At 48.8% G+C, this 105,623-nt stretch overlaps 1 protein-coding gene across 2 annotated transcripts; it reads left to right on the top strand.

Moving 5' to 3' along the window:
• The first annotated feature begins 31,489 nt into the window (after nt 1-31,489).
• On the top strand, nt 31,490-94,047 carry PKNOX1 (PBX/knotted 1 homeobox 1). 2 transcript variants are annotated; one of them, XM_069472244.1, is made up of 11 exons: nt 31,490-31,544; nt 62,910-63,015; nt 65,786-65,913; nt 70,553-70,724; nt 72,612-72,782; nt 77,419-77,518; nt 78,398-78,495; nt 84,409-84,537; nt 88,173-88,249; nt 91,122-91,294; nt 93,586-94,047. In XM_069472244.1, the coding sequence occupies exons 2-11, from the start codon at nt 62,965-62,967 to the stop codon at nt 93,795-93,797; spliced, it is 1,311 nt and encodes a 436-aa protein (XP_069328345.1). In that variant the 5' UTR covers nt 31,490-31,544; nt 62,910-62,964; the 3' UTR covers nt 93,798-94,047. The 2 variants fall into 2 exon arrangements, with proteins under 2 accessions (XP_069328345.1, XP_069328346.1); XM_069472245.1 differs by lacking the exon at nt 31,490-31,544 and adding an exon at nt 32,057-32,251.
• The last annotated feature ends 11,576 nt before the right edge of the window (nt 94,048-105,623 follow it).

The following is a 105,623-nucleotide window of genomic DNA, read 5'->3' as shown; positions in this document are numbered from 1 at the left end:
ATTGATTCGTTCTGTTGAAGCAGGGGTGGCAAACTTTCTATAAGGGGCTGGATAGTAAATATGCAGGCCACATATGCTACACAGTTTTTTTTAATAACCCTTTCAAAATGTAAAAACTGCTAGCTTACACAAAGGGGCAGGGAGCAGGGTTGGTCTGTGGGGCTGTAGTTTGTCAACCCTAGTATTAAAGGGGCCACCATAGGTGATTTTAATTTAATAGAAGGGCTGGCCAGAGGTAAGATTAAAATGAGTGGGTGTGTTAGGTGCCCGGCACCCTCGGTCCCACCGCCGTCTCTCCCTGACTCCTCCCCCACCCGGTGCCTTTACTCTAGAAGGGATCTGAAACACTGGGGTACACAGAATTAACAGCTAAAGCAGTGTTCCTTCTAGTGATTTTCACTCTTGGAAGCCTGTAGTAGACATTACTATAAATGCCTACTGTGTGCGGGGCCCTGTGGCTGGGCCGTGGCTTCAGAGAAGATGCAGGCAGGAGGCACAAGAAAGGCACTGGACGGTGACGTGCAAGGGAAGGGAAGTGGAGGCTGAGAGGTGAGCTGCTGGGGAAGAGATGAAGGTGGGTATTTATCAGAGCAGCCTGTCTGGAACCTAATGCCTAACCCGGATGTCACCAGGAGCACGATGGGTGGAGAGAGCCCTGGAGGATGGTCCTCAGGCGTTTTCAGGAAGCTGCTATCCCTTGACGTTGCGGGGGCCGTGGTTTGAGAGCAGACCCAGCCTGAGTAAGTAGCTGGAGCTGCACCTGGAGTGGTGGGCCCCCACCCTAGGAGAAGGACTAGCTATCATGTTAGCATTTTTTTTTTTTTTTTTTTTTTTTTTGAGACAGAGTCTCGCTTTGTTGCCTGGGCTAGAGTGAGTGCCGTGGCGTCAGCCTAGCTCACAGCAACCTCAAACTCCTGGGCTTAAGCGATCCTACTGCCTCAGCCTCCCGAGTAGCTGGGACTACAGGCATGCGCCACCATGCCCGGCTAATTTTTTCTATATATATTTTAGTTGGCCAGATAATTTCTTTCTATTTTTAGTGGAGACGGGGGTCTTGCTCTTGCTCAGGCTGATCTCGAACTCCTGAGCGATCCACCTGCCTCGGCCTCCCAGAGTGCTAGGATTACAGGCGTGAGCCACCGTGCCCGGCCGTTAGCATGTTTTATTTAAAAAACAAACTATAATTTGTCCGAAAAACTCCAAAAAAAGGAAAAAAAGGTGGGAGGGTGCAGCAGCAGAGATGAAAAAAGAACGGAAAATATCAGTAATTGCTGACGCTGGTGCACGTGGGAGTTCATACTTCCCTCTAAGTGTTTGGGAACTTTTGTAATAGAAAGAACTTTAATAATCCTGCTGGTAATATGGAGAACGGAATAGGAAAGGAAAAGGCGTGAGGCAGAGAGGGGAATGGGACGCTGTGATTTCCCCCAGGCAAGAAGTGGCACCTCCCTGGTGCCCAGGTAACTCAGAGCTTCTGACGGTCTAGCCAAACTGTCACTCTGAAAAGCTGATTCCATTCATAACCTTTCCGAGAGTTTATGAACACAGCTGTCCCCTCACACCCTCGCCAGCAGGCGGTGGCATCAGTCTCATATTTGCTCATCTGATACTTTACCCACCCTTATGTGGATGAGCGTTATTTTCTTCAGCCTTAGAGGCATAAAAAGCAAGTTGCTTTGATAATAACTGTGTCCCTGAGTATTGTTCAATGTGCTCTTTCAATTACTTGGTACAATTCTTCCTTCATTTTGAACAAATTTTCCTATAGTATATCTCTACATACATTTTCTTCTGTATTTTTTTTCCATTTGCTTGCACGTTTAACCTTTGGTGATCCCATTTTTGTCTATCCTCCGTACATACCACCTTCTCACTGCCTTTATGCAGAGAACTTATCACCTACGCAAGCCCTTTGTGGGAGGAAAACTAAACAATGAAATCCAGCCAACCAATAAATGAATTCACATTGAAAACTCAAGAATTGAAGTCTACTCTAAGAGGACTGGGGCCAACCCTCAAGCCCTTTCGCACGTACGATTAAGACTAAACCAGGGAGACTGTGATGCAAGACAGGAGGAAACTTACAAACCCTAACAAAGTGAAAACCATATGCACCAAGACGGGAGGACGGACGAGGGGCTGGGGAGGCGCCTGGCAGAGCTGCCCAGCTGCCTTCAGAGCAGGGTGGTCAGTACTGTCTATGGTGGCCGCCTGGGGACAAAAACAGACTCCCAGCTCTTAATGGTTCCTACAGTCTGTTTCTCAGTCTTAGCAGGATTTATGAGGAACCTCCTGAAAAAACATTTATCTGAAGTTTAGCAGTTCCTTCATTTTACTTCTATTTCTTCTCTGTTAAATTTAATAATGTACAATGCTTTTTAAATTAATTAATTTTAAATTGACAAAAATTGTATATATTTGTCATGTACATGCGGTTTTAAAATATTAATACATCGTGGAGTGGCTAAATTGAGCTAATTACCATGTATGACCTCATGCACTTTTTTTTTGTGATGAGACTTAAAATCTACTCTGTTAGCAATTTTCAAGAATACAACATGTTGTTATTAACTGTGGTCACCATGTTGCACAATAGATCTCTTGCACTCACTCCTCTCGTCTCGCTGAGACTTTTTACGCTTTGACCGACATCTCCACGATCCCTCCCCATCCCAGACTCTCGTAACCACCGTCCCACTCTCTCCTTCCAGAAGTTTAACTTTTTTAGCTTCCACATATAAGTGAGATCATGTGATACTTGTCTCTCTGTGCCTGGCTTATTTCACTTAGCATACTGTCCTTCAGGTTCACTCGTGTTGTCACAAATGACAAGATTTTCGTTTTTAAGCCTTCATGGTATCCCATGGTATGTACAGATCTCTTCTTCCGTATGCATTCACTCCTTGAGGGGCGTTCAGGTTGGTTCAGAACCTTGGCTGTTGTGAACAGCGCCGCAGTGAACACGGGAGTGCAGACAGCCCTGTGACATACTGACTTCAGCTCCTTTGGATGCATACCCAGTAGTGGGACTGCTGGATCATATGCTAGTTCTAATTTTAATTTTCTGAGGAACATGCGTACTGTTGTCTACAATGGCTGTACTAATTTGCATTCCCACCAACAGTGTACAAGGGTTCCCTTTTCTCCACACCCTCACCAACACTTACCATCTTTCATCTTTTTGGTAGTAGCCATTCTAGCAAGTGTGAGGTAATAACGAATTGTGGTTTTAATTTGCATTTCTCCGATGATTAGTGATGTTGAAAATATCTTCATATATGTGTTGGCCATTTGTATGTTTTCTTTTGAGACATGTATATTCAGGCCCTTTGTCCATTTTTAAATCAGGTTATTTGTTTTCTTGTTATTGACTACTTTGAGTTCTTTATATAGTGTGGATATTAACCCTTTATCAGATGTATGGTTTTTACAAATATTTTCTCCCAGCCCATGGGTTATCTCTTCACTATGTTATTTAATTGTTTCCTTTGCTGTACCCGGAAGCTGTTTAGTTTGAAGCAATCCCATTTGTCTATTTTTACTTTTGTTGTCTGTGCTTTTGGGGTCATATTCAAAAAATCATTGTCCAGAGTCCAGACCAATGTCACAGAACTTTTCCTCTGGTTGTTTCATAGTTTCGGGTCTTATATTTATGTCTTTAATCCATTTTGAGTTGATTTTTATATATGGGGAGAAAATAAGCATCTAGTTTCATTTGTCTGCACCGTTTATTATATTAAAAAGGCTGTTCTTTCCCCGTTATGTGTTCTTGGCACCTTTGTCAAAACTACATTGACCATAAATGTGTGGATTTATTTCTAGGCACCTTTTAGTAGTATATTCAAAATATACTACAAAGCTATAGTAACCAAAACAGCATGGTACTGGCATAAAAAGACACATGGGGCCGGGCGCGGTGGCTCACGCCTGTAATCCTAGCACTCTGGGAGGCCGAGGTGGGCGGATCGTTTGAGCTCAGGAGTTCGAGACCAGCCTGAGCAAGAGCGAGACCCCATCTCTACTAAAAAAATAGAAAGAAATTATATGGACAGCTAAAAATATATATACAGAAAAAATTAGCCGGGCATGGTGGTGCATGCCTGTAGTCCCAGCTACTCGGGAGGCTGAGACAGAAGGATCGCTTGAGCCCAGGAGTTTGAGGTTGCTGTGAGCTAGGCTGACGCCACGGCACTCACTCTAGCCTGCAACAGAGTGAGACTCTGTCTCAAAAAAAAAAAAAAAAAAAAAAAAAAAGACACATGGACCAATGAAACAGAATAGAGAGCCCAGAAATAATGCTTTTTATTTTTAAAAAGTGTTGAATGAGTTCTTTAATGGATGAGAGCAGATTCTTGTACAGAAAACACTGTGTAGGTCTTTAAAAAAATTAATATCCAATCTTATTAAAAACCTATTTTTTTCTTAAAGATTTAAGTTTATAAATCTTACAAACCTATTTATGATTATAGTCAAATTTTAATAAACAGTTTATACTTAAGGTTTTATTGAACATGCATCTCTTAATGAGGTGGATTAGAACTTTTTTCTCAATTACTTCATATATCCATAAATAAATATTGCTTAGGGCTATAACAAGTTCAATGAAAATTATAGCATTTGGGGAGCTCTCTTTAATAAATATAATACAGAATGATGAATTCAAAATTAGGTATGAAAGTAAATAGTATCCAAATGAGAAAAATACCTTACAAATTTTATAAGCCGATAGGTACCATAAACATCACAAAATCCTCCAAAATAACATTTTTTTTATATCAACTGCCTGACACGCCTCTCTATGTTTCAGGCAGTTGATAAAAATAATTTCTGGCTACAGACTTTTTGATTGCTTCTTCACATGACAATTTCATAAAACTATTTCACTAGAATATAAAGATAATTCAGTCTTTCCTCCTGCACAGTTGATCAAAACTTGTTTTTTGATAGTTTGGAGACATACAAGATGTGACGTCACACACAGATGCCCTCACTTCAAACACAGGAATTCTGATAAATTTTATTGCACGTGGCTTCCAGCAAAGTAGGAAAAGCAAGGCAGATACTTCGTTGTATATGCTGCAGTTACGGAGTCCGTTCCTCACCGGAGAGAAATTCCATTTGTCTGAATACGGACGGGAACAAAATCCTCTGCACAGAATTTTCATGATTGAAAGAATTTTCCACCAACTGGCTTCTGGCTCAGTGCGTTTCAAAATGTCCTTCTCCTTCCCCGACCCCCCCCCCCGCCCCGCTAACAGGCCCTGGAGGACGTGGTCATGTCACGTCCATGTTCATGTCGCAGTACACGCTCTGGTACCGCCGTCACGTCAGGGCGCGGGGCGGGTGGCTCAGTGGGAAGCAGAAGTACCCCGACGCCATCCCCTCACCAGACAGCTCTCACAGCTGAGCCGTACAGGGACGTCAGTGAGAACCCATGCAGACAGCCCATGAAGCCCACGCTAAGTGTCCCCCTGCCGTGGTCTGAATGTTCGTGTCCCCCACATTCATGTGTTGAAATCCCAATTCCCAAGGTGGTGGTGTTAGGAGGTGGGGGGGGGCCTTTGGGAGGTGATTCGGTCCTGAAGATCCGTAAGAGGCCCCAGAGAGCTGCCGGCCCCTTCTGCCAAGTGAGGACACGGTGACAAGGACCGTGTCCATCTATCAACCAGAGTTACGGAGCTTTGAGATGATTCCAAACACATAGTTTGCTACGTGAGTGACATGTTCCTTGCTGTGATAAAAACCTGAAATATACTCCCCTCCTCTGGAGAATGTTACGTCACACGTCGTCCAAGCCCATGTGGGAACTGCCGAGTCCAACGCACACCCAGACCTGAGGGCCAGAGACTCTCCGCGGGCCCGGGTGGCGGGTGGCGCTCTGTTGACCTTTGTGCCACCCTGGAAGCCTTGCCAACACCGGCACTGCCCTCTAGCGATGAGGGACCTTACGTGTCCTTGAGGGTCTCTGCTGTCTTGTTGGTCACGCCAATCTCTCTGAGAACCTCTCGAATCAAGGTACACCTCAAACTTGACTTAGACTTTGCTTTCCACAGCAGCCCGCCCCCATCCTGGAACTGGTCTTTGATAATCTTGGAACTCACTCACTCACTAGTATCTAACGTACCTCATCTATCAACTGTTCCGTGTGAGGGCGTCCTCGTTACTCTCCCTCTCTGTAAGGACTGTGAACAAAAAGAAAAAACTCTCTTTGCATGGTTAAACTGTGTGGTTTTTGAAATCATACTGTGATCGTGTTTTGTTTTTTTTTTTTGAGACAGGGTCTCGCTTTGTTTCCCAGGCTGGAATGCAGTGGTGCGATCATAGCTCACAGCTACCTCAAACTCCTGGGCTCAGGTGATCCTCCTGCCTCAGCCTCCCGAGTAGCTGGGACTATAGACGTGCACCACCGTGTCCAGATAATTTTTCTATTTTTAGTAGAGATGGGGTCTCACTATGTTTCTCAGGCTGGTCTTGAGCTCCTAACTTCAAGTGGTCCTCCCACCTCAGCCTCCCAAAGTGCTGGGATTACAGGCGTGAGCCACCACGCCCAGTCCATCTCCTTATTTTAACCATACAAAACAACCAGGAAACAGACCTCACCAGCCACCAGATCTGCCAGCACCTGGATCTTGGACTTCCCAGCCTCCAGAACTATGAGAAACAATCATTTCTGTTGCTTATGTGCCACGCAGCTTGTGGTCTTTTGTTACAGCAGCTTGAACAGACCAAGACAACTCCCACTCACCTTCCCCTCCGCCAGGTCCCAATGTGCCCACCGCCACCCGGGCAGCAGACAGAGGACAATGTGACTGAGGCGGGTGGAGTGGGAAGGTCCATGCCAACAGTCTGTGGTAAAATAGCTGACCTTTGCCGATCTGACAACAGCACGCGACTGTGGGAGCCACTGCTGGGCCCCACCCCTGCCCCAGCAGCTACGTGGGAAGCCCACTGCCGAACCCCACACTGTGCGTCCACAGCGGTCCAACGCCGTGTTGGCGTTAAGAGCCTCAGCACTTCCCCGTCAAGCTCATCTAAATCAGCCTGTGCGTGGCAGGGATGAGTGACAGCAGGGAAGACGGCCCCAGCAAGGAGACGAGTGTGGATTTAGTGTCCAAGTGTCTTCCGGCACAAATCAGTGCCGTGTTCTTCCCATGAACCTGAAGGAAACACAAAACACTCATTATCTCTGTTTCTTTGACTTGAGGACATCGCATTGGTCCATTGGAAATAAACACACGCTCTTTCCCTGTCTCCTTGAAGTCATGCAAAATGTGCAGCCGAGATCCGCTGACAGGTCACACCCAAGCGCGTCCTCGTGGGAGAGACACAGCAACACCCCTCGGCTGGCATCCCAGCTGTGCGTTTTGCAAAGATCGAATATTCAAGTTCTGCGGTAGACATCCAGGTGAGGTGTCGGATTTGCCAAAAGCTGCTCCTGGGGTGAGCCGAGTCACCCTTCAGCACTTCCCACTTTATCTCTGCTGTGGGGTCCTAGGACTCTTCCTCATTCTCTCTCAGGAGGGGGAGGAGGCGCAGTTACAGTCACCACCGTCCTCACTCCCGCCTTCTACCTGCGACAGGCACATCCAAACACCCAGCCTCTCAACACAGGCCAAAATACCCCGTGTCTACCACCACATTTGGTTGTTAACAGATACATAAGACCAGGGAATCCCAACACAAAGCAGTGTTAAATGTTTGAGGTGATGGCTATGCTAATTGCCCTGGTTTGATCATTACACGTTGTGTACGTGTGTCAAAATATCACAGTGTGCCCCATAAATGTGTACAATTATTATGTATCTAGTGACAATAATAATAAAAGAAAACAGAAGACCAGGGAAGACATAGCCATGCGACGTGGACATCGCAAAGCCTCCAGGAAAGGCGGCTTCGCCCGGCGTTTTACATTGTGTCTTTGCTTGGTGCCCAAGAGATGTTTACATGCCTGGGACGATGCCCCCAGAGTGAGCTTGCCGATGGGGGAAGCGAGCCTGTCATCGGTGAAGGGGGCACAGGGTGCTGTTGACAGAGGAGGTGGGTGAGCAGCCAGCCACCCAGCAGGAACGCCCGCTGTTGGGAAGAGCACACCTGGACAGGGAGGGTGAGGCTGCAAACTCATCCCTCCAAACGACCCAGGCCGGGCCCCGCGAGGTCTCTGTGTACCTTTGGAGACTGCTGCTCTGCAGCGTATTAAAAATACCTTTCATTTGCACAGGGCTTCACCACTTGCAAAGCAGATATCAACCTAAGTGGTGTTGGGGATGAAACGGGAAAACTCGGTGGACCTCCGGCCAGGGGGCGGCTGGGAAAATGGGCAGAAAATGACAGAGGAAGTGGGCTGTTTGGCTCCAATCAAGAAGCAAGTCTTTGTACCAAAAGAGGTTGAAAATGTCTGTTGTGTTGTCCTGCTGAATCCTAAGCCTAGCAGGGAAGATATCAGGCAGGACAGATCCGGGAGAAGCAGAGCCAGCAACAGCTATTCGCAGTCCGACAGCTCAAACAGGCAACCGGCATCTTGCAAACCTGGGAAGAAAGTGGCCGGCGGGAGGGAAGCTTCGTTGCACTTGCCTAGTTAGCTGGCTTCCCGGGGAGGAGCCTCCTAGATCCCAGGGGCCACAGAGCACCTTCCCGGGCTGGTCCACTCTGTCCCGGGAGTGGGAGCGATGCTGCAAGGGGTGAGGTCCCACTGCTCGGCGTGGGCACCCGCTAGCTAGTCTTTTTTTTTTTTTTCCTTCCCTCTTTCAAGCACTGGCTTTGAAATCTTATGAAATCTAAACAGATGGGGGCCCAGGTAAACAAGCCTGTCTTGATGTTTTTAGTTCATCAGAACCCTTGCCAAGGGTTTTATTTTATTTATTTATTTATTTATTTATTTTTGAGACAGAGTCTCGCTCTGTCACCCAGGCTAGAGTGCCATGGGGTCAGCCTAGCTCACAGCAACCTCAAACTCCTGGGCTCAAGCTATCCTCCCGCCTCGGCCTCCCAGAGTGCTAGGATTACAGGCGTCAGCCACCGTGCCTGGCCAAGGGTTTTATTTTTAAAAGTAGAGCTTAAGATATATTATTCTCAGCTCTGAGCCAAGCAGAGGAAGGCGAAATAAAACACTGTCTCCTGCAGGACACGCGGAAAGTGGCTGCCGCGCGGCGAGGGAGAAGGTGCGCTGCAGAGGATGTCCTGGCGCTGGAGCAAAACTCGCGCCGACAAACGCCGTCTTCCAGAAGACAAGTTTTAAACTATGGAGTTTATGGAAGAAAGAAAGAAAGAAAGAGGAACGGGCCTTCCTGCAAACTGGCCTAAGCCCTGGGGAGTGAAAGTTCCTGAGACACCTATGAGGACAGACAGGGGAGGGGCAGGAGGAGGGGCTCTTACATCTGCCCGGGGAGCCCCTGCCACGCTGTGGCCTGCGGGGACTTAGCTTAAGACCTTTGGTTTCTACCCGTTCTCCTTTTCACTGAGCCACCAGGTCCTTGCAAAGATCCTCATTGTACAGCCAGACACAGAGTTGCAAACTGACGTCATCTGAGTCCAGGGGACATCCTGAGAGAGCCTATGGTGCTTGGAATATTTTTAAGGTTTATTTTTCAGCATCTTTCCATGTTCTCTGTACACGTTTTGATTCCTTCATCTAAAACATACAATTCTCTTTCCATACTTGTAATATTCTTGGGGTTTCCCCTTCTCTTTTCTCCTCTCAATGTATTTTATATTTATTGTTTTTATTATCAAAGATTTGACAACGGGATAGAAAATTTTATGTAGTGTTACTGGATATTCAAAGTTTGGGATTTTGAATTTATTGTTGGAGTTAGGGTGTCATTAGAGGAAAATATAACAAAAAGGGACGGTGCAATCGTGCAGTATTAGGTAATATATAATGTACAAGTCTGTGTAATGGAGAGTTTTTATCCATCATAAAATTTTCAAATGACTCGCAGATGTGTGGCCCTTGCAGCTGTTCCTCCCTTGCTAATGGCGTTAGGCTGTGACTCAGAGAGGAATTTTGTGCCAAGGAATTCTGGCCGTGTCTATGGCTCTTGTGGTATTCCCAGCGAGGAAATCATTCACCGTCGCAGGGGGTGACGGCCGGGAGGGCGGCTGGTGAAGGAGGAAGACCGGCGTGGGCGTGTTAAGAGGGACATATCAGCCTCAGAATTCTTACCATTGACTTACGTGAATCTTCTGTTTATGAGGCCTGTTTCTTCCGGGGCAAATCCGAGTGGCCTGTGAGCAGAAGGTGGGGACAGAACTGCAACTAGGAGAGCGAACGCTCCCGCCAGGCTTCCAAGATGCCAGCGCCTGCTCACGCAGAACGCGGTGTTTGAGGTTCCCTGTGCAGCCTTGTGACGTCCCCTGATAGTCCTGGCCCCCCGTGGGGCTCAAGCTGGACTCAGCTCGGGAACCACCCCAGGGTGCCAGCTGAAATGCCCATTTCTGATTTAGAAGGCCTGGGGTGGGGGCTTTCAAATACAAGTAAGGAAACTGATTGTATTCAGGCAACTGCAACAGGGAGAAGCCCCAGGATGGAAAATCCAGGTCTTGGCCAGGTGGTTGCACCTTAGCCTTGTGTAGGGCAGACCAGACAAGTCATAGGTAGAGCATCTCCAGTGGTGGTTTGTTTTGCAGTCCAGGGAGGTCTCAGGTGAACAGCATGTCTGTGTCTCGCTGGTCTTGTAACAGGGGGAATGGCCTGGAAAAAATGGCAAAAATATTTTCTGTCTCTAAAGCTGCATCCTGGCCTCAGGCCGGCGGCTGGGAGGGGCAGGGTGAGTCTTGTGTTATTGGTGGGACAGGAGATGGCCCAGCCTGGCCCGGTAAGGGGAGGTCCTGGGCGGTCGTGAGATTGTCTTCAGCAGAGATGGGGTGATCAGAATTATCAGCTGTAATTGCTCGAAGCTGAGAACCCATCCTGTAAAAGCTCTGTATTTCTGTGAATATTCAGGAAAATTTGGGTTTTTTAGACGAGAAGGTCTGCCATCTTTCCTCCTTTGCCAGCAAAGTAAACTCCCTTTCCTTCCTCCTCCAACCGCTTGTCCTCGTTCTTCTTTGGCCTCGTGGACAAGTGCTGAGGTTCAAGAGACAAAGACCGGGAAGGTGGAGGGCCTGGCTCTGGCCCTGTCCAGGAGTCTTAGGGAGCGGACCAAGGAGCGGGGTGAGCCTTATCTAAGCCAGGCGGGAGGGACGGGGCTGGAGGGAGGGTGCTTCTCCAGGTGGCTGTTCCCGGGAGCCCAGGCCCAGGTGGCCCCTCACAGGCAGTGCCAAGAGTCTGCGCTTTGGGTGACTCAGGACAGGCGGGCCTGCGCCACCCTGCGAGAGACTCCGCTCAGCGCCGCAGAGGGGTGCGGGCACTGCCCGGGGTGCCTGGGGAGCACTGTTGGCACCTCGTGGTCCATGTTTGCAGTTGTGATAACCTGAGCCGCCAGGCAGGGCTTGGGAGAGGCCGGGACGTCCAGGAGCCACCTGGCTTCCCCCCAGCCTTGCTGGAACTTCTGCTCACCAGGAGGATTTGTAAACTCTGTGGCCCTCGGGCCTGCGTGTTCCCCATGTTGATGTCACACAGAGCGTCCCCAGCATGGATGGCCTGCCTGGCGGGGGAGCCGCGGCCTCTGCCTCCTCTCCTGGGCGACCTTCACTGGCCCCGCCCCCTTTCTCAGGACGTCTTTGTGACAACTGTTAATTAGTGCCGGGCAGGTGACTACTGGTTAGTGAGTGCTGAGCAGTCACCTGCCCCAGGCCGCCACCTCCCTCATCCCCGTGCGCCCCTCGGGGCCCAGTGGGATACCACACGCACACACAGACCCCCTCGATCCGAGGACACTTTGTTTTTTTTTTTTTTTTTTTTGAGACAGAGTCTCACTCTGTTGCCCAGGCTAGAGTGAGTGCCGTGGCGTCAGCCTAGCTCACAGCAACCTCAAACTCCTAGGCTTCAAGTGATCCTCCTGTCTCAGCCTCCCGAGTAGCTGGGACTACAGGCATGTGCCACCATGCCCGGCTAATTTTTTCTATATATATATTTTTTTTAGCTGTCCATATAATTTCTTTCTATTTTTAGTAGAGATGGGGTCTCGCTCTTGCTCAGGCTGGTCTCGAACTCCTGAGCTCAAACGATCCGCCCACCTCGGCCTCCCAGAGTGCTAGGATTACAGGCGTGAGCCACCGCGCCCGGCCGATCCGAGGACACTTTGGCAACACACTGTGCCCAAGCTGTGGCTAAGGGGTGCCGCGGTGTCCCTGGGGCCAGCGGGAGCTGGGAGCCCACCAACTGAAGGCCAGGGGAGCAGCTACCAGAACCCCGGGGGGCAGGGGGCGGGGGCACGTGAGGTGGCGGAGGGACGCTGCTCCAGGGGAGCCCCGCACAGAGCCCTGACCTCACCTTCCTCGAGCCTCTGACTGCTGGCAGGTGCCTCCCACAGGCCCAGGGTCACTAGATGCCAGAAGGGGAGGGAGCCCAGGGAAGAGCCCGTGTGGGTGGTCCCTGAGGGCACAGAGCAGGGGGACACTGAAGACACTGAGGGCCCCAGCATTGGCTTCCCTGTGGGGACCAGGCCAGCCTGTGCCCTGCCCCTCAAAACGGTGGGCACTTCTTGGAGAGAGTGGATGGGAACACTCGGGGGACCCCTCTCCAGGGGGAACCCCTCTGGTGGGGGTTGCCCCAGGGGATGCTGAGGGTATTTTTGTCCATTGCCTGGTCTTTCTTGTCTTTCTTTCTTTCCTTCCTTTTATTTCCTTTCCTTTCTTTGTTTTTTTTTTTGTTGTTGTTGTTGTTGTTGTTGTTGTTTTGAGACACAGTCTCACTCTGTTGCCTGGGCTAGAGTGCCGTGGCATCATCACAGCTCACAGCAACCTCAAACTCCTGGGCTCAAGTGATCCTCCTGCCTCAGCCTCCCGTGTAGCTGGGACTACAGGCTTGCGCCACCATGCCCGGCTAAGTTTTCTATTTTTAGGAGAGACAGGTCTCGCTCTTGCTCAGGCTGGTCTTGAACTCCTGAGCTCAAACGATCCGCCCGCCTCGGCCTCCCAGAGTGCTAGGATTACAGGCGTGAGAGCCACCGCGCCCGGCCAGTTTTTCTTTATATTCTTTGTTAAAATACGTTTAGCCTAAAGCTGTCTCCCTGCATATTTTAAGTTCTATCTAAGGGTTTCCGTGTGCATAGCGCACTGTTCCCTAGACCGAATGTGTAAACAGACTGTGACCTACTCTTGCAACAAGAGGCCGGCCTCGGCCAAGCACAGGCAGCCACCTGCTCAGACCCCCAGCTGCCATCCGAGCAGCTGTTTCTGAACCTCACTTCCGCTTTCTGTCCGTCACTTTCCTTCCGTCCCTAATGCTACCGAGCCGCGGCCCTGCAGTCCTCTGACCCTGTCCTGGTTCGGGGCTGCCCCTCCCGAATCGCTCTCCGCTCAGTTACACTCTCAGTGTGGATTGTCTGAAGTTGTCTCTTAACAGCTTCTACAGTTGAACCTCGAACAATGTGTGTTGTTCCATAAAATCTAACACAACTGTTTTAAAACATAAGCCAATAAAAGTGCGACCACAGGGAGACACGGCAGAGCTGCCGACAGCTGTCCCCAGCTCAGGGAGAGCCTCCCCACGACCCCCTGAAAGGGTGGCCTGGGACTGATTGGCCTGGGGGCCAAGAAGAGAGGACTTAGGACCCTGGACACTGCGGTGGGACCTGGGGTGGCTGGAGGACTGACGGTGACCAGGTAACTATGGAATGTGGTCGTGTCGGGCTGGCGTCTACTCTCAGTTCTTGGTGTGCTCTTGGCCGGAGAGTGACCAGACACGGAGAGCAGAGCCTGCACGAAACAAAGTTTATCGAGGAAGAGCGAGACGGGTTTACAGAGCAAGAGCAAGACACGCTCACCACAGACAAGGAGCAGGCCCTGTCGTAACAAGAGGCTCTGGTTACGGTCTGGGGTCCTGTTTCACACTGTCCGGACTGGGCCCTCCCCGGGCTCAGACGTCACCATGGAACCACTCTGATGGACAGTTAGTGACATGACAATTAGCCTTAGGTTACTCCAGGTCACTTTCCAGATCCCTCTGTGCCCGGGCTGCCCGGCCTCGGCTGGGGGAGCCCCTGCGTTCCTTAGCAGGTGGGCAGCGCTTCCTCCTTCCCCAGGGGAGGCAACTGCTCAGGGCAGCACCACGGTGGAGTGGCTGCTTTTGTCCCTAGGAAAGCCGGGGGTCCCTCACTGTCCACCTAATAGTCACGCACCGGGAAGCTCCCGTGGGAGCTGTCACGTTTCTCGGGGGCTTGTTCTGTAGGCATGAAGGATGGGCCGTGGGCCCCCTCCCGGGGGTGGGAGGTCAGCCTGACACCTTGGAGCACAAAGTTCCAACCCTCCAAAGGCACGGCTGCTCCTTCCCGCAGGACAGGCCTCTTCCTGAACCGAGGTTCCACCGTGAGTCACCTCGTGGGCATCAACTCAGGTGTGGTCCGAGGTGCTCCCAGGAACACGAAGACATTCCTATCACTTGCAAAATCCGAGGACTTAGAGGCTCCCTCCCAGGAATCGGGACAAAGACCAGCCAAACCCTTTGTTACAGGACAGCTTCCCAGGGGCACTGCAGGGGACAAAAGATGGCCCCCAAGTCAGCCTTCCCTCCTCAGGGCCCCCTGGCAGTCACGCTCCTGCAGAGGCGTCCGGCAGCACCAGTGGTGCCAGGCCGAGACTGCTCAGGAGAAGCCCCGGGCAGGGGAGGCAGCAGGTGGGGCGGCAGGTGGGGCGGCACGTGGGGCGGCAGGTGGGGCGGCAGGTGGGGCGGCAGGTGAGGCGGCAGGTGGGGCGGCAGGTGGGCGGCAGGTGGGGCGGCAGGTGGGGCGGCAGGTGGGGCGGCAGGTGGGCGGCAGGTGGGGCGGCAGGTGGGGCGGCAGGTGGGCGGCAGGTGGGGCAGCCCAGCGAGAGCCCAGCGTTCTCACAGGCGCGGCTCTGCTGCAGACGGAACAGCAACAGTGACTGCAAGTATTTTTAGAGCTGCAGCTGATCCAGCGATCACGCATTTATTCTTTATGACTCCTTCTGTTTGGATTTTAAATAACATTCTTATGAGTAAATGTAACTTTGGGGATTTAGCTTCCTATTTATTCTTTAAAAGGACTCTGGTTTTGAGTTTCAGGAAGTGAGCTCTTAATTTATTTAAATACTTATGGACTGAAACAGATGAATTTTTCTAATTAATCCGTTTGAGTGTCATTGCCACGACTGGGCTTTTGCAGTAAGTGACAGGCTTTCCGGTGTAACTGAGTCGCCATGTCCGTGCACACATCTAAGTCCGTGCTCGGTGGGACGCTCGGTGTGACACGAGCACCGAGGGAGGGGAACCGCTCTCGGTATTGACCTTCTCCACAGACTCTGTGTCATTGTGGATGAAATCCTGAACGTTTCAGGGCCTCTATTTCCCCGTAAAATGTTATAAATAATACTTGCCCCTACCGCAGTAAAATAACATGATGTCTGGGATTTGCTTTAATGTACTGAAGGGGAAAAAAGGATGGGAAATACATGAAATAGGATTGGCACGATGTTAGCAATTTTACAGCTGAATGCTGGCCGTGCGGAGTTCATTATACTCTTCTACCTTCATGTATGTGGAAATTTCCAAAATAAAAAGCAAAAGAAAATAACAACACCCGGCCCTGCCTGACACACAAGGACACCATGACTTCAAGCATTGTCCTCAGGGCACCTTTGCTCCTCGGAGAAGGATGCCACACACGTGTGAGATCAAGCTGTTATTCTGTGGCCCCAACATCATTGCATCACGCTTTGAGGTACTGTTGACAAGGAGACAGAAAACAGATTAGAACCCATGGGAAGAAGGGCGGTGAGAGACGATAAACTCTCAAAGCAGGGGATGCCACTTGGGGGGTTTCATCTCAGCGTGAAGAACGGGAAGCCCATCTGGGCAAACTGAGGGCGTAGGAAATAAATTCACAATGCATCCAAAACATGCTGCCCCGCAGCTGGCAGTTTACGTCCAGAGTTCCTCCTGTGTCGCATTTCCAGTGCCGCAAATGAGAACTAATGCATTTTTATTTATAAATCACTGGTTCCCAAAGGCAGCTGAGCACACAGGGTAAAAAACAAGCTCTTGCAAAAGCTGGTTAATTTCCACCACCCCAACTCATGGTAACGTGTTATGGTTTGTCGAGTTTAGGGAATTAGTGAGATGATGCGAGAACCCAATAAATCAAGGAAACTGTGCTAACACAACACAAACTCCATATTGGGAAAAGTGCAGTGTGGGTTATAGGATAGAGCGTGTAAGTATGTTTCGTAATGGTGTGCATGTTATTAAGAATCAGTAACAGCCAGGCACCGTGGCGTGTGTCTGCGGTAGCCAGGAGTTCGAGACCAGCCTGGGCCACATAGTGAGACCCTCCGTCTCAAGAAAAAACAAAATTAGTAACACAAACCTTGTCCCTACTTGGAAAGATGGGTATTTGTTTTGTTTCATTTTGCTTTGTTTTTATGTTCTCTCATTCAGTTGAAGAAAGATGTATATTTGAAAATAAATTATTGTTGGTGTTTTCAATCTGCTGATCTTTCTATTATACAGTGGTATAAAGAGAATTATTTAAACACTAGTAATAAATCTATGGCAAAACACCCAGGAAATGAATGTCTTGTTAATGTAAAAAACCCAAATTCTGTAAAGTAATTCAAAGAGGTTTACTATGAACCTAGTATGTGTGACCACTGGGCCCGGGGGTCCACAATCCAAGAAGCCTGGAGCAAGAGGTCCCGAGCTGCGGGGTCACAGTTTGGTTTTATACATTTAGGGAGACAGGACTTGCAGGTGAAATCATAAATCAATACATGGAAGGTGTAATTGGTTTGGCTGAAAAGGCGGGACCCCTCGAAGGCTGGGTGAGGCCTCACAGGTTATAGGTGGGCTCAAAGATTTTCCATTTGGAATTAGTTAAAGAAATAAAGCTTTGTCTAAAGGCTTGGAATCTGTAGAAAGGAGTGTTTCAACACAAGGAAGCGTGTTAATCCGGGAGCAAGCTACAACATACTGACTCCAAGTGTTTTGTAAGCAAATTGGTGGCCTGCAGGCAGGGCTTACCCTTTGCCTGGCAGGGCCTTGGGTTCTGTCAATAATTTAGTGCGTTATTACCCAAAAAAAGCTCTGTTTTTTCAGTCTTAGGGTCTCTGTTTTAACAGTAATGCTGGTCAGTTGTTACGTCTGAACTCCAAAAGGGAGAGTATAACAGGCACGTGAGGCGTGTTGGACTTCCCTCCCCTTCAGGTCCGGGAATTCAGTTTTGAGGTTTGTCTGAGGTCCCCGTGGCCAAGAGGGAATCCGTGCAGTCCGTGGGTGGCTTAGGACTTTATTTTCATTTACAGCCGCATCATCCTGCCAGCACGGTTCCCTCCCAGACCCGGATGCGTCTGGGCGGCACTCACGCAGCACCTGCTGAGGGGTGCCAGGCCAGTGCCCGCGCCTCCTCAAGGCCTCCAGGACTCCCCGCTGTCTCGAGAGAGCATAACCATGAAGAATTATTTTGAGAACCAGCAGACTTGGGAAAAGCTCTAAAAGCAGAGAGGAAGGTACCTTGTTGTCAGGAAAATTTACATTTATAAAGGAAGTCTCCATGGCAAGCGTGTTTCCCTCTCTATGTCAGAAACAGCAGGACGACTACACATGGGCTGGGGCAGGCGGCTCACGCCTTCCATCCCACACTCCGGGAGGCCACGGCGGAGGATCACATGAGGCCAGGGGTTCTAGACCAGCCTGGGCAACACAGTGAGACACTGTCTCTACCAAAAAATTAGCTGGGCATGTTACGGAAAGTTCGGCACTTGTCCACAAGGCCTCATCAGAAGAACAAGGAAAGTGGTTTGAGGAGAAGGAAACGGAAGTTTATTAATTTGCCAGCAAATGAGGAGAACGGCAGACTCTCATCTCAAAGGACCGTTTTCCTAACCATAAGCAGAAGTACAGAGCTTTTAAACAGGGTTTTCAGCTTCAGGCGATTGCTGTTGACCTATAGTTGTTGGTTCTGATCTGTCCCATCTCTGGCAAGGACAATTCCGTTGAGCCATCTCCTGTGGTACATTGCCCTGCCCCTCCGATCACTCGATCACTCACGTCAGGCACGAATGCAGGTTTTAATTCTCAGAAAGAGTGGGGGAGGTTTTAAAGAGACAGCCTGTAAAACATTTTGTTTCCCTTTTTCAGGCCACCCCCTCTGTTCCAGGCATGGTAGCATGTTCCTGCAGTCCCAGCTACTACGGAGGCTGAGGCAGGAGGATCACTTGAGCCCAGCAGTTCCAGGTTATGATCATGAGCTATGATCGTGCCACTGCACTGAAGCCTGGGCAACAGAGGAAGACCCCATCTGTACAAAAAAATAAATAAGGGCCGGGCATGGTGATTCACACCTGTAGTCCTAGCACTCTGGGAGGACAAGGCAGCAGGATCGCTTGAGGTCAGGAGTTCGAGACCTGCCTGAGCAACAGCAAGACCCCATCTCTATCAAAAATTAAAAAATTATGTTAGGCAGACAGCAAGCGATTCTGGGTCTCCTAGGGATGAAAGTGGGTGCTGCAATTCACCCCCCACGAAGGGCTGTCAGAGAGGCTCATGGGAGATCCACATGCGCAGTAAGACTCAGGTCATGCAGCTCCCAACTGGCCAAACACACTGGTTCCATGGCGACCTCAGAGCCATGAGGGAGGTCCAATCCGGGCACTATAAAACAAGATGCGGAACATAACCAAGGCCCTTTTTTTTTTTTGCGCCCTTCCTTTTGCTCTCTCTTTGCTGCGACAGCGGATCCAGTCGTCATCCGTGGCGTATGTATCTCGCCCTGTAAACCTCTATCTTGCTCTTGCCCTATAATCCTACCTTCCTCTCCTCAATAAACCTCATTTTCATGCTTGTCTTACTTTGGTGTGTCTGGTCATTCTTCAGCCATGAGCACACGAAGAACCGACATTTTCACACTGAAACCTGACAATTAGCCAGGCGTGGTGGCACATGCCTGTAGTCCCAGCTACTCGGGAGGCTGAGGCAGGAGGATCACTCGAGCCCAGGAGCTTGAGGCTGCAGTGAGCTGTGATGACACCAAGGCACTCTAGCCTGGGTGAGAGAGCGAGACCCTGTCTCTAAAAATAAATCAAATACATAAACAAATAAATGAATCACCAGGCATACTGTGCTTAGCCAGCCTTACCCTTGCTCACCATACTTGCCTCATTTGGGTCACCGTCCATAACCTGCCTCCCCACACCCTTCCTCCTTTGTTTTAGCTGAAGACGATATTTAAGCCCAAATTCCAATCCACGTCTTTAAGTTTACTCACTCCTGACTTTCTCCCATGTATACATGACAGATACATGTTAATAAACTTCTGTTTGTTTTTCCCTTGTCCATCTGTCTTTTGTAACAGGGGCCCCAGCAAAGGAAAAGATTTTTCCTCCTTACACAGTAAGCGTGAAGAGCAGTGACCAGGACGAGGACCAGGACCTGGGGCTGGTCTTGAACTTGCCCAACACTTTTCTCCCATGTAAAAGTACCTGGAGAAGCTCCCTCCAGCTCCAGAATTCCGGGAGTGCATTCCCTTTCCTGTTAACGATTCTATTCTTTAATCTTTCCACTGATCCTGACTGATATTCTCACACACACACAGGTGCATTTATTCGTAGGTGTGTAATCTCTGTGCAAGCAGTGATGGTTGCCCGGGCTAGAGTGCCGTGGCATCAGCCTAGCTCACTGCAGCCTCAAACTCCTGGGCTCAAGCGACCCTCCTGTCTCAGCCTCCGAAGTATCTGGGACTACAGGTATGCACCACAATACCTGGTTAATTTTCCTATTTTTGATAGAGACGGGGTCTCGCTCTTGCTCAGGCTGATCTCAAATTCCTGACCTCAAGTGATCCTCCTGCCTCGGCCTCCCAGAATGCTGGGATTACAGGCCTGAGCCACTGCGCCCAGCCTGCTTCATTCTTTTTTATCCTCATTGAAAGTATGTTGCAGAAACAGAAACTATGTTCTCAGATGTCTCAAGGGATGGTAAACATTCATTTCAGCACCATTAGGAAAACAGCCAGGAATGTGGGGCTTAAGAAGAAAAAGAAGAATTTTTCCAGACTGATGCTCCTTTTTGTGCTAACCGTGGTGTCCACACCGGAGGGTGGTGTGCCACCCCCGCCTCCCTGTGCCTTTGGTCATTCAGCTTCAGCCTCCCCAGCTGGCCCTCAGGGAGATGGGTGGCGGCCAGGCCACTGTGCTCCTTCCCACCCTCCCCCTCCTCTCCATGCCCCCACTCCTCCTCAGCCAGGCTGTGGGGGGCCAGAGCCCCTCCAGGTGAGAGTGCCCGAGAACTTGGGGGCCTCTGCGGGCAGGAGGACAACCTGCACAAGTGGCCCTGCTGTGGGCACATACAGTTAACCATCGCAGGGACGAGAGCTCTGGAAATATCCTGTCCCATTGCAGCTGAGACCATACGCAGTGCCCACAGGAGCAGGCGTGGTGTGTCACGGCTCTCGCATATTGAGCGACCGTTCACCTGTCTGAGCACACCTGCCTCAGGGCGAGTCCGCTGCCTGTGAGGGACCCCAGGCCTTGTTGGGCTTTGTCCCTCCATCTCGCCCGGGCTTTCCTCTCCTCCATTGCAGACTCGCTCTGTCAGCTGTCGGTTATCACTTTCAGACTGTTCATCTGCTCACTGACCTCGTCATCTTCGAGGAATTGGCCTTTATCGCATCATACACTTGAGTCATTTGGAGAATGATTGAAGCACATATTAACTTATAATGTTGGAGCAGTTCTGCCGTGCGGTGTGTGAGAACTTGGAGGGGCGTGTGAGAATTCACGTCCCCCGAAGACAAAAGCTGGTAATTGGGCCCTTAACATTTAGCACCCAGCCTGGGACCTGGCACCTCGTCGGCTCTCAATTTCAAATTCATAAGCAGGTGAAAGACACACAGGCGGAATAGAGAACTCCGAAAAGAGCTTCTGCCGAATAACTAATTAGAAACCAGTTCAAAGAAGTTTGTTCTTCTGTGTAACGTTAAAGTCTAACTGGCCAGTCTCGAGAGTGGATCATGGGCCCCGAGGGTCCCCAAGACCTGTTCAGGGAGGCTGCACGGCCAAAATCATTTTTACAACAATATTAAGACGTCACTCGCCTCTTCCCCAGTGACATGGACAACGATGGCACAAAAGGAACGGTGGGTAAAGTGGTGGGACCCTCAGCACGGACCAAGGCAGCGGCGAAAAGCTGCTGGTTGACACCATGCTCTTCCTTGCCACACCCGCACCGTAAAAAACTGACAGTCTCACGAAGGCAGTCCTTGATGAAACAGTAGAATTTATTCATTTTATGAAATGCTCAACTTTTCAGTATCCTGGGCGAGGAAATGGGACGTGCACAGAGGCTCTGCCTGCAGGAGACTCTGCCTGGAGGAAAGGCGCCCGCTCCACCGTTGGAACCGCGAGCTCGGTGCGGCTGGTTTTTCATGGAGCACCGTTTGGAATTGAAGGAACAACTGACCTACACACTTTTGGTTCTTTAACACTTGGGTATCAGGTAGACACTTTCTTAAAAATGAGCAAAGCAAGCTTGTCACTTCAAGGAAGCCAGTGGACACTATTTGCTATCAATGATAAAATTTGAACTCTTAAGCAAAAATCAGAATTCTGGAAAACTTGGATCTGTCACTGTGAGCATGACCACTTCCCAATGCCTAATGACTTTTCTGCTGAAGCAGGTGGTGATATTAACAACTATGATTTTTGATATTGTCTAGCAAAATGGGTCAACATTTGGAAGATTTGCATAATTCAGTGAATTAATATTTTCCAAGTGGCGATGTTGCAAAATCACATGCAGGTAATAGATCCTTTCCAAGTGCCAGAAAGACTTACGGCTTTTACCCTAACTGAGCATGAGAAGTTCATTGCTGTAGTGTTGGAGTCCGCATCACAACAGACCTTTAAGAAACATCTACATGTTGAGTTTCGGCAGAGTATCACATTATCTGAAAAGGCTATAAAAATACTCCTCCATTTTCCAACTACAAATCTTCACATATTTCAAATTTTCTTCAAATACATCAAGCAAAACAATAGATCACAGACTGAATGCAGAAGCAGCTACAAGAATCCAGCCGTCTTCTATTAAAAAGATTTGCACCAGGTGCAGTGGCTTGTGCTTGTAATCCTCGCTACCCAGGAGGCTAAGGCAGGAGGATGGCTTGAGCCCAGGAGTTCAAGACCAGCCTAGGCAATATAGCAAGACACCCCCCACCAACTGTAAAAAAAAAAAAAAAAAAAAGATTTGCAAAAATGTAAAACAATGCTGCTCTTCTCACTGGTAATTTTTGATTTGGAATATATTTGTTTTTCATTAGTTACTCATGTATCATAAGGTAACATGGAATAGGTTTCATATTGTTAATATAATTCTAAATAAATTAACAAAAAACCTTTTAAAACAATTTCTCACTTTTAATTCCTAATGCCATTTGCTTTCATGAGCGTGGCTTTGGGCCCATGTGTTGGCATCACCGTCTCTGGCCAGGGTGGTATAAGCAGAACTCATACAACAGCTCTGGGAAATTTAAGTCTAACCTTCCCGATTCCTTATATTTAGGAAATGTCTTATCATAAACTTAACTTCTTGAGTATTTCAGGAGGTCAACGGGGCAAAGAGAGAGCGAGCTAAGAAGCTGGGGACCAAAGGGATCTAGGACTCGCTGACACCACCTCACACCCGTTGGGATGGCTATTATCAAAAGGCCCAGGAGATAGCAAGTGTTGGCAGGTATGCGGAGAAATCAGAGCCCTCGTACACTCTGCTGGGAAGGCAAGAGGTGCAGCTGCTATGGGAAGCAGTCTGGGAGTTCCTCAAAAAATTAAACAAAACTACCTTATGATCCAGCAATCCCACTTCTGGATATATGCCCTCCGTGGTTGAAAACAGGGACTCAGAGATATTTGCACCCTCACGTTCATATCAGCCTTATTCACAATGGCGAAAACGTGGAAGCAACACAAGTGTCCACTGGTGGGTGAATGGGTAAAACGTGGTCCCGACGGCGGTGCGATGGAATATTGCTCAGCTTTAAAAAGGAAGGAAATCCTGCCACAGGCCACAACATGGGTGAACCTTGGGGACATCACTCTAAGCAAAATAAGCCTTTGAGAAATGTGTAAAATGCATCACTCTCCACAGCAAATGACAAAGAGAAGCCCAACTCTGCTTTCTGTTCCATTTTGTGGGCCAGAAAGCAGGGCACAGCCAGGCTGGCAGCTCCAGGCAGAGGGGACTTTGTCTATCCAGCCTCCTGGCCCCTGTGCTGGGCAGCAGGAGGTAGAACCAAGACTGCTCAGCCCTGCAAAGGCTTTTGTGGTTAGTTCTGAAACTTCAGTGGCAAAAAGGTTTTTACAAGAATGACATCCAGACAACCTGCCCTGACTGTTAATCTAATTTAGAAACTGGCCCATCTTAAAGGAAATTGAATCAGCAGTTCATTTCAGAACGTTGCTTTTGAGAAAGCAGGTGGCCACGCTGCTGCTCACGGCCTGGGCAGGCGGCTCTGGCCTGGCCCAGGAGGAGCACCCTGCTTTCCTCAGGGCAGCGTGGGTGTCTCCGGCCAGCTTCAGGGGCTGCCGTCTAACTAAGGTTTGGACAGCCATCGTATGACCCTGTGGCTGGGACCAGGAAGATACGGAGGATCAGAGAAGCTTCCTATCAGCACAGCTGTTCTGGGGTGGGTGGTCAGGACAAAGGATTTTCCACCCGGATAGTTGTCCGAAGCCTTGTGCAGTCAGGTAAGCCAGGAGCCAGGGAAGCCAGACCCCCGTGGAGTCTGAATTGCTGGTTATAATTCCAGGTAAACACTCCTTGCCAGCAGGTAAGCACAGGCGACCAGGGCCGCCACGGCCTCCTCCCCAAAGTGGACCCTTAGTAAACACTTCACTGATGAGTGGATTAAAGTTACCCACCGAGAGATGCCCAGTGCGAGCTGTACCAGTTGGGTGCCAGGGTCAGAGAACACCGCTTGGAGAGCCCTTGGCACGGATAGTTGTGGACGGATGGTGGCAGTCATGGCATGGACGTCAGGACCATGTGGCTCTATCAACAACAGGAAGGGACACCAGGAGAATCCTTACTCAGCAAGGACACGAGGCTGTTTGATGCTGTGCCTCGAGCTCAGGCCCCAGACAGCCTCCCTTTCCGCCCCCTTACAATTCCGCCTGTCGGGCTGTGTTTCCAGGTGGGGATGTCCTCGACCAGTAGACGCAGGTTTCCAAATGGTATGGGTTGAATTTGTAGGGATAAAACCCAACACAAAACCCTTCTGTGACCTCAGATGTGTGGATTTTTCCCCTCGCACCAATGCTCCGGCAGACACCAACTGGGAGTCCTATGCTCTAACCCAGTTCCCACCCTGTCTGCCCAGAGACAGCGTCAGATCCCGCAGGTTAAGGGCTCAGCCCCACAGAGCTGTATGGCGGCGACTAACACCTGATGTCCTGCCCCACTGCAGGTGCCAGTCCCGAGTCCTGGTGGTGACCTGGGATTCCGACTGATTCGCTATAAATCGCAAGTTCCACGACCGCTTCTCCCCTCGGGTTTGCTCATTTGCTAGGACAGCTCACAGAACTAGGGAAACACTCGGCTTACTTGCACCCATTTGTCATAAAAGGGTACAACTCTGGAGCGCCTGAGGGGAGACCCCCAGCATGCTATGGGGAGGGTGCCCCACCCTCCGCAGGTCCCGCTACCTGGAAGCTCCGAATCCGACCCCACAGTTCCGGGGTTTTCATGGAGACTTCATCACCTAGGGATGGTTGTTAACCCAACCGGCCCCATGTCCTTCCTGGCAGCCGTGGGGGCGAAGCTGAGAGAACAAAGCTTCTAATCCTGGCGTGCCTGGTCTTTCAGGGGAGTGGCCGTCCTCCTGGAGCCCAGCAAGGGCCCCTCCTGGAAGGACAGACGCTCCTATGACCTGGGAAGTCCCCAGGGGTTAGGGGCTCCATGCCAGGGACTGGGGTCATAGACCGAATACGAGACCAAACATTCCCCCAGCACACGTGTTGCTCAGGAGATTCCAAAGGTTTAGCAGTTCTGTGCCACAGACCAATACACATCGCAACTGTGTCCCCGCAAACTCATTAGTTGCTGTCCCAACCCCCATTACCTCAGAATGTGACCTTATTTGGAGATAGGGTCTTTACCAAGCTAAAATGAGGTCATTAGGGTGGGCCCCGCCCCACCTGACTGTCGTCCTTAAAGGGGAAATTTGGACACAGACACACACAGACACACAGACACACACACAGACAGACACACACACACAGACACACACACACACACACACACATTGAGCACACCCTGTGAACATGCAGGGACGCCGGAAGTTGCCAGCAAACCACCAGAGGCTGCACTGAGCCCAGGACAGACTTTCACAGACCCCAGAGGAACCGAACCGCCAACACTTGCAGCTCAGACTTCTGGCCTCTAGAACTCAGAGGCAGTAAGTCTCTGTTGCTTGAGCCACTCGGTTTGTGGCACTTTGTTCAGGCAGCTCCTAGGGAACCAAGACAGCTGGTGTAAGGAGCTTGGAATAAGCAAAAACTGAATGGGACACTGTGCTTCCTTCTCAGCTCACTCCTGGTTAAGTGATTCTGGCTTTTCACTGCCTTGGCGCTATTTTGCCATCCAGGCTGCAGAGGATGGGTGAGGATGCAAATGACTTTTGTCTGTGGACATGCAGATGAATTCTGGGAGCTGGAGGGACAACCCCATGCCCCCCAACCCTCCGGCCCAAGAGCCAGTTTTGTGCGATTTGCATTTGTGAGCTCATTCCAATACCGCTGCTCCTTAAACTCATCCATGCTTCCCGTTCTCCCTTGATCAGTCTGGTGGTAACATCTTACCCGTCCCTCGCAGAGTTAGGGACTTCAGTAAGACACTTGCCACATGTTCGTGGCACATCGGTATGAGAGTCATAGCTTTTTTCTTTCTTTGGCCGAAATTACTTTCTAACATTGGTAAGTGTGGGGGTGAGGGGAAGTTTCCCCTTTGCCCAGAAGGTTCACTGAAAGGTCGACTCACAGTAAGGCAGATTAATAGGAGAGAGAGATTTATTTACCCTGCACATGCGGAGAACCACAGAAAGATGACCCAGTGGCTCCGTGGGGGCCAGAAGTTCATTTTAGAGGGGCGGGTAGAGGAGGAATATAGGTAATTCTGGTTGGGGTAGTCAGTGGTTACTAGGGAGGGTGAGTAGATACTTGGGAGAAGGAACGGATGGAGGGAAACAGACGGACTTGTAAATGATTCTCTTTGGAAATCAAATTAACCCGAGAGACAGGCGTTGTGTTTAAAATGATCCGAGCCAGGTCTGGCTGCATTCTTGATCTTCTTTCCTGCGATAGTAGAGATAACAGGGAGGGGAAGGGAACTCAGTTGTTCTTTTTGATGAGTCTGGTTTTCTACAAAGAAAGAGGGAAAGCCCCTTCCAAGGCCTGTTGGTTTCTAAGGGCCTTGAATTCAAAATACTCTTTACATCAAAGAGTCATATTTTGGGGTGAAATTTCCTGGGCACCTTCATAAGCTTTGTCTCTGGCTGTGGCTCCCTGCCACGTTTTGCCGGGATCTTGGTGGGGGGAAGCATAGCTGGTGGGGGCAGCACCCCCACCTGGTCTCTTTAGGGGCGTCATTGTAGCACTGTTTCCTGAGCGAGCCTGAGGCTGCAGACTGAGGAGCTGTATCCTTGCTGCAGCCGAGCCGCTTCCTCCGTTCTCAGCTCGGGCCTACCGAGCACAGGTGCTTTCCCTACGAAAGCGCGTCCCCTCCTCTGTGTAATTCCCTGAGAGATGTCCTACCCATCGTCCCCCTTGCGGATGGAGGGGACCGGCTCCCAGGGGGAGACGGCCTTGTTCAAGCTCACATGCAGAGTGACAAAGCCAGGCTTCACACGCAGGAGCACAAGCCAGGGACTCTTCTACCTGCACCACAGCCTCCTCTGTAACACAGGAAAAGAAAACACATGTGGGCAGGCTCCACGGTGGTCCCCAGCGACCCTCTCCTCCTGGTCCTCATATCCTCCCCTCGAGTGTGGGCAGAGCCTGTGACTGGCTTCTGGCCGATGGCATATGCCCAAGGGGACGGGGTGGGGGGGTCATAACTTCCATCTTCCCAGCAGATTGTCTTCCTTCTTGGCTTCAATGAAGCGAGCTGCCATGTTGGGGGCTTCCTACGGGGAGGTCCCGGTGGCCAGAACCTGAGGGCGACCTCTAGCCAGCAAGGCACTGGGGCCCTCAGACCATCTGCTCTCGGGGAACTGAAGTCTGTCAACACCCGTGTGAGCTTGGAAACAGATCCTTCCCCAGCTGAGCCTTCAGATAAGACCCCCACCCGTGCTGACACATGGACTGTAGTTTCAGGAGAGTTCCTGGAGCAAGGACCTGCTCAGCCAGGCCCAGACTCCTGATTCACAGAAACCAGGGTCATAAATATGTGTTGTTTTAAGTCCTGAAGTTTGGGATAATTTCTCATGCAGCAATAGATAACTTAAAAACACTCATTCAGGCATTCAACAAATATTTATTTGCCAGGTACTAGTTCAGGTGCTTGGCACACAGCAGTAAACAAAAACAAAATAGAGTAAAATTCCTGCTCTCGTGGAGTGTAAATTCTAGTGTTTACGGGGTTGGGGTGGGAGATGAAGTGTGTGTTGTATGGTAGACTAAGAAATGAGTTACATAGTGTCTCAGTCCGGGCTGCTATAGCAGAATACCACAGACTGGGTGGCTTAAACAACAGCCATTCATTTCTCACAGTTCCGGAGGCTGGAGTCTGAGATCAGAGTGCCGGCAGGGTCAGGTTCTTGGCGAGGGCCCTCCTCAGGCGCACAGGTGGTGGCTCTCTCTCTGTGTCCTCACACGGTAGGGAGAGAAAGCTCTGGTCCCTTCTTCCCCTTATAAGGACACTAATTGTTGAAACTGCAAGGGGGTTTCCATCTAGGTCCAGGTGCTCATCACACAAAAATCCAATTATTGAGACAAGGAGGATTGCCAAGGAAGAAAGGAATTTTTAATATGACGAACATCTTGGCAGGAGAACGGGAGAAGCTGTGTCAAATCCATCTCTCTGACTAAAGGAGGTCATGGGCTTTTTCAGGAGGAGCCATGTGCTTTGGGGCAGGTCATGGTGTGATGGACAAGGGTATAGGCATGGGGCAGGCCATAGCGGATGGCGATTCCCACCTGCACCATGCCCCGTCCAGGGTGTACCATGCATCGCTACCCCCATGCACCGCTAGCCCCATGCACCGACGGCGGGTTCTGCCAGGCGGGGTCCACGTCCTGCTTTCCTCTCGTGTCCCCACCAGCCTGAGCCGGGCCAGGCACACAGCGCTGCTTGTCAGTCTGGCTGCACTTGGCAAAGACTTCTGTCTTTCCCGTGGCTGCCCTTGACCTCCTCCCCCCAGCCACTTCTTTTCCTGATGGGACGGTCCCCAGACTATGCTCATCACTGGCCTCCTCTATTTCATCTTCCGGACTCATGTACTCCGTCATTGTGAGTAGAAAAACACAAACTGCTCGCACACCACAACAACAATCAATGCAGACCTCTGTGACCAAATGTGTCGTGCGTTGGGTTTCTCCCCACCACCAAGCGAACGATCAGTTCTGCAGTGGACACAGCTGATTCACTTCTGACACTGTCTATCTGGAGACAGCATCAGATCCCACCGGTTCAGGGCTCAGTCCCCAAGGCTGCCCCACTTCAGACACGAGTCTCAAGTCCAGGCCTCTGGAACCTCTGACGACCGGCTTCAAGTTGGGGTTCCCATGGCCCTCTCTTTGGATTTGAGTGATTTGCTGGAGTGGCTCACAGAACTCAGGGACGCACGGTCACTGGTTTATTATAAAGGATATTACAACGGATACAGATGAAAAGCTGCACGGGGCGAGGTATGGGAGACGGGACTCAGCTTCTTCACTCTCCCTGGGCCCACATGTACCACCCTCCAGGAACCTGCATGTGTTCGGCTGCCCGGAAGCTCTCTGAACCTCGTTCTTTTGGAGTTTTATGGAGGCTGCATTAAAGTAGGCATTGTCAATGGAAAAGAACCCAACTCTGTAAAATATTTCAAAGAGGTTTATCCTGAGCCAAATATATGTGACCATGGCCTGAGGGAGAGCCACACTCAAGAAGCCATGAACAAGTGGTCCTGCCCTAGTTAGGTTACAGTTTGGTTCTATACATTTTAGGGAGACAGGAATTACACATAAAATCATAAATCAATCTTGGAAGGCATACATTGGTTTAGTCCCAAAAGGCAGGACATCTCAAAGCAGAGGGGGCTCACAGTGTATATAGGTGGGTTTAAAGATTTGTAGTTGGTTACAGAAATGAAGCTTTGTCTAAAGGCCTGGAATGTTTTAAGATAAGGAAGCTTGTTAATTAGAGACAAGCCACTGGACATATACACAGACTCAAGTGATCTGTTAAGTACATTGATGACCTGCAGGTAAGGTTTAAGCTTTGCCTTGTATGGCCTTAGGCATGTTAATTATTTAGAGAGAATAACGAGGTGTGTCTCAAGTTCTGCAATTCGGCTTTAAGGTTTTGCTGGGGCCAAGAGGGAATACATTCAGTTGGCTGGGGATCTTAAGATTTCATTTTAGTTCATAGCATGATTGATTAAACCATTGGCTGTTGGTGATCAACTTAACCTTCAGCCCCTGTCCCCTCTCCAGAGGTTGGGGGTGATGCTGGAAGTCCCAACCTTCTAGTCCTGCCTTGATCTTTCCTCTGACCAGCCCCCATCCTGAAGCTACCTACAGGCTGCCAGCCACCAATCATTGGCATACAAAAGACATCGCTTAGGATATTCTAAGGAGTTTAGGTGTTGTATGTCAGGACATGGGGGTCAAAGACCAAAGTTTCCCAGTATCACAGACAAGAGCCAGCACACCGGGCTAATTTTTCAATCTTTTCTAGAGATGGGGATCTCACTGTGTTGCCCAGGCTGGTTTGGAACTCCAGGCCTCGAACGATCCTCCTCTGGTCTCGGCCTCCCAGAGTGCTGGGATTACAGGCATGAGCCATCATATTGTGCCAATGTCTTGAAATCCTTAATACTGTAACTTTTGAACAAGGGACCTTGCATCTCCACCTTGTACTAGGCCCTACAAATTATGCAAGGACCTTGATTATCGAGCTTTTTGTGTCCCCTTGAATTTTCTGCCTGACACTTGTGTCTCACTGGCCTCCCCCTAGGGACCCTGCTACAAGGCCTTCTTCCTGAAAAAGTAGGCTCTGCAGCGCCACATTCACTTTGCCACGGCCCATAGTGTTTGTGGAGCCCTGGACATAGGGGGAGGTCCTCTCCACCTATTCCGACTGGACCTAGCACAGGCACCCTCCAGCAGTTTCCGTCCTGGGCCTGCGTTTCTTCCTGGGGGAGCATGAGGGCCCGCAGAGCTGCCCTTCTTCACGCTGCGCGTGGACTCAATGCATTGGTTGCACTCGGTGGGCCACTGCGCAAATGAATGTTTCTGCAACAGCGAACGGCCCTAGGATCAGGGACCTGTTGCTCTCTCCCTAGTCGAGAAGAGGAGAGCCACCCGGGACTGACGGGTGCACTGCTCGGTTAAGGCGGTCTTTCAAAGCTCAGCAGGGATGCAGCCACCCTGGTCCTCGTGCCCCTGAGGGAGGCCACTTGACCTGGAGCTGGGCCCGCTGGGGTCACCTGGGCCGGAAGGTGTGCTCCAGGGGGGCCAGAGGCCGGCGGAAGCACGACTGTCCGCCAAGCGAACCGCGATTAAGTGGCACATGGAGCCTGGGATCAGCCGGGCCCTGGCCAGGGGACTCAGGTGCCCCGCGCACCCGCCGCCTGCGCTGGGGCGCATGTATACATCCACCCTACCCCGCCGGCCCGCGCCCGCCTGGGCTCCGGAGCCTGGGAGGAGGCGGCGAGACTGCCAGGGTCTGCACCCAAAAGGGATGCGACGGCGGGGGTTCGGCCAGGACGCCCTGGGGCTGGCCCCGGATGGTACGGCCCACCCTCCCCGCTTGAGCGCAGCGGATGGTTTCGCCCGGCTCTGCAAACCTCTCCGCGGCGGCAGAGCGCGCGTGGGCGTGGCAACGCTCGGGCCCCGCCCCCTACTGCATAGTCATGAGGCAGGAAGCTCGGCCTTCGGGGCGGGACAGGCCCCTCCCCACGCCCGGGCGCGGCCGACCGGGGGCGGAGCTTGGCTCCGGGCGCGAGGCGGGGGCGGGGGCGTGGCCGGCCCCCGCCCGGCCCCCGGCCTCGCTCTCCGCCCCCGACGCGCAGGCCCCACCCCACGCCCGCCGCCGCGCAGGGAGGGGCGGGGCCCGGCCCCGCCAGGCCCCGCCTCCTGCCTGAATATTGATGCGGTGCGCGTCGGCGTCGCCCTCCTCCCATTGAGCGAGGCTGTGTCGCGTGGCCCGGCGTCGGCGTGACGGTTGGACGCGGGCGCGGCACTGCGGGTCCCGATTGCTGCAGCCGCTTGTCAGTGTGATGAAGATTGGCACCCAGGTAAGCTGTCACTCAACCGCTCCGCCGCCGCCGCCGCCGCTCTCGCGGCCGCCGTCCCTATCAATCACACCGGCCCGCGGCCGCCACCGCCGCCGCCGCTGCTGCCCGGGCCGGCGGCGCCCCGAGGCCCGCACTTGACCCGCCGCCCGGGGCAGGGGGCGGGGAGGGGCACTGGTGGGGGAGGGGAGCGCGCGGGGCGGGGGAGGGGGCGCCTTCCGCCCGGCCGGCCGGGGGCGCGCCCCGCTTGTTCTTCCCGGTGGGTTTAGGGATGCGGAAATTTCTGGAAGGCGCCGCCGCAGCCGCGTTGGGCCCGCTCGAGGCGCGTGCTCCTAACCGTCCCTTTCGGAGCGCGGCGCGCGCCCCTGGCGGGGCGGGGGCGGGGGCGCGGACGGGGGGCCGGGGGCGCGCGGGCGACGCGGGGGCGCGCGGCGGGGCGGGGCCGGGCGCGCGGCGGGCTTGGGGGCGGGGCCGCCGAGTGGACCGCGCGGGCGGAGGCGCGAAGATGGCGGCTGCCGACCCCGGCCCCCCGGGCCTTTGCGCTGGGGGCCGCGCCGGCGCGGCGGGCCTGGGAGCGAGCGGTGGGCCCCGGCGCGCGCCGACTCGCGGGACCCCGGGTGCTCGGACGGGCTGTGCTTCGGCGCCCCGCCGGGGGCTCGCGGTCCAGTTCTCCCGGAGTTCGCGGCGCGGCGGTACTTAGCAGACGACAGGTGACAGGAAGTGTTTGGGGGGGTTGCCGCTCGATGGATTTGCACGTTCCTTTCGAGGAAATCCTATCACTTAAGAGAAATGAAGGAAAAGTGAGTCCGCTTTATTTCGTCCCAGGGGCTCTCCAAGTGCCTCGTTCGCGCGGTGGCTCTGCCAGCTGGTGGCGGGGCCCTGCGGAGGTGGGGGCAGGAGTCGCAGACCCGCCTGGGCTGGGCGGGGCCGTCCCTGCCCGAGAAGCGGAGTTGCAGCAATTCAGGACGTGTTTGACATACGTAAGGGGGTTCTAACTAGTTTGCTTAAGAGTTAGCTTTTTATGAAAGTAAGCGGTTTTTCCGTAGGAAGCGGTTACTTTCCACTTCAGGGTGAAAAAAGCCCCCAGCTTTGGTGAGGTATAATTTCATGATTTTTCTTGGCAAGTTGAAAGGGGGTCTTTCTTTAAATATCATAAGGAATAATTACAGTTATGGGTGATTTTGGCATCTAGTCATAATACATTGATTTGGAAGATGGCAGACTGACTCAAATTTGCCTTTCATCACTTTTACCTTAATTAGCTTGGAGAGTAACCTGTGAATCCTCTCACTGCAATACAGGCATGTCTCAGAGACTGGGAGGTGGGTTCTAGACCACCGCAGCAGAGCAAATATGTTAAACAAGTGAGATGAATTTTTTGGTTTCCCAGTGTATAGAAAAGTTGTATTTGCGCTATACTGTAGCCTATTAAGTGTGCAGTAGCATTATGTCTAAAATAATGTACATACCTTAATTAGAAAATAGTTTAGGGCTTAAGCTAATGATGGACCTGCATGGTGGCTCCAGCCTGTAATCTCAGCACTTTGGAGGCCAAGGCAGGAGGATCACTTGAGCCCAGGAGTTTGAGACCTGCCTGAGCAACATAGTGAGATCTCATCTCTACAAAAAATAGAAAAAATTAGCCAGGTGTGGTGGCTTGCACCTGTAGTCCCAACTCCTGCAGAGGCTGAGGCAGGAGGATCACTTGAGCCCAGGAGTTTGAGGTTGCCATGAGCTATTAGCCAGGGCAACAGAGGGAGACTGTCTAAAACAACAACATGCTAATGCTCATCTGAGCCTTTTTGCTGGTGGGGGAGCTTGCCTCGATGTTGATGGTGAGGTGGTGTTTGCTGAAGGTTGAGATGGCTGTGGCAATTTCTTAAAATAAGACAACAGTGAAGTTTGCTGTATCAGTTGACTTCCCTTCATGAAAAATTTCTCTGTAGCATGAGATGTTGTTTGATAGCATTTTACCCACAGTAGGACTTACTACAAAATTGAAATCAGTCCTCTCAAACTGCTGCTGCTTGATCAACTAAGTTTACGTGATAGTCTAGATCCTTTGTTATTCAACAATGTTCACAGCATTTTCACCAGGAGTAGATTCCGTCTCAAGAAACCACTTGTTTTTTGTTTTGTTTTTTTGAGACAGGGTCTCACTCTGTCACCCTTGGCTAGAGTACAGCAGTTTCGTCATAGCTTGCTGCAACCTCAAACTCCTGGGCTTGAGCTATCCTCCTGTCTGAGCCTCCCTAGTAGCTAGGATTACCGGCACATGCCACTATGCTCAGCTAATTTTTCTATTTTTTGTAAAGACAAGATCTCGTTCTTGCTCAGGCTGGTCTTGATCCTCCCACCTTGGCCTCCCAAAATGCTAGGGTTATAGGGGTGAGCCGCTGGGCTCAGCCAAGCAACCACTTGTTTTGCTCATCCATAAAAAGCAACTCCTCATTCATTATTTCCATCATATCTACATTTACTTCCTTCTCTGAAGTCTTGAACCCCTCAAAATCATCTGTGAGTGTTGGAATCAACTTCTCCCAAACTCCTGTTAATGTTGACATTTTGGCCTCTTCCATGAATCACAAATGTTCTTGGCTGGGTGCAGTGGCTCACGCCTGTAATTCTAGCATTCTGGGAGGTCGAGGTGGGAGGATCGCATAAGGTCAGGATTTGGAGACCAGCCTGAGCAAGAGTGAGACCCCATCTCTACTAAAAATAGAAAAAAAATTAGCTGTGCGTTGTGGCGTGTGCCTGTAGTCTCAGCTACTTTGGAGGCTGAGGCAGGAGGATCACTTGAGCTCACGAGTTTGAGGTTGCTGTGAGCGAGGCTGATGCCACTGCACTCTAGCCTGGGTGACAGAGTGGGACCTTGTCTCAAAAAAAAAAAGGCATCTCTAATGGTGAATCCCTTTCAGAAGGTTTTCAATTTACTGTCCTTAGAACCATGAAAGGAATCACTGGCTATGCAAGCCATAGCCTTGTGGAATGTATTTCTTAAATAACAAGACTTGAAAGTTGAAATTATTCCTTGATCATAGGCTGCAAAATGGAGGTTCGTTAGGAGGCATGAAAACAACATTCATCTTTTTGTACATCTCGGTCAGATCTCTTGGGTGACCAGGTGCATTCTCAATGAGCAGTGATATTTTGAAATGAATCTTTTTTTTTTTTTATGCAATAGAGCTCAACAGTGGGCTTAAAATATTCAATAAACCATGCTGTAAACAGATATGCTGTCATGCAGGCTTTGTTGTTCCACTTCTAGAGCACAGGCAAAGTAGATTTAGCATAATTCTTAAATGCTCTAGCATTTTCAGAATGGCAGACGAGCATTGGTTTCAACTTAAAGTCAGCAGCTGCATTAGCCCCTAACAAGAGAGTCAACTTGTTCTCTGTAGCTTTCAAGCTGGCCATTGACTCTTCCTCTCTTGCTATGAAAGTCCTAGAAGGCATCTTCCAATAGAAGGCTGTCTGACTGCATTGAAAATCTGTTGTTTAGTGTAGCTACTTTCATCAATGATCTCAGCTAGATCTTCTGGATAACTTGCTGTAGTTTCTACATCAGCACTTGCTACTTCACCTTGCACTTTTATATTATGGAAACAATTTCTTTCCTTCCACCTCATGAACCAACCTCTGCTAGCTTCTAACTTTTCTTCTGCAGCTTCCTCACCTCCCTCAGCTTCACAGAATTGAAGACAGGCCCTTGCTGTGAATTAGGCCTTGGCTTAAGGGAATGCTGTGGGTGGTTTGATCTTCTATCCAGACCACTCAAACTTCCTCCGTATCAACAATAAGACTGTTTCACTTTCTTATTCATGTGTTCACTGGAGCACCACTTTTAATTTCTTTTAAGAACTTTTCTTTTGTATTCACAACTTGGCTAAGTGTGCAAGAGGCCTCACTTTCAGCCTGTCTTGGCTTTCAACATGCCTTTCTCACTAAGCTTAATCATTTCTAGCTTTTGATTTAAAATGAGAGACGTTCAACTCTTCCTTTCACTTGAACACTTAGAGACCACTGTAGGGTTATTAATTGGCCTAATTTCAATATTGGTGTGTCTCAGGGAATCGAGAGGCCCGAGAGGAGGGGGAGAGACAGGAGAATGGCCAGTCAGTAGAGTGGTCAGAACATACAGCATATTTATCGATTAAGCTCACCATCTTCTATAGGGTGCAATTTGTGGTGCCCTAAAACAATCAAAATAGTAATACCAGAGCTCACTAAGCACAGATCACCATAACTTATAATAATAAGAAAGTTGTAAATATTGTGGGAATTACCAAAATACGACACAGAGACATGAAATGAGCACATGCTGTTGGAAAGTAGCACCAACAGACTTGCTGGATGCAGGGTTGCCAGGAACCTTCAGTTTGCAGGGGAGGGGGAAGGCAATAAAGTGAAGAATCAAAATAAGGTCTACATGTAGTTCATTGAATCTAAAATGAACCATTTTATTATATACCACTAAAAAATGCTCACAATACCTACTGACACAGTGCTGTCTTACCACAGTTACAGGATGCTTCCCACTTCATAGGTTTAAAAGTGTGCTTTAGAATTGATGAAACGTGGTCATCAAAGTATGACTTGTTTCAAAGATTAACATTCTGTGCTTAATGATTTAAGCGTCAGCAGGTTATGTGGTTAATGATACTGGGTATGACGGTATTTTGTTGGGATTCCTGAATATATATTTACCTTTCTGTGACAGTGTATTGTAACTTTAGCAAAGTCGTGCTTGTGAATAGTAGAAATAGAAAAGTACTAGGTATGAGAAGTAACATTTTATTTGCAACTTTGTTGCAAATTTTTAAACTATTTGAAACTGTAGCTGCTAAAGTGATGCAAAGTATAGACTTGGGTGGGGCTGGCCACCTCCTAACAATGTGTTAAAATAAAATTGATCAAGAGGAGAACCAGTTATGTTGGAATACAGTTATCTAAATATTGTATTGAACCAAACTAGTGAGAGAGTCCCATTTATTAGCTCACCAAGTAACCAGATCCAGCCTTGGCTCTGGTAATATTTCTGTAACAACTCAGTGCTTTGTGAAAATACCTGGCACTGGTCCTGCTAAAACTCCAGGCTTTGTAATTGAAAGACTGCTAAATTTCAGCTGGAATATTGCAAATAAAGATCTGACTTACGCTGATTAACTCTCAGCCTCTCCGTTAGTAGGAGTGTGTGTGTGTCCTGTTTTCCCTTCCTCAATTGATGGCAGTGGTGACAAGGAAATAACGGCAGTGCAGCAGTGTGGGGTCATCGTGGGGTGAGGATGTAGCCGTAGCCACTTGGGGAGTGCTGTCTTGCCCCAGTCGTTATGGCTCCGAATGGATGAGTGGCAGTTGTGTCTTGTGTATGCTGTTTAAGAAGGTGTGGGAAATGGGAATACCGTGTGGCAAAAGTTCAGTCTGGACACTGTTAGAATCGACATGTAAGGGCTGGGGGCACTTGGTGGAAAGAGCCAACAGGCCTGCGAGGCTGAGCATGGGGCTGTGACCCTGCTGGGTCCTGCTGGCGGGGCCCCTGTCCTGGCCTGCTGTCTGCCCTCGGTGGACAGTAGCCCTTTGCTTCCCTTTGTCAGACCCTGCAGGTTTAGTTGTGGTTTCTGGAAAGTTCACACAGAAGGCAGTGTGATACTACAGTGAATGTGTTGTCTGACTTGTGATTTAAAACTCTGGGTGCTCTAAAGCTATGGGGTTCTGAGGACACGTGTCAGGGAAGGGACAGAGCAGCTTCTTAATTCTGCCTAAGGTTTCTCTGGGAAGAGGGCCTGCTAGCTACCAGGTTGAGAGACTGAGGGTCTGTGAGTTAGTAAAAATTTCAGATTCATTTTATTGTCTTGGGTCTCTATGTAAGATGATACGGTGCTGTCATCCCGACAGGTCGGGTGACCGGGCCCTGCCTTCCCGCTCAGGGCGAGCTGCTCAGTGTGGGTTGCAGGTGCTCCTGTCTGAGGGAGATGACTGCTGCTCAGGGCCATCCCATCACCCAGAGGCCTTGTTACTTGCACACCTCCCGCTCCACCAGCAGAGTAAGCCATCGGTGGACTTTACTCTGCGAGTCTGCACAGGATAACTGGAAATGTGTATTGGAAATGCTGATTTTACTGTTGGCCACCTGGACTGATGTGGGAATACCTGGCTGTTTTAGCCAGGTTCTCAGGATGGCAGGGAGCAGGCTGACTTCAAGTATGGGGGTTTAGGATCTCACAGGAATAAAGAAAGTGGGAATGTGGTCGGATCCGTGGGACCACCGTATTGCTGGGGCTGTGGACAGTGGAACCACACTTTGGGCTGTGGCGGGATCCTGCTGCCCACTGGGTGTCTTGGCTTTCCCCACTGCGTGAGACTGGTGCTTTCTACTGTCTGCTCCTTCCTGCGTGCCGTCTCCCTGGCAGCTTGGCCCCCACCCAGCTCTCCCTGTCCTGCCCACTTCCTTTTTCTCAGTGGGCACCTCTGGGAGAGAGTGACTGAGCTCTCTTTCCCTGCCCATCACCTACCAGGCACTGACCCCAGGGCTGGGGGCTGCACGGCTGCCTGGTCCCAGCAGTGGTGCCTGGGCAGGGGTAGGCTTCTGCCATCTGCACAAGGCCACCTTTCAACTGGGCCTGCAAGTGGGCTTGGGTCACTCAGAAGGGGCTGTGGATTGGTAGGTTCTGTGATTGCAGTTTCCAGAAGAGTGGTGCAATAGTATCGCCTGTATGAGAGCTTGGTAAGCTCTTAATATATTTTGTTGTATGTTGTCTGAGACATTTTATGAAGATCTGCATTTTTTTTTTTTTTGCGTTAAAGAAATTAGGAATTTAACTTTGCAGGACAAAGGAATGTAATAAACACTAAATTGCCAGACTTTATATTCTTTTAAATTCTGTTATGTGTTTATGTACTTTTTTGCAATTTTTTTTTTTTTTTCCCTGAGACAGAATCTTGCTCTGTTGCCCCTGGCTAAAGTGCAGTGGCATCATCATAGCTCATTGCAACCTCAAACTCCTGGGCTCAAGTGACCCTCCTGCCTCAGCCTCCTGAGTAGCTGGCACTATAGGTGCATACCACCACACCTGGCTAAGTTTGTTTATTTTTATTTTTTGGTAAAGACAGGGTCTTGCTCTTGCTCCAGCTGGTCTGGAACTACTAAACTCAAGTGATCCTCCCACCTCAGTCTCCTAGAGTGCTAGGATTACAGGCGTGAGCCACTGTGCCCAGCCTCCAATTTTTTTTATTGTGGTTAAATACACATAACAAAATGTGTGTTCTGTCTTAACCATTTTTCAGTGTACAGCAGAGTGGTATTAAGCTCATTCATGTTGTGCAACCATCACCACCATCCATCTCCAGAACTCTTTTCATCCTGTAAAACTGAAACCCCAACCCATTAAATACCAACTCCCCATTCACCCTCCTCCCAGCCCTGGCAACCTCTGTTCTGCTTCCTGTCTCTATGAATTTGACTACTGTAGGGACCTCGTGCAAGTGGAATTATACAGTATTTGTCATTTTGTAACTGTCTTAGTTCACTTACCATAATGTCCTCATGGTGATTGTGTCAGAATTTCCTTCCTTTTTAAGGCTGAGTAATATTCCATTGAATGTCTATACCACATTTTGCTTATCTTCCTGTCAATGTACATTTGAGTTTCTTCCACCCTTTGGATATTGTGAATAATGCTGCTATGAGTATAAGTGTACAAACATTTCTTCAAGACCCTGCTCCCAGTCCTTTTGGGTGCAGACCCAGAAGTAGAATTGCTGGGTCATATGGGAATTCTATTTTTAACGGTTTGAGGAAGCACCATCCTGTTTTCTACACCAGCTGCACCATTTTACTCCCACCAGCCTGCACAGAGGTTCCAGTTTCTCCACATCCTCACCAACACTTTTTTTTTAATAATAGCCACCTTAATGGATGTGAAGTAGTATCTCATGATAGTTTTGATTTGCATTTTCCTAGTGATTCGTTATGTTAAGCATCTTTTCACATGTTCATTGGCCATTTGTATGTCTTTGGAGAAATGTCTATTCAAGTCCTTTGCCCATTTTTGAATTGGGTTGTTTACATGTATACATTTTTACATAGTAACTATGAAGCTAGTTTGTTATATTTTTAGTTGGCTTTTTTTTTACACATATTTGCATAATCTGCCATTTCTTATTTTAAAAATTTAAAATCTCACACACTTGTGTGATTCTGGTTTTTTGTATTGTTCTATGGCCATGCCTGGTATTTCAGAGCCTTTAGAGCATTTAGATTTTGATACCGTGTTTTGCCATCTTAGAGCTGGCACTTTAAGATGCCTCTGACCCACTGAGCTCTGTGGGAACGGGGCCCTTGCCTCAGAGGGTTAGTGTTCTTATTTTTCATAAGACATATTCATCCTTAATGACAAGTACATTATGAAAGGTTTGAGTGTCAGTTTTTAATGATGCCAATGATAGTCTTTGATATGAATTTAAATTTACCATCTGTAAGAGGCCATCCAGCTCAAAGTCTACTAAAACAAATTGTAAAACCATTAAAATGCCTTTGTTAATAAAATTTTGCTTTGTGAACAGATGTGGACACGTGGACCCTTGGGTCAGAAATCCTTTTTTGTACAGATTTTGTTTTACAGGATTTAATATCTGTAAATTTTCTTTGAATATTGAACTTTAAATGGCATCTCCCCAAACCTTGTTTGAAAAATAAAGTGATTTCTTGACAAATGTTTTCCTCGGAATGACTAATTTATTGACTGTACAGCTCTCTGGGATGGGGGTGTGAAGGCCAGCGTTGAAGAGAATGGACAAGCTGGCTTGTGGTTTCTGAGCCACAATTGCCTAAACTTTTCACACACAAAATGAAAACCCACTGAACCATAGGGATATACAGGTTCACTAACTGTACCTAAAGGGGATCTCGTAGAAGCTATCTTTTTTGAATGTAGAATTTTGGCAGTTTTCTTGGATACCTTGACAGCTTTCGTAGGTGTGTTTAGTTTGGAAAGGATCATCACCTAAATGTTTTTGGGAAGATTGGTAACAAACAAAAAAGTCTAGAGATACAGCGTGTCATCTCCAGCCCCTTTCTGGAGTCTCCAGGTTACCTTTTGCCCTGTGCAGATACTAGAACTCAGGAGACCCTAGAATTTCCCGAATTTCGATGGTGGTGGCGTTGTGGTGCTCACTCGTTCACTCTGCTTTGGAGAGCAGCTGGGTGGCTGCTCTGCAGGAGGCAATCCTTGGAGGGGGACAGGCTGCTTGGACTCATCACACAGGCAGTGCATGGACAGTGTCACCAAATGAGCACATTTTAGATGGATTAAAGTATAGTTAGATTTTTAAAAAAAATATAGCATCTCTTTCGAAAGCTATAATTTAGGCCAGGGGTTGGCAAACCACAGGTCTATGGGCCAAATCCACTGTGGCCTGTTTTTGTATGGTGCTAGGGCTAAGAATGGTATATACATTTTTATTTTTTAAAAGAGCTGTAAAGCAAGAGTAAGAAGAATATGTAATAAGACTATGTGGCCCCAAAACCTAAGATGTTTACTATCTGGCCCTTTACAGAAAAATTTGCTGGTCAACCCCCATCTGGAACCCCCAGTTCTTTTTTTTTTTTTTTTTTTTTAAGACAGACTCTCACTGTTTTGCCTGGGGCTAGAGTGCCGTGGCGTCAGCCTAGCTCACAGCAACCTCAAACTCCTGGGCTCAAGCGATCCTCCTGCCTCAGCCTCCCGAGTAGCTGGGACCACAGGTATACACCACCATGCCTGGCTAATTTTTTCTATATATTTTTAGTTGTCCAGCTAATTTCTTTTCTACTTTTAGTAGAGATGGGGGTCTCACTCTTGCTCAGGCTGGTCTCGAACTCCTGAGCTCAAACAATCCTCCAGCCTCAGCCTCCCAGAGTGCTAGGATTAAAGGCGTGAGCCACCGCGCCTGGCCCCCAGTTCTTAATTGAAACAAATCAAAGTTGATCTGGATCTAAATGGAATGAAGTAGCATAACAGTTGGGGAAATATGAACAACAGATGGATACTAGGTAAGATACTTTTCCTCAATCACACCTTGCTGTGATTGGTGTCCTGTGTTGTCTATGTAAAAATAATCCCTGAAGAGATGGCTCTTAAATCATCAGCAGAATTGTAAAGGAATACTTATGAATAAATGCTAAAAGCTTAAACCTAGAAGTCTGCTTTAGTGCCTGGTTCCTGCTGAGTGTTGGGAAGCCTGTTCTGTGGCGAAGGGTCACGTTCTTCCGTGTGGCTCCTGGACCTCACCCCGAGCAGGCACGCTGAGCTCCCCCTGCCCCTGGGAAGCAGGGTGGCTCCTGGGTCAGGGCTGGCTCCGGAGGGGCTGGTCAGTGCCTGGGGGCTGGGGGCTGGGGGCTGGGGGCGCTGGGGGCGCTGGGTGAGGGCCGGGGGTGCTGGGTGAGGGCCTCTCTGGCTTCTCAGGGCTTCTTTCTTTGTAGAATCCCCCTCCCCCCTTATTTTTTGTTCGATGTCTCTTTTAGAGTTTCTTCTGTGAAAGGAATGAAAAAAAAAAAAGGAGCCTGAATAATCCCCAACTCTTTTTCTCAGTGCTTTTGTGATAGTTTCTCATGGACCTTTTCACTGGTCAGGATAATGTTTAGTTAGCTTGCCTGAGGATGTCCTTTACTTATTTAAACGTATGTTTCTGCTTCAGTTTTGATGTTAGTCCACTGTATCGTAAGAATATCGTCAGTATCTATTTTAGACTTTAAAAGTCTCTCCAATTTTATGTATTTTTCCTTATTTAAGAAAATTATTCTATGTGAATTTTGTTCCAAGTAGAGAATTCAGTTGTTGGATTTGTTTTTATGGAATAGAATACATATTACGGGATCTTCCCAGTACCTCTCCCTTCAAAACTTAAAATGTAGCTCTAATGTAATTTTCTCATATAATATTAAATAATATTGAAAGTGACAATTATAGTACAAACAAAACATTTTAATATTTTCTCTTTTTAACTCTATTCCTGATAGAGTATCATTAAAATTATCTGAATTCTTAACTAGTCCAAATAATCGGATGCTCAAAAATATTTACAGTGTGTAAGATGCTTCGCTAAGTTTGATATGGTCCCCACTAAAAGAAGGCATCACAGTACTGTGTTAGTGAACACGGATAGTATGAAATGTGTATGTGTATGTATTGTGTTATACAAGTTATATGGCATCCATTGGGAATGAAACATGACAGCTAAGTGAACCCCACCGATAATAAAGTTTAACCTTTAAATGCCCTGAAATTCATTTTAAGGGTTTGAAAAGTGTTTCTGAAATGATCCCACATGTGTTTGCCTTCCCCAAGTGTTATGTACTCACAGTTAGCGCTGAGAATAAGATGAATAAGTCATAGTCTCTGTTGCCAAAGAGTGCTAATTCAAATCTTGAAGTTTAATGAACGTAACTTTATATTTAATGATACAAGGATTGTTCTAGAAACCAGTTGAAATATAGGTGTTAAGTGTTGATTTTAGGTAGCATGAGGATAACCACTGATGACTGAAGACAGGCTGTGTAACTCCCAAAGCACCAGCGGGGAAAGTGGAATAAAGAAAAACTGTACCATTTCAGCAAAAGGGAGTTAAGGAGAATGAAAAAAACAAGGACATTTGCATGGTATATTAGCAACAACAGCAAATTGCATGAATGAGCCCAAATCTATTTTAAAAACAAACAAACAAAAAAACCCCAAAACTAAAATGGCATGAATAAGTCCATAAATATCAGGAACCACAGTTAATGTGAAAGGATTAAATCTTCCGGGTGATAAAACTTCAAATTTAGTAGAAAAATGACATCTAGCTAAATGCTCTACATAAGTGATATGTGTAAAACTAACCCAAGTTGGTGTAAAACAAAGGGATGGAAAACTATTAAAAGCTACCAGTCCTTACAGAAGCAGGTTTAAAATGTCAGACAAGCTAAATGCAAAGTGAAAGTATTAAATAGAGAGATATTAACATATTACTCAGCGGCATAGTTAATAACTGTGTACCTAAAAATAAAACTTATAAGGTTGACGGAAATAGGAGGAATTAACAGTTACAAACACAGAGGGAGAGACTTTAACATGACTCTCAGTAATCCATAAACCAAGTATGTCAGAAAGAAGTCAGGATAGAGGCCAGGAGTTCTCAACCTGGCACTGGTGACGTTTGGGCCGGATCATTCTTTGCTGGGGAGCTGCCCTGTGCACTGTCAGATATTTAGTCGCATCGCTGGCCTCTGCTCATTAGATGCCGATGGTTACCCCCTCCCTCACTGTGATAGCCAGAAATGTTTCCAGACATCACCAAATTCCCCCTGGGGGCCAAAATTGTCTCTAGGTGAGAACCACTGATATATGGCTGATATGTTGGCGCTATTGGATAGGTACATAAATTTGTACGCAACAATCAAAATATAGATTCTCTTTAATCGTACAACGTTTAACAAAAACTGGCCATATGTTAGGCCACAAAGAAAAATCTCAAGTTTCAAAAAGTAAATCCTATAGGCCAGAATCTTAGATCACAGTGATGTCACTTATTTGGAACCTAAGGATAGCTAAAAATATGTATCTGGACATTTTAAGTCCCCCTTTTGTATATCATTTGGGCTAAAGAGGAGATCAAATTGCTGTGAGCTAGGTTGACGCCATAGCACTCTAGCCCGGGCAACAGCCAGACCCTGTCTCAAAAAAAAAAAACCAACTTTCAGACTGTGTGTGTCTGAATGACAGTAGGAGAGCGCCGCTTCGTAACCCATGGATGAGGAAGGAAGTGTATACATAGCCTTAAGTGTGTTTGTTAGAGAACAAGAAAAATAAATGAATTCAGCTTTCAACTTAAGCTAAAAAAATAAATCCAAAGAAGATAGAGGCAAATCTCAGCCAGGCGTGGTGGCTCACACCTATAATCCTGGCCTCTGGGAGGCCAAGGAGGGGGAGGATCGCTTGAGGTCAGGAGTTCCAGACAAGCCTCAGCAAGAGTGAGACCCTGTCTCTGTAAAAATAGAAACAAAAAACTAGCCAGTCATCGTGGCCTGTCCCTGTAGTCTGAGGCAGGAGGCTGAGGCAGGAGGATCACTTGAGCCCAGCAATTTGAGGTTGCAGTGAGCTAGGCTGATGCCACGACACTCTAGCCCGGGCAACACAGTGAGAGTCTGTCTCAAAAAAAAAAGGAAAGAAAATAGAGGCAAATCTGGTTTGCTCTTAACAAATCTGATTCAGAAGAAATGAGAATATGATATTTTTAAAAAGGTTGTAAATACAGATATGAAGATTTGTATGCTGTGTACAACCTGATGGCAACCAACTGGAGGAGCGGTGGGTGTTTTATGTGAAGAGGAGACAAATGGCAGAATTGATCTTTGGGGTGGAAATCCTGTGCAGACCAGAAACTTTGGATGAAATGGAGAAGGTAGTCAAAGATTTATCTTTAAAAAGGCACTAGGCACAGATGAATCAGTTAGATCAAAGTCTTGTGGGACAGGTAAGTCCTGTGTGGTACAAATTATAGCAAACATTTCCTAAACAGAAAATCGAGCGCCTATTGTGTACCAGTTACTGTGGCCATGGCTGAGAATACAGTGGTGAACAGAATCAGATAGAGTTCCTGCCTACCAGGAAGTTAATCGAAGACTCACCTACATAAATGACGGGGTGGGGTTGGGAGGGAAGAGGAGAAGGCGAGGGCCCCAGACTAACTGGCTACGTTAAGAATTACGATCTTTATCTGGCAGCCAATAGAACTCCCCCAAAGGGTTTTAGGTATATCATGACCAGATTGAGGTTTCCAGAAGCTCTCTTTAAAGATCTGGAAACACGCCAGGGAACTGGTCAGTCTACATAATAGAGTACAGGGTAGTGTTAAACAGGAGTGAAAGGGCTCTCGACCCTGCTGGGAAGCATCTTTAACACATGGGAAGTGAAAAAAGACTCAGAACTGTGTGTAGCATATGGCCTTTTATCTAGGAAAGGCTGATGAATATTGGCTTATGAGTTTAAAAAAAAAAAAAAAAGCTAACCCCAGCATGGGGTTCTCTGTGGATGAGGGAGAGGGCAGGGTTATAAGTTGGATTTCTCACTATATCTTCTGTAGTTTGTTTATTTTATTTATTTATTTTTTCAACAGGGTTTTGCTGTTGGAGCTCTACCAGGCTAGAGTACAGTGGCATGATCATAGCTCATTGCAACCTCAAACTCCTGTGCTCAAGCGACCCCCCTGCCTCAGTCTCCCAAGTAGCTGGGATTACAGGTGCATGCCACTACGCGTGGATAATTTTTTTGTAAAGAGATGGGGTCTCGATATGTTGCCCAGACTGGTCTCAAACTCCTGGCCTCAAGTGATCCTCCTGCCTCGGCCTCCCAAAGTGCTGGGATTATAGGCATGAGCCACTACACCCAGCCTGTAGTTTTGATCATGCAACTGTAAGGGTGGAAAAATATGCTTTCCTTCTCCTCATCGTGGGTTCATTGACTGGGAACCCTATGACAAAAAACAGATTAACAAGAGAAAGGCACACAAATTTATTTAATACAGATTTTAGATGACGTGGGAACCTTTATAAGCAAATGACCCGAGGAAGTGGTTAAGCCTGAGTGTTTTGTGCTAGGTTTGATGAACAGTGAAAAGTCAGAGGAAGTATGATTGGACAAAGGGAATGTGAGCTACATGTAATGAACTGGGGGAAATTTAGCAAGGCCTGTTCAGATTTCTCTCTGCGTCCTTTCTTCTTTGGAGGTAAGCATGTTGCCTTCCCCCAGATGTAGGCAGGGCACCTCTCACATGAGAGTCTTATGACCTGCTTCAGGGGACAAGGATCGGGAAATGTCAGCAAGACCTTCCTGCACATGCTGTTTCTTTCAGAGTAAAATATTCAGTATGCCAAGGTGCCATATTTGGGGATAGTATCATATGTCCTGAACTTTGTCAAAACTATATGAATGTTTTTGTATAGTTTTAAAATAAAACTAAATCAAAATAGAGGGGGAGGAAGTAGTCTCCAAAAACTGTGAAAGCAAAATGAGTCAAAAGAACCTAACAAGGAATTGAGTTGGTGGCTTAACTATACAGGGAAGAATTATTTCAAGTGACTTCAAAAGAAATTGTATTGTACACCTTAGCAGGGTAAATCCTAAAGACAAAATATCTACAAAGAAACCCTAGGCAGTTTTTAGCACGTACATTATTAGCAATAATATTCATATTGTTATTGTGAAATATATATATATCATATGATAAATAAGTCATCTTTTTTACTATTGTTAGGAAACAAGACTTCTAGGGTAAGAGAAAAGATATACACTTAATTTTAGCCAAAGACTGAGAAGTAAATATGAAAGCAACCTTGTAATCCCAAGTTTGAATTGGAGATACCAGTGTTAACTTTTTTCTTTTGAGACAGGGTCTCACTCTGTTGCCCTGGCTGGAGTGCAGTGGCATCATCACAGCTCACTGCAGCCTTGAACTCCTTTGGCTCAAGCGATCCTCCTGCCTCAGCCTCCCAAGTAGTTGGGACTACAGGTGCATGCCATCACACCCAGCTAATTTTTTCTATTTTTGGTAGAGATGAGATCTTGCTCTTGCTCAGGCTGGTCTCGAACTCCTGAGTTCAAGTGATCCTCTTGCCTCTGCCTCCGAAGTAACTGGAACTGCAGGCATGTACCACCACACCCAGCTAATCTTTTTATTTTTTGTAGAGACAGCATCTCGCTATGTTGCCCTGCTGGTCTTAAACTTCTGGGCTCAAGCAGTTCTCCTGCCTTGGCCTCCCAAAGTGCTAGGATTACAGGTGTGAGCCACTGTGCCTAGCCAGTGTTAACTTATTTTTAAAAAATTTTTATGAGAAAATATTTCCTATCTCCATTCACTGAAAAGGCCTAGAAACAATGACCAACCGGTAGCAGTGAGCACACATGGCACCTAGAGTGTGGTCTCTAAATATCCCCACTGCGAGGAATCAGAGCCCCTTGGACAGAGGGCAGAGTCCAGCTTTAGCACAGAAAATGAACAAAATGAGCCTGGAATATCTTGTTTTACCTGAAAGCAAGAAAGCTATCAAGAATTACTGGGGTTGCGTTAAAGCCTGTGGGAGCTAACAGAAGGGGCTTGCATTGGCCAAAGATGGGATAATTTGGAGCATCATAAAATATGCATATATGTAAAAAACCTCATTTTAAAAATGTAACCATGAGATTTTAATGTGCTGAAAATAGCCTTACTGGGCACTATTGGGAGAACACTAGAGAACCAGCACATTATTCTGAAAACTGACAGCCAAAGGGAGAGAAGCAGGTGTTTAAAATCCCATCATGGGGGCGACAGTGTAGGGAATGGCTTTGGGGGTGTGGGTGGGCAGAGTGGTGTAAGAGCAAGGTCCAGGGGCCGTTGCTGGGGACTCAGCATGGAGACATGATGGGGGCGCTTCGCCCATTCTTCAGTGAGGCAATCGAGTGTTTCTGAAAACTTGGTGGTTAAGGCTAGATGACTCTTCTCCAGAGTGAAATTCTGGAAAATAATCTTCATGATTGCAGTCAGGGTCTTTGTTACCCAGCATTTTAACCCTTATATACTCATGTTGGTGTCAAGAGTCCTTCATATGCATGTATGTTACAAAGCATATGTGCTTGCTACCTCATATATTTATCATGTGTGTTGATGGGGCATGGAGGAAGAGTGTTCCTTTCCTTGTCAGTAATTAGTGTTACCGTATTTTAGAGATGCTTGACCTCCAGACCTTCACTGTTATTGGGAGATGCTGATTCAACAAATAGGCCATCATTTTTTAGAGTCTCAGTGTTTACAGAGCAGGAATAACCATGTGCAGCATTGAACGATATATCCTCATCATGATTGAAAGTCATTCATGAGGGTGTTTCTTTGTTTTGTTTTGTGTGTGGGGGTGTGTGCGTGTGTGTGTTTTTAGAGGTGGAGTCTCATTGTTGCCTAGGGCCTAGGCTGGAGTGCAGGCTGCGATCAGAGCTCAGTGCGGTCTCAGACTCCGGGGCTCGAGCCAGCCTCTCACTCAGCCTCCTGAGTAGCTGGGACTGCAGGAGCATACTGCCACGCCCGGCTAATTTTTAAAATTTTTTGTAGAGATGGGGTCTCCTTATGTTGCCTAGGCTGGTCTTGAATTCCTGGCCTCAAGCGATCCTCCCGCCTTGGCCCATTCATGTGTTCAGTGATGGACCCCTCCATCAGCTCACTTAAGTCGTGCCTCATGTTTTGAATGACACCGTAATTCAGAGATTGAATTGAGGTAATTAACTTTTGTCAACTCCAGAGTTGTGCAGATTCTTAACTACTGCCCTAATTTCTTTGTGAGTTCTATGTTATCTTAGAAGAAAATTATTTTATTCTCGGAGATAATGTCTCTGGGTAGGGCTTTAGAGCCAGACAGACTGACCTCAGACAGTTGCTTAACCTCTTGGTACATCTGTGTCTTCATCAGTGAAATGAGGACAGTGGCCTCATCCGTGTTAGCAAGCATCTGCTAGCGTGTCTGGTTACTACCCGTGTGAACCACAGGGCATAAAACCTTTACCGTGTGCACACATCCTGTGGGCCAGGGATTTGGAAAGGGTGCAGGGGACGTGGCCCATCTCTTCTCCAGGACGTTTGGGTCCTCAGCTGGGAAGACTCAGAGGCCGGGGGTGGCTTGATGGCTGACGGATGGAGTCTTTGGGGAAGCTTTTCCTCAAATCTGGAAGTTGGTGGCTGTTAGCTGGGACATAAGCTGGGGAGGTTGACCAGAGCACCTGCGTGTGGACTCTTCATGTGACCTGGCCTTCCTCGTGGCATGGCGGGGGTAGGGAGGCGGTCTTCACCGCACTGGGGGGCTTCCTCAGCATGGGGGGGACACCATACCTGGCTAATTTTTTTTTTTTTTTTTTTTAGAGACAGGGTCTCACTATGTTGCCCAGGTTGGTCTCAAACTCCTGGCCTCAAGTGATCCTCCTGCCTAGGCCCCCAAAGTGCTGCTAGGATTATAGGCTGGTGCCACTGTGCTCAGGCTGGTATTTCTTTTCTTTTGTTTTTTTTTTAGCTTAAAATAATTTATTTTTAATTATTATGGATACATCATAGTTGTATACCTTTATAGGGTACGTGTGATGTTTTGATACAAGCCTACAATGTGAATTAATCAAATCAGGGTAATTGGGGTATCCATCACCTCAGGCGTTTGTCATTTTCTTGTGTTAGAAACATTCTGAATCCATGATATTTCTTTTTTAAGGGTAATTTAAAGCTATTCATGGACCTTTTTCCATTTACATTTGAGAGCAGTTTTCTTGAGTTTCTCAAAAACAACAGTATTTTTATTGGGATGGCATCTGCATGACTTTAGATAAATGACGTCTATGGAAAAAAACCAGTATCATTTCCATAAAGCTTTAGAACCAGAAGGTCTGGCAGAGTTGCGAGGGACAAGGTCAGTTTGCACAAACAGTGACGTTTCCTCTACCAGCAGCCCACCAGAAAGGATAATTGCCATGAGATAGTCGTGACGGTAGCAGGAGAAACCACACAGCGGGAATCACTCCAACCAGGAACAATCTAACCGAGGAGACGTCCACAGAGACGTGGGGCTCAGCGCTGGGCAGAGGCGAGGGTCTGAAAAACAAAGCCCGGCGCTCTTGGGCGGGACGGCCTGTGAAGATGGCTCTTCTCCCCAGATAAGTCCGGAAATACATTGTAAAAGTTGTTTCTGGACAGCAGGGACTTTGTGATGTTTGGTGCTCTATTCCCAACACTTAGAGCAGAGCCCGGCACAGAGAAAACCTTCAGTGGATATTCGTGGAATGAAAGAACGGCTCAGTCAGAGACTTGTAAAATTGCGTGCGCTGCCGTTTCACTTGACGCGTCCTGAGCGCTCTTGTCCGCGCTGCCTCGCGCCAAAGACCCTGTGATGGACGATCGCAAGTGACCTCCCTGTTCCCCTATTGAAGGACATGTAGGTTTGATTCCAGTTTTTATTATTGTGGGTAAAAAACGTCTTTAGCATCTAGCTTTCTGGCCATGAGTTTTGAATGCCCTTTGAAATGAGGCTTTTGCGCACAGAAACAATTACTCGAGGTTACTTTAAAATCAACATTTATTAATGCTACAAAGTTAAAGACCTGGTTTTTCTCTTCTCTTTCATGTAGAATTTATGAATTTATTATTCTTTTTATAAATTCAGTAAGTTTTAACTTTCACCTTTAAGATAACCTTTGAACAACTAAGTTGATGAGACCAAATATACCATTTTTAGTGATCGGTTCCATTTACAACATAAACTCCCTTACACATAATTTAAAATTGTACATACGGTGAACACCACGTGCTCAGACTTTGCTCTCGGATGCAGGGTCAGGACCTGGTTCTGCTCACTGCAGAGTGCCCAGTGCCAAGAAGAGTGCCTGGCGTCCACGCACTGATTAAACGAGGGCACCTTCACAGTCTTAGTAAATTTCTCTCTTTTACCTTTTAAGTAAAAAAGAAATCAGTAACTCAGTTACACATTTTATTTTATTTTATTTATTTTTTTATTTTATTATTTTATTTTATTTCTTTTTATTTATTTATTTATTTATTTTATTTTTATTTATTTATTTTTTTTGAGACAGAGTCTCGCTTTGTTGCCCGGGCTAGAGTGAGTGCCGTGGCGTCAGCCTAGCTCACAGCAACCTCAAACTCCTGAGCTCAAGTGATCCTCCTGCCTCAGCCTCCCGAGTAGCTGGGACTACAGGCATGTGCCACCGTGCCCGGCTAATTTTTTTTCTATATATATATTTTTAGTTGGCCAGATAATTCTCTTTCTATTTTTAGTAGAGACGGAGGGGTCTCGCTCTTGCTCAGGCTGGTCTCGAACTCCTAACCTTGAGCGATCCACCCACCTCGGCCTCCCAGAGTGCTAGGATTACAGGCGTGAGCCACCGCGCCCGGCCCTGTTACACATTTTAAATTAGAATCAAGGCTAGAATCTAAGATTAACTTGCCAAATTTTCTTAACTACTACAAATGCCTTTAATGCCAAGTACATAGATTATTCTGGAGCTAAACACAAAATGTTAAAATTTACATGGTCAGTGGGGGTTAAAGGCACCACTAAGGCGATAAGTACGTCATCTCAGGCAAGTAGGGGTCCCCCCTGGGCTCCGTGGGCAGGAGATTTGTGGCTGGGATGAGAGGGAGTGCCCCCGGCCCTGCACGTCCCCCCAGCCTCTTGGGGCCACACCGCCAGCCCTATTCCCAGACTTAGTCCTCTGATCTGAGCAAAGGGAAGACTTCACCACCCCTCGCGATTCAACTAATCTGTTAACGTCAGGTCTTTTTGTAAAACAGCTTTCCCTATTCCACCGATGACACAGACTAGAATGCTTAAAAATATTAAAATGCCAGCCTGTTAGAGTCTGCCTATATTTCATGTTTTTGCCTCCTTTTAAAGTCACAACACTAAAGCTATATTATTCAGTTGATTCTGAGACAAGTGTAACATTTTTTTATGGCTAAAGTACATATGGTCAAAAGCGTGTACTATACCAGGTGTGACTCGCAGGACTGACTCCTACAGAGTTCCAGATTTTTACTTCATCTCTGCTGGCAAAGTGTATTACTGTTGTTTTAAATTTAATAATTGCTAGATGGAAAAGGATATATTATTTTAAAATTCTTATTCCTTCAATTACTAGTGAGTTTTAATATTTGTGTACATGAAGGTTGGAAAGTTGTGTCATCTTCATTATTAGTCTGAATAGAGCCTTTTTTTTTGAGACAGAGTCTCACTCTGTTGCCCCGGCTAGAGTGCAGTGGCATCATCATGGCTCACTGCAACCTCAAACTCCTGGGCTCAAGGGATCCTTGGCCTCCTGAGTAGCTGGGACTACAGATGCACGCCACCATGCCTGCTAATTTTTTTAAATTTTTGATAGAGATCTGGTCTTGCTCTTGCTCAGGCTGGTCTCGAACTCCTGACCTCAAGTGATCCTCCTATTTCTGCCTCCCAGAGAGCTAGGATTACAGGCATGAGCCACTGTGCTTGGCCTGGATGGAGCTCTTGAAAGGGTACCAAAGTGACAAAGAAGTTCAATGAATTATGTGTCCTTCTTTATTGGATGAAACTGTAGAAATAAACAAAAACTGTGTCTAACCTTTAAACACCGTGGTATTGTAGCAGTGGTCCCCAGCCTTTTTGGCACCAGGGACTGGTTTCATGGAAGATAATTTTTCCATGGACAGGAGTTAGGGGGATGGTTTTGGGATGAATCAAGGGCACTTCATTTATTGGGCAGTCAAACCTCTCTGCTAATGATAATCTGTATTTGCAGCCGATTCCCAGCTCCCATCACCGCCTCAGCTCCACCGCAGATCATCAGGCATTAGGTTCTCGTAAGGAGCGAGCGACCCAGATCCCTCGCACATGCAGTTTACAGTGTGGCCCATGCTCCTATGAGAATCTCAGGCTGCTGCTGATGTGACAGGCAGAGCTCAGGCGCTGATGCCAGCGATGGGGAGCGGCTGTAAACACAGATGAAGCTTTGCTGCCCATCCGCCTCTCGCCTCCTGCTGTGTGTTAGTCATAAAGAGTTGCCTTTTTTCCTTTTAATTCCTTGCGTGGTGTTTTGTTGTAGGGAGAGCACATATTTTTAGGGCTTTTGATGCAAATTTCAAGTTTTTCTTTTAGAGTGGTTATACCTATATATCAGATAATAGAAGTTTTAACCAGTTTTGGTAGAGAGGAGGACTGCAAATCTATAAGTTTTGAAATGAAATTCTGATTTTTTTGCAATATTTATTATGAACATTGTGAAACAAAAAAGTTGAAAACGTAGAATCATAATCACCTGCCACCTAACTAAGCTCAATAGTTGTTGACTATTGGCCCCAATTTGTTTAGTTCTGTGTGTATCTTTGTTGATCCATTTGAAACTAAGTTGTGGATATCACGATCGTATACCTAAAGCAATTTAGCATATACTCCTCAAAATGCAGATATTCATGCTATGAACATATAGCATTATCGTACCATCAAAATCACATGTTCTCAAATGTTATGTAATATTTTATCTTCTCATCTCCCCAAATGTCCTTAAGTTGTCTTTTACAACATTTGTTTTTGAAACCAGGATCACATACTGCATTTGGTTGTTGTTTCTTTTTCTTTTTCTTTTGAGACAATGTCTTGCTCTGTTGCCTGGGCTAGAGTGGCATCATCACAGCTCACTGCAGCCTCAAACTTCTGGGCTCAAGCAACCCTCCTGCCTCAGCCTCCCAAGTAGCTGGGACTACAGGTGCATGCCTGGGTAATTTTTGTATTTTTTGTGGAGATGGGGTCTTGCTGTGTTGCCCAGGCTGGTCTTAAACTCCTGGGCTCAAGGAATCCTCCCGCCCAGGCCTCCCAAAGTGCTAGGATTACAGATGTGAAACCACTATGCCTGGTCACGGTGGCTGTTTCTTTAGTCTTTTTTAACCCAGAGCAGTTCCCTCACATTTATTATAATTCTTAAAATTTTAAACTTTAAATTTAAAGCATTTTATAAAAAGCTTTAAGTTTCAGAAGTATAGAGAAGTTGCAAAAATTGTACAAAGACTTCCCATATGCCTTCCCCAAATGTTAACATTTTACCAAACTTGCTGTATTGTGCTCCCTCTCTCCCTCTCTCCTTTTCTCTCTGTATGATATATATGTGTATTTAATATATACACACACATATTTTTAAACATTTGAGAAAGTAAGTTGCAGATATGGCACCTTTCCAGCTACATACTCGAGCATTTCAAAATAAGGATCTTCTCAATTAACCATAGCATGGCTGTGAAAGTCAGGAAAGCAACATTGATGCAATACTATCATATACTCTGACTGTATTCAAATTTTGCCATTTGTCTCACTAATGAGTTTTATAGCAAAGAAAAACATTTTTTAGGGTCTCAGACCCAATGCAGAATCACACATTGTTTACCTGTCATTTCTCTCCAGCCTGGAGGAGGTCCTTCAGCCTGTCTTTCATGATCCCGACATCTCTAAAGACCATTGGCCATAGTTCGTGGAATGCCCTCAGTTTGGGTCTGTGCGTGCATCCGGGAGTTAGACTCTGGGCTCGAGTTCCGGCAGCGCTGCACAGAGGCCCAGTGCCCTGTCCTCCTCAGTGCATCGTGTCAGGAGGCCCATGATGTAATTTCCACCCTTTTAACACCTTAACCAGGTGTTTTTTGCCAGGTCTCTCCACTGTAAGGTTGCTGTTTTTCCCTCTGTCATGAGCAAGCATCTTGTAGCAGGTGTCCTGAGATTGCGCGCCTTTCCCGGTTCTCACCATACTCCACGGCTGGTGCTGGCACCCATGGGTGGTTTCCACCTGAAGCAGCGATCACCGCTGGCTGCCAGGTGGTGATGTTTGCACGCAGTTGTCCTTCTCTACACATTAGAGAACTACTGGAATTTAGAGATTTTCCTTCCCCCTGTTTATTCATTTATGTATGTATATTACTAAAGAAAAGGTTACTCTGACCCTTGTTAAAGATGGTAAGGCAGACTTTATCAGGACTGTCGCGGTAGGTGGAGGGACCACTGCAGTGGGGCTTTGCAGTAGGGGGGAGAGATTGGGCTCGACTCTGAACACAAGGACAAGTGGGGATTGATAGCCAAGGAGCAGGCTTGCAGGGGGTCTGCGGGTGGAAACTTACTGAGAGGAAACACTAGGGGTTGGGAGGTTCTTGCTGAACTGGCCTAACAGAATTCTTGCTGAAGGCAGGCAAGGATGCTCAGACATCACTTGAGGGATGGCAGGGGATGAGGAGTTTGATTATATATTGATGGTGTTCAGATATCAAGGATGGGAGGTTTTGGCTAAAATGACCTGATGCAGGTTTCTTGCTAAAACAGGCAATACAAAGACGAACACGGAAGTCTCAAAGTCGACGCCTAGTTGGGAAGAAGATTCAGAGGAGCCTGACTAGAGTTAGCCTAGGATAGACTCTTTGTCAATATCAGTGTGGACTCCTGGATTCTGATTTTAGTTCCAGTTACAGCCATATTTTTGCTCAAATTGTTTCAGATTTGTCTGGTGAGAGCTCTTGCAAGATGGTTTGTCCCTCCCTTTGACATGTCTCCATAATTTTTTGAGCCCAACAAATTCTAGGCTCATCTTGTACTTTTCCTGTCCCAGCTCTGGAATTGAATCAGCCTTTTCTCTAGGGAGACTTGGTTCCGTTTATTGGAAAATTGACGTCACACCCAAAATGTAGGTGCCGAATGTTCATTACTACTGGGATATCATTACTTCTAGGCCCTCTCAGTGGACAGAGCTGGGCAATTGGGTGCGCATGTTTTCACACATGTATGTGTACATGCCTATATATATGTGATATACACATGTCTGTATCTATTTTTTTTGTTTTAAGAGATAGTATCTCTGTTGCCTAGGCTGGAGTGCAGTGGCACAATCATAGCTCACTACGACCTTGAACTCCTGGGCTCAGGTGATCCTCCTGCCTCAGCCTCCTGAGTATCTGGGACTACAGATGCGTGCCACCACACCCAGCTAATTTTTAAAATGTTTTTGTAGAGTCTTGCCATATTGCCCCTGTTGGTCTTGAATTTCTGGGCCCAGGCGATCCTCCCACCTCACCGTCCCAGTGCTGGGGTTACAGGTGTGAGCCACGCACTTGGCTGTCTGTATCTATTTCTATTTCACTCTCTATTAAAAGCCCTGAACTCACATGGAACTCACATGGGAACTCTGTTTCCATCCCAGCACCACAGGGTGCAGCCTGGCCTCTCCACTCCGTCTTTGTCACTCCCTCCTCTGTCACTGAGAACCCTGGCTCTCAGTGTGCACCGTATATTTATAGTCTTTTCAAACTAGAACAGCTTTCCCAATCTTAAAAAAAACTCCTGCGTGTTTAACCTTTAACAAAAAAAAAAAAAAAAAGCAGAACCCAAGGAGGTATATTTTTTACATCTAAGAGTCACTTGATTATTCTTTGTTGGTGTAGGTGTAGCTCTTTGTAGGTGCTCCTACCAGAGTGTTCTGTCTGTGGGACATGTTTGTGACTTACTACCTAAGTGAAGTGATAGCCCGTTGTCACTGGCAGGAATCATGATTTCAGAGTTGACTGCTCTGTGCGTGTTGGGCGAGCAATGCAGAAATGCAGTGGTGCCACCTCTGTGCTTTTCCTGTGCAGGTGAGCGCTGCATCTACTTCCCGGGCAGGGAATACACACATGGCACGTGTGCGTGCACACACGTGTGTGTGGTGTGTGCATGTTCTTACAGGAGACGCAGGGTCTCTGGGTCAGCTTTTTCCCTCCCACCCCAACTCCCTGCAGGGTGATATGATGAAAACCAGATGTTCACCCCAGGAGAGAAATCCCCAAATTATGAGACTGAACTCCTAGGGTGCCTGAACATGGACCCGTCCTGCCCATTGTCGAAGGAAGAGCAAGTGTGTGTGTGTGTGTGTGTGTGTGTGTGTGTATACGCATGAGAGCCCTTCACTCAGGATGTGAGTAGGGCAGGGGTCCCTAGCGTCACTGCTCTGGAACGTAAAGAGGTGGGAGTCTGGTCTCTCCTGAGCGATGCACTTGACCCCACCTTCCCAGGCGTGTTTGTTGGTCCATCATCCTTTCACCAAGTTTGCTCAGAAAGCCTGGATGGTGAGACTAGAACATATTCATGGAGAAATGTCTCGCAACAAAGTGGCTGACTGCACTGTGGCTCTGGCTGCCCCAGATGCTCATGCTGGACGTCTGTTTAGCTGCAGCTGTTTGGAAGCTGGCACAACGGCGTGGGAACCAGTAAATGAGCAGAGATGTTGGCTTTCTGGCACCGCTGATTCTAGACTGACGTGACTTTTGACGTAGAACTGCCTACCATAGGGTCTGACTTAGGTTTGGTCACATCCTGGGAGATGGTCATTGGTGACCTTGACAACGCAAGCTCACTCATCACTTGGACTCTGTTTACCCAGCATGGCCAGGGAAGGGACGCAGCCACATCAGGGAGTTCAGTGTCTTTTTCTTTTCTGTGGCTATTTTTGAATGGAAGTGTTAGAAGTAGTGCTCATTTCCATCTTGATGAGGCTGAGACTTTCGGAGATTTGCACCTCCATGTGGCTGACGGCTGGAAACCTCCTCTTCTCAGGTTCCGTGTTGGCTCCCTCATTTCTGGGCACAGCTGCCCAGCTTCGGCTGCCGTCTCTGGAAGGTGGAGTTCACACCTCCCCCCTCCACGTGTACGATCAAATAAAATAGACACGTGATGGATCCTCCTGGCATGGGGGTGCTGAGGAAACAGACATTCGTTTTCCTTCCTTGTGCCCTTTGTTTCTCTTTCTCCAGTAGATTGTCCCGCAAGCCCTCTCCTGACCGTTGTCCAGCAGCTGTCTACTGGCCTCGTGCTGCGAGCCGGTGGCTGCCTTCTCTGTGGAGGTGGAGGTGACGCAGACACAGAGCCTGGCCTCCACAGTCTTACGCTCCAGGAACCACTGAAATAACAGTAAAGGTTAACACTGGCCAAAGGGGAACAAGGAGACACGGGATCAAGGCAAGCAGAGCTGTTGTAAATTATGTGTCAGCTCATTAATTAGTTTCAGGTTAAGCTTATGATTCATTCTTCTAGAAACGTTTTTATTTAGTACCTACTGCACATCAGAGACTGGGCTAGTTGTGATGCAGCGAGACAGGGCTCTTGGCCCTGGAGGAGCGCGCAGTCTCCATCAGCAACAGGAATTCTGCAGGCCGAGCAGAGGCTGCTATGTGCAGGCCCCGACGCTAGGGGGGAGCGACTCACTGGCGACTCTGGAGAGGGTGACGTGGGTGCTGCAGCGCGGTCAGAGGAGGGGTGTGTGGGCAGAGCTGCCAGACTGAGGCGGACCTGGGTGGGAGGGGGCATGGCATGTGGAGACTGTTCACACAATTCCTGGGGCAGGGAAGGGCCGGTGGGGGGTGCTGATGCCTGAGGGTGGGGGTTGGGCAGAGGCGATTTTAAGCAGGCCAGTCACATGATCAGACTTGCAGTTTAGAAAGCTTGGAGGGGCCGGGCGTGGTGGCTCTCGCCTATAATCCTAGCACTCTAGGAGGCCGAGGCTGGAGGATCACGTGAGATCAGGAGTGGGAGACCGGCCTGAGCAAGAGCAAGAGCGAGACCCTGTCTCTACTAAAAAAATGGAAAGAAATTAGCTGGACAACTAAAAATATATAGAAAAAATTAGGCAGGCATGGTGGCGCATGCCTGTAGTTCCAGCTACTCGGGAGGCTGAGGCAGTAGGATCGCTTGAGCCCAGGAGTTTGTGGTTGCTGTGAGCCTGGCTGACACCATGGCACTCTAGCCTGGGCAACAGAGCAAGACTGTCTCAAAAAAAAAAAAAAAAAAAAAAAAACAAGCTTGGCGGATGGACTGGAGGAAGGCAGGACTAGAGGCTCACACACCCGGCAGGAGGCCGTCTCGGCGATCGCGGTGTGGCTGCGGGGTGACGGTGCCATGCAGGAGCCACTGCACTGGGCAGGGCAGCAGGTGGAAGTGAAGCTGGAGGTCAGGGCTTTGGAGCAGAGCCAGGTGTGGGTCAAGGCAAGGCCATTAGGAGATGTGCAGTGACAAGTTCTCAGATATGTGGGGTCTCGGGGAGTAGAGGACAACTTCGACGATGATTCTACAGTTCGTGAAGAGTTTCTTCACATTTTCTAATTGCAGATACTCCATTTCCTGGGTGGCCATTACCCAGTGTACCAGGCTTCTGTTGAAAGTGGTTTCCAGCCTTTGCTGCTACGAGTGGCTATTGTGTCGTGTCGATAGGATCACCCCGGCACTGGCACTGGGACGGCTCAGTCACGGCCCTTTCCCCCCACCAGCCATGCTCGGCCCTCAGCCGTCCTTCACGTGGCTGGCACTCCCACCTGCTGGTCTCCCTCCACGAGGTTTCAGGGGCTCCACGTGGTTCCACTCGTGGCCCACTGGCCGCTGCTCCTCATCCCATGCTGCGACCTCCCACCCTCCAGGCCATCTGCTCTGCCTCCTGTCTCTTCCTGGGTGGCCTCACCCAGCTTAGGGCTTTACACACCGTGTTCATTTGCTAGGGCTGCTGTGACAAATTAACACACATTGGGTAGATGAAACACAGAAATTTATTCTCTCACGGTCTGGAGGGCAGAAATCTGAGACCGAGGTGTCAGCAGGGCTGTGTTCCCTCTGAAGGCTTCAGAGGAGGCTCCTTCCTGCCTCTTCGAGCTTCTGGTGGCCCCAGCGATCCTCAGCCTTCCGTGGCTTGCGGACTCATCTTCACATGGTGCCCCCTCTGTGTACCTCAAGTCTTCCTCTCCCGTCTCTTACAAGGACCAGTCACTGGGACCTGAAATCTGAGGTGGTCTCACCTCGAGAGCCTTAACATAATTCCATCTGTGAAGACCCTGTTTCTAAATAAGGTCCCACTCACAGGTGCTGGGAGTTAGGGCCTGGACATACCTTTTTGGAGGACGCAGTTCAGCCCTGCACATACCGGCCGTGCTCTGATGATGCCCAGGTTTGTGCTTCTAGCTTAGACCCCCTTGCTTGGATTTTCCACATGGGCGTCTGAGGAGCGTCTCAGATCTGTGTCCCACCTCCCTCTCCCCTCTCAGGCCACAGACTGCTCCTGCCCTGCCTGCTGCGACTCGGGACGTGCGGCTCTGCTCTCCCTGGTGCTCGGTGGGGACCCTCCAACCCACCCCTGCCCCCACCCTGCCCCAGTCCGTCTGCAGGCCCTGAGCTCCCCCCACCCGCCTGCTTTGCCAGTGCCCACAGCCTCTGCCCCAACCGTGGCCACAGCCCCCCCAGCGCTCCTGTGCCCCAAGTCACACATCAGTGCCTCTCACACAGTCAGGGCGTGAGCCCCTCACCCTTCTGCTCACACCTTCCCGTCCGCTCAGAGACCCAGCGTCCTCACTGTGGCACGGAGACTCTGTGGTCTCGTCTCGTGTCACCAGGTCACTTTCCTCCTCCACCCTACCTCCTGCTCCACTCTCCCCAGCCTCCCTGTCCCGGGTGACTCCGCCTGCGCGCATCACGTCCCTCCTTGCGGGGTCTTTCCTGTCCCCCACCTCACATCAAGATATTTACCTGTGGCCAGGCGCGGTGGCTCACGCCTGTAATCCTAGCACTCTGGGAGGCCGAGGTGGGCGGATCGTTTGAGCTCAGGAGTTCGAGACCAGCCTGAGCAAGAGCGAGACCCCATCTCTACTAAAAATAGAAAGAAATTATATGGACAGCTAAAAATATATATAGAAAAAATTAGCTGGGCATGGTGGTGCATGCCTGTAGTCCCGAGAGGCTGAGGCAGGAGGATCGCTTGAGCCCAGGAGTTTGAGGTTGCTGTGAGCTAGGCTGACGCCACGGCACTCACTCTAGCCTGGGCAACAGAGTGAGACTCTGTCTCAAAAAAAAAAAAAAAAAAAAGATATTTACCTGTGTACTTGCCAGCAGGATTGTGCCTGTGCCCCTCCCTGTGCACCCCCTGGCCCCTCACTTCCCCGTGTGCCTGTTCTGTGTGGCGTGTGCCCCAGAGCCCTCTCTCCGTCACTGCCAGGAGAGTTCCCAGCACATGACAAGCATTTGCAGAAGGCTACAAGGAATGATCTTTTGCCCCCATGGCTCCTTATAAAGTCACACTGTATAACTGCCCCCCGCCACATGCCAACTCCTCAGGCCCTGAGAGGCTCTGGTTCGTGGTGACGGCCACAGAACCAGGAGGTCTGTGTCCCTCCTGCTGAGGTCGAGTCCCAGCTTAGCCTCTGGCTAGCTCTGTGGCCTTGGCCACATGCCTCAGGTCCCCAGATGTAAAGGGGCCCCCCAGGAGTGCCTCCCTCCAGGGTGTGAGGGCACATTGAGCCAAGACGTGTCAGGGGCCCGGGTGGTGGCCAGGCTGCTGCCTGCACTCTGCTGTTAGTGGGCCGGACGCCCTGTTCCTTTTGACTGTCTCGTTGAGGACGTGCTTCTGTTCCTTTCCCACCTTGCTTGGCTTGGACTGGATTTGCTTCTGTTTAGCACAGTGTCCTACTGCAGTGGTCCCCAACCTTTTTGGCATCAGGGACCAGCTTCATGGAAGACAGTTTTTCCACAGATGGGGTGAGGGATGGTGTCTGGATAACTTAAGTGCATCACATTCATTGTGCAGTCAAACCTCTCTGTTAGTGATAATCTGTATTTGCAGCTGCTCCCCAGCACTAGCATCACCGCCTCAGCTCCCCCTCAGACCATCAGGCGTTAGATTCTCATAAGGAGCCACAACCTAGATCCCTCAGATGTGCAGTTTACGGTCGGGTTAGCGCTCCTACGAGAATCTAATGCCGCCACTGATCTGACAGGAGGCGGAGCTTATGCAGTGATGTGAGTGATGGAGAGCGGCTGTAAATACAGATGGAGCTTCACTCTCGCCTGCCACTCACCTCCTGCTGTGTGGCCAGGTTCCTAACAGGCCATGGACCAGTAACCGTCCACGGTCTGGGGATTGGGTACCACGGTCCTACTGTGTTGCTTCCCCTGGGGACCTTTGGTGCTCTTGCTTGTACTGGACAAGTGGCACGAATGCCTTTGAGCTCCACATGACCTTCTCTGCGCAGCCTAGACCCTGAGTCTCTGTGACTCACCCCAGATGCCACTGCCCTGTGCCAGCTGCAGGTGAGCCGGGCTGCCCTGCACCAGCACTGCCTTTCTGCATCCACACTGCAGGTGGTCGCTGTGTCCCTGGCCCCTTGCTGCAGCCCGTGGGTGATACTGCAAGGTTTTATGTCATTAAGCAAAGGAGCCACTGTTTACATATTTGTATTACGTGCCTGTGTTTAGAAGAGTGCTCAGCGTAGCCTCCCCGTCTGGGGTCTGTGCCCTGGCCGGTCCCTCTCTTCGGAGCTCCAGTCTCCCTGATCTCAGCATGTCATTCAGGTCTCGGCTGAAATGACAGCATCCCAGGGAGGCCTGCCTCAACCGCATGCCTGGGCAAGGGACCCACGGCCCTCTCTCACTTGGCACTGTGCTCCTGGATGCGCTGCTACCTGGTGCTTCCTCTGCGTGTTGTCACCTGCTTGCCTGCCTGCCCTGCTCCAGGACAGCAGGGGCTCACCTGTCTTGCTTGCTGCTGCACCCCAGGACCCGGCGGCATTTAGCACATGTGTTGGGTGGTGAATGCAGGTGGCTGAAAATATAACAGTGAGTCAGGGCCCGGCACAGTGAAATAAGTCATTGCTCGGTATGTGAGATGCTCCTAGGCAAGATTTGGCTTATAACATAGTGTTAAAGATGATTTTTTTCTCTCCATGTAAAAATGTGTATTTTTAAAAAGTTACATGGATACTGTGGAATAAGGGAGACCAAACACGCTCTCCGCCTCTTGACTGACGCTCTTCTCCTTTTGTCCCCAGACTCCATGTGCCGTCACTCAGGATGATCTGACTTCCCGCGCAGCCCTTGGGAACCATGATGGCCACACAGACGCTGAGCATAGACAGCTACCAGGACGGGCAGCAAGTGAGACTTGAACTTTGTTCTGCATTCTCGTTACAGTCGGCCTGGCACTGAAGCGCGGACAGTGCTGCGTGTGTTTATGATTCAGTTTCCATGAGGTTGCATGTTCAGTTTTAAGTATGGTATGCACCTACTCTATGTTGGTGTTCAGAAAGATAAACTGTAGAATTATTCATATTATTTCCTTACGTGATACCAAGATTGCCAGTAATTTTGAACCCTACCCCTCCAAACATGATAGTTTTTTGGGAATTTACCTTTTTAATATCAGTATTAATTTGTATTGTTGCTTTTAAAGAAAAGTTGGGTGTTTTTTTTGGAATTTACCTTTTTAACATCAGTATTAATTTGTATTGTTGCTTTTAAAGAAAAGTTGGGTGGTTTTGATAATCACAGATTCCCACGTTGACCGGTCACCAATCAGAACGTCTTACTTGATCAGCTTCTTAATGGGAATTCTGTGATTTCATCTCCCCAGCTGAGTATTTTGACCTGTGACCTGAAGGAATTGAGGAGGAGGGGAGGCAGGAGGCGAGGCTCAGCCGAGGCACTTGGGCAACAGTGTTTCTCCGTGTGTTCCAGCCCCTAGACTCTGGAGCCCTGAGGCTCATTTCCAGCGAAGACATTCAGCCCTGCCCTTTGCTCCCCTGCGCGGTGGGTTTTCCGTGCGGAGTCCGGCAGGGCAGGGTGCTCGCTGACACCGCCCAGCGTGTCTGCGGGGGGTGTTCAGGCACTGAGGGGCCTGCCTCCCTTGCCTCCCTGTCCTGGCTAATTTTTCTATTTTTTGTAGAAACGGGGTCTCGCTCTTACCAGGTTGGTCTCAAACTCCTGAGCTCAAAGGATCCTCCCACTTCAGCCTCCCAGAGTGCTAGAATCACAGGTGTGAGCCACCACGCCTGGCCTTTCTTGGCATTTTTAAAGTGCTTTTTGCTGCTTACAGGAATTGAGGGAGGAAAATTCCATGATGTAGTTTTAGCCTGCTTTACCAGTCTGGAAGTCCTTTAGTATTTCCAAGTGATTTGTTTTTCTGAAATGCAAATCTATAGCTGGGCGTGGTGGCGAGCACCACCTGTAGTCCCAGCTACTCGGAAGGCTGAGGCAGGAGAATCACTTGAGCCCAGGAGTGTGAGGTTGCTGTGAGCTAGGCGTCACATGGCACTCTAGCCCAGGTGACAGAGTGAGACTCTGTCTCCAAAAAAAAAAAAAAAAAAAAGTGCAAATCTAACAGTGACCCCCTGCCTGAGCCCTCCAGTGGCTGCCCATGGATTGCAGGTAACCCAAACTGCCCCGTGGCCCTCTGACTACCCCCAGCCTCTCTTTTGAGCTCCCTCTGCCTGGCACACCCAGGCACTTCTCTGCCTGCTGTGGGTCACTGGCACTGGGTGTCCCTGTTGCTCTGCTGCCCGTCAGACCCCACCTGCCAGCAAAGACTCCCTGCCACCCTGCTCACCTAGCCCTCTGCCTGCCTCACCCCTGCCTCTGGCAATGTGCCTTCTCACACTTGTGGCGCTGCCCTCCTCCCAGGCGGCTGTGCCCGTGTCAGTGCACCTCACTGCTCCCCCAGGACCTGGAAGTCCTTTGGCAAGTGTTACTGTAAACAGACGTTTAAGTGTGTCTGCGATATAGATATTTCATAATTAGCCATTCCTCCAAGGTTGAACATTTAGTTTTCTCTTTTTCTACAATTATTTAAAAAATACTGAAATAAATCTTTTAAGGCTTTTTATACATACTATCATATCCCTCTCCAGAAATACTATGCTTGATTGGGGTTGGTCGCTTTTATTTTTTAAGAGAAGGAGAAAAACAGTTTCTCGGGTACTTTGTGCCACCTAAAGGCGGCAGTAGGAGGAAAGTTGTCTCCTGGCTGGAGGAAGAGAGCACAGCCCCTCCCCTCCCCCAGGCCAGGCCTGCGCCTGAAGCAGCTGAGGTCGGGACAGTGGAACCTGCTGCTCGTGGATAGTTAGCAGTTTACTGAACAAAATTTTTTTGTAAACTGAATTCTTTAAGGACTTAAATGCGTTTTACCTAAGTGACAAACACATAGCTTGTTTAAAGCAATTTAAATGATAGTATCTTTAAGACTTTAAGTAAACACATCTGGCCTTTATGTCCTGAATTCAGTGACATTTCTTAACATTTTTATAGCTTATGTATTCCTGAGATTTGAGGAATATATGGGAGAATTTCATTCCTATCATAAATATGTGGCATGTTGGGTTTGAGTTGTTTTTATGATAAGATAAGAGCTTGGACTATTTCCTTATACTTCATACTTCTCTTTCTTGTATTCTAACATTATTTTTTTGTTGTTTTTTGTTTTGTTTTTTGGTTGAGACAGAGTCTCACTTTGTTGCCCAGGCTGGTCCTGAACTCCTGGTCCCAAACTATCCTCCTGCCTTGGCCTCCCAGCGTGCTGGGATTACAGGCCTGAGCCACCGCGCCTGGCCATGTAGTATTATTAAAAGTGAGGATACATAGCAAGAATTCCCTTCAATGGTGTATAGTTGGTATGATTTTAAGAATCATGAGTACTTAAGAGATATTGGTTGGTAATCTCACTTCTTAAACAGTTTTGGAATTTAACCTTTATTTTATCTATTTTTAAAGCATATTAAATTCAAGAGAGTTTTGTTGGCAATATTCCTCATGTATTATTGCCAGTCATATGACTGTCTGGCAATTTGCCATTCTGATTGCATTCCTGTTGGAGAATAGGATACTTAGTGGTTTATTTTGTGTTTGGTAACAAAACTGTCCTCCTCCTTTACAGATGCAGGTAGTAACAGAGTTAAAGACAGAGCAAGATCCAAACTGCTCTGAACCTGATGCGGAAGGAGTGAGCCCTCCCCCTGCGGAGTCTCAGACCCCGATGGATGCAGACAAGCAGGCCATTTATAGGTAGCCCTCGCGGAGATGTGGGTGGGGTTTTCGCAGAAGTCAAGGGAACGGAAAACCGCATTAGGTGGAACTAGAGCTACCGCCAGGCGGAGTAGAGATGACGTGATAACTGCCTGGGTGAAAATCTTCCCAAATTAAGATGTTATTTCTAAAATCTAAAAAAAAGTTTTGAAATAGAAACTATATTTTAGATAGCGTTGTAAAGGAAATCTTTAGGCCCAGATGGTTTTACTGGGGATTTCTACTGAACATACAAAGAAGAAAAGAACAGCAAGTCCGCACAATCTCTTCCCGAAAATAAAAGAGGAAGGAATGCTTCCCAGCCCATTCTGTGATTTGTGCATCGCTCTGGTAGTAAAACCAGACAGAGATGACACAAAACAAGAAAAATGCGGACCGATATACCTCATGAATTTAGATGTAAAAACCATCAATAAAATATTAACAGGTTGAATCTAGCAGTGTATAAAAAGAATAATACACGGTGACCGAGTGGAGTTTATCCCAGGAAGGCAAGGCTGGTTTGGGTTGTGAAAGGTATTTAGTGGTCAGGGAAATGAGCATGGAAGCCATGATGAGGTGCCACTGTGCATCTGTTAGAACGGCTAAAATGAAAAAAGTGATCAGACCACACGCTGGCAAAGAGCGCTGAGCACCCAGAACTCTGTGCATCGCGCGGGAATGCCGACGGGCTGTCGGCATGGAGAGTGGAGTGTCCTTTCTGACCAACAAGTGCATTTTGTATGGCCAAGCAATCCCCGGTACTCCTGGGTATCTACCCTGGAAAAATGAAAAGTGAAATTCCCACAAAATCCTGTGTATGAATTTTTTTTAATGTGGTAAAATGTATATAACGAAATTTACCATCTTAACCTTTTTGGGTGTACAGTTCATTGGTGTTAAGTTGATTCGCACTGTTGTAAAACCATCAACACCATCTGTGTCCAGAACTTCTTCATCATCCCAAACTGAAACTGTCCCCATTCAACACTCACTCCCCATCTCCCCCTCCCCCTCCCCCTCCTCCCAGCTCCTGGCAGCCGCCATTCCACCTTCTGTCTGTGGATTTGATGATTCCAGGTATCTCTCAAGTGGAATCAGACAGTATTTGTCCTCTTGTGACAAGCTTATGTCACCTAGCATAATGTCTTAAGAGTTCGTCTGCATTGTAGCATGTGTCAGATTTTTCTTCCTTTTTAAGGCTGAGTGATGTTGCGTTGTATGTGTATGCCGCATTTGTTTATCCATTCATCAGTGGACACATGGGTTGTTTCCACCTTGTGACTGCTGTCAGTATGGCTGCTATGAACAAGAATGTACAGATATCTGTTCAACTGTACACTATTCATAATTGTCAAACACTGGAAACAACCCAAATGTTCCTCAACCGATGAATGAACAGACAAATGGTATTACAGTAAGTCCTCACTAAGCATCCAGCCTCATGGAATCTGTGACTTGAAGTGAAACGATGTGTAATGAAACCAGTTTGTGTTTTCTCATGAACATGATGTTATCGGAGGACCTGCTATAGGGAGCAGCTTCCAAGAACTTGTCAAGGTTAGTGAGGACTTCCTGTGTAACCGTGCAATGAAATAAAAAGGAAGGAATGTGGATACATGGAACAACTTGAACTCTAGCTGCGTTGTGCCTCGGAGTGAAGCCATTCTCGAAAGGTTACACATCATAAGATTGCATTTACATAGCATTCTTGAAAAGACAAAACTGTAGTAATGGTGACCAGCCCAGTGGTTGCCGGGGCGGGGGCTGCAGAGGGGGAGCGCGAGGCGCGTTTGGGAGCTGGGGTTGTCTGCGTCCTGACTGTGGCGGCGCTTGCCCCGGTCTGTACGCGTGCTGCATTCGTGGGCCTGCACTTCAAGGACAGTCAGCTCTACTGTTAGATAGTTTTTTTTGTTTGTTTGTTTTTTGAGACAGAGTCTCACTCTGTTGCCCGGGCTAGAGTGCCGTGGCGTCAGCCTAGCTCACAGCAACCTCAGACTCCTGGGCTCAAGCAATCTTCCTGCCTCAGCCTCCCGAGTAGCTGGGACTACAGGCATGCGCCACCATGCCCGGCTAATTTTTTCTATATATTTTTAGTTGCCCAGATAATTTCTTTCTATTTTTTAGGAGAGACCGGGTCTCGTACTTCCTCAGGCTGGTACTATTAGATAATTTAAAAAATAAATACCATGGTCAGAATTTTTAAAAAATTGGTTACATATACCTTAGAGCTAACTCAATTAAAAATTTTTTATATTGATACCTGTGGAAATGGAAAGAAAAAAATAACAACAAAAAAAAATTTTTTTAAATAAAATAATTCTGGGCGGGCGTGGTTGCTCATGCCTGTAATCCTAGGACTCTGGGAGGCCGAGGCAGGTGGATCTTTTGAGCTCAGGAGTTCAAGAGCAGCCTGAGCAAGAGCCAGACCTTGTCTCTACTAAAAATAGAAAGAAATTAGCTGGACAACTAAACATATATAGAAAAAATTAGCCGGGCATGGTGGCTCATGCCTGTAGTCCCAGCTACTCGGGAGGCTGAGGCAGGAGGATTGCTTGAGCCCAGGAGTTTGAGGTTGCTGTGAGCTAGGCTGATGCCAGGGCACTCTAGCCCGGGCAACCAAGTGAGACTCTGTCTCAAAAAAACAAAAAAAGTGTACAGTTTGTTAGTGTATATTTACATTGCTGTGAAACAAATCAGAACTTTTTCATCTCACAGATCTGAAACTCTGTACCCATTAAACAACTGTCATCTTTTCCTCCTTCCTCGCCCAGCCCCCGGTAACTACCATTCTACTTTGTGTTTTTATGAACCCAACTATTTTAGAGACGTATGTAAGTGGAATTATACAATATTTGTCTTTTGTGACAAATTATTTCACTTAGCATAATGTCCTCAGGGTTTATCCCTGTTGTAGCATGTGATGGCAATAACTTGTATAATGTGTATGCGATTCCATTTCTAGGTAGCTCTCCTGAAAGATCATTGCATGTGTGTGTATACCAAGTCTCTCCTACATTGTTTGTAAACAATAATTATCTGCAAACAACCAACAATAGGTGAATGGCTACCCTGTTGGGATTTCACACTGTGTCCTACATTGCCACAGTTAAGACACGAATTTCTGTGCAAGGACACAGTCTGTTAAGCAGCACTGGCTATGTAATTTATGGGGCCCAGTGCAAAAAGAAAGCATGGCACTCCTTGTTCCAAATGCATTAAGTGCTTTAAGGGCAGTGATGGTAGAGCATTAAACTGAGTTGAGGCCCCGGGCAGCTCCCAAGTCTCATACCTATGAAGCCAGTCCTGTTTGAGTGACATACGGACATTTTGAAGAACAAACCAAGTTACAGAGCTATGTGAGGGCACAGCATCCTCTGGAAGAGGACAGCCACTAAAACATTACCAGCGACCACTCTGGGGGAGGGGGGAGGGGTGGAGTACAGCGTGGTACCCAGGAGGATTTCTGCTTGATCTGTGTAGTCTGAATTTTTTTAAGAGGTATGTATTCATTTATTGTGTAATTAAAAATAAATACTAGAGGCCAGGTGTGGTGGTTCACGCCTGTAATCCTAGCACTCTGGGAGGCTGAGGCGAGAGGATCGCTTGAAGTCAGGAGTTTGAGACCAGCCTGAGCAAGAGGGAGACCCCGTCTCTACCAAAAATAGAAAAAACTAGCTGGGCGTGATGGGGTGTTCCTGTAGTCACAGCTACTCAGGAGGCTGGGGCAGGAGGATCGCTTGAGCCCAGGGGTTTGAGGTTGTTGTGAGCGAGGCTGACACCATGGCACTCTAGTCCAGGCAACAGAGCAAGACTGTCTCAAAATAAATAAAATAAAATAAATACCAGAGATACACCACTCATTACGATGACTACAATTAAAAAAACGAAAAACAGAAAATAACAAGTGTTGAGGGTGTGGAGTGATTAGAATCCTCATACACTGTTGGTGGGAATGTAAAATGGTGCAGCTACTTTGGAAAACAGTCCTGCAATTCCTCTAAAAGTTAAACGTAGAGTTACATATGAGCTAGCTAGCAGTTACACTGTATGCACATACCCAAGAGAGATGAAAACATCCGTCCACACAAAAACTTATACATGACTGTTCATAGCATTAACCATAATAACCAAAAGGTAGAGACAACCCACATGCCCATCAGCTGATGGGTAGATAAGGTATGGTACATCCATGTGATGGAGTATTATTTGACCATAAAAAGGAATGAAGTGCTGATGATCCATGTTACAACATTAATAAGCCTCAAAAACAGACGCCAGCCACCACAGGCCGTGTATTACATGATTCCATTTATATGAAGTGTCTAGAAGTGGCAAATGTACAGAGCTAGAAAGTAGATTCGTGGTGGGCTGGGGTTTGGAGGAAATGGACCCACTGCTAATGGGTACAGGGTTTCTTTTGGAGATGATGAAAAAGTTCTAAAATTGACTGGCAAGGGTTGCACAACTCTATAAATATACTGAAAACCATTGACTTTTATACTTTAAATGGATGAATTGTGTGATATATAAATTATAGCCCAACAAAGGTGTTACATAAAATAATGCATGCATACGGACCAAAACATTCTCATGGAGATGTAAAGCATATGTTTATTCTTTTTTTTCCCTCCCCCAGGCATCCACTATTCCCATTGTTAGCTTTGTTGTTTGAAAAATGTGAACAATCTACCCAGGGCTCCGAAGGCACGACTTCTGCCAGTTTTGATGTGGACATTGAAAATTTTGTAAGGAAGCAAGAGAAAGAAGGGAAACCCTTTTTTTGTGAAGATCCAGAAACTGACAATTTAGTAAGTAGAATTTTAAGCTTATAATTAGAACTTTGGACTGCTCGTAGTTCTGCTAAAGGAGGAAACCATGTCATTATAAAATAACTTACAGTGTGTGTAACTTGGATGTCCCTGTGTCTTCTGGCCATCTCTAGTTGCCCTGTACTAAGCAAATAAATAATGTGAGCCTCCATCCTAACTGGTCTAGGGGATTCAGTTCTCTCCTGTGTATTTGTGAAGGTTCGTTGGGGTTAATGTCTAGTCTTAAAAAATGATAGAAAAATAAAAATTCTTGGCCGGGCGTGGTGGCTCACGCCTGTAATCCTAGCACTCTGGGAGGCCGAGGTGGGCGGATCGTTTGAGCTCAGGAGTTCGAGACCAGCCTGAGCAAGAGCGAGACCCCATCTCTACTAAAAATAGAAAGAAATGATATGGACAGCTAAAAATATATATAGAAAAAATTAGCCGGGCATGGTGGTGCATGCCTGTAGTCCTAGCTACTCGGGAGGCTGAGACAGGAGGATCCCTTGAGCTCAGGAGTTTGAGGTTGCTGTGAGCTAGGCTAACGCCACGGCACTCACTCTAGCCTGGGCAACAGAGTGAGACTCTGTCTCAAAAAAAAAAAAATAAAAATAAAAATTCTTATGATATACTCAGTCCCTACTGCCTAATAGTTTTTTTTTTGAGACAGAGTCTCTCTCCATTGCCTGGGATAGAGTGCCTTGGCGTCAGCCTAGCTCACAGCAACCTCAAACTCCTGGGCTCAAGCAATCCTCCTGCCTCAGCCTCCTGAGTAGCTGGGGCTACAGGCGTGTGACACCACACCTGGCTAATTTTTCTATTTTTTGTAGAGACGGGTCTTGCTCTTGCTCAGGCTGGTCTTGAACTCCTGGCCTCAAGCAATCTTCCCGCCTCAGCCTCTCAGAGTACTGGGATTACAGGTGTGAGCCACTGTGCCCGACCATCTAATAGATTTTATAAGCAAGTTGTCTGACTTTGAGTCTGTCTCATTCCTTGAAGTGAGAGTAACAGTGCACGCCCTTTTGGGGCGATGATCAGAACTCTCTCTGCCCGAGTCTGTCCCATGTCCATCTTTCCATTGGCCCACTCCTGCCTTGGCTCAGCAAGCGGGGAGCAGGTGTCCTCTCTGCCCCTCTGGGTTGGCAGGGACCAGGGTTCTCCTGACTGGCGACTGTTCAGCACAGGGCCCAGCAGAGCCTGGTGCTCGGTGACTTGCTGTTGAGCGGTTGGTCATTCGTTGCACACATACGTGTGGATCACCACCACCACGTTGCTAGGGACGGAGATGAGCTTTGGAGTTGCTGATTCGCGGCGTGTGGTACTTATGAAAGTGGTTTCATTGGTGATATTAGTTAGCTGTTGCTGTGGGACAAATTACCCCATTAGCAACTTAATGCAAAAATAAAAAACTTTTAGAAAAACCATAAGAGAAAATCTTCAAGATCTAGGGCGAGGCAAAGCATTCTTAGACTTGACACCAAAATTGAACGTTCTAAAAGTTAAGAACCACCTAGGAGTGGGTATGGACATACTCCTGTTTATGGATGCAGAGGCAGGAGTAGACAGGGTAAGTGACTTGCCCCATTGCAGGCTGAGTCAGCGGGGGAGCTGGGCCCCGGCCTCGCAGTTCACAGGCCCGGAGCCCGCACTCCCGGCACTCGGACACGCTGAGGCCGAGGCTGGGTGCTGTTGCGTTCCCTGCACTCCGGATGCAGCTAGACACACAGCACTAGAACTGCAGTTTGTGCGACTTCGATGCGAGTCCATTCTGTTATTGGCAGTAAAGGTGGTTCCACCTAATAACTAAGAACTGGCATGTGTGACAATGATAACTTACCATAATGCTATCTTGTCTCGTCTGAAAGTCTTTATTTTCTCTGCTTCTAGATGGTAAAAGCAATCCAGGTTTTGCGCATTCATCTTCTTGAGCTGGAAAAGGTTAATGAACTCTGCAAAGATTTCTGCAGTCGATATATTGCTTGTCTAAAAACAAAAATGAACAGTGAAACTTTATTGAGCGGAGAGCCCGGAAGCCCATACTCCCCTGTGCAGTCCCAGGTACATATGTTTGGGGTCCTGCTTTACCTCTCGGCCACTGCAGACACTGCGTTGATTCGTGAGACCACCAGCTCTTTCCGAATTGCTGGGCTGTCTCAGTGGCTTCTTGCCAGAAGGACCCGTTAGGGACCTGACCCTGGCCTGGTTTGGGAATGAACTCTCTCAGGGTATGAAGTGAGTCGCTCAATGTGCGTACTGGACCCCCAGTCCCGTGTTGATGGAGCATACAGTACCATTAATTTCTTTCTTTTACTTCTTTTAAAAATATTTATTTATTATTTTAAAAAATTGTGTAAAATATACATAATATAACACTTACGATCTTAACGGTTTTTAAGTGTACAGTGCAGGAGTATTAAGTCCATTCCCAGTGTTTTGCAGCCATCACCTCCACCATCTGCAGAACTTTCTCATTTTCCCAAACTGAAACCTTAACCCACTAAACACTAAGTCCCCATCCCCCTCCTCCAGCCTCTGGCCCCCCCATTCTCCTGTCTGTGTCTGTGGATTTGAGCACTCTAGGTCCCTCCTGCAAGTGAAGTTGAACAGTGTTTGTCCTCTTGTGACCAGATCGTTTCATTTAGCAGAATGCTATTAAGTTTCACCCATGCTGAGGCGCCAGTTGTACTTTAGCCATTCTGATGCTGTGTGGTGAAGCTTCACTGCTATTGTAATTTTTCATTTCCCTGATGGCTAATGATGTTGAACATTTTTGCATGTGCTTATATACCATCTGTATATCTTCTTCGGTAAAATGCTCACGTGTTTTGCCCACTTTCTAATTGTTTTTTTTTTTTTTTAACTGTTGAGTTTTGAGATTTCTTTGCTTATTCTAGATACTAGTTCTTTATTGGATATATGGTTTTCAAATATTTCCTCTAAGTCTGTAGCTAAGTATCTTTTCATCCTCTTTTTTGAGACTGTCTTACTCTGTCACTCCAGGTAGAGTGCAGTGGCATCATCGTAGCTTACTGCAACCTCCAATTCCTGGGCTCAAGGGATCTTCCTGCCTCCTCCTCTCAAGTAGCTATAACTGGGAATACAGGCTAATTTTTCTATTTTTAGTAGAGATGGGGTCTCAATCTTACTCAGGCTCGTCTCAAACTCCTGGCCTCAAGTGATCCTCCTGCCTCGGCCTCCTAGAGTGCGAGGATTACAGGCGTGAGCCACCTCGCCTGGCCTAGTGCAGACATTTTTAATTTTGATAAAGTCCAGTTTATTTTCCTTTTATGGGTCATGCCTTTTGTGCCAAGTCTAAGAACTCTTTGCCTAGCGTTAGGCCCCAAAGATTTTGTTTTATGTTTTTTACCAAAAGTTTTATAGCTTTACATTTTACATTTAAATCCATGATCCATTTGGTTTTTTTTTTTTTTTTGAGACAGAGTCTCGCTTTGTTGCCCGGGCTAGAGTGAGTGCCGTGGCATCAGCCTAGCTCACAGCAACCTCAAACTCCTGGGCTCAAGCAATCCTTCCGCTGCAGCCTCCCGAGTAGCTGGAACTACAGGCATGCGCCCATGCCCGGCTAATTTTTTCTATATATATTTTAGTTGGCCAGATAATTTCTTTCTATTTTTAGGAGAGACGGGGTTCTCGCTCTTGCTCAGGCTGGTCTCGAACTCCTGACCTCGAGCGATCTACCCGCCTCGGCCTCCCAAAGTGCTAGGATTACAGGCGTGAGCCACCGCACCCGGCCCATGATCCATTTTGAATTAACTTTTATATAAAGCATGAGGTTTAGGTTGAGGTTCATTTTTTGGCCTATGGATCTCCACTTGCTCCAGCACCGTTTGTTGAAACAGCAATCCTTCTTCCACTGAATTGTTTTTTGCACCTTTGTCAAAAAGCAATTGGTCATATTTTTGGCACCTGTTTCTGCATTTTCTGTTTTGTTCCATTGATCTGTGTGTTTGTACCATATAATCTTGATTACTATAGTTTATTTTCAAAATTGTTTTAACTATTCTAGTTCCTTTGTCTATCCGTATAAATTTTAGAATAATCTTGTCTAGATCTATAAAAAAAAATCTTACTGGGATTTTGATAGGAATTACATTAAACCTGTGCATCAATTTGGGGCGAATTGATGTCCTTAGTGTGTTGAGTTTTCCAATCCACAAGCGTGGTGTGTCTCTCCATTTATTGACATCTTCTTTATTTCTTTCATCAGTGCTTTGTAGTTTTTGACACGTAAGTCTTATACATGTGTTTAGAATTATACCTAAGTATTTCACTTTTTTGAGTGATTCCAAATGGTGTTATATTTTTAATTTTTGTTTCCATGTATTCATGCTAATATATAGAAATACAATTGATTTTTGTATGTTTATCTTATATGCTGTGGCCTCGCTGAACTCATTTATTAGTTCTAGGAGGTTATTTTTGTAGATTTCCTAGGATTTTCTGCCTATTCAGTCATGTCATCTGCAAATAGGGATGGTTCTGTTTTTTCCCTCCTGGTTTGTTTGTGTGCCTTTTCTTTTTCTTGCTGTATTGCACTGGCTAGAACATCCAGTGCTCTCTTGACTGAGTGACAAGAGCAGACAGACATCTTGCTTTGTCACAATCTTAGGGAGAACCTTTAGCCTTTAACCATTAATGATGCTGGTTGTAGGTTTTTTCTAGATGTTCTTTATCGATTTGGGGAAGTTCCCCTCTGTTCCTATTTTTCTGAGAGTTTTTATTACGTTGAATTTTATCAAATGCTTTCCCTACATAGAGTGATGCGATCATGTGGTTTTTCATCTTTAGGCTGTTAATAGGAGATTACATGGATTGATTCTTTTTTTTTTTTTTAACATTGAACAAGCCTTGCATTCCAGGAATAAACTCCACTTGGTCATGGCACATGATTCTTTCTATATGTATTCCTGAATTCAATTCGCTAATATTTTGTTAAGCATTTTTATGTTTATGTTCATAAGAGTACTGCTGTGCAGTTTTCTTTTTCCTACTTTGTCTGGTTTTGGTGTCAGGATAATACGGGCTTCATAACATGGATTGGGGAGTGTCCCCCTGCTCTTCTGTTTTCTGGAAGAAATTTTGTAGACTTGCTTTTAATTCTTCTTCGAACATTCGAAAGCTGGAATTCCCCAGTAAAACTACGTGGACCTGCAGAGTCTTTTTTCAGTAGTTTTAAAATTAAGGCCGGGCGCGGTGGCTCACGCCTGTAATCCTAGCACTCTGGGAGGCCGAGGCGGGTGGATCGCTCGAGGTCAGGAGTTCGAGACCAGCCTGAGCAAGAGCGAGACCCCGTCTCTACTAAAAATAGAAAGAAATTATATGGACAACTAAAATATATATATACAAAAAATTAGCTGGGCATGGTGGCGCATGCCTGTAGTCCCAGCTACTCGGGAGGCTGAGGCAGGAGGATCGCTTGAGCCCAGGAGTTTGAGGTTGCTGTGAGCTAGGCTGACGCCACGGCACTCACTCTAGCCCGGGCAACAGAGTGAGACTCTGTCTCAAAAAAATAAATAAATAAATAAATAAATAAAATTAAGAATTCAATTTCCTTAGTGGTTATAGGACTATTTGAATTATCTATTTCGTATTGGATGAGTTATGGGAGTTGGTGTGTTTGGGGGCATTGGTCTATCTCATTTGAGATGTTAAATTGAGGAGAGTACAGTTCTGTTCGCAGCATCCAGTACGCCCTTCTCAGCCTTTCCTGTCTGCAGGATCAGTAGCGATCTCCCTGCTTCATTCCTGTTATTAGTCATCTGTTCCTCCTCTCTCTCTCTCTCTGTCTCTTTTCTTTTTTTTTTTTGGTCAATCTTTCTAGAGGTTTATGTTTTGAAATTTTCAAAGAACCAGCATTTTGTTTCATTGATTTTTCTGGTTTTTTTTTTATTTTCAATTACATTTATTTCTATTCTGATCTTAATCATTTCCTACCTTCTGCCTTGAGTTCATTATGTTCTTGTTTTACTTGGATCCTAAAGTTAGAGCTTAGATTATTGAGTCTGATGGCTTAACATTTATTATGCAGCAAATTTTAAGCATGCCTACCAAAGCTTATACATTCAAATCAATGGTAGCCCACAGAGTAACCGCCTCTGGGTGATACCCACCTTGCTGTTCAACTGCTCAAACATTGGGGAGCATGCTGTGCCAGGCCTTGTGCTAGATGCCCCTTTCCCCTACCAGTTGCAAACCCAGCCATCAGAGCAAATGGATAATGTAGCCCAAATGGATGATTCCAGATGGGTAGAGTTGACAAACATCTGCGTAGAGCTTGCTGCAGGCAGGCCCAGTCCCAAGTACTCTACAAACAAGAACGGGGGTGCTCACATGTGGTCTGTGCTGTGATCAAGGTGAGTAACAGAAATCAGGGTCTTCCTAGTTCCACCTCCAGGGCTTTAAGGTGTGTAGAATATGGCAGTGAGGTGAAAGGTAATCTTTTGGAGGCCACAGTGCAAACCAGCATTTCAGTATCGAGAGCCATATTTAATGCACAGTTAGTCTTGCATGCCACACGTGATGCATGCTTTCTGAAAGCCTTGTCATCTGAGCATGCTCCTTGCCCCTCACGTCTCTTTCCGTTATGAATGGTATCATTATCTCACGTATTCTGAAGTTTTAAACATGGGTATTCTGTTTTCTAGTAATGCCTCAACATGTGTGTTCTGACTTGCAGCAGATTCAAAGTGCCATCACGGGCACCATCAGCCCCCAGGGACTCGTGGTGCCAGCATCTGCGCTGCAACAGGGAAACGTGGCCATGGCGACCGTGGCAGGTACGGCGATGGACAAACGGACACTTTGTCTGTGAGCTTTTACAGAGGAAAGGTCCTGTATGTTACAATGAGTATATAAATATGATTTTTAACTAATGCCAGTTCATGATAGAGTAGTGTTAGAAGCTGGTACTCTTTGCCCATTTCTTGTTAATTCTCAGTAACAAATAATTTATGTAAATTTTGTTTCTCTACAAAAAATATATTGGAAAGAAAAAAGGTTTTATATGGGAATTGAAAATAGTGAAAACCAATTGTCATTTTCAAATAACATAGTTTTTAATCGTGCTTCTAGCAGCACCCTAAAATCGTAAGTCGTATTGTTGATGCTAATGAAATAAAAACGCAGTCTTAGTCTCAGTCTTACTTGTAGAACAAACACCTTACAGGAGGGGCCAGACCCCAGAGTTCCTGGTGCGGGTGGAACGCTGCCAACCCAGCATCACGAAAACGGGACGGGGCCTGTGGGAGGGGGAGAAATTTACACTGAAAAGCCTCACGGGGAAAAGAGCACCGTTGGTCTGAAGGCATAGCTAGGAAACCAACATCACTGTTTAGTGCCTTTGGCCAAGTTTGAGTATGTGTTTGTTGTAGGAAAAGGTAGAAAGCAGAGGCAAGGCAAAGGAGGAACCCTGCACCCCATCGGCTGGCGGTGTGTCAGGCTGTGTGTGCTGTCAGGCGCGGTGCCCGTTCGCCCCGCTGGGGAATTTGTTCTGATGATTTATAGTGACAAGTCAACTGGCAAAGTATTGTTGATCATTTGAAATGATTAAAAAACTCATCAAACTAGAGATTTTGGTCCTTTTATAAATACATCAAGAAGAATGGTTTTAAATCATTAAGACTCAAAGTGGCTTATTTTTCCTTCTCTCTTTCAAGGTGGCACAGTGTATCAGCCTGTCACAGTTGTCACTCCCCAAGGCCAAGTGGTCACACAGGCGCTGTCACCTGGGACGATTAGGATCCAGAACTCCCAGGTGCGTGTGCCATTCGATGGGAGGCTTCTGGGGCTGCGCTCGTGTGGGGCACAGGCAGAGCACGCTGGAGCCCGTCCCTCTGCATGGAGACCGTTTGCTTGTGTGGCGACGTCTAGTTAATCCGAACGTCAGTGTTTGGTTGCTTTGCGCTCTGCGTCTCCCTCACTGTAGAGAGTGCACAGTTGGGAAAATTGTGAAGAAGAGGGGAAAAAGTAACTCACAATCCGCACCCCGGAGCAGCCGCGGTTACCACTGTCAGTGTTGGGTTTTGTGCTTGTCCATCAGGAGGTTGGAGGCCCTATGGGCACACTCTTCCCGGGGTCCCCACGGAGGGCACAGCACAGCCGCCAGGCTGGTTTTTCAGTCCAGCAAGCCTGGCCCACCTCCAGCGTGAGAATGTCCTGCTGGGCTGGAGCCCACGCTCTGAAAAGCTGCCGGCGCCTCTCTGCAGGCCCGCCGCGCCCGCGCAAGGCTCTGACCCGTGTGCGTTGCCAGTTCTCATCTGAAGACATTGATTTGTTCTTTACGTTAGCTTTTGTCTTTGACCCGCACAGATATTTCTACAACCTTAACAACTTTGAGTCCCCAGCCTTAGGATGCTGGCGTTTTACTGAACACAGTAGCCAACACCAGAGGGCCTGGGCGGGGACTTCAGAGAGCACCAGGGCAAACACTCCGGGGCTGCAGGGGCTGCCCAGGCGCTGCCAGTGCTGTCCCTGGGCTCCAGGACCAGCCTTCTCTTCCATTTAGAATATCTGTGAAAATAAAGCAATGTCTGCTTTGTGGTTTTCTAGTCTCAACATGCTCTTTTAGAGGAAACATTTTAAAGTCAAATGCCTTACTTACATAGTAGAGGTTCATTTGTCCTGTTAATTAGGAAGTTTTTCTGGGTGCGATGGCTCACACCTGTAACCCTGGCACTTGGGAGGCCAAGGTTAGAGGATTGCTTGAGCCAGGAGTTTAAGACCAGCCTGGGCAATATAGTGAGACCCCGTCTATAAACAAATTTTTTTTTTAATTAGCCAGGTATGGTGGCTTTATGACTGTAGTCCCAGCTACTTGGGAAGCTGAGGTGGGAGAATAGATTGAGCCCAAGAGTTCAAGGCTGCAAGTGAGCCTGGGCGACAGAGTGAGACCCTGGCTCAAAAAAGAAAAAAAGGAAATTTTCTAATGAACTGAATCAAATTGCACACCTACAGAGTTTGAATTACTTCAGCAGAACACTTGCTCACCCGAGGTTCATGGCGTGACTCCCTCCGGCCCCCACGGCCAGACTCCAGTGCACACAGCACCCTGGTTGCCGCCCGGGAGCTGCCCCTGCTTTGGCCTGTGCAGTGCAGTCACTGTGTGGCTTTGTGCCTCCACACCGCATCCCCCCATGTTTGTTTGTTTGTTTGTTTTTCAGAGTTAGGGTCTTGCTGTGTGACCCAGGCTGGAGTGCAGTGGCTGTTCACAGGTGCGATCGTGGCACACCACAGCCTCCAAGCCCTGGCCTCAAGCCGTCCTCCCGCCTTTGCCCTGCCCCCAGTAGCCCCTGTGCCCCTTGGAGTTTATTGTTTCTCGCACAGCAGGGCCAGGAAGCCAAACCCACAAGCCGATTAGTGGTCCGTAGTGAAAGCAAGTGGGTCTGCCTGAGGGTCTGGGGGGAGGAGTTCTTTGGATAGAGCACACATGGTGCATACAGTTGGTGTGTAGCCACTCGGGCTGCTCTGGGCTCTTGTTTTCTGTTTTGGCCAGAGTTTGGGTTCCTGCTGTGTTTCAGATAAGTAAGGTGGGTAGCTCACCGGTGAGGGCTTCTGCGTTTTGTGTCAGAAGCAGTTGGTTTTGTCAAGAAAATTGGCGATGGTCTGTTCCTCCCATGTTGCTGTCTAACAGTCAGCATTATTCACGGGTGAATCTCGTCAGTAGTCACAGCGGCAGCCACAGAAGTGGCGGCTGTGTGGGTGGCGGTCATAAATAACCCTGCAAACCCTGTTCCCACAGTGGTGTCCATTCTGTGTCTCGGGCCCCTGCCTGGTGGCCGTGTGTCTGGCTCTCGCAGTAGCCATGGCTCCGGGTGATTTGAGCCTCCCAGGAGGGACCCCGCTGCCGCTGTGGGCACCCTGACCTGCCCACTGCGGGCTGTTGGCGGGTGGATCTCTCCCAGGCTGTCTCCCTGAAGGTCTTTAGTTGTACTTCTAGTGCAAGCCCATTAAACACTGTTTTTGAGAACATGAAAAATAACCAGGGGGTGAGATTTCATTGGTCCCCTCTCCCCCACCCACCCTTCCCAGGCAGAGTCTTTGTATACCTGTTACTCATGCGTTTGAGTTTTTTGCCTGTTTCCTCTTTATGGTTATTTTTAATGTTTTTATCCAGTTGCCACGTGTCATAGCTTCTGCCATCACAGATGTGGAAGAGCTCGGAACAGATCCTGACAGCTCTCCCCTTGCAGGCCCGGCCAAATCTTTTAGCCACTTTTTGTTTCCAAGTGAAAAATCTCATCTCCTGACTCGCCGCTTGTGCTGGCTTTTGGTCGTGGCGAGGAGGGCGATGCGCTTCCTCACGTGCCGCCCCGTCCACAGCATCACAGCCCTGCCAGCGCCGGCCTGGCCTGCGGTACCGCTCTGGTTCAGATAGTTTCTTTGCCCACGTTACTCGTTATTTTGTGTTTTTCCATTTGCTAAGCGGTTGTACCAGTGGCCAGGTCGTCACGGCCTCGCCAGCAGCCTCTCAGCAGCTCTCCGTGGGCCCAGCACTGGGGACGCACCGGTGCTGGGCAGCCCGCCCTGTAGCTCCCGCCCCTCTGCACCGGGGCGTCCTAGACGGAGCTGTCCCTGGATGTCACTTTGAGGGTTCCCTTACGTCTTCTGCTTTCTTGGCTTTACTTCCTCCCTTGAAACTTCCTCAGAAAATACGCATGAGAAATATATATTTTTCAAGACTTTGCAAACCTACAAATGACTTTATTTGGTCTCATATTTGACATGAGTCTGTTGAAATGCAAGAGTTCCAGGTTGAAAATCCTTCCCACGTGGTGTTGGGAGGGCATTGCTTCCTTGTTTTCCAATGGCCGGTGTTGCTTTTGAGAAGGTTGCTACTCTTTCTTCAACTCGCTTGCATTTTTCTCCTTTTTTGGATGCTTCCCTCTTCTCATCGGTGCTCTGAATGTTTTGGGTCTCTTTCGTGGGCTGTCTGGGCCCTCTGTGTCCTTTCATCTCAGCCTCCTCGGTTCTTGTGTGTCCCTGGTGTGTCCCTGCAGTGTTCTGTGGCGGTGCCTGCCCCACCCCCACGCACATTCTGTCTTTCTCAGGCTCTGATTAACTGAACATGAGACCTCCCAAACCGACTTGCTTGATTTTTTAAATGTATTTTTTCTTCCAATTGCCACTTTTTTCCTATTTTCTGAAAGATTTTGTTTTACTTTCCAACCCACCTATTGAGTTTTAACCTTATATTGTATTTTTAATTTCTAAGAGGTTTTCCTTGCTCTCTATGTTTTTTTTTTCTTTTTTCTTTTTAATAGCATCCAACTCTAGGTTCATGGGTAGTTGAAATGTTCTTTTGGTTCCTGCATGCTCTCTGTTTCCTCTGCATCCCAAAGTTTACTCACTTTGGTCTCTGCTTTTTGTGATAGAGGCTTCCAAGTATTTGGGGACACTTGGCTGGCTTTTTAAATTTAGACACGAGCCCCCAGAAAGTTCTTTGGTGCTTCTCAGGTGCTGGGCTGTGGCAAGCTGGCGTTTCCATTGGCTGACCTCCATTTTCAACCTCCCGTCAGCCTTGTCTTGTTCAGTTTCTCCAGAGAAGTGCTCTCTCATTCCCTGCTGGGAGCAGGAGCAGGCAGGGGGGCTCCCACTTTGTGTGCAGACCTTCCTTAGCCCCTTTCTCTCTCTCTCTCTCTCTCTCTTTTTTTTTTTGGTAAGAGATGGGGTCTCACTGTGTTGCCCAGGCTGGTCTTGAATTCCTGGGCTCAAGTGATTCCCGTGCCTTGGGCCTCCCACAGTGCTGGGATTACAGGCATGAGCTGCCAGCTGCCAGGCCTGCCCTCATTGCTGCTTCTTTTTTTTTTTTTTTTGGTATCTAATTGTTTATTTATCAAGAGACATTATTGCTCAGCCCACATATAGCTCAGGAATACAGGTCAGTGACAAACTTCTATGTAAATCAACCCAAAGAAATTCTTTATATTCCAAAATCACTGTGCATGCTGAAAGATACCAGCCTTCCTCATCTCCTCGAAATCTCTCATAGAAGCATAATTTCTGTAGAACTCTGCATAGGCCTTCTTTCTTGGCTCAGCACAGCAAGCTTGCAGAAAGCTGCAACCCAGGGGTACAGCGAACACGCCAATAGTATGAAACCGCAGGGGCCACGCATCTGAGGGTTCGTCACAGCACTGGACACCATGGCAGCTGCTGTCCTTGCTGGGCATGCCAGCCTCTACCCGTCCTGCTCTCACTGCTGCTTAAACAGGCTTCCAGGGCCCCTGCCGCGCCCCGTCCCCCGGCTTTTCTGCAGCTGAGCGGGGTGAATGCACCGTCCGCTCTCGGCCCTCAGCCAACTTTCCTTCTCTTGACTCAGTCCTTACTCCTACCCTGTGGGCAGCGCTGCACAGGTCGAGTGTCGTGTGCCCGTCCAGGAGCCCAGGTTGGCTCTAACCTTGAACCGAAAACGTCAGCGCTGAAGCACATGTCACCCTTCATTAAGATCACCATCGTGTATTCAACCTAGACAAACACAGCAAAGTCAAATCTGGTCCTGATGCTTTGGAACTCGTTTTAAAAGTTCATTTTCCATTCTTTTTCCTGTCTGTGCAAACTTGAGCTATAGGCAGTTCTTAATACGATTTGCTCTTAGTCCTTAAACACATTCATGAAATAATTACTCCCTTAGTAATAATCTTGGGTTTTAAGATTCACGATATTAGTATCTCCTTTAAGGTAGTAAGATTCAATCCCCATCGGCTCTTTAGATGTTGGTTTTCAGATTTTTGAAGAATATATCCAAAAAGGTGTAAATCCAGAGGAAGTAAAGGTAAAATCATATAGCAAAAACTTCTCCAAAATAAACTTCTAAATCCTTTAAACCATGTTTATGAACACAGTATACTGAAATTGACCTGTCGAATTAGACGTTCACGTGTTTATGAAGTCGGTCACATGTAAGTTCTCACAGAGGCCGGGCCTGTCCGTGCTGTGGGCCCTGCAGTGTGAGTTTGCGTCCTTCCTCGGTCTGTGCAGTGAGCGATGGCGACACCTCTGCGCAGACCAGGGCCGGGAGACGCCGTGCTGGGAGAACATGCCAGGCCCGGAGCGTGGCCTTGGGAACAGATTTTCCCTTCATGCTTTTCTGATAAGACACTTACCAAAGAAGTGCCAGGCTGGTCCTTTTCTTTTAAATAGAGCTGAAAGAATGTCATTTACCCTGTCCTCAGTGCCTGCCGCGGTGTCTGAGAGGCCAGGGCGTTGCCCTCCTGCTCCGCGTCCCTCCGTCGGCCTCCTGTGCTGTGTGCTTCTTTCCCCTCAGCTCACCCAGCACAGCTTGCTCTCCTTAGCGCTGCTTCCTGGTGTCCCTGTGCATTGTCACTGGTTGCTTGGAGTCTCTGTTGGCCTCGGAACGTGATGTTCCCCCCTCACTACGGGAGGCGCAGGTGGGGGCAGGTGGTGGCGAGAGGACGTGGGCTTCCCCTGCCCGCCGAGCGGCCCCGGCGCCCGTGCCAGCTGCAGGGCCTGAGCAGACTGTCACTAGCGCAAGGAGTTACCCGCAGGGGAGCCAGATCCTCACCAGATCCGTGTGTGCAGGATTGGCCTCTGCTGTAGATAAGTCGCTTACCTGTAAGAGCTTGGTTACTTTCTCCAGCTGACGCCGGAAGCCACGTGGGTATGTCTTGTTTTCTATGCTTTCTAACGTGATTTCTCAACTGTTTAAAAGCTTCAGTTACAGTTAAACCAAGATCTGAGCATCTTGCATCAAGATGACGGCTCATCGAAGAATAAGAGGGGAGTTCTGCCGAAGCACGCCACCAACGTGATGCGATCGTGGCTCTTCCAGCACATAGGGGTAAGGGCGACCCCCCGGGGTGCTTGCTTTCCGGCTTGTGTGTCGTGGAAAAAATTTATTCACATGGGTTCGTAGGCCTGACTTTCAGTCTCCAGGCTGTGTCGAGTGTCTGACGAGTGGAGCGTGGGGCAGAAGGGAGGGTCACCGACAGACGGAGGCCTTTGCTTCAAGAACTGAAAAGGCAGCGAGAGGTCCCACGGCGAAAGGGAGGGCATGCAGCCCGTGTGAGCTGTGCAGTGCCCACCAGGGGCGGCTGGGGTCAGGCGGGGTTAACCGGAGAAGGGGGCAGACAAAAGGTGCGTTTGGGCAAAACCTGGGAAAGCTGCTGTGTTTTTGTACGTTGGCTTGGAAAGGAGGACACGACAAGGTCACAGATGCAGATGTGGAGCTGAGCACACCCACCCAGGGGCCAGCAGATGGGCGTGTGTAGCGTGACTCGAGTCCGGCCCAGCAGGGAGCCCCGGTTTGTCAGGGTGGCGTTCGCTTCCTTCCTCCCTGGGTCATAGCCCCAGGTTCTCCTTGTCCCCAGACGTGTTGGCAAGCACAGCAAGGGGACATGCCTACCATGTTAATGGGGAAGATGTGCTTGTCACCCTGTGTGACATGGTTGCTGCCAGCCTGCTGACCCAGGGCAGCTTTCGGAGGGACCCCCCACCCCCAGCCTGGCAGCCGGGTCTGCAGTGCCCAGGCGTGGCCCTGGGGGAGGAGGGCACACCCCCACGGCGGCACAGTGGGCGCCCAGGAGGAGGGAGAGATAGGCTGGGTCAGCTGGACACTGCCCTGCGGCCTCTTGCGGCCCCTGCTGCTGCCTGAGGAGGGTTCCGCCTTTCAGCAGGGCTCTCCGTGCCAGCGCCAGCTCCCGCTGGGTGCACCTGGGGCCCCTTGCTCCTTCAGCTGGGCCCGTCCTCCTGGCCACTGCCAGGCGTTCCTGAGAGCTATGCCCGCTCGGCCCCAGTCTGCCCCTTCTCACGACCGTCGTCACCGAGTCTCGTCTTCTCAGCGCCCGTGTTCGCGTCCTCCCTGCTGCCTCCCTCTGCCACGTGTGCTGTTGCTGTGGGCCGGGGCGTCTGTGGCCTCATTCATCCTGTCCTGCCTGCTGTCACCTCTCCCGGGTGCCCGCTGCTGGGGCTGAGGCCTGCATTTGTCCTTGGCACTCTGTCTTCATCCTCCCCCCGACTGTGAGCCCAGCGCCCGTCTCGCTGTGTCGTGTCCCCCTAGGGCTTAGCTCTCCCATGGTTGAGCGCCTCCCTTTCCTCTGACTGTACTTGGGCTCCTGGGTGACAGGCAGGGGTCCAGCGGGGTGACTGGCTTGCAGGCTTAAAACTGGCAGGTGATGTCCTGAGCAGTCTAGGGAGGGGGAGGGGACCCCTTCCCTGGGGCAGAAGGCCTGGAAGGAGCCCAGGATGCCCCTCCCCTGAGCGCTAGGTAGCCCCAGCCGCCTCCCAGCCCCCACTCTGGTGTTGTGGTCTCTGCTGTTCTGTTTCCACCGGTGCAAGGTAGTGAGCAAGACGCGTCAAGAGGAAGAACAGTGCTTTCTCTCTGCACCCTGTGCCCACTCCTGGAAACTGGTCCTACAAAGGTCATTCCTAAGCAGTGTACCAAACGTTCCAGTGATGTCTGGTATAATAATGGAAATGGTGGCTCACGCCTGTAATCCCAGCACTCTGGGAGGCCGAGGCGGGAGGATCGCTTGAGGTCAGGAGTTTGCAATCAGCCTGAGCAAGAGCGAGGCCCTGTCTCTACTAAAAATAGAAAGAAATTAGCTGGACAACTAAAAATATATATAAAAATTAGCCGGGCATGGTGGCACAGCTACTCGGGAGGCTGAGACAGGAGGATTACTTGAGCCCAGGAGTTTGAGGTTGCTGTGAGCTAGGCTGACACCACAGCACTCTAGCCCTGGCAACAGAGTGAGACTCTGTCTCAAAAAAAAAAAAGTTAAAAAAAAAAATATATAAATGGAAATGAGTTGGTAGGTAAATTAGGACATCCCAGCGTGGTGGGATATTACACAAGTAGCTAACAGAAGCAGCGAGGGCTGTAAGCAGCCGGGCACTTAGGGAAACGACAGTAAGTGAAAGAGCAGAACGTACGTATTTTTAAGTCTATTGTTACTGTCACAGCAGTAAATATATCTGAATGTAACGATTAGAGTACAACACAGAGAAATGCTGGGATTGGGCAAATATTTTTTCCTTGTAGGTTTCCTTTAATATTTTAATAATTTCTAAAACAATAAACCCTATTCATGAGGTTCAGTTAAAATGTCACTTTTTTCCCGTGAAGCTTTTCCTGTCCCATCGTGCCCCCTTCTTTGCAGTGCTGTCCTCCTTTGTGGTTTTCCAAGCACACTAGGGCAGCATTTGTTACCATTTGGGTTTTGCTGGCTTGTGTGCGCATGTTTCCTGCCCTGTTTCTATTTTATGAGCTTTTTAAAGGGCAAGAATAATATTTATACTCCCACAATATTGAGCTCAGAGCCACACACGCATCTATAGACTCAGACTGAATCGTACTGTGAATTGGTCTGAGGAAACAAGCAGGTGGCCGCTGAGACTGGTCCAGCGCTGGGCCCTTCCCAGGCTCACGTGCATGCTGTCTCCAGGTCACACCGAGTGTTCGTCTGGGGTCAAGCCAAGGGGAGCTCCCGCCTTCTTGCTGTGCATTCCCTTCTTGGGTTCTGGTTGGTCCAAAGTTAGGGGCTTCTGGTGTATTCAGATTTTAGAGTAAACGTCTTCTTGGTTTCCACGTGTGGGCAGTAATCAGTCTTGGAGAAATGGTTTATTGCTGTAGATATCATTTTCCTTTGGTACTTCTATGAATTTTGCTATTTATAATTCTGGTTGAATTCTGTTGTTTTAAGTGAAATGTCTGAATCATACGTAAAAGAAGGGTAATATAATAGGCACTCCCATGCCCAGCCCTGGCTTCAATTCTTTGCTGACGGCACAGGTTAATCCAGCAGAGACCTGGTCCCAGGAAAGCCCTGATGGCACCCGTGCCAGTTTATTCTCGGGGTGGCAGTGATAGAAACGTGTCCCCCCAGCATGCCTGGCCATTTCCTGCCTCCACCTGCCTCCCCACCTGTGAGGTGGAGGGAAGTGCCTCGGTCTCTCATCTGCAATATTGACAGTCACCGTCTCGGGAGGTGCTCGTGGGGAATCCGTGAGTCACTACGGGACGCACCCAGGGAATGGGAGTGCGCTGTGTGTTGCTCGGGGCAGAACTCATCCAGGTCCCTACTCTAAATGGATGCAGTTTGTGGTTCATAAATTAAGCCTCAGGACAGTTGATACGAAACCTATAGATTGTATCAAGTGCTCAGAACAGCGCCTGGCGCGGAGAAGCCCTCATCGCTGGGCGGCTGCCCCCGGTGCTGTCTGTGGCTGTGGTTACTGTCATCTCTGAGCCTCAGGCGCTGTGGCCAGTCCCGCCTGGGCTTGTGCACTGAGCCGCGTCGCAGCACCAGGACGTTCTTTGGTGGCTGCTTCTGTGGGACTAGAGGTAGGTTTTGGCTAGAAGCCTAGCGCTATCACAGGTTTTTAGTGATGATTATTTGATCCTTATATTTCGCCTAGATAATCTTGATTTCCTTTATAAAAATCGAAGGTCATGGTAATCCTTTTTGTTTTCAGCATCCCTACCCAACAGAGGATGAGAAGAAACAGATTGCTGCTCAAACAAACCTGACCCTGCTCCAAGTCAACAACTGGTAAGGGGCACTGCTTTCTGAGACTGGCCTGTTGCAGGGGGCCCTGGGAACCCCGGCACTAAAACCTGGTGCAGTGGTGCCGACAACATGAGTTCTCCTAGCAGGCAGCACTGTTGTCGGGGGGCTGGAACGGGAGGCAGGGTACTTAAGAACAAACCAGGCTCACTTTCAGCCTGAGTTTTAATGATCATGACCTGATCATGGACTCCTTCCTGTGTCCTGCTCGCCTGACTGACACGTCTCCTTGTGGTGGTACTGCCCGGGCCCCGTGTCCGTTCCAGCCTGTGCCGTGTCAGTGGGCGGCTGAGAGCGAGGAGTCCTGACCGCTGGTGGGACCCTCTGCTGCTGTCCTGCCTTTGAAACCGGTGCCACGGGAGCGCCTGGGAGGGCTGCTGGCAGAGAGGCACCCAGGAGGACGCTTGCGTTTATTAATAAAAGCCTCTAGAGTTCTGCTGCCACACCTGGCTGTGGACACTTGCACCCTGGCCCTGTGTTTTCCCTTAAATAGTTACTTAAAACACGCTGCTAAGTGGTGCTGGGGTTTAGGGTGGGCTCTATTGTGATCATTAGTTATCTCATTTTTATTTACTTATTGTTCAGACATAGGAAGCAATCTCAGCTTAATAAAATTGGCATCCATAAAAGAAAGCACAAATTCTGCCCCTTGTAAACATTATATTTTTATTTTAACTATGCTAAAATGTAAACTTGTTGAAGTTCCAATATAAACAACAAAATCTTCCTATTTATGCAATTATATATGCAGGAGATATATTTTGGTATTGCATTAAAATGTTTTTTTTATCTTGCATTCGGGCTGTTATTTTAGATTTGGGTAGCAATAACAGACCATACTATTTGAGTTATTTCCTGTACAATCTTGTTAATATTAACAAGAATTTAAAGGTTCCAGTATGTGGTTGCTGTGATGCGTGTAGCATACTGGGCACGTGCAGGGTTCTTTCCATACGGTCTCATGTTGAAACGTCGCATTGTGGTCGAGTCATAACAGCGACCATTGGGTTGAGTGGGGGTGGACGTCGGACGCCGAGGTGCCTCTGTGGATATCCAGGTGCTGTGGTCACCTTTTGTTCTTCATTTGTGATTTCCTTGTGTTCCCTAACGTGCTACTCTGTTGCAGTAACAGAATTCTTAACCAGGTTTAGTATCAACTTTTAATTTTTAAAATTAATAACAGTTTAATAACATTACTTTTTTAAATTCCAGATTTCTAAAATCTTTTAATATCTATAACTACTTTTACTTTTTGTGACTTTCTTTCGTTTTACATTTACGATTACATCTTAGAGTAGTGAGATTGAACACGGCGTGGTTAGCTTGTGCCTCTGCCTAGCAGCAGCTGTGAGTAAGAGCGTTACAGAAGCCAGCGTGGACCTGTGGTGGCGGGGCTGTCCTCCGAGCCGGGGGGCTGGCGTCTTTTAACCCTGAGTCTGCTTTGCTCGTCTTGCTTGTACTGCGGGACCAGCAAGTTACTGCCATTTGTTAATAACTAGAATGTGTCCTCGTGTAATTTTAGATATTTTTTAATCTTTATAATTTTAAAATTAAGCAACCTTAGAGCTGATCCTGTTCTAGTTCTGTTGTTTTGCAGGTGGGGCATTAAAAGAAAAGTTGTCACACAGTGACAAAGTGCACTAGAGTCCGAGTCTAAAAGCAATGCTTTTACTTCTGTGATACCATGAACAGGACTACGCAGCTCTCCACAGAGGCGTAGCTTTTCATAGATTGGCATGTGTGACGCTCGCGAGAGGGAACCACCTTATCACTCACTCATACTACTGAGAAAAGACAGAGATGAGTCCTTAAGCTTGGCTGGTGTGGCTATTTCTGCGTCAGGGTAGGGAATGCAGGAATCTGGACAGGTTCTGGTTTGATGAGCACTTTTATGGGACCACAGTTGTTCTTCCTTCTGTTGCTGATCACTCTGTAGCAAAGTGGTGCAGAACGGCAGTGCCGAGGAAGAGCCAATTTGGGGATTTAAGTCTCCTCCTTGCACCCTCCACCCCTCCCCCCACGTCTCACATTTAAAGGCAACAGCTTGGGGCACTCAGAGGATGGAGATGGAAGAAAACAGTCTTTCAGTGTTTTTTAAGATTGCTGCCATATCCATTGGACGTGAAACCATGTCTAGCCTGCCTTGCCAATCTGCAGTGGCTGCTGGTCTCTGTCTTTGTGGGGTCGTATCACCGGCGTGAGTTCCAGCTCGAGCCCGTCGGGGGTTCCCTCACTGCCAGTACGCTGGCACTGTGCTGGCCACGTGTGTAGGACAAGGAATGACCACGGCTCTGGCCATCTGGGAAACAGCTCATGGTCTGGACTGGCCTTCGGAAAGGTGAGGCTCTGCCTCCGATCCCGCCTGGTGGTGAGCCGAGACGGGAGGTGGCGGTCACTCACGTTTCCTGGTAACGCAGGCTTCGTCCACCCAGCGGCACAGCCGTGCTCCGGCGTCCAGACGGTCTCGGGCACAGTGAGACTGCAGGAATCATAAAGTCTTGCTACTTTAACATTTTTCTTTCTTAGAGAAAATAATGTGAAATTCACAGGTCGGACAGTATCATCAGTGTCATCATGAATGTCTGATTCACCAACATAGAATAAATCAGTTGAGGTTAAAAAGATGCCGTGGAAGAGTTGGTCCTTATTTAAATGAATGATTTTTAAAATAGCAGGCCCTCCCTGTTTTTCTGGACTTTTAGGTAATCATTTAGGTAATTGAGAACTGTTTGATTCCTCTTAAGTATCGATTATAAGAGAAAATGTGAGTTATTCTTTGTAGCCTGGCTCACAAGACGCTTGTTCATTAGCGCGTGTTCAGAGGCTGCTCTGACGGAAGCTCCCCGTTGGCTCTCAGGTTCATCAACGCTAGAAGGCGGATTCTTCAGCCGATGTTGGATTCCAGTTGTTCAGAGACCCCCAAAACAAAGAAAAAAACTGCTCAGAACAGGCCAGTTCAGAGGTTCTGGCCTGACTCCATTGCATCGGGCGTCACCCAGCCACCGCCGAGCGAGCTCGCCATGACGGAAGGTACGGGCGGCGGCCCCGAGGGCGGACGCGGCAGCTGGCGGGGTGGAAGTGCAGGAGCCGGGGTTGGGCATTGTTAGCTGTGGGCGCTAGGGAATGCTATGAACCAAAACGCACTCGGTGCTCTCTCTGCCTCTGAAAGGAGGCGGCGTCGTTCTGGGTCGTGTTAGAGGGGCTCCCGGTAGGAGCAGGGAGCGCCAGTAGGAGAGAATTAACACAGTACAGATCTGAAGTCGGTAATCCCGTGTCAAGGACGGTCTTCGACGGCATGTCCTGTCCTTTGCTCCCATGTTTGCTCTTCCGTTTCCTCCGACCCTGGGTGCAGGGGGTGGGAGGTGACCCTGTCCTTAGCACGTGACTTCCTACCCTTCTTAGTCCCTGCCCTTCTCTTGCTTTTGTTTATTCCCTGGGACCTCTGTCCCTTCCTCCCCTCACAGGGAACCAGTCTAATGTGTTTCACGAGCATCTGTTTGCAGGAGTTCTTCACATTTTGGATTGTTCTTAAGTGTGTGTAAATGGTGGTGTCATCTCATTCTGCTTCCGACTTTTCGTCATGCAGCAATACACATTGTTAAGTTAGGGAAGTTTGGGGCCATGGTTTTATCAACTGTGTTTTCTGACCCCTGCTCCTTTCAGGAACTTGAGTTGCCCATGTAGTAGGTGGTTAAAGTTTCACGTTGCTAATGCTCTTTTCAGTTTACTAGATTGTTTGTGTTTCATTTTGGATGGTCTCTGTTACTCTCCTTCTGCTTCACCAGTCTTTTATTCTGTACCGTTTAATCTTGAGTTAATCCTGTCCAGTGTGTTTTCATCTGAGACATTGCCCTGTTCATCTCTCCAGAGGTTCCATTTGAGTCTTTTCTATCTTTCATGAATCTATGTAAGTCTTAAAAATAGAACACAGTTCAGTGACTGTTCTGCTGTCCTTCACTGCTGATTCCAACGTCTGTGTCAGTCCGGGACCAGCTTCCCAGCCGGCTGGTTTTCTCCCCACTGTGCGTTTTCCTGCCTGTTTCTGCGCCTGTAAACCTGAAAGGACGCTAGACCTTGTGAATTTGCCTCCTGGGTATGGCTGTTTCTGTATTCCTGTCGGTCTTCCTGAGCTTTGCTCTGGGGTAGCCATGTCACTGGGGAACAGTGTTCGGGGACGTGTCTGGTGGCCGACAGCAGTGCTCGGTGAGGCTGCATCCCCACCCCCAAGGCCAGGCCGTCTCGAGTTCTGGAGCCTGGGGTGATGGGCTGCCCAGGCCGGCTCTGTGAAGCGCTGCCCGCCATGCTCGTCACCTCTCCAGATGGTTCCTCCCCAGCCTCAGGTGGGCTCCTTGCACACCTGTGCTGATGGTTCCCTGCTGGGTGCACGGGGACTTGCCACGGGGCGCTGGTCCCGCGGCTGGGTGGGGTTGGAATCGCACCTACGCCGTGTCCGCTTGACTCTCCTGAGTCGTGTCGTACGCACTTGAAGCCGAGTTTTCCCAAGTGCTGCTTTGCTTTCTTCACTTAGGCTTTGGTGGGCAGTCGTCTCAGGTCACAGTTAAAGAGTTTATATTCAGATTTGTTCCTCTTTTGATCCAAGAACTGGTTAGAAAGGTATCGCTCTCTCTTTCTCCTGGCGTCTGACCTTCTGCAGAGCAGTCGTTGCCGGTTTCCAGCACGTGCTCCAGTTTGCAGATGACGTGCGTGAGCGAGCACACCTCCTAGACGCTCAGCCACCGCCAGCATACAGTGCTGTCTCCACCTGCCTGCGTCACTCGCTGGTACCTCTGGGAGATTCTACCAAGTGGCCTGTTGGGCCCACTGTGTTGTGTGCAGCAGCTGCACAGCACCCTGGGTCCGTGTCTTTAATCTGGGCCCCGCTTGTGGCTGTTTGGGCCGTTTCCATCCTTTGCTATGGGGCTGTACAACAGCGATCAGTGTGTTCCAAGGTTTGCTTTTTTTTTCTTTCAAACTGATCTTACTCTACCTTATTATCCTTTTTCTTTCCCTGGTTATATTCCTCTTGTACATCCTTCTCCTGTGATTTGGCTTCTTTTCTTCTCCCTGCAGCTCTCTCTGCCTCAGGACCTGCGTTCTTCACGGTCCCGAGCTCCACTGACGCCGTCCTTAGGCCGAGACCATATTAGTCGAGGCCGATTCCAGAAACACTTTCTTAAATCCCTGTCGAATTTTCCATAAACATATACAGAGGTGTTTCAATTTTAGGTCAGATAAGCAAACAGTGCCCAATGGAGTAATAAAGTACTGATGTTTCTCTGTGAGTATGAATTTAAATAGTGACACAGTGTTTCCTGTCGCAGGAGCCGTGGTAACCATCACCACACCCGTGAACATGAACGTGGACAGCCTCCAGTCTCTGTCCTCGGACGGGGCCACCCTGGCGGTGCAGCAGGTCATGATGGCGGGGCAGAGCGAGGACGAGTCTGTGGACAGCACGGAGGACGACGGGGGTGCGCTGGCCCCCGCCCACATCAGCGGGCTCGTCCTGGAGAACAGCGACTCGCTGCAGTAGGACAGGCGCGGACTCACCTGACTTTTTATAGTTTGCACAGCAAACGTTTTACACAGTTTTATTTCTAATATGTTTTATATGTAGATATAGAAGAGTGCACTTTTGTATTTCATAGTAAGCTTAAAGCGCGTCTTTGCCGGTGCAGCGACTTCTTTCAAGTGTGCGTGTGCGTGTGCGCGAGTGTGTGTGCGTGTGTGTGTGTGTGTGTGTGTGGGTTTTTAAAGAAATTCTCTAAAGGTTTAACTCTAGAAATGTGACGATGACAACCCCCCCCCCCCGCCCCACCTGGTTAGACTAAGGAATAGTGCTGCCATTTTCTAAAAAATTATGCAGTTTTAATTTAGTTCTGTGGTTTGCAGCAGCCCCCAGCGGGCTGGCTATTTGTGTGGCCCGTGGGTTTGAAAGAAGCTTCTGCACCTGAAACTGCCAGTGTGAGGTGACGACGCCTCACCACGTAGACTGAGTGTGACGTCACAGCGAGTGGGTGGCGGTGTAAACGAGTTCAGTTCTCCTACTCAGCGAGCCTGCTTCGTTTGCTATATATAAAAAGAAACTCCTATTTTTACCTTGCTGAAATTATTGGATAAAAAGCTATTTTTATAAATTCATTATGAATTGGATTATGACTATATTGAGGATAAAATTTCTAGAGAAGAAACAATACGTGCTTGCTATTTCAATTTGGAATGTTCTGAATTGACCAAATTTAATGAACCTGCCCAAAGTTGGCCACCATTCCGTGGTCCTCTGCTCTCGCAGGGTACTGATTCACATTTACTACTACGAAACAAACACTAATGAAATTTTGATCTCTTCAAATTTTTGTTTATATGTAACGCTCAGAGTGCATTTTACACTTGATCTGAACATATATCTAAAGGTAATTGCTAAATAGGTCTTCAGGTAAGTGAGATGGAATGGCAGCCGGGAATTAGTTAAGAGTTCTCCCCGTACATATTCCAGTCGAATCTAAGTTTGACTACCGTTACATGGTTGTTTTACCATGGTAGCTGTGTATTGTTTTCGGATTTTTTAATCCGAAATACGTTATGCATACAATGTTTATCATAAACTAACCCCATTGGCTCAGAGCTGGGGTAACCAGCAAACACTCACGCTTTGTTCCATAGTTAGCAGACATCCATGCAGTTGCAGTGAGGAGGGGAACCGTGACGGTGGTGTGAACCATGACGGTGGCGTGATGGCAGCCTTCCCACCTGGTTGGTTCACACGCATTTGCAGTTGGTCTCCTGGCGTCAATCATTTTTTTGTACGTTGTTGCAGAATTTCCAGAGCCTTCCCTTCTCACTGATCACATGAGATTTGGAATAATTTTTGCACTTCCATTTTCTGGTACAAGACTTGGAATGATTTTTAGGACTTCTGTTTTCTGGTAACAAAACGAATTGAGAGAGTAGGCTGAGTTTTGTTTCCTTGGTTTTGATTTGTTTACTTAGGAGTGGGGATTTCTCAGGCAGAAAACAGGCACCTTGTTTCAAACAGAATCCCTTTATATCATCTCAATGGGATGCTGAGGTTCCATTTGTTTGTAAAGGACAGTTACAGGGTTGAGAAAGCCATCAGTTTTGAGATTCAACAACAGTGATTGGTTATAAACCAAGGTTATGTTGAGAGACATTTTCAGCCAGTGCAAATTATTTTCTGTAACTGATTTTTCCCCAAAAATATATTAATCATAAGGGAATACTTCCTAGGTAACTTTGAAGTGAGCAAGAAATACATAGAAATTTCTTTAAAAGTGTTTCAGGAGCTATAACTAAAAGAAAAACTTGATTATTAACTCTTTTGGGGAGAGAATAACATTTTTAAGCAGTCATTGCATTCCTTATTTATAAACAGTCTTTAATATTTTAAGTCAGGTCTACACAAGTCTAAAACATCATTCTAGCTTTACTTAAGTCCCAGCTTTGTTGGACTTAAAATGAGCATGTGTGAAAGCCAGCCAGCCTTCTTCCTCCCTCCTCCCTCCTCCCTCACCCCTCGGCCCTGTCTCTTTGGCTGCTGCTCTGTCGTGTAGGTTAGTGGAGACGTTCACAGAATGTGGACTTGTGGATCGGTCCCTGTTTCCTCCCCCATGGGAAATCGTGTTTGCTGGAGCAGCAGATGGTACTCAGGAGTGCTGCCCAGGCCAGGCGCAGTGGTGGCGCCTGGGGTCCCAGCGACTTGGGAGGCCGAGGTGGGAAGGTCGCTTGAGCCCAGGAGTCTGAGGCTGCAGTGAGCTGTGATTGCACCTGTGAGCTGCCACTGCACTCCAGCCTGGGCGACATGGTGAGACACCGTCTGGAGACCTAGGTGGTATCGGGGCGCTCTGGCCAGAGAGTCGAGCATCCGTGCTGAATGGCAGGGTGTGATTCTCTTCAGCTGAAACCATTTCTTAAGCCCCAGGCTCATTCTTACTAAATTCGGTTGAATAGGATGGAGATTAGGGAGAGGGCGCTTGTGCACGTACACTGAGTTTCCTTTGGCCTTTCTCCATGAATAACTAAGAGGCCTGTGCACGGCACGGCCGTTAAATAGCCTGCGCACGGCAGGCCATGTCAGTTTAGGAAACAGCTGCCCGGCATGTCTGTCAGTTTGCGCCGGGCAGGCACCTGCTTTCCAGCCTCCAGACAGTGCGGAGGGTCCGTGAAAGGAGGGTCCCCTGGAAGGTTTCATTTTAAATTGTCGGATTCTGTCCCAACTTTGTTCTTGTTAAATTCTTCCTTATGAAGGATCCTTTTGAATGTGTTTCGAGACCCAAACTGAGCATGTTGTTGTCATTCCTCCTGTTGAGCAGATAGCTAGACTGGCAGCTCCGTGCCCCCGCAGGCTCCGGACGATGGACTAGCTCAGTTTTCCATGTTTCAATTCCAGAGAGTAAAGTAAGTCGAAGTGTTTATCCAGTGTGCAGAGAAAACCCCGACAACAAAGGATTCCGGGAATCATTTCCGTGTGGGCTGTTGGAGTCGTTTCCTGCCTAGGAAGCGATGGGGCACCTTCTCCCCTCAGACAAACGCAGCACACCCAGCAGGTGTCCGCCCGGCGTGAAGGCCCATCTCTGGCAGTTAGTGGCAGAAATAACTTAGCAATCTTCCGCTGTTCTAGTTATTTTCGGTCTTTGAAACTGACAATCTTAAAATGTGAATACTGTAACAATATGTTTTCTTGGATTGTTGTCTTTAAAAAGGATTTTTGTGAAGCAATTGATTTATCAAAGCAAAAAAATTAAAAATAGAAACATGCTTTATGGATGTTTTATTTTATAAAGCTCGTGTCACCAAAAGCTGCTTTCCTACTTTAAGTGAAACCTTCAGGTTGTTTACATGTCTTGTGGTGACACGTAGGGTGACCCCTGCACATTTAAAAAATGAGGGCGGATCACACTGCACTGGAACAGTCAGACCCATTTGCATTTTCGAGAATCTTTTCTTAAATGGCTTACTTCATTGGTTTTCCAGGGGAAAAAAATGGAAATAGGTTTCTTTGTTTTTTCATTGTAGTTTTCCATAAATCTAATCATTCTGACAGTAATGGGAAGAAAACGATTCATCAGTGTGGTGACGTCTCCCTCCCTTGGTTCGTTTACATTGTAGCGTCTCGGGACAGTGCAGTGCCATCTAAGAGGCAGGTTAGGTAACAGCGGAGGGTGCTTAACCTTTGGCGTCCAGTGCGCTGTAACTCCCAACACCTGCTTCTGCTTAGAGGCTGAAGTACGTCAGCAGACTCACGTATTTTTAAAAAGTACATCTAAAATTGTGAATCCTGGCTGGGCGTGGTGGCTCACGCCTGTAATCCCAGCACTCTGGGAGGCCGAGGCGAGAGGATCACTCAAGGTCAGGAGTTCAAAACCAGCCTGAACAAGAGTGAGACCCCATCTCTACTAAAAATAGAAAGAAATTAGCTGGACAACTAGAAATATATGGAAAAAATTAGCCGGGCATGGTGGTGCATGCCTGTAGTCCCAGCTACTTGGGAGGCTGAGGCAGGAGGATTGCTTGAGACCACGAGTTTGAGGTTGCTGTGAGCTAGGCTGACGCCACGGCACTCTAACCAGGCAACAGAGCAAGACTCTGTCTCAATAAAATAAAATAAGATGAAATAAAAATGAATCCTGTTGGTGATTAGGAGTGACAGGTAAGAGTACATTGTTTGAAGAAATATTTTGATTGATATCCAGAAAATAAAGGCACTGTGTTTGCCCAACCCCTTTAGGTCAAAGGTGAAGGGCAGACATGAATGTCGTCCCAGGGACCTCGAGCCAGCCCTGACCTCTCCAGGCTTCAAGGCTTCAATTGTGGAAAGGAAGAATTTGGCTTACAAGGTTTATTCTAGCTCTAAAATCATGTTTATAACTAATAAGATTCTATCTAGAAAGAGGTGAGGAAATGGATAATGGTCTAGCAAATCCTGAAAATAAGAAATATTTGGGATTAAATATTTAGTGTTACACGTTTTGTTGGATTATGCAAATGCCATAAGTAATGTATATTGTGTTTAGCTCACATGCCCTTCTATATATCCTAAGAAGAAATTCTTAGTACAAATTATTTTTGCCCTTGTACAATTAGATCTTTTTACCTTCACTAAAACCTAGGATCTTCATACTGTTTCTTTTTTTTTTTTTTGCAAGCACTTTCGGAAGAACATAATCTTTTTTAACTAAAATTTGCAAGACTGTAGAGCTCATGTAACTGACAACAGGGATGCTGGTCCAGGAGGCAGCGCCTGAGCCATGGCCTGCGGCCCCCAAATCCTCTGTCTTCGTCCCCTGGCCCAGGTCTGGCCTCTGCAGAGGCGGCTGCGGGACGGTCTCCCTTCTGGTCCAGCCTTTGCAGTCTAGGAAGGGCGGGTCGTGCTGCCCTGTGGGTGAAAGTGGTGCTTGGGAGGTCCTGTCTCGCTCAGGGACTTTCAGTCTTTATCTCGTTATTTGAATGAACCCCAGACTTCAGCCCTGTAAAAACCAGTAATGGCTTTAATATAAATCAGGAATTATTTTATTCTAGCATGTTTGAATAGGAACATTTTGATGATTTTGGTGGCTTTGGTTGCTTAGACATTTTTAGAAAATGGCTTGTAGAAAAATCAGGTGTATTTTAACTATTTTGCTTTATATGAACTCAGTTTTCTTCCATAGTTATGATTTCTTGTGTGTTAGTGTAGACCTGAGTTTTCGGAACCACGGAGGAGAGTAGGAGTGGGTTGGAGGAAACGTTAGCGCCAGTCGACTCGGGCCAGAGCAGCCCCGGGAGCCGGCTGGGGGCAGGGCCGTGCGGGTGCGGAGGGCGTGGCCTCGAGGCCAGCGGGAGATCGCCTGGCAGTTTGTCTGTCACCTTGGGGAGGGAGGCCTTCTTTTAAGACCCCAAGTGCATAAATCCTAGGACAAAACATGGGTGGATTTGGCCGAATCCAAATTAAGAGTTTTTCTGTGCTGTGAAAGACACCGTGGGCTGTTAACAGGTGACAACCTGAGAAAAGCACTTTCCTCTTTCTTTTTTAATGTGTAGAGCTGACCAGCAGTGAAGGTTTAGGATAAGGGGTTTCCTGCCAAGCAACAAGTAAGGGACTGGAAGTCAGCAGGAAACTGACCGGGTGTGAGTAGTTGGCTGAAAGGACAAACCAAATGGCAGGAAGCACGGGAGGTGCTCAGCTCCCCGTCATCAGGAGTGACAGCCCTGTTGTGCGTATCTGTAGGGGGGACGTGTGTGCCCCTGGTTAGGAGTGTCGGCCGGACGGCCGTTTCGGAGCACATCTCGGTGAAATTCAGTACAGCCAGGCGTCACTTAGTGACCTTCTGAGAAACGCGTCATTGGGGGGTTCGTCGTCGTGCGAACATCCCAGAGTGTACTCACTCACGCAAACCCAGGTGGGACCGCCTGCCGCACACCTAGGCGGTCCAGACCGAACACGCTAGCGGCCGTAACACATGGGAGCTGTCTGTCTAAAAATACAGCAGGGAAGATGAGAAGTGGCACACGGTGCGGGGCACTGCCCGCGTAGAGTGTGCAGGACTGCGCTGCTGCGACGCGTCGGCGGGCGAGTGTGCGTGCGTGTGCGAGCCCGGGATTCTGCACCGCACACCCGTGGGTGACGAGGTACTGCACGGAGTCACTGCAGCTACGGCATTACTAGGGGATGGAGATTGTCCAGCGCCGTTACAGTCCCACGGGGCCACCGTGGTGCACGCGGTCCGTCGTTGGCTGAACATCATCGCTCTGCAGCGGGAGACTGGGTAGCGCAGCGGGACCCTGTGCTCCGGGGTCCCGAAGTCTCCGTCCGGCGGGCGTGAGACCTGTGCAGCGGTGCCCACTGCATGCTCGTGTGCAGGGCAGGAGTGACAAAGGCAGCGTAGGAACCCACGACGGGGGCCGGGGAGGGTGTGGAGTCAGTGTGGTGGCTGCGTTGCTGTAGGTGACGGCGGCAGTTGGCCACCGGGAAGGCAGGGCCCGGGGGTCAATCTCGGGTCTGGTTCTGTTGACAGCTTTGTTTCTAGGCAGTGGGTGGCTTTTTCTTTGTTATGTCTCTCATAATTTTGTATCGAACGCTGGTTAGTTTTTCTGTAGAATAGGAGAGACCAAGGTAAGTAGTTGTCATGCCTGGAAACGGACACACCTTTCTGCCAGGGCCTGGGCTCGTTCCCAGATGAGCAGGCTTTAGGTGTGGGTTGCTGTCCTCACGCCACAGGCTCCGGCCCTTCCCGCAGTGGCTGCGGCCGCCTGTGCTTGGTGTGGGTGCCAGTGGGTCCTCGTGGTCCTGCCTGGCGTGCAGTGCCCGCCCCGCCCCCCTCAGGATGGCGGCTGCCGCCGGCTCTCTGTGCCCACGCCTGCCTCTGCTGCCAAACTCCGCCCGTCTCTGGGCAGGGGCTGGGCAGGACAGTGCCTGAGTTAGGGTGGGACTTGGGTTTTCTGTCCCTTGTGCTCCCAGCCCGGCTCACTGTGAACCGCCACACTCACCGGTAAGAATCCAGCAACGTCCGGGCTATTCCTTCCCCTGCTCTCGGGCAGCTGCCTCTTCCTCCTCTGTGCTGCCAGGAGGAACTGGTCTGCGTCCCCTCCCTCCGTGGGAGCTTGTCCCTCTTTGGAGTTGAGTCTGCTTGGTGGCCTTGGTGCTCTCTGGGCTCAAGAACAGTCAGGAGTCGATGGGCCAGCCACTTTCCCTGCTTACTAGGGCAAAGGCAGTTTGCTCAGGGCCTTCCGCACCACAGCGAGAGCAGAACCACAAAGTCGTAATCACAAACAAGATTTTAAAACAGGTTTGAACAGATAAAAAAGCAGCAGGAACAGACCTCCACCGCCATCCGCGAGGCACACACGCAGAGATGCCCCGGAGGCCAGGCGGGAGGGCGGGCGTCAGGCCTGGGGCAGAGGAGAGTCCAGGCGAGGCGCCTGCCGGGCCCTGCGCGCTCACCTGGCGCACACCCGGGTCTGAGAGTTCGACAGAAACACACGGGTGAGGACGAGGAAGACTCAGGTTTGGAAATCATTTGTATTCAGAGCGCGACGCACTGTCCTGTGCTGCCTGCCTGTGGCAGAGCGTGCCAGGCCCGGGGCCTTGTGGCGGATCACAGACTGGAGTCCCCACCGCTGCCCTCCCCGCGTGTCAAGGCCGTGGGATGGGGAAAGGGCAGACACAGAGCAGGCCAGCAATGTCCACGACCCCGGTGTCCTCCGTCCCTGCCTCAAGGGCTTTGGCGAGACTGGAGCAGGGACGAGAGGAAAGGGAGTGGGCCGAGGTTGGTGCAGCCTGGACCAGTGGGATGAGATCCGGGTAAAGCCCTCGGCCCCGCACGGCCAGGTCCCTGCCTGGGATCCTCACAGGCCTGGCGTGGCTGTGGCTGCCGGTTCTTTGCCCCTGGCAGGTGGGGGCTGACGGGTCCCGCAGTTCCTCCGCCTGCCCTCAGCGCCCAGGGTCCGCGTGCAGCTCGGCTCCGTGGAGCTGTCCAGTCTCCGCCTGGCCTGCTGCTGCTCCTGCTCCCGCGCGCGCCTCACCGTCCTCATCAAAGTGGTAAACAGTAAGTAAGTATGTGCTCAGTTAGGCAAGTCTCAATTCCCCCCTAAACTAAGTTAAAAATAGCTGACATGTATTTGTCAGTGCACATTACATAAATTCTAAATTATAAACTGAAAGAATTAATTTAGAGAACTAGAGAATCCGGAGGGAGTACCCCGCAGGCGCGTGTCCCGTGACCCCTGCCCCGGGGAGCCTACCGTTTGGCCCTCGTGGGAACGGATGCCCTCACGCACCAGTATTCACTGGGCGCCGACTGCGTGCAGGCGCTGTGCGTGGGCCCAGGAGGCTCACAGTTCCGGGCCGTGATTGCCGCAGCTGCAAGCCCTGTCCACACCGCCCCGGCGTCTCGGGCACACGGAAGGGCAGTCTCCGCAAAGAGCAGTGCCGGCTCTGTCGTGTTTCCTGTTACCCTTTGAAACCCGTCCTGGTGAAGCCACTCCCAGTCCCCTTCTGCCTGGCCAGCCTTCCCTGGCTCGCGGCTGCAGGCTGGCAAAGCGGCTTTCCCACTGGCCCGAGGGGAGCCTGCGCACCAGGGCCAAGCGCTGGCAAAAGATCAAGCGCCCGAGGACAGCTGGGGTGCCAGGAAGGCCGGGGCTCTGGCCTGGGCCCTGCAGCGGGACAGACACTCCCAGTCGCTCCGGCGTGCCCTGGCGGAGCCGGGAGGAACAACGCCGTGACGGGGGCTTCCCAGGCCGCACTGTAGCCCAGCAAGGATGTCACCAGCCTGCAGAAAAAAGGCCCTTGTTAGTGTCCACAGAGACTCTGTCCCACCCTGAGGGCAGGCTCGACACCAGGGCACAATCCAAGCAGTTGCTAAGATGTCTGGAGACCCAGGAACATGAAGCCGGCTAAGCGCTGACACTTAGAAAACCACTCAGCACCTGGCACCTCACAGCCTTTGTGCTATGGCTGCGTGCCTGGCCCCTTCAGGGTGGGGCTGGGGGTCAGTTACAGTTTCTTTGCTCCATAACCAACAATCGAGGGATACTGTACCATAAGCGGCTGCAGAGATTTGAGGACATATAAACAGTCATCACCATCTGAAGTCATGGCTGATGTGGCTGGGTGTGCAGGTTGTAGACTGCACAACTTCATGCCTCCATGCCCATCACTTTATACCTGGGTAGGCAGATGCAGGGCCCTATGTGGGGTTTCTCAGCTTCCCTCCAACTTCAGTGTTCCTGGTTGGCCAGCTCCAGCAGACCCTGCAGACAAAGCACCTCTTCCCTGCAATCACCCCATCGTCCCTGCCAGGCACCTGTGGCTCCTGCTCGCTCTCCCGCTCCCACCCTCGCCCTCCACTCCTGCCTGGATTGCGCCGGCCACGCTCCTGACTCAGGCCTTGCACCAGCTGTGCCTTCAGCCCGGAGTTTTTCCCCCCACTGTCCACTGGGCAGCCCGTCACCTCTGTCCGGTTTCTGCTCAAATGTCACCTCAGTGAGGGCCACCCCCACCTGCCCACCGGGAGATGTGGCTGCTCTGCCAGCCAGCACGCACCAAACCTTTTTCTGTTTTCTGAAATTGTGGTGAAATACACATAACATTTATCGTCTGAACCATTTTTCATTCACAGTTCAGCAGCATGACGTACATTCACCGTCCGTCTCCGGAATGTCTTCACGCTCCCAAACCAAACTGTCCCATTGAACACTAACTGCCCCGGCCCGGCCCCCACCACTCTGTCCCTGAATCTGGCCACTCTGGGGACTCACACGAGTGCAATACAGGACTGTCCTTCGGTGACTGGCAGGTTCACTTGGCAAAGTATCCTCCAGGGTCGTCCCTGCTGTAGCGGGTGTCGGAACGTCCCTCCTTTCTAAGGCTGACGGCCCCTTGTGTGGATATGCTCGCCTCGTTTGCATCCCTCCATCTGCCAGTTTCTTGCTTGTCTGGGTGGCGCTTGTCCCCTCCTCGCAGGCCACGTCATGGCCGGTCTTGCTGCTTGTTCCACTCCTCTCGCTGGCAGGGGAGCTCCGGCGGCTCTCGCTGGGTCGTCCCATCGCTGATTCCCGGGCGTGGAGCCGTCCTGGCCCCAGCGGGGGCCGGGCAGCTGTGTCGAGTGAGTTTGCCGAGGCTCTGCCCGGGCGAGCTGCCCTCCCGAAAGGTTGCCCCGGCCCCTCTTGCCAGAGGTTGGGGGGCTGAGTGAGGTTGACTCCCCAGAGGAGACGGTGCCCAGTGCTCCCCGCCGCCCGGCATCTTCTCCCTCTTTCCTGGGCCCTGTCAACTTGGCACGTAACAAAGAATCTCGCTTTTAACTTGCACGCCCGAGTACCTGCAAAGGCGTATTATCAGGCCAGTCTCCCAAGGAATGCAGCGTTGTCAGCAGTATTTTAAGTGAGCTGACAAAATCTGAGAAGAGCTCTTTAGGCGGGAGTCCTTTCAGGGTTTCTCAAACTGTCACAGGACAGCGGCTGCTCCTCCGCAGACCGGACTCCGGGAAGACCCAGTGCCTTCGGGAGCCCAGCGTGCGTTCAGTTGACGGAGAATGGGGGAGGGACGAGAAATACGGCCATCCCAGTCTGTGACGGGGGGAATGTCCCTACTCAAGGCTCCCCGCTACAGGAGACACAGCCTGTGGCCGTTTGGCAAGAAGGGCCTGCGGGGAAGGCCGGCAGGTGGACGCCAGATGGTCTCGAAGCCAGCGCGGCCGGCTCACACCAGCAGTGAGGTGGAGGCCGCACCGCTCTCCAACCGCCAGCCAGATCCCGCAGAGACAGCTGTGCCCGTCCTCTGCCCTGTGGCCTGGGCCAATGCCCATTCCCATCTGGGGAGGCATATGGGATCGTCAGGTACCCAAGCCTCGGCTGCAGGGGCGATGGGGGGAGAGCAGTCAGCGCTTTCCAGCCGAGGTTGGGAGGTGGGAGGGAGGGTGACCGTCTCCCTCACAGCCCGGGAGCAGCCTCGCCTGGGGGGCTTGGCAAACGTGACTGACGCCCACCACTCCAGCTCAGAGGGAGCAGGGGACCCACCTGGCACGTGGCTGATCATGGCCAGAGCCAAGGCGCTCCATGGACTCACCCTGTGGGACACGAGAGTCCTGTGCCATCTCTGTCACTTCTGGGGTGCCGTTACAAAGGGCACTTGGGAAGGTGTGTGGGTGCTGTCCCCGCGTGGGCAGGTGGCAGAGACTGAAACTGGCACCAAATCTTAATTCTTCTTTTTCCTTAGGACCAGAGCCCCCACCCCATTCTTAGCTGGGCCTCTGCCCTCGGCCTCCCGAATAAAGGCTGCCCTGCCCGGCTTCCCTTGCAGCTAAGCACGGCCACTCCAGAGTTCAGGCCAGCGGCCGGGGCAGCTGCCTGTGCTCATTAACCTAGGGTGTGCCCAGAGCAAGCTGTGACGCAGGGAGGGGACGTTAGGGCTGAAATCCAGGGTGAGCTCTCCCCTACCGGGCAAGTCCCCTGCATCAGGCCCACCTGCAGAAAAGGCAGCCCTGGGCTCAGTCGCTGTTTTTCTAGTTTGCACAAAGGCACTGTTGCCTGTTAAGCTGTGTGCCCTCAGGGCTACATTTAGACGGTTCCTGTTTTCAGATTCACCCGAAGGCACTGCTGGCAGCCCAGTCGGCCAACGGATGAAATACTACATGCAAGTGTCATGTGTGACTTCAGGAAGTGTCCACTCTTTATTCCTTCCTCCTCCCTGCTTGCTGGAATGTGGATATAATGGCTGGTGCTCAAGCAGCCACCTTGGATCATGAGGTGGAAGTCATGTGCTGAGGATGGAGAGTGAGCAAGGTAGAAAGGTCTTAAGTTTCTGCTGCTGATGGAGCGGTCATATCAGGCTTGGCCTGCTGGTTTCTGGACCGTGACTTGGTGAGAG

Source organism: Eulemur rufifrons, chromosome 7 (genome assembly GCF_041146395.1).
Source record: "Eulemur rufifrons isolate Redbay chromosome 7, OSU_ERuf_1, whole genome shotgun sequence".
In the NCBI taxonomy this organism is placed as follows: domain Eukaryota; kingdom Metazoa; phylum Chordata; class Mammalia; order Primates; family Lemuridae; genus Eulemur; species Eulemur rufifrons.
The sequence above is the reverse complement of the archived record's forward strand: the minus strand, read 5'-3'. Positions and strand labels throughout refer to the sequence as shown.

Coding starts and splice junctions, on each gene's coding strand:
- PKNOX1 (XM_069472244.1), top strand. CDS start 62,965: ATGATGGCCACACAGACGCTGAGCATAGACAGCTACCAGGACGGGCAG. Junction 63,016..65,785: donor GCTACCAGGACGGGCAGCAA/GTGAGACTTGAA, acceptor CCTCCTTTACAG/ATGCAGGTAGTAACAGAGTT. Junction 65,914..70,552: donor GACAAGCAGGCCATTTATAG/GTAGCCCTCGCG, acceptor TCCCTCCCCCAG/GCATCCACTATTCCCATTGT.